This window comes from Arachis duranensis, chromosome 8, assembly GCF_000817695.3.
Source record: "Arachis duranensis cultivar V14167 chromosome 8, aradu.V14167.gnm2.J7QH, whole genome shotgun sequence".
NCBI classification, from domain to species: Eukaryota; Viridiplantae; Streptophyta; class Magnoliopsida; order Fabales; family Fabaceae; genus Arachis; species Arachis duranensis.
In genome coordinates, this window is record NC_029779.3 from 1,224,651 (window position 1) to 1,368,829 (window position 144,179).

Consider the following 144,179-nt stretch of genomic DNA (forward strand, 5'->3'; position numbering starts at 1 on the left):
AAGAATTAAAGAGAGATCTAACTACAAAGGCAAGAGATCAACAATAGAAAATCAAAACAATTATGAAACAACAAAGAAATCACAAATTGCATTGAAAAGAAATGTAGATCTACAAGATAATTCATAAACTACAACTAACAATATCAAGAAACTACAAGAGATGTAGAATGCTATAACTACAAGAGAACAATTATGGAAGAAAAAGGAGAACTAAAGCAAGAGAGAAGAAGTAGATCTAGATCTAAACCTAATCCTAATTCTAGAGAGAAGAGAGAGCTTCTCTTTCTAGAAACTAACTAAAGCATTAACTAAACTAAACTAAATCCTAATGTGTCTAATTTTTGTTGATTTTCCTTCAATTCTTGGGTTAAATAGCATCAGAAGTGAGTTGGATTTGGGTCTGGGAAGCCCAGAAATCGCCCCCATCGGATTCACTTTAAGTGGGTCACGTGAGAGCATCGACACGTATGCATGGGTCACGCGTACGCGTCGTTTGGCATTTTCCATTCACGCGTACGCATATGTCACGCGTACGCGTCGCCTTGCAACGTCACCTTCCACGCGTGCGCGTCGATCTCGGCATCCCAAATCCTTGATTCTCCATGATTATCTCCACTTGCATGCTTTTCCTCTTCATCCGTTTGATCAATTCCTAACATTTTCAATCTGAATTCACTAGCAAACATATCAAGGCATCTAGTGGAATCAAATGTGAATTAAATTTAGCTAATTAAAGGTCTAAAAAACATATTTTCACACTAAGCACAAATAGAGGAGAATTTATAAAATCATGCTATTTCATTGGGTAAATATGAGAAAAGATGATAAAATTCCCTAAATTAAGTACAAGATAAACTCTAAAAATGGGGTTTATCATGGGGCTACACCAATAATAAAACAAAAATAAATCTAGATAATATTCTATTATTAATAATAATAATGACAACAATAAATAGTAATAACAATATAAAAATAAAGAAAATACTAATATAAAAACAAAACAAATAATAATATTACTAATATTAAAAAAGTGAACAACAACAACAACAACAAAATTACCTGTATTGACGTATTTAGAAAATTCTGGTACATGCATGGCATCAAGATTCAAAGCATGCATAAAAGATGGCTCTCCAGATGGATGTTGTCTGATTAGTGCATTTGCAACATTAGTCATATCTCCTTCAACCATTATCTGATCTTCATTTACATCTTCAGTTGAACCAACAACTTCATAATTTCCTTCAAACTTTATCACTTTCAGTATTATAACCCACCCAGTCTATGTTGGGTTCTGAAAAATCAACATCATCGATTTCTTCGAACTCAACATACAGCTCAATAAGTGAGGCCTGTGCTCTAGTTTGATGATAGGTAAAAAAATATTCTTTGCATACTAGCTTCATCAGTCACATGCATTATTTGAAATTGACCGAAACCACCAAATACTAGCACAGACTGCTTGTATAGAATATTTATGACTCTCTTTTATATTTGATGATCTACACTTTAAGAAAGTATACTCTTAAGTCCTTCATATATTATTGAAAGAGGAACAACAATATCATATGGATTCTCACATAAAAAGCTCACACCTTCATATGTATAAGATAAAATATGACCATTGTAGTATATTTTTAAACTAATATAACCTTCTATTTTAACACTCATCACACTCACTCAAACTTTTTTCATTCTCTCAAACTGAGAATATTTTGTTGAACAAAGCTCTCATTACTCCATTTCTATGTAGAAGTTTACTCTAATACTCTATTTTTAAGTTTTAGCACAATTCAAAATTTCTTTTATAATTAATTTTATATTTTTTTATTCTTTCTAACATAAAACATCATTGACATTTTTACAAAATATTATTTACATTTTTATTTTTTCTGCAATATATCAATGACATTTTAATAAAAAAATAATTTAAAAATATGTCTTCAAGCAAAATATTACTAACATTTTTCTTTGCGTTAATTAAAAAATATATCATCCTTCCTTTTAAAAAATTGAAGCAGGCTCGTAGTAAAATAAAATATAATACCATTCAAATATTATTTAATATCACACATATGTTTATAAGATAAAAAAAATTGAGCCTCATAAAAATAGAGAAATTCGTATATTCAACTTTTAAAAAAATTAAACATTTATTATTTATAAATATTTTTAAATAATCAAGAACAAAAATATCACCAAATGACCTCTCCAATCATTATTACCGTAAATTTTGCTTGAATCAGTTTTGACTTTTGACCTCCAAACTCTAGTCCAACGTCGTAAACGGATATGAGCACACCCCGTTCACCTACCACAGCTGCCATTCTCCGTCTTCTGCTCTACATTCTGAATATTTTCTCCATCTTCAGAACCCAAATTTGAAGAGAGAAAGAGAGTTTCAGAAATGGGTTTCTACTCAACAGTAATGGATGAGATAACCTGGTACACTGGTCTATCGCCAACGGCGTTCTTCACCATCGCAGCCATGATGCTCGTCGTTTACAAGACCATTAGCGGCATGTTCGTGTCCCCTGAAGACTACAACAAACCTCCGGTCATTTCCGCCCGAACCAGTAGCCGGTTCGACCATACCGAACCGCAAAGGGAACCGGTTCAGTTGGGCGAAATCACCGAGCAGGAGTTGCGCCAATACAATGGCTCTGACCCCGCTAAGCCCCTCTTGATCGCAATCAAAGGCCAGATCTATGACGTCTCCTCTGGGAGGTAATCCTCTCCATTTTTTTTTTTCAAATTTTTTTAGTTTTAATTTGTTTGCTTTGCCCTAATTTTGGTTTTCATTGTTATTTACTTATCTTTTATGCAAGCTTTGAATGAGAGTGAGTTTTATATGTTCATTGACTGTGACTTACTATAGTTCTTGTTTATTGTGAACTTTGTCTTACTGATGGTATGTTTAGATTGGTGATTTGAGAACGAATGAGATGAAAGCAAAGGAATCTTATGGCCTTCTCAATTGAATGGAATTGATTTCATCCCATTCTATTAGGAAAAAAATTATTTGTACACTTATAGACACTAAACATGGCTCATCCTTAACCATTCCTTGTTAATTAAACAAATCTTCGCTCCTTATTTATTATATTTTATATTAATGGGGTTTAGAGTTAAGAATTTAGGATTTAAGATTTTAAGATCCATGATTTAGGATTTAGGGTTTAGAGCGTAGTATTCAGGAGCGTTGTGCTTTTTACTTAGCCACTAAACACCTACATTTGTTAAAGTGAAAAAAAAAAGTTTGCAACTTTAACTAAAATATATAGCATTGCTAATTCTACTAAAACTCCCAGCTTTTGTTACTTCGAATTTGGTTGTTTGAGATGGAAACTTATTGAATTTGGATATCCAAACAATGGAAATGAATATTAGTTCAACTCTTTTTGGACTCTATTATACAACTTTAAATTCCATATTCCATTCCACTTTTTTATAATTCTTTAATAAGGGTTGGTCATTGCTTAAAGTTTCTTAATTGAAGGCTAGGAAGGAAAAAGATTATGCAAATTAACTCATATGAAGCTTTTATTTGTTGTTTCTTTTTTCAAGCAACAAGTAAATTTCTCTCAAAATTCTTTTTTCATAAAAGACTCGAAGTTACCAATTGGCACACTCATCAATGAAGCTTAATGACTTAATCAGTTAATCATATCAGATCACTTTTCTTTTTCTCAAAAAAAATTACCAATTATGTTCTCAAAATTAATCCTTCAATTTTCTAAGCTCCTTCAACACATCCCTCTTTTCTCTCTTCCCTGCTCAAATCACGAGCAGTTCCTCAATTCTTGCTGTTCTGACAAAAATGTTACTTTTTGCATTCGTTATTTGTCAGTGGGTTGTATTTCTCCTCAGAATAATAGGTTTGAGTTGGTTGTCTGAATTTGTGACACATTTAATGATTTGATTAATTAGTAAACAGATAATTATTATATTACCCTGTGTTGTATTTCGCTCACCTCTTGAAGCCCAAATATATTTAGGATAAGTAGATGTTTTCTTTTTTGCATCCTCCCTCTTGATTCATTCCATCTTAATTCTCTTGGTTACTTCTTGTATCCGAAATAGGAAGTTTATTTGAACATAAAAATAGGTTGGACATACTACTATCAACCTTTGGACTTTGCATGACTCTAAACGGGCTGTTCCGAAAGATAGTTAGGATAAATTTGAATAGTGAGAGGGAAAGTCTTGGAGAATTAGTTGAGTTGTTTCTATGTGATTTTAAGGTTACTGGTTCAAATCATGAAATCAGCAACTAAATTTGCCTCAGCTTATCGTAATGTGTTTGAATTGTCTTATTTGCAAATTTTGTTTAGAAAATGCTTTTGGCTCCCTCCTGCGAGGGCGTGCACCCTGCCTTGCCGAAAAACATAAGGATTATTCTTTATGCAGGAATTTTTATGGCCCTGGTGGGGCTTATGCGATGTTTACCGGAAAGGAATGCAGTAGAGCCCTAGCACTTTTGTCTTTTAAACCGGACGATATTAATGGGAACCTTGAAGGTTTGGACGAGTCAGAGCTCGCAATTTTAGAGGATTGGGAATATAAATTCATAGAAAAGTACCCAAACGTTGGGCAGCTTGTTCCAGGACAAAGACCTCTGCAAAATGAGCACAATGAACAAGTTCAAAACAATTTGAACCTTGATGAGGCCAAGGAGGAACCAAAATAAAAATCATAGTGCCTAGTTAACTTTGCAGTTTTTTTCAAACTTGTGTATAGGTTGTGATGTGTGTTACTGAGGGCATACTTTGTTGTATAAGGTGATTGATACTTCAGAATTTCTATGACAATACATGGAATGTATATTTGTTCCGTTAAATTTTAACATGTCACTGTATAAGTCAATCTAGTAAGTGTAAACTTGTGAAAGCTCAGAGACAAATAGATAGTTTAACAATTGAATTTTGATGGAACTACAAGGACTTACCGAGTAATTTTACCTAATTTTAGTGCTCCATACATTTTAGTTAAGGATAATTTTCAAGTAGAGGTAAATACCAAATCAGTACTCAAGAGATTTTGGCGCTGATAAAATGGTGCTTAATTTTTGTTATTGACAAAATAGCCCCTGAAAAATTTTAAAATTTGACAAAGTCATCCAAATGTGAGTCTGTGAAAGAATGACATCACAGTGAGCGGAAAATGCTGATGTGGCCGTCGGAAGAGAGCTTTGATAATGGTAAAGAGCTCCATGATGTTTCCAGCGACCTTCTTCTTCTTCTTCTTTAACACGCTGCTGCGTTCCCTTTCACCATGGCAGCTGAAGAAGAAGACCGCCATGGCACGCCGCTGCACCTCACGGAGTTCTTCGTGTTTGCCGCTTCTTCTTCTTCAACACGTTGCTACGTCCCATTTCGCGTCCCCTTCCGCTATGACAGTACCTCGTCGCGTTCTTGTCTTCGCCGCTTCTTCTCTTCAACACGCCATTGCGTCCCTTCTGTGTCCCCTTCCGCGATGGCAAAGAAGAAGAAGAAGAAGAAGAAGCGTCCCCTCTATCATATCACTGCTGCATCCCCTTAAGCCATGGCAAAGAAGAACATTGGAAACATTGCTGGAGTTCTCTGTTGACGGCCACATCAGCGTTTTCCCGTTTACTATGACGTCATCTTTTCACGATTGAGTTATTTTGTCAAATTTTAAAATCTTTCAAAGGCTATTTTGTAATAACAAAAGTCAGATACCATTTTGTCAGCGCCAAAATCTTTCAGATACCGATTTGGTATTTACCTCTTTCCAAGTATGTTCATTATTTTCATCTTTTTATGTTGAAAATCATTGATAAAATTTTAGAACTTTTCCTGTATGACAGAATTTCAAGTTTAGATGCTTTGTTCTGCGCCTTAGTTGAAAGAACTCTATGCTTGCCCATATGTTTTGTCTACTGCATTTGATGATAGATTCAAACACATTTCACTAGTGGAAGTCATATTTGTGCTGAAAAGAATAAAATACACATTTTATTCTCTGCAATAAGTTCATTTAAGAAAAATGAAGTTATTTTGTGTAGAGCATTTTATATTCTTTTTGTCTCCCTGCTAGTTATCCTTGCAAAAGAAGTGACATCTGTTTCATGGTACAGTTGATTCGTTTTCTACGAAGAACCGAAGGTGTTGAAGCAGCCCGGAAGTACTTTCTGGATGCACGCGAATCTCCAAGTTACACATATCATGTTTATGTTGCTTATGCTACAATGACCTTGCCTTGACAAAGATCCAAAGGTCCTACCTGTTTCCTTTTATTTATGTCTTTTGCTTTGTGTATTTATAAAGTTAGTTGATTATTATATGTATTGCATAATTCATGTGCTTTACAATAACTATTCTTCTGGATGAATGTCTTCTAGTGAAGAAGATGAGACTCATTAGTTAAAGGCTAAATGATAATATGATTACTTTTCCGGCTTTTCCATGCAGATGGCACATAATGTTTTTGAAGCTTGACTAAAACGCTTTATGCATGAGCTTGTTTACATTCTTGAGTGAGTTATATTCCCTCCTATCATTGAATCAACCTAATCATAAACAAACAATCTAATCATAACGATTAAATCAACCTAAGATCAAACTAAATCAACATACAGTTGAAGTGTTTGAATATAAATGTACTATCAAATGTAAAAGGAATCATCCTTTTTATAGAGGAATTATAAAAATAGACATAATTAGAAAATGGAAAAGAAGGAAAAGATACTAGCCTAAAATAAAAGAAAGATTTATAATTATAAAATCCCTAAAATTAAGCTAAACCAAAAAAGGAAAAGATTTATAACTAATTCTATTTACATAAAAGATTCACGAAAGGAATTAGGAATTTGATTTTGATTTGATCCAGTCAACACTCTCCCTCAAGTTGGCTTGAAGATATTTTTCATTGACATCTTGCTTATTATGCTATCAAAGGTCTTCTTAGTTAATCCTTTAGTTAGAACATCTGCTAATTATTCCATGGTTGGAATATATCAGATGCAAATCTGTCATCTCTCAATCTTTTCCCTGATAAAATATTTGTCAATTTCAACATGTTTAGTTCTATCATGCAGCACTGGATTATGATAAAAAGAAATTGTAGACTTGTTGTCACAATACAACCTCATTGGTGAAAAAATGGAAACTTTTAGTTCTCGTAGAATTTTCTCTACTCATGGTGCTTCACATATTCCATGAGTCACTGCTCTAAACTCAGCTTCTGCACTATTTCGTACCACAACACTCTGTTTTTTACTCCTCCAACTAACCAGGTTTTCGTCAACAAAAGTACAATACCCAGATGTTGACCTTCTATCCATGACATTCTCAGCCCAATCCGCATCTGTATAGGCTTCTATTTGAAGATGTCCATGTTTTCTGTAGAGTAACCCTTTTCCAGGCGACCCCTTCAAATATCTTAGGATTCTAAAGACAGCATCCATGTGTTCTCGACCAGGTGAATGCATAAACTAGCTTACCATGCTCACAGCAAAGGTTATATCCAGGCGTATATGGGATAAATAGATTAGCCTCCCTACCAACCGCTGATATCTCCCGTTATCCATTACATTTTCTGGTTCAGCTGGCTTCAATTTTAAGTTAGGCTCTATAGGTGTTTCAGCAGCTTTACAACCAAGTAATCCCATCTCTTTTAAAAGATCTAGGATGTACTTTCGTTGGTTCATAAAAATGCCTTCCTTAGACCTTGCAAATTCAATTCCAATGAAGTATTTTAATGAGTCAAGTTCTTTGATTTCAAATGCTTTGACAAGTTTCTCCTTCAAGTCTTTTAGCTCCAAAAAATCATCACCTGTCAGAATAATGTCATCCACATATACAACATTAAGATGACAATTTTATTAGCTGTTGAATGTTTATAGAAAAGTGTATGATCAGTTTGGTTTTGAGTATAACCAAGTCCCTTCACCACCATTTTAAGTCGTTCAAACCAAGCTATTGGGGATTGTTTCAAGCCATAGAGAAATTTCTTTAGTTTGCACACTTTATTCCTCCCTAGTTCAGCCTCAAATCCAGGTGAAAGTTTCATGAACACCTCTTCCTCTAGCTCCCCATTTAGAAAAGCATTCTTTACATCCAATTAATGTAAAGGCCAATTGTAATTCGCAACAAGAGATAAGAGAATCCTCACAGAGCTGAGTTTAGTAACTGGAGTAAAAGTCTCTCGATAGTCTACTCCATAGGTTTGTGTAAATTCCCTAGCTACTAACCTAGCCTTATACCTCTCTATGCTTTCATAAGCGTTGCACTTGATGGTAAAAACCCATCTGCAGCCAACTAATTTTGTATTCTGTGGTAGATCTACACTCTCCCAAGTTTTATTCTTCGTGAGTGCATGCCACTCTTCCATCACTGCTAATTTCTGATTGGGATCATCTAGTACTTCCTCTATGTTCCTAGGCTCAAACAGATTTATAATTTTAGAAGTAAAAACTTGATGTTTTAGGGAGAGATTTTGGTAAGAGACATAATTGGAAATAGAATGGTTGGAGCAGATTTTGAGTATCTTTTTGGTGCAGGTTCTGGTTTCTTTTCTAAGGGCTATTGGCAAGTTATTATTGGAAGTGACAATTTCATATTTACTTGGAAGTTCTTGAAGTACTACAGTTGGGCCATCTTCCGGGTTTTCAGATTGGGTTGGTACAGAGATGATGAGCTGGTCTCTAGTCTTCTTCGGATATTTTCGAACATAACATAGAAACTCTTTTTCTGATTGTGGTATTTCTTTTTCTGTTTGGGTTCTAACTAATTATGGCACAATTTTAAAATTGGTTTCCACAACTTGTTTTATAATTGTTTCAGAATTTACATGATCAGTGAAAGTTGTATCCTCAATATGTAGGATAGGAGTGGATAAAGGTTCGTGAAAAAAGTTTTCTTCACCTAGATTCTCCCTCTGAAGAGAATTTTTCTAAAAAAAGGTTTCTTGTTCTAAAAAAGTAACATCCATGCTTACATGATATTTCTTAGTGTGTGGATTGAAACATTTATAACCTTTTTGATTTGGGGAATAGCCAACAAAAATACATTTTGTTGTCCTTGGATCAAGTTTACTTCGATATGAAGGTGTATGTAAAAGCACAATGCAACCAAATATTTTTAAAAGTAAGTCAGAATATAACTTGCATGCTGAAAAATTCTTTTTGAAAATATTCAATGGTATGCAGTAATTTAACACACGTGTGAGCATTCGATTTATGAGATAGGCTGCTGTTAGGACAGCATCTCCCTATAAATACTTTGGAACATTGCCCTCAAACATAATGACATGTGCTACTTCAAGAAGATGTTTATTCTTCCTTCCAGCAATGTCATTTTGTTGGGGTGTAGGGCATATAAATTGATGTTGAATACTTTTCTTTTAAAAAAATTCATCAAGATTTTTATTAAAGTATTCAGTGCCATTATCACTTCTTAATATTGAAATTTTTTTGTCAAATTGTGTTTCTACCATTGTTGAAAAATACTGAAAAATTTTAGAAATTTCAGATTTTTCATGCATGAGATAGATCCAACATAGTTGTGTGTGGTCATCGATAAAAGTTACAAACTATTTTTTTCAAATTGAGTTGTTATTTTCGATGGACTCCAAACATTACTATGAATCAAGTGAAAAGGTTTAGATGTATGATAATGTTGAGAGTAATAAAGAACTCTATGACTCTTTGAACGAATATAACTTTCACATTTAAGTAAGGAAGAATCAATATTCTTAAACAAACTTGAAAACAAATGTTTGAGATATGGAAAACTAAGGTGTCCTAGTCTATTATGTCAGAGTATTATTTGATCCTTTATAGGCATAGAACTTATACCACTAAATCCTTGAGTTATTTTATCTTCCGAAATATCCTTAAAATGATAAAGCCCATCCATCATCTTAGCATTAAGTCCGGTCATAAAAAATACCATGAATGTCAAAGAATGTTACAACAAATTTGAATCCTTGCAGATTTTACTAATAGAGAGAAGATTACAAGAAAGCTTTGGTACATGTAGGACGTTTTTTAGGTCAATATTTTTGGATAATTTAATTGTATCTTTTTTGGTAATAGATGAAAAATTACCACCAGTAACTCTAACTTTCTCATTTTCAAAGCAAGGAGGATAAGTTTTAAATAAAGGAAAGAGACTGGTCATATGGTCAGATGCACCTGAATCGAAAATCCATAGTGCATTCAAGTTTGAGGTGCAATTAAGGGACAAGGAATACTAAAATTATCTATTTGAACCAAAGGATCACTAGGAGTACTAGGCACAGAACTGGAATTTAACAGCCTTATGAGCTGCTCAACCTGTTCCTTACTCAATAATTTTTCAGCTTCGTGAGCAACTGGGTAAGAATGTATTTTGGGACTAGGTTTGCTGCCTTTAAGATGTGCTGGTTTTTCATGAATCTTCCAGCAAGTTTCTTTGGTGTGACGAGGTTTATTGCAGTGGTCACACCAAAAATTGGAAGAGTACTTTTGATTTGATGAACTTTTAAGTGCAACAGGTGCTACTAAGAGTGCATTAGACTCCAAAGAAATTTGTTCAGTCTTGCCTTTTCCCATCATCACAGCTCTACGAGTTTTCTCTCTTCTAACTTCATCAAATACTTCTCCAATTGGAGGTAGGATTGCTCTTCTAATAATTTTTCTACAAACTTTATTTAGCTCCAATTGAGGCTTGCAAGAAATTGGAATATCCTCCCTTCTTCCACTGTTTGTTGGTGGTGTTTGGCATTAGCGGCTGAATTCCACTTGTAGTTATTGAAGTGGTCAAGATCCTGCCACACCTGCTTCAATGTGTGAAAATATTTGGTGACATTGTCACTTCCTTATTGAATTTCTCTAACATTTAGAGTAAGTTCATAAATCTGTGATTTATTCCCAAGATCAGAATACATCTCCTTTACACTATTCCACAATTTTTTGGCAGTGGTATAGTACATGTAGTTACTACTGAAACCATCCTCCATTGAGTTCCCCAGCCATGTCATCACCATAGAATTTTCGGTATCCCACACATTATATTGTGGGTCAGTGACGATAGGTTGGCTTCGCTTATAGGTGAGATATCCAATTTTCTCTCTTCCACAGATATACATCTGAACGGATTGAGACCACCTAAGGTAGTTTGACCCATTGAGTCGAAATGTGTGGAGTCACCACTACTAGTACCCGCTGCTCAAATTTTAAATCCGATGGAGTAGGATTGATGTTCTCCTTTTGTTCAGGATTAATAACTGAGGAACTGTCAGCTATAGTTATAAATTAAAGGCACAGTGCAGAGATTTTGTTCTGATACCAAGTTGAAGTGTTTGAATATAAATGTACTATCAAATGTACAGGGAATCATCCTCTTTACAGAGAAATTATAGAAATAGAAATAACTTGAAAATGAGAAAAAAAGGCAAAATACTAGTCTAAAATAAAAGAAAGATTTCTAATCATAAAATCCCTAAAATTAAGCTAAACCAAAAAGAAAAAATATTTATAACTAATTTTATTCACATAAAAGATTCATAAAAGGAATTAGGAATCTAATTTTAATTTGATCTAGTCAACACATACTTAGATATTATATCACTTCAACATATCCTTAGTATAACTAGCTTGCTCTCTTAATATTTGGATCTTTGTAAACATACATCCACTAATGTTGGTTTATGTGCCTCTTATTGTTATGTCTTTGCTGTCTCTGAACAAAAATTGTACTAGTTCTTTTGATCTTGTACTACCTCTTTTTCCGAGTTAGATGATATCGTATTGCCTCACTGGTTGTACATGTTGTCATTTCTATTAAAAATATTTCCTTTCATATTCAAAGTATTATGGACTGAGTATTAAGAATGTTTTCATGATGCTTTAGATATGCTGATTTCTTGAAACGTTTGAACGATGACCAAAATATACGAGCTTTGTTTGAGAGGGCATTAAGTACACTTAAACCTGAGGAATCGGTTGAAGTAGGCCATTTTTTTTCCTTCTCTGCTTCCTTGTTCTTTTGGAGGGAAAAATGAAAACACATCTTTTAAGTACTTAGTTATATGATCTGGCTTATGCTCCATTTTGAGAACAGTTGCATGACGATTGACCACAGATTTTATATCTTTCTTGAACCATATATTAACCATGCATGTGTACACTAGTATTTGCTTGGACTCTATAGAATAAATATTCTCATTTGCACTTAATATTTGTTTGAATGCTACTTCTTTTTTATGGGGAAAAACCATCTTAAAAGTGATTTAGGTTTTTTCCTTTTCCCCCTGAACACAACTCCTTCTAATGGAAGTCTAGTGGTTTTGCATTCCACCACATGGCTGTTTAGAGAAATTGCATTAAAATAAGTATTTGTAATGCAGAACATCATTGTATGCCTGTGAATTGATTTAAGTGGAGTGTGTAACTTAATCCTATTCATTTTGTAACACATTTCAACTTTTCCTTAAACAGATCAAATTAAAAGGTTTTTATTTGTGTTACCATGAAAGAGTTAGCACCTTGAAAAAATCCTTAAAGAGAAGTCCTTTCCAGATTGACAAAAGAAAAACAAATAATTCAAGTTTTTCAAACCTTTTTCTATCGTCGCACTTTGGTTATTGATTCCTTCATTTGCTATTTCGTTTTCAATATTATTGTTTATAGTAATGTAGGATATACTTTAGTAGGAAAATCTTGTAGATTAATTAGATGTGATTATTTAAGTGGTTTAAGGCTTATAGCATTTTGTTTTGGTGTAATTTAGTTTGTTAGAAATTTAGAATATATTTGTGATTTATTATGGATTATTTGGTTGGAATTAAATTTTAGATTAGGATAAATTAATAGATCATGATTGATCTTGCTGTTTTAATATGTGGATTTTATATGACATTTTGTTTGGATTAATCCGCATGTTGTCCTATAATACATATGATGATTTTAAACCGACGGGCATGAACATTGTGTTCTTTTACCCTTGATACTTTGAAGAAATTGATCTAAAAAATAAGTTATTTCTAAAATGACATATCGCACACCACATGTGGAAGTTAGGAGTTGACTGCTTTTGAATGTTGACCATGATATAATATGTATAAATTTGATATGCATGCGAGCTAAACAATGTTTGTTTTTTTTTTTCGTTTTTATTTTTTAAGAGTATTTTTTCTCACATTTAAATCATTCGATGATATTTTATTGACTAAAGTGAGAATTAGATTATCAAAAATTTTGACTTTATACTAATTATTTTTTGAAAAAAAAAATGATAAATACGTATGTCTTTATTTTAATGGATAGTGCAAAACGAAAATAAAATTGCCATTTCGTTATTTACAATAATCTTGTTGTTGTCACATGAGTACGAAAATGGCGTAGTTTTAGACCGTAAAACATTTATTTTTTATTGAGTTTTCATATAACTTTTATTAGTTATTCTCTATTTATTACGAGTTCTATTAAAATAGGTGAAGTTTCATTTCAAAAATTGTTATTTACACGATAATATTTCATAAATAGACATCATAAAAGTTAACTGTACATATGGGTATCATCGTTAAGTTTTACGTGATAAATTAATAAGACATAACATTATTTACTATAGTAAAAAATTAAATTAGTATTTTTTTTAGAAATTAATTAATTTAAAATCAAAATATTTAGAGCATTAATTGTCATTCTACTCTATTTTATTCGGTAAAAGAAGAAAGCAATAAATATAAGGATAAAAATGACATTACAATTCTATTTTGTAATGAAATTCTAAAGGATAAAACTATAATTTTGATAAATTTTTAAAAATAAATACTCAATTTAATTTTTGATAATTATCTTAAAAAAACTACGAGGTTTCAAAAAAAAAAAAAGACACAAAAACTAATAAATCTCATAAAAATAAAATTCAAAAACTAAATTAAATAATTTTTTTTTGTTAAAGACGTCATTTTCTTTTAAAATAACTGTGAGACTACTTAGAATTTGTTTAGCTTTTAAACTTTCTAGTCAACAAAGACCTTCAAGATCCAATATTACTCCATCAAATCCCATTGGAATCGGAACCTAATTTACATGAAACACGAAGTAGTATCATATACTTATATATACTTAGAACACTACGCTGAGTGCTCTCATTCTTTCTTTCTTTCTTTCATTCTCATACTCTTATAACAGAGATTTACACACACTCATTCACTCTCTTTTTATCTCTCTCTTTTCTGGCTTGAAAAGAACCCTCGTTGTTACAACAGAAAGCAGCTTCTTCAACAGTTTGCTCCGTTTTGTTTGCAGGTACACATGTTCTATATATCTTCTTTTGCATGCACCGACCTAACTCGTTTCTTTCGACTAATCCGCTTATTTTTACAAATGTTGATTCAGTTTTTCTTTAATCCATAAATTTTATGATGGTTCTTTCTTTCACCGTTTCTTAATTGGCTTAGACCTTAGCTAGAACGATTCAAAGTTTTCTTTTTAGGTTCACACTGCAACACAATAACAACCAACGTCAATTAGAAATGTGCCAATATATCAATATGAATAACGAATTCTATTAGTTCTTTTTCAATGTTATTATTATATGGATATATTATTTTATTTTATATCTTTAACTTTTTATGCCGTGTTTCTGAATCTCTTATCGTATAGTACAGTGTAAAATGATACTTGAACCAAAAGTTTTGTGTTCCAGTATTATGCGTCTGCATTGTCAATGATTTATTTATTTAACTTTCTTTTTTAATTTGTTGGTGGTAATTCACATTGCAGCTTTGTTTTGATGCAATGGGGATGTTGGGAAGCTCCACCACCTCATTGTGTCTTGGAAATCATCATTGTGTTGAATTGGCCAAAAAGCTTATGATGAGTAATGTGAGAGAAAAAACTTCAAAGGTATTAGGCGCAATCGGTTTCATTGTATGGGTCATTGCTGAGATACCTCAAATAATCACAAACTACAGAGAAAAATCAACTGAGGGTCTCTCTGTTACTTTCTTGATTACATGGATCATAGGGTAATTGATGAGGGTTGTTGCATTGTTCTTATTTATTCTTAATATATGATAATATGATATGATATGATATGATATGATGTGATTTGTTTGCTCCTACTTGTTACCTTTAGTTCACAATATCTGTCACTTTGGCCATTTATATATTGATACCAAAGTTGTTTATTAAAATACTCCTATTTTAACTCCTATTTTATAGTATAAATATTTTATTGACTTTTGTTTGGAGGGTTTAGGTGAAAGATGCTTAATAAATATTGCACTGAAATGTGAGAATCATAAATATATTGTACTAGAATGACAAATATTAAAAACCAGAGGTATTAATTATTTGTTCATTGTTAGTTTTGTTTATCTGTTCTGTGGTTTTAGTTGAAGATTTTAATTAACACTACTTTATACTTGATGGGAATAATCCCTTCAACTTTGAGATCACTATATATGTATGTGATTTATGGAGTGTGTTTGAATAATCTACGAACACCAAAGAAAAACTTGAAAAAAAAAATACATTGTAAAAGACCTCATTTTAAATAGTACTTATGTTGAAAATTTGGTTTGAAAAGAGACCAATGGCATTGATTGTTGTGTCCTCAAATTTGTAACATTTTCAAGTCTTCTCATTTCAGTTTTTCTGTTTCTTTGATTATATCTGCATGAAGTTCCCACCACCTGTATAATAGTTCCATACAATTTTTTATTTCTTTTTTTAATTTTGCAGAGATATATTCAATGTCTTTGGATGCTTGCTGGAACCAGCTACCGTGAGTGTTTCTTGTGTCTAAGAGATATTTAGAAGCATGCCTTTTAGGATCAATCTTAAAATTTGCCATTGCTTTCTCCTATTGTTAACATTCATATCAACATGAATGATGATTGTTGAATCAAATCCAAAGAAATACCCAAATAGCTCAATCCAAATGCATGACATTGACATAACATTGGGACTCAAAAGATTTTTATGTTGGTTTTCCAGAGCCTAACATGACTCTCCACTTTTAACAGGTTTGGTATCAGGCTAAGTAAAAAGTTTGCAACAAACACTAAATATTTTAATAGTTATAAATTTTATATATTGGAGAAAGCGAAATTTATTCAAAGTCTCCTAAGTGATGCTTTTCTTTGTTGACCTTTGATTTTGAAGAAAGGAAATTGCTAAAAAGCCAAGAACATTATTCTGGCTACTCCTCTATGACCCTATCTACTTATTCCGAATTGTCTCTTTGCCACAAATTAAATCTCTGGCAAAAGGATATATGAATAACAAAACTTATAACACATACTGCGTTACTATATTCCTAGCAGTGGAAACATGTTTATGCTCTATAATCTCTTGGATCCTACTCATTCAGAAAATCAATTTTCTTATGAATATTTCATTATCAAGATTTAAGGTTTCTATACTTTTTATGGAGATAATGCTCATTCCTGGTGTGCACACACATGTTCAGTCCAGTATTTATTCATAACACAAGAAGTCAAAAACATAATATAATTCATGCACATTATATAACAATTAGCTCGGTATACATTTAAAATCACAGATTTTGTGATGAATCTTAATTTAATAAGGGTATGCTAATGATTTTATTTCTTGTTTATGCAGCTTTCAACACAATTATATACAGCAGTGGTAAGGATTCTAGTTAGTAACTGATTTGTTCTTATACCTACTAAGTTATTTTTTTCTTAATCTGATTTTTTCACCTGTTGTGTTGATTTGCAGCTGTATTTCATCATAACTGTTTCACTTTGTTTACAAGCAATATACTATGGACACATATATTCTCCTATGAAGTATCATAAACAGCTCAAGGTGCAATTTCATACTTTATAAATTCTGAAACGGTCACATAGACATGCTATTGTTTTGTTGATGTTCTTTGCCTCCTTTGACAATTGAGATTGAGATTTCATGAGGACTCTGAATGTAAATAGAGAATCAATTGCGGAGGAGGTATAATTTATTCTATGTGAAATGATTTGCATAACATCTTGGTGATGATAATTCACACAAACTCAACATTTTTGCTCTTATCAATTGTATACTTTTTATTTTCTACAAATAAAAATGTTTTTAATATCCTCATTTAATTCACAGAAATAGCTCATGGTTGAACTGGAAACAATATTTATATCAGAATATCTTGTAGAGTGCTTGATCAAATTGCATGATCAAGCAAGAGTTAGTGTTATTCATAATATACTTTCATCCATTGTTTTCTCGCTAAAGTTATAACGAATTAAAAATATGATGTAACAAAATCACATTATATATATCACCATACTCTAGAGGCAATTTTGTTTTACCTATTTGGACTATATTATCATATTAGACTTTTTCTGGAGAGAAAAAGATTCACTATATACTATTTCTCTACTAAAATTATATTCTAAAGTGTGTAAACCGTAAAATATAAGCTACTCTATCAAAGTTGAGATACTTAGGTTGTGTTGGATACTGTCTTTAAGATAGAAATATAGAGACAGTGGAGAAAGAAATTTGTTTGGTTATGGAGACAGATGGAGGCACAAAATATTTCTATCTTGGAGACAAATATTTTCTGGACTTCCAAATATTAGGAACAGAAAATATCCATCTCCATCCTTAAATAAATATTGAAAACACCTTAATTTCCAAAATACGCACATGGTAATCTAGGAATACGTTTTTGCCATTTCATTCAGGGCACCCCTGAAATGGCCAATTAACTTCTAGTTTGCATGAATTGGGCTGGTCCATTTCACGAGTGCTGCAAGTGAAATGGGCCTGAAGCCCATTTTGCGAGTGTCCCATGTGAAATTGCTGAAGCTTACTCCTGGAAACCTTTTACTAGATGCGCATTTTGGAAATTAATGTATTTTTAATATTTATTTAAATAAAAAAGCCTCGTCTAGGTCTCTCGATCTTTGTATTTCTATCTCAAAGATAAAATTCAAACACAACCTTTATAGTAATCTCTAATTGCCTAATATACTGTATCTATTTGTGTTCTAGATCGCCAATGATGGGAAAATTGAGGCACCAACAAATTTGGAACAAAACCACAGTGAAATGAATAATGGAAGTGATGCTGATCAAAGAAAGGAGTTTGATGACTATATTACACACAATGCTTTGAGTTCTACAATTCCTGTTCTGATCATTACTAAAAGTTCTGATGGAAGGGAAATATGCCACCAGTAATTATCTATCTCTTATGTGTTGTTCTGCCTTTGTCTTGGTCATTTTTTTTGAAAATTCTATTGAGGGTGACATAGAAATCTTAAAATGCAAACACAGTTGAACTTAATGAATGATAAAGAAATTGAGGTGGCCAGGGACTTTACAGGCAATTAAAGTAATGAAAGTCGATTTTGTTTTATCAAGAAGTGGCAGCCCTTTGCAACATCACTGGATAAGATTAGAAAAAACAACTTGAGTACAAAAATCGGTGGTTATTTTAATCAATGGTTCAGTATCCATTTATGATAATAAAATCAGGCAGTGCTACTTTCATATACTGTTGTACTCAAGCTTCTAAAGACCTTTTCTGTTTAAAGGAAAAAAGTAATTCTTGAATATGATGACTTGGTTATAAGAGTGAAATAAAGACGTGACAAAACTATAATGGTTGTGGGGTTATGAAAGTAATAGACTAATCACATTTAAGGCATAGTTTATATTTTTCATATCATGTTCCTTATGATTAACTACAATGAGCTCCGAATTGTATTGTTTCTTTGGATTAATCTCTTCAGAATATATCCAACATGTTCATTTTGTTGCTTTTCATTTAAGTGTTTTCTTGATTTCAATGTTGAAATTTAACTGAATTTCGATGTTGAAGGTTCTTATAAGTCCTTGTTTTCAATTCATTAGGTCACCAACGTATCCATCTCTGACAGCGGAATCCGTCTTAGCCCAGGATCCAGTAGAAGAGCCCTTGCTTCACTCCTCTGCTGCTACACAATCTGATCCAGTTTCAAAGATCAAAACTACTCTGTGTTTGGTAAACTTTTCGACTTCAAATTTACATATTTAACTATCACTGCATTGCAGCCTATTCACATCTATGATTTCACTCAGGTTTCATCATTAACTTTGCTTGGTGCCTTCAATCTGCTTCAATCATCAGATAGAGGAATGGTCCAAAAACCAAGTCAAGAATTCGTGATCTACGTCGGACGTAAGCTTTTTCAGGTAATGTAAGATACAACTTGGTTACTATCTGCCTTGGTTGAATTTCCATCTTAATTATTTATACTAGGCACTGTATACTATAAGAGAATGAATAACCCACTTTACTAGCTGAATTTTTTTCTTCATTTCACTCCTATGGAGTGAATGTTGCACTTTAAAAGAGTGAAGGATAGGATTCCCCTCTAACTAACACATTGTTTTAAAGCTAATATTTCAGATTGATAAATAATAGAGAAATAATAGAAAAAGAGGACCCCAAGAGCTAAGAAAGCCTATAAGAATTCGACAACTCATCAATCCTAGTTCTAGATAGCATTTTTTTACTGAAATTTATCTTTGCATCGCTAAAACTCCCTATAAATAGCGATGACACATTTATTTGCATATTTTCTTGTTTGATCTTATATAGCTCATTCTGTAGTCTTGCGAGTGTTAATTGAACAGTTGAACTTATTCTCAAACACTCATCTACTAGAAATAACATCATAACTAACTAACTAACTAACTTCTGCTCTAACCAACTAATTCCAGCTGGAACCTAGATAATTTCCTTACTTCTATTCACACTGATTATAATACCATTAGAACTAGTCAGTAACTTATGAATCTGATATTTTAAATGTGGAACTGTTTGGTTATATCTTTTGATTGCTAGGTAAATCCTGACACTGGAAAAGATTCTATTTTAACAAAATTGAAGCTTATATTGATTTTCAAATGTTTTATAGAATGAAACAAAATCCCAGTTCTTTTCATGTTACAACAATTTCAGGTTAGTGGTGATCAGCAAGCAGAGCATCCTGTAGAACACAGTAATATTGGGACCTTACTTGGTTGGGCAATGGCATTTATATACATGGGTGGAAGATTTCCTCAAATTTGTTTAAACGTGAGTTGTATTTTTTGGTCCAAAGTTTTCTCGTTGTGTTAGAGAAAAGTTACATAGGGGCAAGAAATTTTATAATTGCAATGGTAATAAAGTTACATGAGTGCTTGGAAAGTTATGCTGTCTATTATGTTAATTTCAATTTTTAGAAAGCTTCATTGAATTATTAGTAGATCATATAATTTGAGGTTTCCCTTATGTTTATATTGACCTTTTGATGCTTATTAATTTTGCAGATGAAAAGGGGTCACACTCAGGTTAGATACTCCAACCCTTAAAACTAGTTATTTATTTGTTTTTAGAATTTAATTTTGATGTACTATCAGTGTAAAATCATTTTATGCATCCAATTATATAACGTCATATCAGCAAAAATAACTACCTTTTATATTGACTACGTGAATGGTCATCCAAGAGAACGGTTGTGATTGCACGACTGAGTAAAATATTTTTACACTGTCAGTGCATCAAAATTAAACTCTTGTTTTTATTCTTCTTTATTATTTTTTAACGGGAAACTTTTTTGAGTTAGTGGTATGGTAGAGACATGTCTAATGTCTCCCCCTTGTCAAGTTATCATTGCAATTTGCAATAAAGATACTTGTTTATGGGAATAAACGTCTCTTTTATGATATGTAGGGCGTCAATCCTTTGATGTTTCTCTTTGCTTTGGTTGGGAATTCTGCCTATGTAGCAAGGTATGCTGACACTATAGATATACAGTGAGAAAAGATGGGCTTATATGAGAGTGGGAGGGAAAAAATCTAATCATATACAGATAGTCATGATTTATTATTATTATTATTATTATTATTATTATAGATCACATGGTCACTTTAAAATGCCACGCACATGACTTTTTGTTTTAATAGTAATTATTTATACAAAATCTAACACCTCAAATTTATTCTACTCACTCTCCATTAATATATATATATAGTAAACTAAAAAAAGAACTTGAAAGATTCAAGGGTCGATAAAAATAATCTTAGAAGATCCAACATAAAGAAAGTCTTTTGATAGATTTAAAAAGTTGACAAAAGTGATCAATAGGGTTAACAGAAACAAAATTAATTGACAATGGATTACTTTTACTTTATAAATCTTTGGAAGGTCTTTTGTTTTTTTTTTTTGGGTTATTTTTGTTGGTATCTGAATTTTTTGGATATATATAAGTTCTAAACCTGAGTAGTTGTATATATCTGAAAGAACTTGTACATATTTTTTGTGCAGCATCCTTGTGAGAAGCTTGGATTGGTCACAAATCAGGCCAAATCTGCCATGGGTAGTAGAATCAGGAGGATGTGTCCTTCTTGATTTTTTTGTATCCTTTTTCTTTAATTATTTATTATTTAATAAATTATTTGTGCAAGAGAAAAGGGGATGGTGGGTAACACGAGTTTTATGTATTAAGGATCAGAAAAGAAAAGCTTAATTTAGGATGGTACAACTAACTGACTTATGTGAAAAACAATTGAGAATTAACTTTTTTTCAACTAATATCCAGCTAACATTCTTTTTCCTTTAAAACTTTTTTTCTTATCTATAATAACAATTCAAATCCTTAACTTTTGTCCATTTACTGTTTTATTAGTCAATTATTTTTTAAAAACAAAAGTTGGTTTTCTAACAAAATTGATTTCTATATCAACTTGGGATACAAATAGTAGCATTAATTTTAAAATGCTAAACCGTAAGCAAAAATGTCATTTAACAATGATGAGATTGCTTGTCCACTCAATTGTATATTGGTCAATAGAGTATTGTTAAACTGGATATGAAAACAATTCATTATATGATTAATTTTTTTCTTTTGGGAAAATTTGTTATAGCCACTGAGATAGAAGTCTAAGCATACATATTATGGAATGTAATGTTATGACGTCAGAAATTCCAGAAAAAATAAGATGGAAGAAGATACAAGTAAAACAATGTCTATTAGAGTCCTCTTTAGTCATTCTAAAAAATGAGCATTGCATAAATTTGTTAACCTTAATATCAGTTTTAGATTTTAATTCAATTCATGTATTTTAACCATTGGAACTCCAAAGCCTTGGGTAGTAAGTTCAAAGATCAAACTGCTGCTTAAATGACAGTAACAAGAATTCTCAGGTCTCTCTCTCTCTCTCTCTCTCTCTCTCTCTCTCTCTCTCTATTAGAATTTTTTTTTTCTTTTCTGTTTTATACTTTTATACCACTGCCTTTTAGTTCCACCATGATGCAATTGATGCATTCTACAAAAAAAATATATGAACCAATTTCTTATGGACACATTACTTTTTTGGAAGTTTGAAATCATAGTATGTTTATTAAGGCTGATTTCTTGGTAAATTGTAATTAGATGTTGGTAGCTTCCATGCTGTCTCCAAATTATGAGTGAAGGTGAAATGGACTTTGGTGACTGCTAGTAAAGTGTTTCCTATGAATGAAGTACAGAGAGCATAAGAGGCAAATTAATGGTCCAATTTTACTCGTTCAAACCTGCAATTTTGTTGTTTTAATTTGTTACTTATATTTTGTATTTATCTATAGTTTCTATGTTCGCTGAGAATTTCATTTGTTCGGGAGTTAGAATCTTAGAATAGTAACCAAGAGTATAATTTACAGATTTTGTCAAATTTACATATAAGACAAGTAGTTTAATTTTAACGAGGGTTAACAATATTATTCTGGATAATCTTTCTCTTGTATTAAAGCCTTTGAATATAGACAAACCGTAATTTTTTTTTTTACTCTTTAAGTGGTGCAATCCTTTTTCTAAAATTTTTATGCTTTCATCAATACCTCGTCACTTTCATCGTCCTCATAAATTATATTACTTTTAATATTTATTCTTTTATGTGAAAATTTAAAAGTGCGAAAATTGAGAATTGTTAATTTAAATTAATGTTAAATTAATTAATTTGAATAATAAATTATTAAGTTGAAAAACAAAACTATTACCCATTTTTTTAAAAAAGAAAATTTATATATATTATATAATAAGATAAATATAGGTTATTTCTAAATAGTTAAATAAAATTTTAGTTGACCTAATATTAGGCAATAATTCAATAAACTAACATAAAAATATTACCAATAGACTATAGTTAATGTGCGTGTGAGTAATCGAGCCGTGTAAATTTTATTTTGTAATTTATTATTTGTACAATTAAATTTCAGGATACAAAATGAAATAGATAAAATTAAATGAGAATCATAATTTAATTAATAATGGTAAATAAATAAATAAAAGCACTAACTCTTGAATATCAAGACATCATTTACGAATTGTAAAAGTTACCGAATTCCTTTTGTAGTAAGTGAATAGTAATAACATGCGGGTAAATAGTCTAAATTTAATTTATGTATTATTTATTAATTTTAGTAATAATTAATAAATATTAAACAAAATAATTTTAGACTATTTTTTATTAATTTTTTTTTTTTGCTATCAAATATTTTCACATTAAATATTTCATCGACCAAGCTGAAATTTTCGGAAGTAGACACTAACACTAACAAAATAATTTAGTCTTCAAATGTAATATAAAGTATTAGATAATAAAACTCAATATTTTTGTTCCAAGGTTATCTAAAACATTGATTTGTACTTGAACATGAGGTCTAGATCCCTTAGTATGGCAGCGTCCGACCTCTTTAATCCTGAGGTACCACCTATTCGAGTTCCTCGTGAGGAGGTAGGGGGTCGTACCTGCAAGAGAGTCCAATGCTTAAGTTAGCAAATGCTTAAGTTAGCAAATGCTTTAAGCAAGTTTTTAGTAGATTAGAACATATATATACTTGAGGAGTGTCAGTGTATTTATAATACAGTCGATAACCACCTTGAGTAGTTCCATCTTTTCTGAAGGATAACTGTTCCCTTTATTTTGAAAGTTTGTTAGGACTTATCAGAGAAGATAAAGATTCCAGTCGAGATTCCCGTGGGCAGGTAAAGCTTTACCCCCTTTTTACCGATGTCCGACCTTTTAAAGAGGTCGGGTACATCGAGAAGGCCACCTTTCCTGATGGGTCTTTTATCTCTATTGGGTCTGGCTTTTATTTATTGTGGTAGGGGATGAACAATGCCCTTACTTGAGTCCAGATTCCTTTTATGTGTCGAGTTCAAACATCTCATGGCTTCTGTTGTTGACGTCAGTCCTACCATCGTCGATAAGTCAGATTACCGACATGTTTAAAATTTTTGAACGTTTGTTTCTTTAGTGAATGGGCGAACGTTGCGCGGCAATTTTTTCTTGGAATCTGCGTACGTTTAAAAAGGAATAAAGGAGCCGTTTGCCCTTTGTCTCTCATAAAAAGACTTTTCGGCTCTTCTTCTCTCGTTTCCTTGTTTCCGAAAATTGCTCCATTTCCCTTTCCTTTTGAAGAACTTCCTTGTGCTCTCTAACTGCTTTCCTTATTTCCAAGATTTCTTTATCTTGGACTTTGAAGAATTTTGCTTCGCCGGTGTGAAAAGGAACGTTCGTATTTTTTGCTGTTTAGACGTGCCCCTCTTTTTTTACGGTCTTCATCGAGGTTGGTTTCGTTTCATCTTCTTCTTGAACTCTCATTTCTGTTTGTCTGGGATTGCTTTGTCATTTTTATCGAGTTTGTCTCTACCGTCATTACTCTCTTTGTTGAAAAAGTCTATTTTGTCTTTCTTGCGAGTTTGATGCTTGAAACATTTAAAAACATTTAACAATGAAAAGATTATGAAAGACTCTCTTTTTTGCATACTGCAGCTGTTACCTTTTTGTTTATGCATTGCATTCCTCCTAATGGTGTCGCCTTTGATGTGACAATGTTGCATGGGAGGGACGCTATTTCCATCTTCTGTAAAAAAAAAATTTTGAAAAAAGTGCCTTCGTTTGGCTTTGTTTGATTTTACCTTACCTCTTTTGAACTAGGTCCGACTTCTTTTTGTAACAATTTTTAATATTTTGCTTCTATAGGTATAGCCTTTATGTCACCCAATGTACTTACGAGTATGTCAATTAAAGTCCCTCCTAGCCTGCGAGCTTGGGTAGATACTACTGTTTTTTGTTGTGTCCTTGTGATTGATAGGGAGTATTGTGAGGAGTTCTGTAGGCATCACAGCATATGTGAGAGTAGAAAGGATGAGAGGAACTATGAGTTAGAGACCCCTGATCTGGAAGAGAGTGTGTTTTCCTCCCCTAGAGAATTCTGAGCGACCTTTTTTTTTATCCATCAGCACGGACATTTCGATTGTTTTATCCTAGATAGTGCATCGTGTAAGAACCCGCGTTTTCACGTAAAACCGTTTTAATAAAATAATTTTAGTGCCCGAAATAGATTCAAAATTTATTAGTTTTAATTTGAAAATAAAAATGTGAAATTTAAATTTAATGAATTTTTCTGAGTTGGAAAATGTATCTCTTATTTAAGTTTCTTGTAAAAATGCGTACTGGCGCTTAAGCTGGCAGTACCGGCTCTAGTATGTCTAGTATCGTATATTTTGAAAAATAAGATTTTGAAAAATTGATTTATTGTTTTGGAAGGGTGAAAATAATTTAGAATTGAAAACCGGACACTAATCTTAAAGGTTTTGACCCAAAGTGGGCCAAACGGACCAAAAACACTTAGCAGGTTGGACCGGACCCAAGTGGACCCAAGTCTAACATATATAACCCTCATTAAATGAGGTTTTCAGCTCATTCCACCCTCATTTGAAGGAGGGGACGCTGCTAAGTTGAGAGGAGAGGGAGAAGAAAGAGTACTATTCACTCTCACCTTCTTTTGCTTGTAACTTGAGCTACGGACCTCTGATTGACGAGTCGTTTGCGGCCACGCGAAGCTCTTATCGAGCTCTACGTTTCTATCCAAAGAAAGCTGGTAAGAACTCGCTTATCACTTCCCAATTTTCTGCCCTAAGTTTATGCACGTTTCTGTGTTTGATTTTTGAGTAGATTTTGTGGTTTTGGTTGTTTAGGTGATCTCTAGTAGCAGGTAAATGTTGGATTTTACCCTTACTCCCATTGGATAAGGTAAAATTCTGCTAAACCCTTGTGTTTAGTTATTTTGTATATCTTAGGTTTTAATGTTGGTATATATATGTGTTGTTAGTTTGAGCTTTGGTGTTTGTTGGAGTTGGTTGAGGCCTTGGATCAAGCTTGGTGGCCTCGTTTTGGTGTTTGATGCATTTAGAAATCGGCCAAGGTATGGTTTCGGTTTCCTTTATGTAATATGTAATGTTTCTGGACACTTAGGCTAGTGACCCATAGGATAGGATTGAATTAAATTGGTTGTTGGGATTGATGTATGATGATGATGTATAATGATTTGAGGATTTGAGTTGTTGAATGATGATTTATGATAAATTATGATGGGTTGATGATTTTTGAGTATATTGGTGAATTATGATGTTGTAATGATAATATGGTGTGAAATATGTAGATTGAGGTAAAATGAGATTGAGAGTGATGCTTGGTATTGATAGATGATGAATATTGATGAATTGTGTTGGTGGGTGTTGAGAATTGAAGATGGATGTTGATGATGATCTTATGGTTGGTTAGTGTAGTTGATGATGATGGTTGAGTATTATTGGTGTTGATGAGTTTATAATGGACTTGGTTAATGTTGGACTTTGTCTGAAAATGATTATTGGAATTGATGAGGATTTGTAGTGGTTGTTGATGTTGTTGTTGGGTGATGATGATTATGAGTGTTTATGATGGTTTTGGATGTTGACGATTAAGGATTTTGATGGTGTTAAATGGCGTAAATAGGGATATTACGGATGATTGAGTTGAGAGAGGAATGGTAAGGACCTTGATGATGTTTTGGTATTGTTTGCGTTATGATTGGTTTGGTTTTAAATTGTGAGGCTTGGTGAATTTGAGGTTAAGAGGTTTTTGGGTGAAAATGGATTTTTGGTAAACTTTGTCTGATCATAACTTTTGTCCCAATTTTCAAAGTTTGTTGAAATTTGATTTAACTTAAAGCTTATTGAAAACTCTTCAAATTGATATAAAGTTTATAAAATTTGGAATTCTGTAGAGGGAGTTATGATCATTCAAAGTTGGTGCTGAAAATCTGAAATTCTGTAGAGTTGCAGAATTTCAAGATTTCTAATACGTGCGCACACACGGCCTTGTGTGCACGCGCAAACCTGCACAAATCTCATTCTGTGCAGACGCACAGACCTGTGCGTCGCACAGGCAGGAAAAGGCTTACTGCTTGCATCGTTAGCACAACTTGTGTGCGCGCACATCAATGAAGGATTGCAACCTGTGCGGACGCACAACCCTATACGTACGCACAAGTTGGGAAGGGTCGTCTGTTGGGGGCGCTCGCACAGCTTGTGCGAGTGAACATGCTTGTAAATTTTAGTACCTGTGCGTACACACACCGCTATGCATACGCACACTTTCAAAATCTTCATGGGCGTGCGCACGCACACCCCTGTGCGTCCACACACGCCCTATTTCGCAAATTTAAAATTATTTTCAACTATTTCACCTTCCCAACAAGGTCGTAAGCTTCTATAACACCTTTGTAAGGCTTTTGGGCTTATTTTTTAGTATGGGAATAAGGGAAATAGGCTAAAGGTTTTGGATGATGATTATTTTGAAAAGTTAGCAAACAGAGGCTTAGGTTTCTAGTGTATTGAGGATGGGTCTGGTAGAGTGTTAGGGAAGAGAGATGTATGACTTGAGAAATTGATGAGCTAAGGAGTTCAGAATGGAACTTAGAAAAATGATGATTATTGTGGTGAGTATGAGTGGAAGTGTGTTATGAGGAGCGGCCTCTGAGTTTGATTACGTGATTATTATATGCTTTGCTCTCCGTCGTGGAGGCTGTGGCAGTATCCCGCCTATGTTCGGATGAGAGGCTTGAAGCTGAGCTTCTCACTCATATTGATTGCTCCAGAGGAAGGTGGTAGGGCACGCTCTCTCCGAATATTTCCCTCTGAAAGGAGAAGGTGGTAGGGCACGCTCCCTCGGAATTCTCCTCCTTATGCGTAATAGAGAGACTAATCCGGGAGTTGTCAACCGGATTTGCTGTCGGATTTGGCACAATAAACGACATGTGATATCACAGCCAATAGGGCAGACATTCATCATGTGCATCTTCTATATGCTTGCTTGCTTTGTTTACTTGAGTTTTTCTAATTTTATAACATGCTTACTTGCTTCTTGAATTACTTGCTGTAAATGAATTCTATCTGTGTTTTACTTGCCTGCATTATTTGTGATTGTCTGATGATAGGAGGTTAGGTAGGCGGTGGTGATGGGATTGCACAGAGGTTAGGCTGGTGAGGGCTGTGGGATACAGCGGTATGATTAGCATTAGTTAGAAACCCCCTAAGCTTAGATGACCCGATTTATGGTTTAAGTCCTTTATTTATTTTTTGATGTTAAGCTTGAATATTCGTATGTCATGTGGAGCTCTAGGATTGCCTTCAGCGTCCCGGGGCCTTACATCTTACATCATTGGGAACTGTTACCATACTGAGAACCTCTGGTTCTCATACCATATTTCTGTTGTGTTTTTCAGATGCAGGTTGCAACCCACCTCGGTGAGTTGTTTGGTTGGTGAAAGAAGCAGAGGATCCAGATACCTTTTGAGTCTCTTTAATTTATTTTGCTTATTTATATATATCTCTCACTTTTGTATTTTTATTTTGGCCTAGAGGCTTGTATTAGAGAGAGAACAAAACTTGTATAAGCCATTTTAAACTTCAGTTCCTCTTTATCTGTATATTTGGCTAGCCGGCTTAAACTCCGCGAGTCGTGGCTAGTTTCCTATGATATTACACTATTATACTATTATTTTGTTTATATCACATATGTTCCTTGTGCTTATGTTAGACGCTTCGTTACTTCGTTTTGCGCTTTTAAATCCTGTTTTTGAACTATATCCTTCATCAGGCTTCTAGATAATATTATTCCTTCTATATATCATATGCATGAGCTTAGAACTGTCGTAATCCTTGATTAATCTTTGCTTTACGACGCGAGGTAAAGTTTAGGCTAATTGGGGTGTTACATTTAGTGGTATCAGAGCGGTTCGTCCTCGTGAGCCTGAGGGATGGACCGATTGTGCTTTATTGCATACTCTTGGTCATTTTTTTCTTTCATGCTATTTAGGTTATCTACTTGATATTTCATAGCATGCTTGTTTGTGAGTGCCTTTTTGGAATAATTGAAGCATTAGACCTTTGATATTGAGACTGATCACCTTGATATCGAATGTTTGGTGTAGAAAGGAACCCTAATGGCTACTCGCGGACGAGGTTGTACACGTTCACGAAGAGAGGGTAGGAATGAGCGACCGGCCGATAACCATGCCAAGTTCATGGCGGCAATGGCGAACCTTGCAAACACCATGAAAGCTAACGCTGTTGCGACTCTGCAAGCTGTGCAGAGGTTAGGCCAACTGGCCAGAAATGGAAATGGAAATGGCAAAGGAAATGCGGATGACAATGCTAAAGTGAGCGGAGACAACATGGGAGGTGCTCCGATGACCTTGGCGACTTTTCTCAAGGTTCATCCGCCAAGTTTTAGAGGTTCAACAAATCCCACAGAAGCGGACAACTGGTTCCAAGCTATGGAGTGCGCGCTGCAGGCACAGCATGTCCCGCACAATCAATACGTAGAGTTTGCTGCTTATCAGCTTCGGGAAGAGGCCCAGCATTGGTGGCAAGCAGAGTGTCGCTTGTTACAACTTCAAAACGCCGACGTTCTTTGGGATGTGTTCCAAACGGCCTTCTACAAGAAGTATTTTCCTGAGTCTGCAAGGGAAGCAAAGGAGATGAAACTTATGCAGCTGAAGCAAGGTTTCTTGTCTGTGGCAGATTGTACGAGCAAGTTTGAGGAATTCTGCAGGTTCTCTAGGGTGTGTCAGGGTGCCCAGAGGCCTATAAAAGTTGGAAGTGTGTCAAGTATCAAAGTGGTTTGAAGGACGACATTAGGACTGCTGTGTATCCTATGGAGATCCGTATTTTCTCCGATCTGGTGAACAAGGCAAGAGTGGTTGAAGAGAACACGAAGACAGTAGCCTCGTCAAGGGACACTCATGGAGTAAACACTAGTAGGGAATGCGACAACAATAACCTTGGACCAAGGGGACAAAACCTTAAGAAATATAGTGAAGGGAAGCGGTCAAGGGCTTATTCCCCTAATATGAAATGTCAGGAGTGTGGGAAATACCATCCGAATAGGCCGTGCCAATCGGGTAAGAAACTATGTTACAAGTGTGGCGCACCCGGACATTTGATTAGAGATTGTCCACTCCGAAGAACACATGAGGCGGATCGATCACAACCACAAGGATGAGGTAATTACGAAGCCAACAGCCAAACCTCAACTTATCTTCATAGTATAGACTATCATCATTCGTGTCGAAAAAGGCTTTAAAGCTTAAATTGATTTTTTCAAACTTGGTTTGGAATTCTGGTTTGAATGATTTGGTTTTGAAACTAGGACTGGAACTTTTGATCAAATGATACGATTTAAAAGGAAAGTGAGTCCTAAGATTTTGTTGGCTTGTGATTTTGGTTGTAAATCTAAATTATCAAAATGGATTCAAATTTAAAGGTTTTGATTTAAGGGTTTCAACGAATTTGGGAAAATCATGCTTTAAAATGATTAATTTACCAATAAAAGGTTTTTGACTCTTTTGATAAGGTTTTAACAATGGACTCATTTAGATTGGACTTGTTTTAAAGGTTTTGAAAAGTATTACAAAATCGGTAGTTTGGTTTAAAAGAAAAGATTTTCGGATTCCTAGTGACGATAATCAGAGTGACGCAGCGGAAGTTGTACGCCAAGTTGTCGAAATGTGAGTTCTGTAAGGAAGAAGTGAAACTCTTAGGTCATGTGGTGAGCAAGGGAGGAATAGTCGTAGATCCTTATAAGGTAAAAACGGTGATGGAATGGGAAAGATCGACAACAGTGACGGAAGTCAGAAGCTTCTTGGGTTTAGCCGGATATTACCAGAGGTTCATTGAAAGAGATGGCTAGGTTGACAAGAAAGGAAGTGCCTTTTTTTGGATATCGGAGTGCGCAGAGAGTTTCAGACTTTGGAGCAGAAGTTAACTTTAGCACCTGTTTTAATCTTGTTAGAACCGCATGAACCGTTCGAAGTATGCTATGACGCTTCTCTGAAGTGTTTAAGTTGCGTGTTGCAACACCGGAGTGTGGTGGCTTATGCATCGCATCAGCTGGGACCGCATGAGGTGAACTATTCAACTCATGACATGGAATTAGCGGCGATTGTGTTTACACCAGAGATTTGGAGGCACCACCTGTGCGGAGTGAGGTTTAGCGTCTTTTCTAATCATAAGAGTCTCAAGTATGTCTTTGATCAGAAAGAGCTTAAAATGCGTTGGAAAAGACGGATGGAATTGCTAAAGGATTATGATTTTGAACTAAGTTATCACCCTGGAAAATCGAAGGTGGTCACAGATGCATTGGGTCAAAAATCTTTAACAATTGCTCGGGTGAAAATCAAGGAAAAGGATTTAGTGGATAAGTTTGTGGATCTTAAGCTAGACATTAGTGAGGTGGTCGGAAGAGATTGTTTGAGCCAGTTGCAGATTTCACGCACATTTAAGACAGAGATTCAGAGGGCTCAGCAAGATGACTGAAAGCTTCAGAAATTGTTGCAACCACTCGGTGATAAGAGGCGTGAAGAATTCACTAAGGATGGTGAAAGATTGTGGAGAGATAAGGGGAGAGTTTGCAAACAGGATGTCGGAAGTTTGAGACAAAACTTGTTGTTGGGGACTCACTACAGTGGATTTTCTGTTTATTCCGGAAACACGAAGATGTATTGTAACTTAAAGAAGATGTTATGGTGGCCTGAGATGAAAGGTGATATAGCTACAGTGGCATCTAAGTGTTTGACGTGTCAGAAGGCAAAGATAGAGCATCAGAAGCCGTCAGGAATGATACAGCCTCTTGAGATTCCTCAGTGGAAGTGGGCTATGATGCGGTTTGGGTGATCGTGGTTCGCTCAACCAAATCCGCTCACTTTTTGCCTATCCAAGTGAACTATTCTATGGAGGAGTTGGCGAGAGAGAACGTATATATATCCCATCGCGTGATTCGGATTTTCGAGGGCGAAAATCTTTTTAAGGAGGGGAGGATGTAAGAACCCGCGTTTTCATGTAAAAGTGTTTTACTAAAATAATTTTAGTGCCCAAAATAGATTCAAAATTTATTAGTTTTAATTTGAAAATAAAATGTGAAATTTGAATTTAATGAATTTTTCTGAGTTAGAAAATATATTTCTTATTAAAGGTTATTGTAAAAATGCGTACTAGCGCTTAAGCTGGCAGTACCGGCTCTAGTCTATCTTGTATCGCATATTTTGGAAAATAAGATTTTGAAAAATTGATTTATTGTTATGGAATGGTGAAAATAAATTAGAATTGAAAATCGTGCACTAATCTTAAAGGTTTTGACCCAAAGTGGCCAAACGGACCAAAAACACTTAACGGATTGGACCGGGCCCAAGTGGGCCCAATTCAATATATATAATCCTCATTAAATGAGGTTTTCAGCTCATTCCACCCTCATTTGAAGGAGGGGGCGCTACTGAGTTGAGAGGAGAGGGAGAAGAAAGAATACTATTCACTCTCATCTTCTTTTGCTTGTAACTTGAGTTACGGACCTCCGATTGACGAGCCGTTTGCAGCCACATGAAGCTCTTGCCGAGCTCTACATTTCTATCCAAATAAATCTGGTAAGAACTTGCATCTCACTTTCCAGTTTTCTGCCTTAAATTTCTGCGCGTTTCTATGTTTGGTTTTTGAGTAGATTTTGTGATTTTGGTTGTTTAGGTGATCTCTAGTAACGGGTAAATATTGGATTTTACCCCTACTCTCATTGGATAAGGTAAGGTTCCGCTAAATTCTTGTGTTTAGTTGTTTTGTGTATCTTAGGTTTTGTTGTTGGTATATATATGTGTTGTTAGTTTGAGCTTTGGTGTTTATTGGAGCTGGTTGAGGCCTTGGATCAAGTTTGGTGGCTTCATTTTGGTGTTTGGTGCATTTGGGAATCGACTAAGTTATGATTTCGGTTTCCTTTATGTAATATATAATGTTTCTGGACACTTAGGCTAGTGACCCATAGGATAGGATTGAATTAAATTGGTTGTTGGGATTGATGTATGATGATGATGTATAATGATTTGAGGATTTGAGTTGTTGAATGATAATTTATGATAAATTATGATAGGTTGATGATTTTTGAGTATATTGGTGAATTATGATGTTGTAATGATAATATGGTGTGAAATATGTAGATTGAGGTAAAATGAGATTGAGAGTGATGCTTGGTATTGATAGATGATGAATATTGATGAATTGTGTTGGTAGGTGTTGAGAATTGAAGATGGATGTTGATGATGATCTTATGGTTGGTTAGTGTAGTTGATGATGATGGTTGAGTATTATTGGTGTTGATGAGTTTATAATGGACTTGGTTAATGTTGGACTTTGTCTGAAAATGATTATTGGAATTGATGAGGATTTGTAGTGGTTGTTGATGTTGTTATTGGGTGATGATGATTATGAGTGTTTATGATGGTTTTGGATGTTGACGATTAAAGGTTTTGATGGTGTTAACTGGCGTAAATGGGGATATTATAGATGATTGAGTTGAGAGAGGAATGGCAAGGACCTTGATGATGTTTTGGTATTGTTTGGGTTATGATTAGTTTGGTTTTAAATTGTGAGACTTGGTGAAATTGAGGTTAATAGGTTTTTGGGTGAAAATGGATTTTTGGTAAAATTTGTCTGATCATAACTTTTGCCCAATTTTTAAAGTTTGTTGAAATTTGATTTGAATTAAAGCTTATTGAAAACTCTTCAAATTGATATAAAGTTTATAAAATTTGGAATTTTGTAGAGGGAGTTATGATCATTCAAAGTTGGTGTTGAAAATCTGAAATTCTACAAAGTTGAAAAATTTAAGGATTTCTTATATGTGCGCACGCACGGCCTTGTGCGCACGTGCAAACCTGCACAAATCTCATTCTGTGCAGACGCACAAACCTGTGCGTACGCTCAGGTAGGAAAAGGCTTACTGCTTGCAGCGTTAGCACAACTTATGCGCTCGCACATCAATGAAGGATTGTGACCTGTGCGGACGCACAGCCCTGTGCGTACGCACAAGTCGGGAAGGGTCGTCTGTTGGGGGCGCTCGCACAGCTTGTGCGAGTGAACAAGCTTGTAAATTTTAGTACCTGTGCGTACGCATACCGCTATGCGTACGCACACTTTCAAAATCTTTATCTACGCACACCCCTGTGCATCTGCACACACCCTGTTTCGCAAATTTAAAATTATTTTCAACTATTTCACCTTCCCAACAAGGTCGTAAGCTTCTATAACACCTTTGTAAGGCTTTTGGGCTTATTTTTTAGTATGTGAATAAGGGAAATAGGCTAAGGGTTTTGGTTGATGATTATTTTGAAAAGTTAGCAAATAGAGGCTTAGGTTTCTAGTGTATTGAGGATGGGTCTGGTAGAGTGTCAGGGAAGAGAGATGTATGACTTGAGAAATTGATGAGCTAAGGAGTTCAGAATGGAACTTAGAAAAATGATGACGGTTGTGGCGAGTATGAGTGGAAGTGTGCTATGAGGAGCGGCCTCTGAGTTTGATTATGTGATTATTATATGCTTTGCTTCTCACTCATATTGATTGCTCTAGAGAAAGGTGGTAGGGCAAGCTCTCTCGGAATGTTTCTCTCATAAAGGAGAAGGTGGTAGGGCACGCTCCTTCGAAATTTTCCTCTTGAGCATGGGTTTCTCTCTGATTGCAAGGTGGTAGGGCACTAACCCATGGAATCATGCGACAACCAGAGGATGGTGGTATGGCACACTGCCTCGGATTATTTCCCTCTAAAAGGAGAAGGTGGTAGGACACTATTCCTCAGAATTTCCCACCTTATGCGCAATAGAGAGACTAATCCGAGAGTTGTCGACCGGATTTGCTGTCGGGTTTGGCACAATAATCGACATGTGATATCACAGCCAATAGGGCAGACATTCATCATGTGCATCTTCTATATGCTTGCTTGCTTTGTTTACTTGAGTTTTTCTAATTTTATAACATGCTTACTTGCTTCTTGAATTACTTGCTGTAAATGAATTCTATCTGTGTTTTACTTGCCTGCATTATTTGTTATTGTCTGATGATAGAAGGTTAGGTAGGCGGTGGCGATAGGATCGCACGGAGGTTAGGCTGGTGAGGGCTGTGGGATACAGCGTTGTGATTAGCATTAGTTAGAAACCCCCTAAGCTTAGATGACCCGATTTATGGTTTAAGTCCTTTATTTATTTTTTGATGTTAAGCTTGAATATCCGTATGTCATGTGGAGCTCTAGGATTGCCTTTAGCGTCCCGGAGCCTTACATCTTACATCATTGGGCACTGTTACCATACTGAGAACCTCCGGTTCTCATACCATATTTTTGTTGTGTTTTTCAGATGCAGATTGCAACCCACCTTGGTGAGTTGTTTGGTTGGTGACAAAAGCGGAGGATCCGGATACCTTTTGAGTCTCTTTGATTTATTTTCCTTATTTATTATATCTCTCACTTTTGTATTTTTATTTTGGCCTAGAGGCTTGTATTAGAGAGAGAACAAAACTTGTATAAGCCATTTTAAACTTCAGTTCCTCTTTATCTATATATTTGGCTAGCCGGCTTAAACTCTGCGAGCCATGGCTAGTTTCCTATGATATTACACTATTACACTATTATTTTGTTTATATCACATCTGTTCCTTGTGCTTAAGTTAGACGCTTTGTTAGTTCGTTTTGCGCTTTTAAATCCTGTTTTTGAACTATATCATTCATCAGGCTTCTAGATAATATTATTCCTTCTATATATCATATGTATGAGCTTAGAACTGTCGTAATCCTTGATTAATCTTTGCTTTACAACGTAAGGTAAAGTTTAGGCTAATTAGGGTGTTACACATCACGAGTAATTACGATCAAATTATAAAAGTCTAATAATTGATAAGTTTTTCGATTGGTTTGCACCTATTACACGTTAGGTGTGCTAAAACATTATAATGGTGTGCATGCAACATGTAACATTAGTGTGTTTTGTCTTAAAATACTGTAATTCATCATACTATAAACTACATCAAAACACATTGTTAGTATTACTTGTGAACTTAAATACTACATTTTATTCCTAAACCCAACACAGAATAACACATGGAATAGGTAAATTTCGAATTTTCAATATACTGGGGTAAGTTGTGATGTGTGCAAAATATTTTCTTTGTATTTTCTATTACTCCAAACTCAACAATTGAGGATAATGGATAACACTTTAGCCGCAAAATTGAATTCCACCATTTGGGGGGATTCAAATCCAAAATAAACTTAACTCGAAAATCTATCGACTGAATTAAGATTATGTGTAGGAATTAATGACGTTGTTTGTAGGGAATATGGACTTAAGTTATTAAACTAATAAAATGTAAAGAGGGTAAAGGCATTATTTATAAGGACTTCATTTTGCGATTTTTTTTCCAGGTTAACGTAATAAGAAGGTTGTGTCTGGTCCTGTACGTCATTATGAACCAGTTCAATTTGGGAAGTGTAAAAAGAAAGAAAGATTAGTGAATACTGAAAGAGACATGCTCTAATTGTTATCTATTTCCTTCATGTAAAATGTATTTTGCTTAATGTTGTATCTTTTAATTCTTTGAACAAGTTTGGACCAAATTAAGCTCTACTAACGGAGTGAAAACTTTATTAATAAAATCTTACGAGGAGTATAAAGAAGTTGTCTATGTAAAAAAAATAAAGCTTATAATCAAAAGCCAATTTATCTACGTTGTTGGAACTTCCATAAAATTTTTGTGTTGGCATAAGAAATGGAAAAATGTTGGAAGAAGAAAAAACTTTTTTCAACAAGAACAAGTTTTTTTCAACTCACAAAAATAACACTGGTAATACAATATTCTTCTAACCCAATTTTGATTAGATACAACATCTCACAAAATTAATTGCTTTGACAAATTTAACTTTATTTCATTTCATACCTTATAAAACTGGAAACCATGAATTTCGAGCATAAAAACTACATAGAAACAAATTTTCAAATGGCAACATTAGAGAAGAAATGAGTCACTTCCAACTAAATTATCTTCCGTCACTGGTTATTCCAAATTAACTGTTGCATAACATTTTCTTACGAAGCCTTGCAAAAGTAGTAGGAAGATGTATGTACTTGAATAAATCTGGCTCTAACGCCTACATCAACCAAACAGATGCATGCAGCCCATGCGAAGACAAATTGTGTTAGATCAACATGTTTTGTTCCATGCTGGATATTCAATACTATTAATGGATTTAGATTCACTAGTTATAGTGGATGCCTTTTCTAGAGAACCAGTTCATGTTTAGCAACCTTTTGGAGTTTACTCTTTTGGATGGTTTCGAATAGTAAGAGTGACAAACGGGAACATATGTTTCAAGTTCTCCCGAGACCAAAATGAAACAAGACTTCTAGTATGGAACCCAACAAGAAGACACTCTAGAGAAATTTCTGACCCCCATGTGGAGCATGGTAGATCATATTTCCCAACTTATATTTTTTATTATATCTTAAATACAGATGCATACAACATCATACATATGTGCAAAAGGAATATTTTTTATCCCTACGTTTTTTTCTAGATATTGTTCAAGGTGTTCTACATGATTTCACTTTGTTAATTGTCTGCCTGGAGTTGAAAAAATTGACCTTAATTCTATTTTTTGAAATGGTTTTGCATATTGGATAACTGGTACAGGAGATAGTTATGCTACTCCCAAATCTGTTTTATGTTACAGTGTCGAACATGAATCTTTTAGCGAGGTATCTATTACAATAGGAGCAATATATACCGTTCATAGTTTATTGGCCCACAACAACAAACTTGCACTCCTCACTCATACACACAACGAATTTGGTTATGTCGCATCAATTTGGCACTTGATTGAGGACGTTGGTGGAAACGAAAGATTCGAACAATACTACAGGTTTGGAAGCCAAAGCATAAGAGAAAATCTAATACTATTTATGGATCATAACTTAATTCTATTGGTTAACAATTCAAAGGAAAGAGAATTACTCCTCAATTCCAGGTACAGAGAGCTTGTTTTAGCAGAATATTACATTGAACATGGCACTAGGAATCTATTGGTGAGGAGAGAATGGACTACCCAAGAAACGCCACATCCTATAACAGTTAGATCTACACACAAGTATTTTCAAGGGATATTTTTGGTGTAAAAATTAGACACAATTAAATCTATCATGTTAATATATTATGGAACTTTGTTAAACATCTAAATTAAGTGTTCTGATTGTCCATGTATGTCGTTGTTTTTTGGAGATTTTATTGCTTTTTTTAATAATTTATGCTTTTCTTTATTTCTATTCTTTTAACTTTTTTTTTTATTTCAATTTGTTCATTTGATTTTAACTTATTTTTATTTGACTTATTGTTTGTTTATTTCATTGGTGTTTTATCTTAAAACTTAAATATTTGTTTACAGTACTATATTAAACTATTCATTTTTTATATCTTTTTTAAACTTAATATCAACTATATTTTGCCAATCTTTATATGTTATTCTTCATTTATTAATTAAATATTATGCTTATTGTAATATTAATATACAACATCAATTCAAATATCTAAATTAACATCATACCATAACATAAAAACTTAATTTAATCTAATTTTTTTGTCTCTTGTAGTGTTTTTGATCTAAAAGTAATTTCGATTAGTGTTATCCAAACCACCTTAATTTTATTATAATATATTTTGATCTATAGATTATCAAAAATATATTACCTTAAAACTAATTTATTTGTTATCAAAATCAACTTTGCAAAATAAAGTTTACACAAACTTTAGATTATAAACTGTAATTCTAACAGATACTTAATAGGGACAATTGTTGCATTTATCGGAGATATCCATGAATTGATAAAATAATTACCTGAAACAAGGGTGACATTGACTCCAAGGGTAAGAAGAATTTTCGTACATGCTTGGACTAAATTGCCAAATGAAGTACAGCGTAATAGGAGTCAGACCATTAGCTAAAAAAATTGGTCATGATGATTATTTTTTGGATCTAGCCCATTTTACTGGTACGGTGATCTCACCAACAAAGATGAGATTTTTTTTAGGTTAGTTCACAGGGCCTAATCGCAAGTACAACATACAGGCTAATTATTTGCTTGATTAAACTAACAAACACTGGGGGATAAATTAGTGAATACTGCTTTCAACTATTCGAGGCTTTTGATTTCTAACCCGAAAACTATAGGAGTCGAAGAATGTTTTGACAGCGATGCCTTCAAAAATCTTGCAAAAAGAATCAACTCTGATACATAATAGCCTGAAGTCCCACAACAATCGCCATACTGAAATGTGTAAGTACATTGGTTGCTTTGAATAGAACAGCTCGTATCCAATGACTCCTCTTCTCTTACACCTTTGTTCCAAACAAGATATTAATGATAATGTCGATGAACTTACAGGGTCGAAATAATTCACCTTAATATGCAACAAAATTAGACAAAAAAAGATAACATATATAGTGACATTTAACTAAATACATAAAATGAGTTAAAACCGAACTTACATGAAGGTCACTTGTCTCACGGCAACCATTGTAGAAACCATAACACCCTTGGAGGAGAACCCAACCTAATCTTTGTATAGTAAAGCTTGCAACAATCCAGAAATTCATTGAATAAACTATAAAAAGACAACTCACTCCGCTACAGTTACAAAAATAACAATTGAGAAACGACAATAACAGCAAGGACAAAAAAAACTTACATTTTGCATTCTAATTTGAAATAATCTTCTTCCACAAATAGCGATTACAGTAAGTGAGTAACAAAACTAATAAAGCAAAATTGAAAGTGAAATTGAAGAAATTACCCGACTAAGGATGGATCCAAGGAACACAACCTAACCTTGGTATAGTAAAGCCTGCAACAATCCAAAAATTCATTGACCAAGCTATGAAAAAATAATTCACTCAGCTACCGTTATAAAAAGAACAATTCATAACAAGAACAAAAAAACTTACATTTTGCATTCTAAATTGAAATAATTGTCTTTCACAAAGACCGATTACAGTGAATAATAGAACAAATAAAGCAAAATGGAAAGTGAAATTGGAGAAATTACCCAACTAGGGATGGATTGAAAAAACCCAGCATAACCTTTGTATAGTAAAGCCTGCAACAACCTAAAAATTCATTGAATAAGCTATTAAAAAACAATTCACTCCGCTACCATTACAAAAAGAACAATTGAGAACTGAGAATAACAAAAAGGACAAAAAAACATACATTTTGCATTCTAAATTGAAATAATCTTTTTCCACAAATAGCGATTATAGTATGTGAGTAACACAACAAATTAAGAAAAATTGGAAGTGAAATTGGAGAAATTACCCGACTAGGGATGGATCCAACAAACCCCTAACAGGGAAATCGACAACAGGTAGTGGTTATTTGCTGGAAAAGCCAATGATGTCTGACAGAGTACAATCTTTTGAGCTGCCTCAACTACAGTCAATGGTTTGTCGAAAAAACTTTTTTAACCATGTTAGCCACCGAAAAAGACCACCGCAGGAGCTAAAAAAGAAGCAGTAGGCCTGAGAAGAGTAACGGGATAGGGTTTTGCAATTAGTCGCCGGATACTGCCCAGAGAGGGACTACGATAAGGTTTTCGAGGAATTATCCTTTTGTTTTTTACTTGTGCAACATTTGGTAAAAATCAAGTCACCCATTCATATTGGAGTACATATTCGTTAGATAGTATAATGAAAATAACATAGAATACAATATAGTATCACATCATTTAATGAATCAATTAATGAATTTTTGACAATTTTACTTGATTAATGGCTGTAATGGTGACACATAGTCAAGGGTAAATAACCCTTACAATTCTGACGGGTTTGGGAGAAACTACCTTATTTATGAGTTTTTTTTTAGTAGACAATGAAAATTACAACCTAACACAAAACAGTATAATCACTAGTCAATAAAGAAGACATATCATTAAGAGGAGGATTATTGATGAGTGAAAAAGTATACCTAAATAAAGCTTACCATTCCATAGGGGAGATTTCTGAGCAAGCATAAAATCATGACATGATTGTAATATCATATGTCTCATATAAGAAAATTCAACTTATCATTATTGAAAGAGTTAAGTACGATTTTGGTCTTTAAGGTAAGGGCTAAAAATTTATTTCGTCTCTGGCCTTTTTTTCGCTACAAAATGGTCTTAAAGATTTAACTTAGTTTTAAAATCGTCTTTCGGACTAAAATACGCTTCCCCTTTCCCTTCCCCTTCTTCCCCAAAATCAACCAGAATCCCCTTCCCCTTCCCCTTCTTCCCCGAATTCGACCAGAAACAAAGCAGAAGCAGCAGCAACAATGAAGCAACAACAACCAGAAGCAGAAGAACAACAACAATACCAGCAATAACAATAACAAAATAAAAAGCAAAATCAATGTAATTAGAAGCATAAATAGAATCAGAATCATAGTGAAACAAAAGCATAAACAGAAGCAAAAACACAAAGAAAGGCCCAATGTAATCAGAAGCATAAACAGAATCAAAATCAGATGACTATCTAGTGGTACACGGCAGCAAGAGCAGCTCCACTGAAAGACCCAACCCGAAAAATCCACTGCAATGAAGAAAAGAAGATATAAAATTCAGAAAGAATTGAGTGAGAAAAAAAAGCCAGAAACGAAGAAGACATACCTAATCATTCCATGCATGGTCTCTGTTGAAGATGATGGCAGCACCAAGGTTCCTAGCTAGGTTAATCCCAATTCCAGTAATAGGAATGGTTGCCAAGTAGACCAAGAAGATAGCAAACCCGATTGGAAGCAGCGGCGACCGACGAGGAGCAGTAACGACCGGCGACCGAGCGAGGAGAAGCAGAAACGACGAACGGCGAGCGGCACACAATGTCCACCCTTCGGGATCTGCTAGCATCGACGTTGAGGAGCAGCAGCAAGATCCAGCGACCGAACGATGAAAAGCAACGGCGGTGGCGAGGAGCAATTGCGGCAGATTCCCTTCCCCTTCGCTTCTCCACTTTTCCTTCCCCCTCTTCTTCCATTAAAAACCCACCTCCCCTAACGTGATTAACCCTTCCCCTGTTCCCAGCCTTTAACCCATTTTTCTTTTTTTCTTTTTTTATATTTTTTTAATTAGGGGTAATTTGGTAATAAAAATTAAAATTTTGGTAAAAAGGACGATTTTAAAACTATGAGAAAAGGACAAATCCATCTCTGACCTTTTTTTCCTGCGGACATTTTCGTCCCCGAAGATTGGGAAATACTTTAATGTCCCTAACCTCCCGAAAAAGTGGACATATTTACCCCTCCGTTAGAGTCGCTCCGTTTGGCCTGACGGAAAACGGTGATGTGGCTCCCGTGGCGCTGACCTGGCCGTTACGGGCTACCACGTGAGATGGGCTTTTGAAAAGAGGATGTATTAGTCCCTAGGAACCAAAACGTCGTCGTTTCTCCCCCACCCCCAATCTATGAAATCTTGAGCCCTAATCCTTCAACAAAGTATACGTCATTTACAATGTCATCTGTTTATGAACCAAATTTATAATGTTCTCATGAATGGCTCTCTTCCTTTTCATCACATCAACCCATTGACCAGAAGGACCCTGCAATTATGTGTCATTTACGATGTCAAGGTAATATGGTATGATAACTAGCTAATGATGAAAGCCAGAAATTCTCAAAGATATTATTCCTAGTGGCTTGCTAGGGGCATGCATTGTAAACTCATACATGATATATCATGGAACATGAATGATCATTAACATGGATATCAATATGTGTGAGATGACACTAACAACCATGAAACAACACACCAAAAATTATACAATCTAGTTAACTTATGATAAAATGATCAAGCCATTAGACAATTTGTATATAATCTTATACTCACCTAAACTTTTTCAAATGCTATAAAAATGTAAGGGCCATTAACTCCCCAGTTTCCAATACATTCTTGAACATCGGATGCAGACCCTCACATGGAAAATCCTTTACTCTTCGAATAGACTCCTTGGATGGCAAGGGTTTTGTCTTCATATATAAACGGAATGCATTGTTACATGTTCTCTACAATGACTGCAATTCTGCATTAGTGTCAATAAATTCCCTAACTCTATCTGAAACAAGGTCAAGGACTGTTTGAGGGAATCGGCCATAAACAGTTTCTCCATTTGCTATTGTCTGTTCAATTTTTTACATTACTCCAGTCATATTCTGCAAGACCTCTTCTTCGGTGGGAGCAGCTTGTATTGGTTTGACAGAAACAAATAAAGATCCAATAGGTAAGCCATATCCTCCGATGTCATGAAGGAATAAGCAATGCCAGTACGGCCAACCCTTGCAACCCTTCCAACACATTGAACAAATATCTTAGGCTTTGGAGGGAAGTCCCAATTGATAACATTATCAAGCAATGGAATATCAATGCCACGAGCTGCAACATCCGTCACAATCAATAGCATCGTTTTCCTCGACCTAAGCCTTGCGTAGGATGGGGTTTGATGGATTAAGGCTCAAGGATTTCATAGATTGGGGGTGGAGGAGAAACGGCGACGTTTTGGTTCCTGGGAACTAATACGTCCTCTTTTCAAAAGTCCATCCCACGTGGTAGCCCGTAACGGCCAGGTCAGCGCCATGAGAGCCACGTCACCATTTTCTGTCAGGCCAAACGGAGTGACTTTAACGAAAGGGTAAATATGTCCACTTTTCCGGAGGGTCAGGGACATTAAAGTATTTTCTAATCCTCGGGGACGAAAATGTTCGCGGGAAAAAGGTTAGGGACGGATTTGTCCTTTACTCTAAAACTATTTTAAATCGTTGGGACCATTTCGTAGCAAAAAAAAGGCTAGGAACGAAATAAATTTTCAACCCCTACCTTAGGGACCAAAATCGTACTTAACCCTTACTGAAAATTATATTCAAATGCCATCTCCATGTCCACCAAAGACAAGCAAGGAAACACGTATGATTTTGATTAGATAATGAGACACAAATCCAATCAAAAGGGATATTACTATTTGAGTTTAGAGAATAATCGTAGGAGTTATATCTGCACAATTTCGAATAACATGAAGACCAGACTTAATTTCACCACACTTCGGACAAGATGAATCACATATAATCCCACAATTCATTAGAAAGAGTCGTAGGTACGGCTAGAAGTAAGCTCAAGTTCGACTCACGAAAATTGAGTTTGGCTCATAGTTCAGCTCATAAAAATGGAGTCTGTTTCTTAAGCTCAAATTTTGCTCATCGAAAGCTCATGAGTCGACTCAAGCTCACGGGTTGGCTTTTAAATAATAACATAATCTATAATTCTATATCAATAAATTATAACTTATATATATTAAAAAATATTAATTTTAGTGTTTGTGTGTGTGTGTTTGTGTGTATGTGTGTGTGTGTGTGTGTAATCGAGCCGACTCACGAGCTAATGAACCGAGTTTGAACTTATCCATTTAATTTATGAGCTTAATTCCAAGCTCAAGCTCGGCTCATCAGCTCACAAACTCAGCTTATCGAGCTATTAACGAGTCGAGTTCAAACTAACTCATGAGTCTGACCTAACCGTAGAAAGTGAATTATGGAATATGAGTCAAAGAAGTAGTTTTACCTTTTGAGGACAAGATTATTACACGATAAACGAACTTTTTGACAATTGGGTCTAGGGCTGGCAATTCATACCCTACCCACGGGTACCCAACCCGGTCCAACCCGTTCGGATAGGGTAGGGTACGGTCCGGGTATGCCTGCGGGTAGGGTAGGGTAGGGTACGGGTACGGGTTTAGGGTGTACCCTACCCTACCCTACCCGCACCTCATATATAACATATTTTATAAAAATCTCTCTATATAGTGAAGGAAGTGAGAGTTGAACCCACAACCTCTCTTATGTAATGACTTATAATAAGTGAACAACCACAAAACTAGTTAGTTAATTAAGTAAGTTAGAGCATTAGTTTTTTATTTTTTATGTTATTAATACATATAAAATTCGAAATAATTGAATTTTATATTTACTTTGAAAAAATTTGATATTTCTGCGGGTAGGGTAGGGTAGAGTAGGGTTTAGAATTTTAGGATGCGATAGGGTTAGGGTTGAGAGATTCTCAACCCGCGAGTAGGGTAAGGTAGAATTTTAATAAAATTTTCAACTCGCGGGTAGAGTTAGGATAGGGTCCAAACCCTACCCTACCCTACCCATTGCCAGCCCTAATTGGGTCGGTGAATGTGGTACAAGTTAGGCCTATTATATCTATTTAAGCTACAACAACTGAATGGGCCCAACTTTCATATTCCAGCTCACATCTAAATATTCCATTAACACTTTCTCATATAACAGATTAAGTTTGCCTGAATGATTGAATAAATTTTAGTTAACTCAATGCCGATTAAATTTTTGCTCTAAACGTACTTTGGTGAAAGTAAAAATGTTTTGCTTTTCTATCCTTGAAAATTGTGTTGAAATAGTGATAAAATGTTAAATATTAATTTTAACCATTTATATTAAAAAGTGATATATTAATTTTGAGCTTTTACTTCTTTTCTAATAATTTTGTATTCAGGTATGCTACACGTACAAGCCTTTTTGACTTACAAATCTTATAAGTTGGCACAAGTCCAACAAAACACACGCGCATTACACTCTCACATTCAAAAGTAAATACACGCACGTTACTCAACAGCTTCCTGTTTCTAAAGTGTGCTACTCACCATTATGAACGACTTTTCTTCTTCTTCCTCGATGAAAACCACAACTGTCATTTTTCTTCGCGTTTCTCCTCCTCCTCCTTCTTTGTGTTTCTCCTTTTTCTTCGCGTGTTTCATCTTTATCGTCGTGTTTCTCCTCCTTCTTTTGATTTTGCAACATTAGATATTTTTTTCTTCTTTGTTTGATTTTTTCCTCCCAAAAAGAATTATGAAAATATGAAATAAGAAGATGAAGAAGAAGACGCAGCAGAAGATGAGGAGGAGGAGGAGGAAGAGTTCTGAATTATGCAGAACTCACCAAAATAAAAATACACCCAAATATCTTCGTATTACACCCAAATATCTTCGTTTTACACCCAAATTTGCTGCAGATACAGAAATGAGTTATGTTACGTGTACACTAAAATCAGCCACCAAAGTCAGCCACCAGTATAAAATACATACTGGAATACAAATATACATTGAAAATAAGTTAAAACACATGTATTTATATACAAATACATTCGTGGCTGATTTTAGTGACTGATTTTAGTGTACAAATAGCATTTTTATACAGAAAAATATTTCCTCTAATGCTGCATTTTCTTCTTCTTCTTCTTCTTCTTCTTTTCCTTATTTCTTTCTTTTTTTCAGTTAAATGAATGTAAATTCATTCTCTTCCAAGTAATTTTGCAGCGTTATGTGTTTCTTCTTCTTCTTTATTTGATTTTTTTGGTTTTATTCTTGTTAAGAGAGTAAAACAAGAAAAAACTTGAGAAGGTAAAACAAAAAGGAAAAGATGAATAAGAAAAAAAGAAGATGGTGATGATGATGAAAAAAAAAAGAAGTAGCAAAAGATGAGGAGGAGGAAGAGGAAGAGTTCTGAATTATGCATAAGTTATCAGAATAAAAATACACCCAAATATCTTCATTTTACACCTAAATTTGCTACAGATACAGAAATGAATTATGTTATGTGTACACTAAAATCAGCCACCAGTATAAAATACATACTGGAATACAAATATATATTATTCTTAATTTCGTTTTCCTTCTTATTTGTGCTCCGAACTCTTGTAGAAAAACCTGCAACCTTCGAATAATCCTTGTAGACTGTTGTAGCATCTTCAAGGGTATTAAAAGTCATCCCAACCTTGAGGACAAACTGGTCATCAACACCACAAAAGGGCTGCAAAATACACCATATTAAAATAAGTATAAACAATAGAATACAAATACAACTATAAAACCATCATAAAAAATAACAAAGACCAAATTCATGAATCATAAATAAACAGAAACTAAAACAATTCAACTAAAAGAATAAGACAATTCACCATCCATCAAATGAAAAGTCATAAACTGTAAATACACCCAAACTTTTCTAAAATACACCCAAATATTCGTGATCTACACTCGAACGTCTGATATAAAAAGGACAAAATTATATTAATTCTAATCAAAACTAGTACGTTAGATTCAATTCAAACAAAGAAGAATTAACAGCAAATTTCACAGGCAAGGTTCACGCATTATTCAGCTATACAATAAAAACTACTAACTGGATTCAAATTCAGATTCAATTACTAACTAAAACTAAATCACACCTCAAGAACTTCATTAGATTCAGTTTCAAAATTCACTTCGCTCTGGTTCATTTAACAATCTGAAGTTGAATTATTCATTATCTTCAAAAACGATTTCAGAGCTTGATATCAAAAAATAATGGAAATCGAAAATAACGAAGAAAGAGAACAAAGGGAGAAAAGCACGTAAATGAAGGAGAAAGCAGAGAAAGAAACGCACGTATACGACGAAGGAGAAGGCAGAAAGAAACTCACAAAAGAGATCGAAGAGAGAAGGCAAGAAATTCTAAAAAGGAAATAAAATCCATTCAAAAATTAAAAACCTGATCAAGGCGTGTGAAAAATATGTGCATAACAAGCGCGTTTGAACGTAACATCGATTAGAGGACTTGTAAGACTTGTATAGCAAAATCACTTGTATGTAGAGATTAATCCTTTTGCATTTCAGTGTAATTTTGGATAACATCATCCAAAAAGTATTCATGTTTTCAAAATCATGTTTGACAAAAAATATCCAAACAAAAACCACAATGACATTAATCTGATGTCAATTAAAATTAGTTTTACAACATTCATGCTAACATATATTTGTAAACGTTAATCCAAACACACACTAAACTTTGCATCCATAATTTCTTGAGATCATTCCAAAGTCTTAAGGATATATGACAAACAAAGAGTAAAATATGTTTTTTCTTCCTAATGTTTGTGATTTTCTTTAAGAATACCTCTGACATTTAATTTGATTCAATTTTGTTCCTAATATTTCCGATTCGTGTCAAAATTATCCGTAAACATTAACTCAACCTAAAACATTAGAGACAAAATAAAAAATGTACAGAATTAGTTTTGAAACAAATAAAAAATATAAAAAACAATTGAATAAAATCAAATATTAAGAATATTTTTAAAAAATTACCGCAAACATTAGAAAAAAAAAAGAATATACTTTACCTGGGTACCTGACAAATAAATATACAAGAATAAAGAAAACTAAGCAGGTGGAGCCTGAGCAGGGGCGTCCGCTCGGGGGTCAACATCCCCATGAATGACGAGCTTCCCAGGGTCGAAGTCGGGCACCGGCAGTTGAATTTGGGCTTTCAAGTTGGCAACCGCTTGGTCAATTCCTTGAAGGGCGCCCAAACCAACTTTCTCAAGCTTAAGTTTCTCCTCCCTGAGCTTGACCTCCAACTGCAGCCTGCTCCTATCAGTCGCCTCCTTCTCCTGGTTAGCCACCTTGACCATATCCCTCAGTTTCTGGTTATCTGCCTTCGCCGATTCCAGTTTGGCCTCCGTGGTGAGCTCGGAAGAGTTGACTTTGGCATCCTTCACTTCCACTTCCTCCACAATCTTTAAACACGGTCTACTAGCTATAAGAATATTGTCATCAGAGAATGTGGCAAGCAGTTCAGCGCTCCAGCTCTCAGCAACACCTTTATTGCAAAAGACCTCAAAAGACTCCTTCAGAGCCTATATTTTAAAACTTTCAGATTTATATGCACATATCAATCCACCATAACAATCTCTGATCAATATCTTGTGGAAAATAGTATGACTCTGGAAACAGTCATTTACATATGCCAGGTACTTGTCATGCAGCTCAATCATTTTCCAGACAAAATCCTGAACAACCAGATCAGCTTCAGTTTCCACAATTGCAATTATATTCATAAATTCAAAATTTTCAGTCAAACCTGCTCCTGCAGACCAAGTGTAGAGATTTGCATTTAACAGGATAAGGAAAACAAGCAATAGACAAAATAAACTCAACCGGTAACAAGCAAAACCAAAATATAACAAGTTCAGTAACAGACCCTTTTGGTACTAGCTGCATCTTCAGCCTGCTTAACCAATACCATACCTTCAGTGATAACATGCTGGAAAATGTTACAAGAAAAAGTTTTATAAGCAAGTTAGCAAGAAAAGCCCAATTTTGATTGGCATAGTGTAGGTTCACTACCACCAACCTGCTTAAATATACTGGAAACAGGATCTAAGCCTTCAGGTATTTTAGAAAATAGCCTGAACATCCGTGACAGATCTTCAACCTACACATTTAAGGAAAAATATGACAACATTATACTCACATTAAATTATTAAAAGAAAAATCGTAACCATAACAAGTTAGAAGAATTTCAAGAGTACCTTGTCATCTCTAAGCAAAGCATGACATCCAGAGTGCTCTTTCTGGAGGAGTTGGTTTGCATACACAGATAACAGCTCATGTTGAACTTTCTAGAACGATATTCTGAGAAGGAAAAAATAAAACCAAGAGAAATGTTCAGAAACTACAATAAGTGAAGACTACATTACACTGTTATTGCATCAAAATTAAAATCTATTTTTGTCACCACCCCACTCTTTTTTTTAGTTGCCTGGCAATACTACACTCAACATGGGTGAAGACCACATTGCTGAAATAGCATGAAAAAGGTCAAGAATAAACCTCTAACAACTTTGGCTCGCTACTGGAGTGCAAATAATGAGCAACCCTATCTTTCTCCTGTTTTAAGCACTCCTCAACCTGTTATAAAAGACTTAACAAATACAGGTCAGGCAGTAATGTAAATGAGAAACCAAGTTACTGCAACGACAACTGAGAAACCACACCTTGAGCGTGTAATCAGGACAAGAATCTTCTAGGATCCAATTAGAAGCCTTTTGAGAGTAATAAGCAGAGGTGTCTTTAAGCATTGCAGATTCAAAATCATTCTCATAGTGATCCATTTGCCCCATCCCAATTTCAACAAATATATCTAATACATTCTTCAATAAAGCCCGATCAATCTGCTCTCCTTCACGTTCTTGATCAATCTTTAAACAGATAAGGGTTAGTTATCTAAATTTGTAAAAACTGAAATCTAGCATAACAAGGAAGAAAAACCTACAATAAAAATAATGTTGGGCCGACCGTGGAGAGCTCTCGACAACCGGGGAGACTTCGGGGAGGAATCAAGCAAGAGAACATAAGATGAGAAGACATCACATCCAACTCAAAACCTTAAGGTGTCAAAATAATGGGTCTCTCATCTTATAAACTCCTCACTCTTCCATGCTTTCTTAGATGTGGGACTAACTTCAACACTCCTCACACTTGCAACACTAACAATCTCCCCATCAAGTGTGAGCCTCCACATCAAGCATCAACTCCCCTCTAGCTCCTCCACCACCATGAGTATTCGTCCATCACACCGCCGCAAAACACCGCAGGACACGCCACCCGGACCACCTTTGCCGGGAAGACTTTCGATGCTTCACCTTGAATACCCCTTAAAACCACCAGACCGATTAACCATCGGCTCTGATACCACTTTGTTGGGCCAACCGTGGGGAGCTCTCGACAATTGGGGAGATTCGGGGAGGAATTAAGTGAGAGAACATAAGATGAGAAGACACCACATCCAACTCAAAGTTTTGAGTAAAGTTTTGAGTTGGATGTGGTGTCTTCTCATCTTATGTTCTCTCGCTTGATTCCTCCCCGAAGTCTCCCTGGTTGTCGAGAGCTCTCCACGGTCGACCCAACAAATAACTGCATCTCTAACTTTCCCATTTAGCTCCTTGTAAACCTGTAAATAATAAATGCAAAAATTTATTACGTTATGAAAAAATGGAATGACAATAATAGGAAAAACATCTAATCTGTAGTAGCATAACAAAACTTGTCTATATTTGTAACATGGAGAAGAGTAGCTAATTGAAAGAATTAACATAACACTATGTAAGGTTCGCCGTAACATTACCCGATCATGGAAGCAAGTTAACCCAACTTCATTAAGGGGTGGGTGACCTCCGGGCAACAAAGTAGCGATCCAAATAGTGAAAGAAACAACAAAGCCACTTAACCATAATTTTATGGTTTGCCCACCTCTTTACAAGTTCTCTCAACATAAATTCATCATGCTTCTCTCTCAAAGAAGGTAATACCTGAACCAAAGGGGAAAGAAGTTACTAATCTGAAAAGAAGCACGAAAAAAAATATAAAAAAAATATTAATACAAGATACAACCATCATAAGTACTGAAATCATGTGGACATATTTACAGTTAAAATCTACAAGATAACTCAGGTTTTACACCCCATTCATCAAAAAAAGGAAACTCAATCACACAATAAAATATATCACCTATCTTGATGAAAGAATAGTAGGTTATACAACAAAAGGAAACAAAATCACTATAAAATATTTCACCTTCTGAACTGCATCGATACTAGTGCATTTTGAGCTGGAAGCTCAGGCAACTACACTAATCCAAATTCAAATCCTTACCTCATACACCCCCTACCAAATATACACACCCATCTTGATGACGAGAGGATGAACTAATGGTATTTTTGTTTACACCGGCTTCAAGAAGAATAAGTAAATCGATCTCTTGTTCAGTTTATTCGATTTTAAGACCTTAGCATTTACCTTACAATGAGTTACATTGATAGGTTAAACTAGTTACCAATTACAGACCTTACATTCCCCTTTCCTCTCTCATTGATCAACCAAACAAGAGGTAGGCAAAAATTATTTTTCCAATCCATCTCTTTGGTTCCTATCATATCTATTCAATATTATGAAATTTAAGCATTAACTTCATTCCATGTATTTCCTTCTTTGCAATGCTTTCACTCGTCTCTCTAGCCTAGTATATATATCATCCTCTGTATTTTCCCACTGCAGCATCACTTCCGCTACCTAAAACTTGTTCTTGGGCAACATACGTGAGCAGATGCCAGCCAATGGCATCCAGGTTTGTATTGTCGCTGCTGTGGCCAAAGCATTTGTCACCCAGGTTTACTTCCTAGAATCAATAACAATGACCAAACCACTTACTCTTAGAACTACCATGAGACCTATGTCTACATGATACAAATTCTCCATCAGTCCCTGGAGCTTTAGAGTTTAGACAGAGACTAAACCATTCAAATTACACTGGTGATCACAATCAATGCCAATATACAGAACCTAGTCACCTACCTAACCCTTATAAGCAATTAATGATGACCAACCGGAAACAATCTCAAATGACAATGTTATACAGTTATACTCACCGTTGATTGGATGTACTCTTCAAATACCTCCTTGTACTTGTCATAGAGTTGTTGGGAATAGTCATGAGGAGGCTTTTCGGTGCACAAGTGGTAGATGTTTCTGCATATCATTATACAAGAATGGTAAAAATAAGTGTTTTGTTGGATTAGCTTTTCTTGTTAAAAAAAATAATTCTTTCTTTTTGAACAAAGTACTTTTATTAAGTTTTAAACATGTTAAGATACCTCTTAAAAAAAAGTTTTTAATTATTTTCTTTACCAAAAATATCCTTGACCATAATTAATAATTACAGTTTATATTAAATCCTAATTTTCCCTCCAAATCCTAATTTCTCCTTCGAATCCTAATTTCCCTCCACATCTATATTTATATTTTCCCTCAGTTTTCTACACTCATCATCATTTAATTTAGGACAAAAGAACTTTCTAAAGTACCTTCAATCTCATACAGAAAAAAGTTGTTTTCATCATAATTTTCCACACACAAATTTAATCTTGGTTCACTTGCTCTTCAACATCACGTATCTTCTTTGTTACGAATTTTTTTAAAAGTTTCAGTTTAAAAATAGGGTCTTTTTTATTGTTTTAAATGTCCAAGGGCTATGCACTTTATTTTTTTTATTAGCCATTTGAAATAAATACACACAGTCAAATCAACCGTGGATGAAATTGAAAAAAGTGAAAGATATGCATAAAGAAGAGGGAATAGATGGTTTACATGTAAAGCATCATGTGGTCCTTGGAGCTGAAGAGAGGTTCAGGCAAGCCTTCTAGAATGTTCTTGAGCTTGGTGATGCCCTTCTACATTAAATCCCATCCCTGCTCCAGGTTGATGATCTTCCGCTCACTCACCGACATGATGATGAAGATGTCAAGCTGCAAATTTGAAACAAAACCTGCAAAGAACAAATGGTGAGGGCAATTGCTCAAGGAGATTCCATTTGGTATAAAATAGAAATCGGGGAAGGTTGATGCAATTGTGGATCGGGAGCATGAGAGAAAGAGCAAACCTTGATATGAAGGAAGAAGATGAAGAAAGAAGAGAAGAGTAACTCCGAGAAGGCACACACTCATAACACTCACCTTGAAATTACTCAGAGTTGACTTAAGTCTTTGATTTATATCCACACACCATATTGCAACACCTACGCTCAATAATTTCTTAGCTGTCAGGTTTGAAATTTCTATAAATATGTTCCTATATGTTTTTATTTTTTTGAGGGGGGTGAGGGCCATGTCAATTTACTATGGCTGAAACAAACTGCTTGCTCTGGTTTTGTACAGGCAAATTTTGTTAGGAATTCAAACAACATTCAATTCCATAATTCCTTCAATATATGAACCAGTCCACTTCTTTGAACAAGAATACACAACAAAACCAACAAACAAGCATGGTGTACAAAGTTATCTCTGAGCACAATACCATTTATACTTATGAACAATCAAGTATAACTGATTCAGGTAAGATCTATGAGTAAAATCTAAAAAGCTTTCAGCCAAGCAAATGAGACTGTTCAATCAAATTAGTAGAAATCTAATCATAGACTAAAGTGACAAGAAAAAACAAAAGATTGCTTGACACAAAATTTGGCATCAAGAGTTGACTAACTCAAAAATGCTAACATCCTCCTTGATATAGTGTTAATAGGCGAGACCGATCTTTCTCCTCAAAACATGTGACACACTTCTTGAGGAACAGCTCCTCAGTCAAAGAAAATGGTGTGATTATGCTAGCATTCTTCTTCATCAAACCATTGGAGAGAAGATATTTGACAACCTTAGCTCTAGGAATAAGCCTCTTCTCCAAACTGCATCCAAAAAGCATCGGTCTAATGCGAAGCGCCGAAGAATCCCAGCCGAGATTACTGATCCAAAAGCTCATCACTGCATTGAGTTTGTCCTCGGAACGTAGCATAAAATTGGGGTGCCTCCTAAAGGCCTCCGAAAAATCTTGTTCGGACCAGCCCCATTTCTTAAGGACATCAACTTTAGCCTCCCATTTGGACTTAGTTATGGCCCTTTTGGTCAGCAACACCACACTGAAATAAGAGTGTGAAGGATCAAACCCCAATTGCTTCACTTCCTCAACTGTTTTCTTCAAATCAGCAGAGGACAGCACAGAAGGCCTAGTTCTAAGCAAATGGTGAATGTTGGCATTGGTCAACCCTTCATCAAGCAGCAATTTCACATTTTGAGCCAGACGAACATCAGCAATGGATGATGGCCATGCAGTTATATAAGCAATGGCCTTAAGATCAGAGGGACAGAACCTCCTTACCAATTCGTACAAGGATACTATATGGTCAAGGCTTCGAAGCAGGAAGCGAGGACTCCTTGTGGTCATGAGTACAATGTCAGAGGGAGAAGCACCTTTGGATGATAAAAATTGAAACTTTGACAAGATTGCATTGGTGGGGTCGCATGTGAGGAACACGGGAATCCTGCGCATGATGGTGGTGATTTGGGAGAGTGAGAAACCGTGGGCTTTGAAGAAGGAGATGACGGAATCTGGCTTGACCGGGGTGTCAAAGCGAACGCGCCTGTTTGCTCTGAGAGCGTCTTCATGGGAGAAGCCGCACTTGGTGGTGAGGTAGGAGACAGTGAAAGAGTGGTGGTCACCGGAAGTGGAGGTGGTTGAGAAGAGGGATGAGTGGCGGCGTGTTTGTGGCAGAAGAAGAAGGTAAGATTTTATGGATGGAAATGGAAGAGGGGGAGTTTGGATGAGGACCCGACGGGTTTTCATTAAACCCGGTGACCCAATCGGGTTTCATTAAACTCGTCTCTCTGCTCTCTCGACCCACTCCCAAACCCAAATCCCCTAATCTGATCCGCAGTGACCCACCCCTACCTCAAGCCTCAACGTCTCTCCTCTGGGGTCTCTTTCTCGCCACTCTCGTCTCCGGTGTGTCACTTCTCTCTCGGTCTGGCACTCACCGTTTTGGAATCAAGCTCGTCGCGCTCTGTGTCCTCACCGTCTCAAGCTCAGTCACCGCCTTCCTGGGCTCGCTTCGCGGGCGTCAGAACCACACGGAACCCAGTCGCGCGCCTTCGCGTACGCTCGTCGTCGCCGGAAGCAGAGGCAGCAGGTCCCGGTGGGCTGGTCTTGTTCGTCTTCTTGCTTGGAGCCTCGCCGTCAGCTTCCTTGGCGCAACCCGATTTGGTGAGTTCCAACAAATTCCCCCTTTCTTTCTGTTTCGATTTTGTTGCTGTAATTCATCACTGCAGTTTGATTTTGTTACTGAAAGTTAAATTTGTTGCTGAAAGTTGAATGTGTTGCTGCAATTTGTTCTTGACTGAACGTTGAATTTGTTGTCTTGCTGAAATAATCAATTAACTTCAATTTATTCATTGCTGAATGAATTTGTTTCTGAATGAACGTTGAGTTTGTTGCCGTAATAATCACTCACTTGAATTTGTTTGTTACTGAAAATCATGACTGAGCTAAATTTGTTACTGATTATCATCACGATTGAAGCTATTGTGGTCTTGGTGAAATAATCACTTGGCTAAATTTTATGTTGATGTCTTCTTTTGAGCTAAATCTTTTGTTGTTGAAAATTATTATAGTTGAATTTGTTGTTGAAAAAATGGGGCTCATGTTCTCTGCAACTTAGAATAAAATTATTCAGTTAAATTGTTGTTTTCACACTTTCTGTTTGTATTATTATGAATTATTCTTGGTATTGGTTTGTGAAAAATACACAAATGTAGATATAGATGCAAATTAAAATGAAGGAAATGTCGGTCAAGCTTCAAATTTGTCCTATGAAGATATAGGTGTTGATTTTCAGATTATTTTTTGGATTTGATTTACTGATTGTGTTATCTTTTGCCCTCTTTTGTTCATTTAAATTTAGAAAGTATTTTGTATTAATGATTAGTTTATTATCTCTTTTTGCATCATTAGTTATATATAAGAATTGATACTTGATTGTTATTAATATGTTTGTGAAGACATCATTCTAAGTTTTAACTTTTGATGTTAATTTTATTTTTATAATTTTATATTTTTATTTAATTATGACTGGGTGAATTAATGACCCACCGGTTGAACCAGTGACTCAGTGACCCAATCGTATGACCGGGTCAATTACTGGTTCGGTTTTGATAACTATGGCAACAAGCTTCACTTTTTGACTTAAAATTTAACTGTTTGACACTATGCAATTTGATTATTGGTTAAGAAATCACCTATAGAACCTTTGGGATATCATACTTTAAAACTGAACTTGATTAGCCAAATAAAGAAGCAACAAACACGCAAATCATGAGTATATGTGTCCTTGATAGTACATTTTGCTACAAGTTGGTGCTTAATATTCTTATTGTATCACAAAGCTCTTAACCTATAACTGGAGAAGTTAACACTTATTTTTTGTCCGATCCAGAAAAGTTAAAACTTTGGTTGATGATATTTCATGTACTGCTTTAAATTTGGATGACATTTTAATGTTTGTATTTGGATGACATTTTTATTAGAGGAACAATCCACACACACACAGTAAAATCATGACGGAGCCATCAGAATCGTTCAAGCCATATACTCTGTCACAAACCCTAACCGGTCACAAGCGCGCCATCTCTGCCGTCAAGTTCTCCTCCAATGGCCGTCTCCTGGCATCGTCGTCGGCGGACAAGACCCTCCGCACTTACGCCTTCACCAACTCAGACTCTGATTCTGGCAGCCGCACTTTGTCGCCGATGCAGGAGTACGAGGGCCATGAGCAGGGCGTCTCCGATCTGGCCTTCTCCTCAGACTCTCGATTCTTGGTCTCCGCCTCCGACGACAAGACCCTCCGCCTCTGGGACGTACCCACCGGCTCCCTCATCAAAACCCTCCATGGCCACACCAACTACGTCTTCTGTGTTAACTTCAACCCCCAATCAAACATCATTGTTTCTGGTTCCTTCGATGAGACCGTTAGGGTTTGGGATGTTAAGTCTGGTAAGTGTCTTAAGGTCCTTCCAGCACATTCTGACCCTGTCACTGCCGTCGATTTCAACCGCGACGGTTCTCTTATTGTTTCTAGTAGCTACGATGGGCTCTGTAGGATTTGGGATGCTTCCACTGGCCACTGTATGAAGACTCTCATTGATGATGAGAACCCTCCTGTTTCCTTTGTCAAGTTCTCGCCTAATGGCAAGTTCATCCTCGTTGGCACTTTGGACAACACTCTGGTAATTTTCAATTCTGTTCAATCTTTTATTATTTTCGTCATTTGATTGTAGAAGAATAGTGTTAGTTTTAATCTTGAATGCCATTGGTTTTTTCAATGTCAGATTTTCAGCCTGAGCTTTTCTTTTCTAGAATGCTGTGTCTCTTATTTTTTCCTTTTATTTTTCTTCTTCTTAATTGAGGACTAGGTACTAGCCAATGTGCCTTGGATGTTAGCTCAGTTGGCTAAAACTGACTTGTTCAGTTTATTAATCATTTTTGTGTTTCTTCATTCAATTCTTCTCTCCCTGCAGAGGCTTTGGAACTATTCTACTGGCAAGTTTCTGAAGTCATACACTGGTCATGTTAACTCAAAATATTGCCTTTCATCCACATTTTCTATAACAAATGGGAAGTATGTTGTTGGTGGTTCAGAAGATAATTGTATATACTTGTGGGAACTGCAGACAAGGAAAATAGTGCAGAAATTGGAAGGCCATTCTGATACTGTTGTATCCGTCTCGTGTCACCCGATGGAGAACATGATCGCTTCCGGTGCTCTTGGCAATGACAAAACTGTGAAGATCTGGACCCAACAGAAAGACTAATCTTGTGATGAGGACTGCGGGCTAATCGTTCACTGGATTAGTGAAAGTTGAGTTTAGGAGAAAGTGACTTGTGATGAAACCCTTAGATCATGTTGTAGTTGAGGAACTTGGTCATTTTTGCAGTTGAGTTCACTACTGTATTAAAGAATGATTTCATTTCAAGTTTCAATCATCTTATTGTCGGGGAAGTCACTCTTTAATTTAAGGATTATTTGGATGGTAGGTGCATGTAGTTTGGGTGTATCTAATTTTCTTGTTTGGTAAATATGGAAGTTGGGTCTTAAGATAAGGTTCAGATGTAGATAGGCAAAACCCCTATATCTACCCTAATGGATTAATCCCACGGCATTAGCCACTATTAAGTATTAAAGTTCTTGCAACTTGCTGTTCTGGTGGCGGCAACATGCAATATATATATATTTTTTTTTTAGAAAATTTCAACAAAAAAAAAAGTGTTTGGGTAAATAAATAAAAAATCATGTATTCTAAGTTTTACTTCACAATACATTTTACTAAATAGATGTATTTAAGTCGACAAAAAATATATATATATATGTATCTAACTTGAATACAAAAGTATAAAACGTTGATATAAAACTATAAAAGATTTTTAAGTGTTTGGTAATTGGTACATTCAATTAAAAGTTCTTCACGTTTGGGATATCGAAACCATAGTTTTTGGTTTGAAAATGATACAAACATGATACATATACTGTGGTTAAATGTGCCATTTATAATAGCTTCCATACATTGGTTCATGATGGTCCTGAATTGGTTTTATTTGATTTTTTTTCTTTTCTATAATAAAAATATACATACCAAAGCTAAAATCAGTCACAACCTCAGTCTCTTTAGCTCATAAAATATTTTATTGTATATTTGTTTTTGTCATGTGCATGTTTGATATTGATATTGTTATTTTTGTTTCTTCTATTACAAATTTCATATTGATATCATTATATCAAAGAAATATGTTTATATCTTTTAAGTTTTTTGGCATAGTTATAAAAGCGGTTCGAATTGATCAGTTCGATCGAAAAACTAGTGAATTCGACTCCTAATCAGTCCGGTCCAGTCGTAGAACCGTTTAAAGATGAAAATCGGTGAAAATTGATCAAATCCGATAAAAAATTGGTCTAACAAAATCTTTCAAATAAAAATTCTAAAATTAATGAAGATGTGAATTAAACTCAAGTCTTCTTTATTATTGTATGCTTTCCTTACCACTAAGCCATATTATTTCTTATTATTTTTTATGCTAATTATTAATTATATAACAAAAATGTATAATAATTTTGTTAGATATTATTTTAATTTTATACTCACTAATATTTAAATTAATTATATTTTTTATTATTCATAATTATTAATATAAATATTATTAAATATCCATAAATAAAAATATCAAATATTTTTATTAATTATAACATAATTATTCTTTTTATGATTATATGATATTTATTAATATTATTTTTAATAAATACATATAGTATATAACAATATGATAAATATAAATTAACTAGTTAGTTATTAAAATAAAAAATAGTTACTTTAATATAAAAATAAAATTAAAAAATATTTATTATGAAAAAATACAAAAAGATTTTATACTTATTTAATAATAATTGGACCATGGTTAATTATCATTTGTTAAAATTTAATTATTTTTAAAATATTAATAAAGATATATTTTAAATTTAATTTTAAATTTATACTTATTTAATAATAATTGGACCATGGTTAAATGGACTCTCACTAGCTTCCTTGCTAACGTTTTTCCTTCAATGTGATGGCCGCAACATCTCTCATGGACTTCGCTTAGGACGTAATCCGTTTGGTCGGGACACAAGTATTTTAACAGAGGCTAGTTGATTCCCCATTTGTACAACTGCCCCTAGACTACCACGTACTTAACAACTTCTCTTCTTATCGCTTTAGCTTCTTTCTCGTCTCCAGGGAGTTCACCACCTTCCAAGAAATGGTTGATTGGGTCCATCCATAAGGGAGGACTCAGCACTTGGGTCACGCAAAGAGTCACCGACGGCTCTTTTACGAAACCCTAAATTAGGGATCGGTTTCCCGTGTCGGGTTTTGTGCTTGCTAACTTTGACAGGAGATCGGCTCTGGCGTTCCTTTCCCTGGGTACATATTGGACCGTTACTTCTTCAAAATCCTCACACACCTTTTTCACTTTCTCCAGGTACTTTTGCAATAAAAGGTCCCTGACCTGGTAGGTTCCGTTGACCTGGGAAGTCACGATTTGAGAATTGATGTTGACTTCGACCCTTGATGCTCCGACTTCTTTAACTAAGGTTAAGCCCCCTACCAAGAAGTCATATTCTGTCTGATTATTCGAGACCTAAAATTCGAACTTGATTGACTGCTCATATATCATACCCTCTGAGCTCTCAAGGATCATTCTTGCTCTCCCAAACGCCTGGTTGGAGACTCGGTCCACATGGAGCTTCCATCGTATTTTCGAGTTTTTGGGAGAGTCCCCTGTCACTTTTACCAGGAAGTCTGCCATTTCCTGGGCCTTGATTGCATGTCTGAGCTCGTATTGTGTGTCGTACTGAAATAACTCTATCGCCCAGGTCATTATGCGACCCGCCAAGTCGGGTTTTTGTATAATTTGGCGGATGGCTTTGTCAGTTCTTAAGGTGATCGGGTGCCCCTGGAAGTACTGCATTAATCTCCGAGATGAGACTAACAAAGCGTAGGCCAGTTTCTCCAACTTGGTGTCTAATATTTACCTTTTCATGGTAGGAGTTAATATTTGCTTTTCTCATAGTACTACTTTCTAGAAACAGATTATAAGAATTACCCACAAAAATAGTAATAGTAGTTAAAATAAATAATAAGAATAAATTACCATATGTACACAATTAAAAAAATACAAACGCTGACAAATGTACCCATTAAATTAAAAAACGACCATTATACCCATAAAAAATGGGTTTTGTGTGACAGAAATATCCAAATCCTAAAAAACTATTCAAAAATTCCAAATTGTCCTTTTCTCCACTACTACTACCATCATCCTCTCTCACTCATACTCTCTCTCTCTATCTCTCTCTCTCTCTAAATCTTTTTCCAACTCTCCGGTGAGTGTCCCAATTTCAAAGTCAAACCATGAAACAGCATCCCCAAATTCACTTCACCCATTGCAGCCACCACAAGAACCATTGTGACCATAGTAGCAATATCAGGAACTAAACCTTAATCACCACCACCATTTAATAAAAACCCTTAAACAGTCCACAAATCTCACCAAAAGCCAATTCTCCGAGCACACAAGCATAATCAAGTTCTACGAAATTAAGTTTCTTCGAGGCGTTTTCTCAAACACCTTGAACGCACTCTCCACAAACCCACACTTACCATACATAGCAATCAGTGCATTTCCCACAAAAGAATCAGAGCACAGTCCCAGCTTCAAAGCAAGCGCGTGAAGCGCTTCCCCGAGCTCCACCTCCGTGAGCCCAGCGTAGGCCTTGACAGTACACAGCAACGTGAAATTCTCCGGCAGAAGTTCTGCCATGGAGACCAATTTAACGAAGAGCAAAATGGTGTTGCAATAGAGTGTGTAGCCGCTGAGAAGCACGTTGTAGAGGAATATGTTCTTATTTTGGAGAAATTGTGGAATACTGAGCGTGATTTAGAGGGTGAGGCGCGCGGCGTACATGGTGATTAAGTAGGTGGTAAGAAGTTTGACAAGATCTGAAGGAAGAAGGAAGCGAATGAAAGGATACGGAAAAAGAAGGAAAGAGAAAGGGAGGGGATCGTCGGCGGGGCACTCACTTGAGAGTTGGAAGAAGATTTAGAGAGAGAGCGTGTGTGAGAGAGGATAATGGTGGCGGTGGAAATGCGGGCAATTTGGGATTTTTGAATAGTTCTTTATAGGACTGTCAAACGAGCTAGCCCAACCCATTTAGGTCCGGCCCGTTAAGCCCGTGTGTTAAATGGGCTAGACCGTTTAAACCTACTTTATTCGCAGGCCATAATTTTTCAACCCAGACCATTTATGGTTAGTCCAATGGATTAAATGAGTCAGCCCGTTTATCTTTTTATTTTATTTTTTGAATAATATTTTAACAAAAAATATCACTTTTAGATCAAAAACCTTTTAAAAAGAAATATTTTTTTAATTGATGGGTCGGATTTCCGGATGAGAAAAGACTAAAAGTGCTATTTTTTTTTGAAAAAATGCAAAAAAAAAGAGCCACCCGTAAATCCCGCAAGCTAGCCCGTTTATGGTATTATTTTTAGAGTTTAGGTATATCTATCATTTAAAACCCATTTTTTATGGATATAATAGTTATTTTCTTATTTGATGGATACATTTGTCAACGTCTGTATCTTTCATGAGTACATCCGGTAATTTGTTCTAAATAATAATAACTGCTAATCCTCTTTTTCATCGCCCAATTGCAAAGTTGTAACAATTTAATAGTTAATTCGAAAGTTTAACAACTATACCAACCATTAGGTTCTACAAGAGATGACTTTGGAATCAGCAGCATCATTCAATACAAATGTAGCTACACAAAATTATTCTCAAACCATTATCGTAACATGGCACAACTAAAGTGATATTGATGGAGGAGAAATCAAGTCCATCTCACTCCCTATTCTTTGTCCCAATTTAGCCAGGAGGCCAGTTCATCTGTCGTCCGCCGAGGAGGTGAACATGAATGTGGTAAACTGATTGACCTGTTAAAAATTAATTCAAACAATCACTCAATGTTGAAATCCATTGTAGAGAGAAAAGGGCCAAAGAAAATGAAAAGAGTGAAATGAAAAGCTAGTTTAATTTTGGTAGCCTGCCTGGTACGGAGGCTTCGCCCCATCATCCACGTGGATATGGTGGGGGAGTCTCCCAACAGAGATAACAAGGTCTCGAACCGAGACTTTACTTGTGCGATATCGAACCGCTAACCACTCAGGCCAACCTCACATTGGTTGATAGAAAAAGTGATTACAATTTGACTTATATAGTAGGAGGAAGATCCTAATTACTGTATTCTCCTAACTAACTATTATAACCCTCTAACTATTCCTAATCACCATAATCTTTCAATAATCAAGAATAATAGAGATGAAATATTGAAGTTAAAGTGTCAGCATGCATGGAGATAGAACACTTACATCCCTTTGGACCATCATTAATTACAACCCTGAAGCCATCATCAAGACCTTCTTGCTTTGCAATCAACTTCGCAGTGTAAAGAAGGCGGCCAAGAATTTCAAAGTGCCTCTTCTCAGCCTAGAAAAATAATGTTTCAACATAAGAATGAAGCAAATTACAGGAAAGATGTAGGTGGTGGTCGTTGTTTCTCATTTCTCCTTGACCAACTAGCATCTTAATTGGAGATCCAGGCATAGGAATAACACTGTAAATCCAGAATGCTAAATATGAGAAAAGAAGGGAAAAAGGGAAAGGGGGGGAGGGGTCAGCAAGTTCTGTTCATGTAACTGGTGATACAAATTGAATGGGTTTCACGACCATAAGTTTGATAGACATAAGTTATTATATAGGGGGGAAATGGCTAACAAATAGTCAATCCATAACTCAGCATGGAGTCACATGCTCTGCTCGAATCTTCCAACAAGGACTGATAATAACATTTAGTAATAGCCAAAAACCACAGTTGACCATAATAGCTATAAGTGCATTTGTAAGAGTCCCTGGCAATGAGGAATTTCCTGCTTGACTGCTAGTACACCTGATGACAATAGGAGACTAAAGAGAGGAAGGTAGGGGCATCCTTTATTAAAGAAGGGGGTAAAAGGGTAATACTCAGCCTTTTCTTCATTCACTCATACAGAAAATACACAAAAGTTACACACAAGGACAAGAGTAACGCTACACTAGGGGGATTTGAATCCTATATCAGTTCATACATTATCTTACTCTTCATAGATATTGATCCCAGTTTATTATGGACTTCCATCATCTAATTAAAAAGTTGAAATTCAGTGGAAGGTAGACAGGCAGAGTGCATTATCTCACTTCAAGCTCAAAGGTCTCATGTGTGAAGATCAGCCTCCACCTAATATCTTAAGCTTTTTGGAGCTTGGTAAGTAATAGAAAGAAATGGTAGAGAGTCAGAAAGGTTGGCATAAATTGAGTAAGGTTTTGAGCCCTCCGGTCAGGTAGTAGACCCAATTCCAAAAAATTGTCAAGAAAAAGTATAGAGCAAATAAGAATTCAAAATAATTCATTGAAAAATTATCAAGACACTGTAACATTTTCATGTTAATTATCTTATATGTAGTATCAACCACAGACCAAAACCGAAGGCAGCCTTCCCACAATCAGTCTGAAAATTTAATTTCAAAGTAGCCAACACATTTCAAAGAAGCACCATACAAATATTGCTCAACAGACAAGCTGACCAACATATCTTTACCCAGCAACATTAAATCCTTGTGGATTTTATCTTTCTCTTCTTATACTAGAAAGGACTAGTCTAAGTTAGATGAATACTTATACCAATGAGGTAGAGGAAAAAAAGTAATTCAACTGAGTTCATTTGTGCGATCTGTTCCTGAATGAAAGTTTGGTATAGTGCGACTGTGATGCGTTTATGGGCAAAGAGAGAATAAATACCTTGGATAGACCAGTTAACCCATCTTTTACTTTAGGAATGATTAGAATGTGAGTAGGAGCTTGGGGATTTATGTCCCTAAAAGCAAAGACCTGTCAAAAGGGGGAAAAGCATCCCAATGATTAATTGCTATTGGTTGTTAGATCAAATAAGAAACCACGACCAATCAAGCCAAGTAGATTTCCTTTACAATAAATAACTAATTCTCAAGAATAAATTTGTAAAGCATACTATTTCCAAACTTTAAGTATAAATTAACACTGAAATGCTCCTTATATAAAAGAAAATGGCCACGGGGTAACCCATTCGAGAATAAAAGTGGAGCACATAACTGTGAGGAAGATCATGATAAAGAATTTGAAATATCTATTTAGGGATACTCATACACATGAAACAAAATCAGTAACCATTATTTCCACATTTGAGCACGACTACAGTATTTCCAGAGAGTTTAACCTAACATCCAAATTATTGTTACATTGAAATCCATTGAACCGTGTTACTATTCACATTATTAATGTGTTACAAGCTAGATGGTAAAGAACCTTCAATTAGAATACTTCTGAGACTTCTTCCAATGAAACTGAATAATGAAAAATAAACACCACAACAGGACTACATATATATGTGTGCACAAAACAAATCAGGGAGTACCTTATCATCCTCATAAACCACATTTGAAGGGATCTCCTTGTTGATTATCTTGTCAAATCTGATAATCATAGAATACAACCATAAGAACATGAAAGATAGGTACTTAGACAAATGCCAGAATTCTGAAGGAAAAACCTCTAATTAATTGTTCAAATAAATTTGGGAATGAAGCTGGACAAAATCCGGCTTAGACATTAAAATGAACACTGATAAAAATGCAAAAGCTAGAACATATACAAGCAAACACCAACTTCAAACAAAGAAATGGATCCCATCGAACATACAAGTTCATAGCATAAGAAGAAAATTAGAAACCGAAAACCTTACATCAAATATTACAGGAGCTGAACATTGCATTTATTTTTCCCTAACAGACAATCAGAACATGAAATTCAAGTGAAGGAGAAACAACAGAAAAGAGAAAGAGAGAAAGTTTTACATGGTGGGAGCATCAGCGTCGGAGGGTGCGGTAGCAAGAGCAGCTTGTTTCTCCGAAGCCATGGAAGTGGAATCTGAAGAGGAAGACGAAGACGAAGGGAGGTGTGAAGCAAACACAACAAGTCTCTGAGTAATGTTTCTTCTGCTCACACTGCTCATGCCATTTTTCAAGCCCTTCATGTATTGGGTCAATACCCTATTGGACCTTGCAAGTCGTGCAGTAATTTAATATTTTTCTTTGTTTTTTAAAGCTCAAAATATGACTATAAAAAGAATTTTGTTCCGAAATTAGAAAAACCACATATTTTCATTCACTCGTATGGATCATATTCATATCGATAAAGTTGTCGTTGTTGAGGCCTTGAGGGCGAAGGTCCGAGACATTATAGGATTTTTTGTATTTTCGAGTTCTTCAACTAACAAAAATTTAATATTCAATTTGATTTTTGAATTTTGAGGTCAAATTTAAAAAATTTCTAAATTTAAATTAGACTCTGTTCGTTATCTGAAGACTTCGATTCTTGGAGAGGTGGGGTGCTTAGACACGGGAGAACGGGTGAGACTTTAGAGTGATATGGAGCGAGGATTTGGATGTCGATAACGTTAGAGGGAGCGTGCAGAACAGGGGGCAGCCACCTGCAAAGATACTCCGATGAGCAAGTCAGTGTCTGTACATGTTGGTAGCCAAATTAAGTAAAATGATGTATACATTGGGGGAGTGCTAACATCTCCCCTTATATACCGTGTTGGGTGGGTCTAAAGGTGACCTGGCCCACTGTCCAGGATGCTTTGTGCTGCTCCTGCTCACGTGGGGAAGCGTTGGCAGTCCTAACCGTCGGGTCGGGGATTCGGGTCTGATCCCGATGACTCCAACCCGACCGTTTCAGCTAGGTGGTTTGGTCCGCACAAGAAGCGTGGCCGTATGTTGCCCGGATCGGGTATCCGAGGGCCGACCCGTAGGGTTTCTTTATTGTTGGTTCGGGTCTAGGTCAGAGGTGGCAATCCGACCCGACAGTAGGCGGACTGGGCCTAGGGCGGTCCATAATAGACTCCAAATTTATAATAGTAAGCTCATTTCAGTTAATGAAATATTGATTTGGTATGTTAATTTACTATGTTGTCTAAAATAAAAACACTTCGTTTGAGATTGATATTCAATTTTCAATAAAATGGCGTGTTTCATGTAAAAGCATATCTTTTTTTTTTTTCAACAGTAATGGTCATAAACGAGATATATTTTTACCCTATTCAATTAAAACAACATTAATTGATTAAAGATTAGGTTTAATTATTCTATTGGTTCCTATAATTTTACTAAATTTATAACTAGATTATATTATGTGTACACTAAAATTAACCGCCAAAGTTAGTCGCTAGTATAAAATACATATTAGAATATAAATACACATAAATAAATTAAACCATACATGTATTTATACACAAATATATTAGTATACATAAATAAATTAAACCATACATAAGTTAGTGGCTGATTTTAGTATACGAATAGTATTTTTGTTGTAATTAGGTCTCTATATTTTTTCTTTAATTGAGTCTTTACATTACTTTCACTTTTGTAATTAAGTTTTTTTGTATTAAAAATATTAAAATTAACAAAATATTTTTTTCAAAAAATATGTAGTCAAAGATCTAATTGAGTTTCTAATAATAGAAATTTTTAATTTATGAAAACAAATTTTTTTTGTTAATTTTAGTGTTTTTTTATATTAATAAAGAATTAATTAAAAAATTAAAAATAATATAAAACTTAAATAAAAAATTATAAAAATTTAATTACGATTTTGATAATCCTATAAAAAGTTAAAAACTAATATAATAATTAAACTTTATTTTTACCAACAAATTACCGTACCAAATCGATACATGATTAATGAAAACGATTTTTGGCTATACCTAAAAATTACTTATAATTTTTAGGGCAAATCACATAAACAATTTATTAGGGTATCTAATTTACGTGAATATCCTAAATACAAAGAGTGGACGTGAGTGCCTTAAATCTATGTAAATCAAATCAATATAATTCGGTTTACCTTCATTTCATGCAAATCGAAGCAAGTAAATTCGATTTACCTCCATTACATGTAAATCGATTCCAGTAAATTTGAATTACTAGCAACTCTCATAAATCATGATTTATCTTTTATTCCTATAATTCAAATATGACTCATTCGACTTACGTGGGAGAAATGTAATGCAAGTAATTCGAATCAATATGATTCGATTTACATGTAAGAAATGTAAGAGTCAAGCATGGTAAATTAAAACTAATAGATTCGATTTACTTGGAAAGAAATGAGTTTGATTAAATCGAATTGATTTAATTCGATTTACTTAACGAAACGTATGCTATATAAATAGGATCATAACGTGAAACGTTGAATAGAGGTAAATTCACAATGGCTAGTGAAGAGAGTTTTCTAGTTCTTATGCACTACAAAGGCACGATTAAGAAAAAAATACGAGAGGGTATAAAATTCACTGATAAGGATCCTTTGAGTGTCTTTATCAGACCTTTTACGAGCCTTGTTGATTTTAATAACACCGTACTACAGAAATTAGGACTACATGGAATGAAAAGGATAGAGAAATTATATTATAGAATTTCAATTTTTGTCGTTCGCGATGAGGTGAAGTATGACTCGTTTGTGATAGACAATGACAAGGATCTGCAAGTTTTATTTCACTGTCGTCGCCAGTTTTTTGAGGTGAGAATCCCTGAACTATTGGCCAAGTTGGTGGATGTGGTCTCTAACTCAAGAAGGGCGAACCAAAATAATCAATCAGTACCAATGACAGCAGCCTCCAGTTCAAACCCTATTGTTGCATCTTCATCTCTGCTTGTAATGGCATCTGAGGGATATTTGGTGGCATCTCCGTCTTTCGCAGTTGATTTACACTGCGATGAGATTGCAGAAATTGGTGCTAACATCAATACTCTTGTTATGATCCCGATTTCTGGGGAGGTTGGAGAACCAGATGTGGTGGAAGACATGTTAGGCGATGACGATGATGTTGAGCCCGCCATGATTGAGGATGACAACGATGATGACATAGGGAGGAGTATTCCTGTTGCGGCTAATGGAGCATCGAGCTCAAGAACTCAACAGTACCTGCCGCACTTTTCGACTCTAAACTTAGATGCCATGAGACATCAGGGGTTCCTAGACATGGAATCCGATTTTGAGGCCAGAGATTCACAGGACACGTCAGGTCTTGCTGAGTTTCAAGTCGGTCAGTAGTTTCAGAATAAAAAGGAAGTCGTATTATGTGCGAAGACTTATAGCATCCGCCAGGGGGTTGAGTAGAAAGTGGTAGAGTTGGATCATGCCAAGTACTACAGAAAGTGTAAGGAGTTTGAAAATAGCTACAGATGGTTGATTCGGATCACTCTACGACAGCAGAAGAGTATTTGGGAGGTCAGATGGTATAACGGAGCTCATATATGTTTGTCCTCCTCGATTTCCAGTGATCACAGATTATCATGTGATATCTGCTTTCATCCTTCCTATGATCAGAGTTGATACGGATGTGTCTATCAAGGTACTGCAGAATGCGATGGAGGCACATTTTAGGTTTAGACCTATGTATAGAAGAGTTTGGCTGGCTAAGCAGAAGGCCGTCATGCAGATATATAGGGATTGGGAGGAATCCTATAATGAGTTTCCAAGGTGGATACTTGGTGTACAGACAACGATGCTAAGTAGTATTGTAGTTCTGAAGACGAGTCCTGTGCAAGTTGGAGGCTAGGTTGACGAGTCATTAGCATTTTTCCACAAACTTTTTTGGTCGTTCTCACCATGCATCAAGGCATTCAAGAATTGTAAGCCGTTGGTCATTATTGACGGAATTCACTTATACAGCAAATATAGGGGAACTTTGTTGGTTGCAATTGCTCAGGATGAGAATTCTAATATCCTTCCCATTGCTTTTGTCCTATTGGAGGGTGAAAATGCAGAACTGGTGCACGAAATTGACTCCGCAATATTCGCACAGATAGACTGGCAAGTGCACCGGGTCGTCCAAGTAATACCTCACGTGAGTGAGAGTCGATCCTACGGAGATTGTCGGATTGAGCAAGCAATGGCTATCTTGTATATCTTAGTCAGGCGATTAGAAAAGATAGTTGTTGTGAAAAATGCATAAAAACAGAATAAAGATAAAATTACTTAATTGGTGTGAAATCAGTGATGAGAGAATGGTTGAGGCTTTGGAGAGCTTCCTCCTTCTGGATCAACTTTTCTCACTATCTACTTCAACTTCTGATGATTCATTCCATGGCAGGCTGTAAGTGACTAACGTCAAGTCAGTGGTCATTAATTTCCTCTACTTCAGATCAAACGCCAGGTCAATGGTCATCCAATCTGAATGGGGGTGAAGCTCTAGCAGCCCATTTCCTTGGTGATCCTACTCAAATCGCCATAGATAAGGTCGGATCTTCTGAATCAGAGAATGCTGCTTCATGATTCTAGCCTATACCACAAAGCCCCTAATCGCTCCGTACTTCGGCTGAACTGATGTCTCCAAGTCCCCAATGAAGTCGTGAATTAGTCATCTAAGAGATGTATAATCAAGCTTGTGGTTCAATACTATCCCGTCAAGGACTCACAAGAACCCTTGTAGAATAGGGATGACGGTCAAGTTACACTCCCAATTCATTAGGATGAAAAATGAAGATACATCTTAGAATGGAATCAAGCATAGATTGAAATAGAACAATGATACTATTAATCCATAAGAATCAGCTTTATTTTCCAGTATTACCACCGGATACATAAATGCCACAGACACTGAACTGGGTGAACCCTTTCGGATTGTGATTCAACTTTGCTAGAATCTCCAGCTAGTGGTGTCCAGAGTTCTTAAGCACACTCTTTTGCTTTGGATCACGACTTTAACTGCTCAGTCTCAAACTTTTCACTTGACACCTTCACACCACAAGCATATAGTTAGGGGGAGAAGTTCATTTGAACTTTTTAGGCCAAGATTTTGTTTCTTTTAGGCCCTCCTAACCATTGATACTCAAAGCCTTGGACCCTTGCTCTTACCTTTTGATTTAAAGAGCTATTGGCTTTTTCTTTTTCTTTTGCTCTTTTTTTTCTTTCTTTCTTTCTACTGCTTTTTCTTGCTTCAAGAATCAAATTTTGAATTTTTCAGATTACCAATAATACTTTTCCTTTTTCATTATTCTTTCAAGAGCCAACATTCTTAACTCCAACATCAAATATGCACTATTTATTCATGCATTCAGAAAGTAAAAGCAATGCCACCACATCAAAATAATTGAACTATTCTTATTATATAACTCGAAATTCATGTATATCCCTATTCTTTTTCAAATAAAATTTTCTTTCAAGAAAGGTGAGAGATGCATGGAATATTTCTTAGCTTTAAGACATGTAAAGATGATCATACACTAGAAATAGACAATAACATAGGCAACAAGGGATTAAGGGAACAGGTCCACCTTAGTGACGGCGGCTACTACTCCCTTTTTGGAATCCAATCGAGCGTTTAAGCTCCTCTATGTCTCACCCTAGTCTTTGTTGCTCTCCTCTCATGTTTCTTTGATCTTCTCTTATTTAATGGAGGATAGTGGCATTAGAGGTGTTATCGGTTCAGTTTGGTTCAGTTTTGGACCAAAAATGAATCGAACCGATATGTTCGGTTCCTACAGACACACAACTGTTTGATTTGCTGCTTTTACAACAACCGAACCGAACCAAACCAAACCAATAGCGGTTTGGTTTGATCGATTTTTTTATTTTTAATTCCTAATGAGGAGAATATGAATTACAATAATTAGAGGTTTAAAATAATCAATAAACTAAAATAATAAGAGTAAAACATTGAAATGGTTAGGTGTTAGAGATTTTTGTTGTTAGGTTAAAGGTTAAAATCGTTAAAACATTGAAATGTATGCATATCTTCGGTTTGGTTTCTATCAAGCCAATCAAAAACCGAATTGAACCGATCGGTTTTGTCAAAAAAACAAAAAAATCGATTTTTTCAATTTTTAAATCGATTGTTGTAATTTTCGGTTCAGTTTTGCGGTAATTTTCGGTCCGGTTCGGTAACTTACACCCCTAGTGGCCTGATCTTGATGTTCCACCCTCAATTACTCCACGTTTGAGCTTAGCTCCCTTATTGAGGTGTTAAGTTGATCCCAATAGTTTTGGTGAGGAAAGTGCATCCCTTGAGACATCTCGGGAATTTTTTGTTGAGGTGGCTCCACATGCTCTTGTTGAGGCGCATGTGTAGGCTCTTTAGTTTGCTCCATCCTTCTTTTAGTGATGGGCTTGTCCTCTTCAATGGGAATGTCTTCTTCTATGACAATTGTATAAGTGACAGATAAGGTGGGGAAAAGCCAACCTTGCCTTGGCGGAGGGCTTTTCTGCCACCTTGTATAGCTCTTGAGGTATCACCTTATGCACCTCCACCTCACTCCTAAGCATGATGCAATGAATCATGATTGCTTGGTCAATGGTCACTTCTAACCGATTGCTAGTAGGGATGATAGAGCTTTGGATGAATTCCAACCATCCTCTAGGTACGGGCTTGAGGTCAAGCCTTCCTAGTTGGACATGCTTGCCTTGAGCATCCCTCTTCCACTGTGCTCCTTCCACACAAATGTCTGAAAGGACTTGGTCCAGCCCTTGATCGAAATTGACTCTCCTAGTGTAAGGATGTGGGTCTCCTTGCATTAATGGTAAATGGAGTGCTAATCTTACACTTTCCGCGCTAAAATCTAAGGGTCGCCCTCGGACCATGGTGCTCCAATTTTTGGGGCTTGGGTCACGCTTGTATCATGATGTTTAGTGACCCATGCATTGGCATAGAACTCTTGCACCATCAAGATTCCAAATTCTAAGATAGGATTGGTTAGAACTTTCCAACCTCTCCTCCGGATTTCTTGCCAGATCTCCGGGTACTCATTATTTTTTAGCCTAAAGGGGACTTCAGGAGTCACCCTCTTCTTTGCCACTACTTTATAGAAGTGGTCTTGATGAGCTTTGGTGATAAATCTCTCCATCTTCCGAAGTTTGGAGGTGGAAGCAATAGCTTTTCCTTTCCTCTTTCTAGAGGATTCTCCGACTTTGGGTGCCATAAATGTGAATGGAAAGCAAAGAGCAAGGCTTTTCCAACACCAAACTTAAAAAATTTACTCATTCTCGAGTAAAATATGAACAAAAGGGAAGAAAAGAGTAGAAGAATAAGAGAATACAGAGAGATGGAGAGACATAGGATTTCGGCCGAGTGGGGGCTTTTGTGTGTGTTGGAGAAGTGGTATGAGGGGATATTTATAAGGATGGGATGGGTTAGGGTTCGAATGTGAAGGGAGGGTAATTGGGTGGGAAAGTTTTAAATTTGAAGTGGGTGGGGTTGGTGGAATTTATGATGGTTTTTAGAAAGAGGTATGGATGTGATTGGTTGAGGGTTTATGGGGAAGAGTGAAAGTAAAAGAGAGGAAAAGGTGGGGTAGGTGGAGATTCTATGGGACCCACTAATCCTAAGAGGCTAAGGAATCGAATTTTCTACCCCCTGGTGGGCATTGAATGCCCAGCCTCTACTCCTAGCTGGCGTTGGACACCCATAGGGGACCTCCATCTTGGCGTTCAACGCCAGGTCTCTGCTTCCTGGCTGGTGTTCAACGCCAACTGCATGCTCCCTGGCTGGCGTTCAACACCGACAATGCTGCTCTTCTTGGGCATTGAACGAACATTAGGGATACCCTGTGTTTGGCTACTCTTTTTAGGCGTTGAACACCCACTCTTGCCCCCTTGTCTGGTGTTCAATGCCAGTAAGGTACTTGCTCCAGGGTGTTCTATTTTCAGTTCTGACTGTCTCTATTTCTGTTCTAACTACTGCACATGATTACAAACTTAAAGAAATAATTATGTAAAACAAACTTAAAGAAAAATAGAAATAACTAATTATAGTTGGGTTGCCTCCCAACAAGCACTTCTTTAACGTCACTAGCTTGACAGTTAGCTCCTTACGGAGATGGATAGGGGTTCAGAATTTTGCCCCTTCCAGCGAACTTCTTGCCTGTGTTCTCATGGATGAGCTCCACAGATTCTAGAGACAGGACCTTGTTCACAGTATGTGGAATGACAGGGTTGTCAGTGAAGACAACTCTCATGCCATGTGAGAGGCTTTCAGTGGGAATTTTCTTGTCCCTCCAGCCTTTAGGTACCTTCTTCTTAGTACCTTTATTATTAGTGCTTGATGATGGCTGCCCAACACCAGACTTAGAATTGGTGTCTGGGGGCTTTGTATAGCTTTGCACTGAGAGAGAGGGTTGGAACACTAAGTGTTGCATAATTGTCTCTCTTTTGTCAAGGGAGAGTTAGGGTTAGGTATCTTGAATAAGATACAGTCCTCATGCAATTGCAAGACTAGCTCTCCTTTTGCTACATCAATGATGGCATTAGCAGTGGTAAGGAAAGGTCTTCCAAGGATGATGGATTCATTCTCGTCCTCTCCAGTATCCAAGATTATAAAATCTACAGGAATGTAAAGGTTCTCAACCTTTACTAAGACATCCTCTACCAGACCATATGTCTTTCTCATTGACTTGTCTGTCATCTCTAATGAGATTCTTGTAGCTTGTACCTCAAAGATTCCTAGCCTCTCCATTATAGAGAGTGTCATGAGGTTTATGCTTGACCCTAGGTCACACAAAGCCTTCTCAAAGATAGTGGTGCCTATGGTGCAGGGAATTAGGAAGTGTCCGGGACTCGGCAGCTTTTGAGGTAGTTTCTTCTGAACCAAGACATTAAGTTCCTTCGTGAGCACTAGAGGTTCTTCCTCCAATGTCTCTGTTCTAAATAATTTGGCATTTAGCTTTATCAAAATTCCTAGGTACCGAGCAACTTGATCTTTCCTAGTTTCCTCTTCCTCATCAAAGGAGGAGTGATCTTCATAATCCATAATTTGCAACAAGGCATTCAATGGAACTTTTATAGTCTCCTCATGAGCGTTAGTTGCCTTCAGTTCTTCAATAGGAAAGTTTTTAGTGGGCGTTGAACGCCCAGCTGCCCCATTATTGGCGTTCAACACCAGCTTTTGCGCAACTTTGGGCGTTGAACGCCCAGCTACACCTTTGCTGGCGTTCAACGCCACTGATGGTTCCTCTTTGGGCGTTGAATGCCCAGTATGGACTCCCTTACTGGCGTTCAACGCCAGTGATGGCTCTTCTTTGGGCGTTGAACGCCCAGTAGGGACTTCCCTACTGGCATTCAACGCCAGAACATCCCCTTCAAATTTGGCCTCAACTTCTACAGTGATGGACTTGCACTCTTCTCTTGGGTTTACTTCAGGTTACTTAGGAGAGTGTTAGGAGGGGTCTCAGGGATTTTCTTGCTCAGCTGACCAACTTGTATCTCCAGATTTCTGATAGAGGACCTAGTTTCTATTATGAAACTGTGAGTGATCTTAGAGAATTCAGAGACTATGGTTGCTAAGTCAGAGAGGCTCTGCTTAGAAGTCACCATATGTTGCTGAGAAGATTGGAATAGTTTATCACTGTTAAACCCATTCTGGTTTCTTCCACCTTGATTATTGTTGAAGTCTTGCTGAGAATTCTATTGATCCTTCCATGAGAAGTTAGGATGATTTCTCCATGAAGAGTTGTAGGTGTTTTCATAGGGTTCTTCCATGTAATTCACCTCTTCCATCGTGGGTTTATCTGGATCATAAGCATCTCCATCATAGGAGGTGTCTTGAGTGTTGCCAGCTGCAGCTTGTATTCCAATCAAATGCTAAGAGATCATATTGACCTATTGGGTCAAGATCTTGTTCTGAGCCAATATGGCATTCAGAGTGTCAACCTCTAGGACTCATTTCTTCTGAGCTACCCCATTGTTCATAGGGTTCTTCTCAGAAGTGTACATTAATTGGTTGTTTACAACCATTTCAATGAGTTCTTATGCCTCTTCAGGCATTTTCTTCAAGTGGAGTGATCCATCAGCAGAATGGTCCAATGACATCTTGGACATCTCAGATAGACCATCATAGAAAATACCTAGGATAGTCCATTCTGAGAGCATGTCAGGAGGACATCTCCTGATTAGTTGCTTGTATCTTTTCCAAGTTTCGTAGAGAGATTCACCCTCTTTTAGTCTGAAGGTTTGAACTTTCACCCTGAGCTTGCTCATCTTCTGAGGTGGAAAGAATGTGGCCAAGAAAGCATTGACCAACTTTTCCCAAGAGTCTAGGTTTTTCTTGGGTTGAGAATCCAACCATATCCTAGCTCTATGTCTAACAGCAAAAGGGAAAAGTATAAGCATGTAGACCTCAGGATCCACTCTATTGGTCTTAACAGTATCACAGATTTGCAAAAATTCAGATAGGAATTGATGTGGATCTTCCAGTGAAAGTCCATGGAATTTGAAATTTTGTTGCATTAGAGAGACTAATTGAGGCTTCAACTCAAAGTTATTTGCTCTAATGGTAGGTATAGAGATGCTTATTCCATAGAAGTCAGAAGTGGGTGCAGTGAAGTCACCAAGAACCTTCCTTGCATCTCCTCTATCATTTGGATTGGCAGCCATATTTGTATTTTCAGCTTCTTGTTCGAAAAGTTATATGAGGTTTACTTCAGAGTGTTGTGCCTTAACTTGTTGTAAACGCCTCCTTAGATTCCTCTCAGGTTCAGGATCAGAATCAAAGAGAGGTTCTTTATCTCTGTTCCTGCTCATAAACAAGAAAAAGAAAACCAAGAAAGAAAGAGAATGAGAGTTTCTATGTCAGAGTATAGAGAACCCTGTAAGATATGAAGAAGAAAAGAAAGATGACGATAGAAATGAGAAAGAGAATTCAAATTAGAGGGGGGGTAGAAGAATTTGAATGGTTAGGAGTAAAAAGGAAAATTAGAATTAAAATATTTATGTTTTTATTTTATTTATTTATTAAATTTCAAAAACAAGAAAGGAATTAAAAACTAATTGACTAAAAAGATTTGAAAATTAAGAGGTGATTTTCGAAAAAGAAGAAAGAAAGATTTGAAATTGAAAAAGTTTTAAATTTTAAAAAGAATGTAAGTTAGGTAAGTTTTAAAATTAAAAGAGAAAGATAGGATAAAGATTTTAAAAGAAGTTAAGAGAGATGAGTTTTAAATTAAAAAGATTTGAAAATCAAATTTGAAAAGATAGTAAAGATTTTTAAAAGATTTGAAATTAAAATTTAAAAGAAGATAAGATAGAAAAGTTTTAAATTAAAAGGATATGATAAGATTTGAAAAGGATTTGAAAAAGATAAGATTTGAAATTTAAAATTTAACTTTACTAATAAGAAAACACTAAATTTAAAATTTTTTTAAATCAAGATAAGAAAAGAAGCAAGATTTTCGAAAATTAAAGAAAGATAAAAGAGATATTTTTTATTTTTTTGAATTAATGAAGAAAGAGAAAAACAATCAAAAGACATCAAACTTAAAAATTTTTAGATCAAAAACACTAGTTTTTCGAAAATTAGAAAGACAAACACCGAAAGACACCAAAATTAAAAATTTTAAGATCAAACAAAGAAGAGAAACAAGAACAACTTGAATACCAAGAAGAACACTCAAGAGAAAATTTGAAAAATCAAAGAAAAGATTAACACAGAAGGGACACCAAACTTAAAAACTAACACTAGACTCAACCAAAAGACAAAGAAAAGATGGATTTTGAAAAAGTTTTTGAAAAGGAAAACAAAAGACACAATTAAAAGAGCTACTAAACCTTAAAGTACCTAATCTAAGCAACAAGATAGTCCGGTAGTTTGTCAAACTCAAACAATCCCCGACAACGGCATCAAAAACTTGGTGCACAAAATTGACTCCGCAATATTCGCACAGATAGATTGGCAAGTGCACCGAGTCGTCTAAGTAATACCTCACGTGAGTGAGTGTTGATCCCATAGAGATTGTCGGATTGAGCAAGCAATGGCTATCTTGTAAATCTTAGTGAGGCGATTAGAAAAGATAGTTGTTGTGAAAAATGCATAAAAACAGAATAAAGATATAACTACTTGATTGGTGTGAAATCAGTAATGGAGGACGGTTGAGACTTCGGAGATACTTCCTCCTTGTGGATCAATTTTTCTCACTATCTACTTCAACTTCTAATGATTCATTCCATGGCAGGCTGTAAATGACTAACGCCAGGTCACTGGTCATTAATCTCCTATACTTCAGATCAAACGCCAGGTCAATGGTCATCCAATCTAAACGGGGGTGAAGCTCTAGCAGTCCATTCCCTTGGTGATCCTACTCAAAATGTCACAGACAAGTTCAGATCTTCCGGATCAGAGAATGCTGCTTCATGATTCTAGCCTATACCACAAAAGCCCTAAGCGCCCCGTACCTCAGCTGAACTGATGTCTCCAAGTCCCCAACGAAGTCGTGGATTAGCCGTCTAAGAGATGTATAATCAAGCTTATGGTTCAATATTATCCCGTCAAGGACTCGCAGGAACCCATGTAGAATAGAGATGACGGTCAAGTTACACTCCCAATTCATTAGGTTGAAGAACGAAGATACATCTTAGAATGGAATCAAGCATAGATTGAAACAGAACAACGATATTATTAATTCATAAGAATCAACAGAGCTCGTAACCTTAACCTAGGAAGTTCAGTTGCTTATACTATACAATAATGTTCGAAAGTAAAAGTGGGGGAAGAAGTTTTTAAACATGGTTGATCTTCTCTTATATATACTAATCTAACAACTAAGAAGTACAAAAATATGATAGAATAGACTAGAGTGCGAAATCCATCCTTGGGCCCATTTTGGTTGAGTACTTGGGCTGAGCTTGGCATCCACTTGGAGGAATGGGGAATAAACCATGCTGCCTTCTGCTTGTGTTGGGCGTTGAACGCCAGCTAGGGGGTGGTTGGCGTTCAACGCCAGCTTTGGGGCTCTTTTGGGGCATTGAAGGCCTGCTAGGGGGTAGCTCCTTGGTGTTCAATGCCCAGAATGGGTAGGCTCCTTCGAAGAAAAGTATAAATCATTGTATACTTCTGGAAATCTCTAGAGGTTAGCTTTTCAACGCCGTTGAGAACGCGTCATTTGGACCTCTGTAGCTCCAGAAATGCTCGTTTGAATGCGTGGAGGTCAGAATCTGACATCATTTGCTATGCTTTCCTTGCCTCTGAATCGGACTTTGCCAAGACTCCTCAATTTTAGGCAGAAAATACCTGAAATCATCATAAAACACACAAACTCAAAGTAAAATCCAAATGTGGATTTTTCACTAAAACCTATGAAAATATAATAAAACTTAAACAAAACATAACAAAAGCTATATGAAAATGATGCCAAAAAATGTATAAAATATCCGCTAATCAATAACCGTGGTCATTTTTTCTGTCTCACTTATAGAAACATATGACTCTTCATTCCAGCATTCTCGTGATATCAGATAGGCACAACAGAATCAAGGCTGCCTCGGAGGCACCTGATGGAGGATGGGTTCTACCAACAACTTACCGTGCATTCTATATTAGGCACGCTGTTGCAAATTTTGCGTTGAGTTTCAAGGAAAAGGATGTAAGGAGGTTTCTAGTCAACACTACTTAGGCAAAGACCAAGGTCAAGTTTGACATCCTCGGGACCGAAAACCTAGCAATGTGTGACTGGGCTAACAGGATCGAGTATGACAAGTGTACTCAGCACCGGTACGAGGGTCGTAGATTCGACCATATGACTATAAATATTTTCGAGTGTGTTAAATCGATGCTCAAAGGTGTTAGGAACCTTCCAGTTTTTTCCTTGGTGAAGTCCACTTATGGGAGATTGGCGGAGCTCTTTGTTTGTAAGGGAAGAGAGGCTGACGCACAGTTGGGGACAAGTCAGCAATTTAGTCAGTCGCTTGTGAAGGCAATGGAGGCAATTATAAAGCCATCGTGATATTTCACGGTGACACTGTATGATAATGATAATTTGGAGTTTAATGTGGTTGAGAGTACTCCGATAGGTAACTTCTCACTTGGTAGTTACAAAGTCTCGTTGAGAGATCGGACTTGCAATTACTAGTACTTTCAGACACTTCACTACCCATGTCGCCATGTAGTCGCCTATTGTTCATATTCTCACCTGAGTTGGGCAACTTATGTCCATGAGGTATATCGCCTCAGCACGATATTTACTGTCTACAGGATGGGATTCTATTCTTTGATTCCATAAGGCTTCTAGCCACCATATGATGGTCCAACAGTCATCCTTGATCCTAGTAAGAGACATGCATATGAAGATCGTCCGAGGAGCATTATAATTCGCACTAGTATGGATTAGGTCGATTCGAATATACCAAAGCAGTGTAGACTATGCAGACAGCTTGATCTTACTAGGCAGAGTTGTCCTTAGGGAGGAGGCACCAGGGGATTTGGAGTAGCTAGCAAAGTTTAGTGCTTTCTTTATTGTGTTGCCTTTTCTTATGTCTATTGTATTATGCTTTATTGTTGTTTAGCAATGTTTGTGGCATTTTGTGTTTTCTTTTTCATGTTTACAGTGATGAAAAAGGCAACACAATAATATTAATAACAACAGTCCGTCAGACAAGACAACAATAAAGAAAATCTTTTAATATATATTTTCCAAACTCATTCAAGTATTATATAATGACATAGCATGATAACATAACAACATGATAATATAGCATTATAATATCTATACTGAATACAACAATACAATGATAATAACATATCATGACAACATAATAACATATAACATAGCAGTCATGTGAATAGTTAGAATAGATGTAACGCTATGAAGCAGCGGCGTGGGCACCTGATCCTCTGTGCTCTCTAAGCGAGAGGTACCTCATCCTCGTCTCGAATCGGTCTAGGTGGGCTAGATGGACCTGCACAATCGAGGGTGCTACTGCAATTGTCGAGGGAGGAGTGTCACTCAATGCAAATATCTCGTCCAAAGGCCCTAATAGAGGCTCGTTCAGGTCCACATCAAGGGGCGTCTAGTGTCCAATGACCTGCGGTCCAAGTCGGGTTGCCTCATCCTCTTGGATAATAATGCTAATCTCCTCCAGAAAGCGGGATCCTCCGAAGTCACTATCAAGATCATTGTTGCCTAGCAAATCCGAAGGGAGCTCACCTGAGCTCATGAATGTCTGACTCTCGTGCAGGGGCAATATCACTGCTAGGGACACCAAAAAAGTATAATCACCAAACCACCCCCCGCATCACCTCCAAACCTTCCACCATCCCCTAACCTTGAAGCACCACACTGAAAGCCACCCTCACTTGCGCCACCTCCACCTTCATCTGTACATCCACCATCTCCACCTCCATCAGCACCTCCATCGACACCAGATCCACCTCCAACTCCACCTTCACAACCACCACTATCATCTCCACCATCATCTCCACCACCTCCACCGTCATCCCTACCTCTCCTAATATGTCGACCTCTACCTCAACATCCTCCGCTCCCTCCCTCTCGATCCGCCCTCTACCTCGTTGACGACTTCAACCCCTCCCCTCCATTGCATCAATCGTATCATCAAGACATCTCCATTCGCAATCTCTGGCTCGTGTCCCAACACGAGGTCTATGCTTCACTCGACGTCTGTTAGGAACATCTGGCACCTGCTCCATTTAGGGACCCATCCTGGACCTTTTGTGTCACTTTGGATGGGATAGCATCTACTCTGGGGTCTTCGAGAAAGCTTAGGCGATAAGAATCTCCTCTGATGCTCATACCACCACTCTAAGTAAGACTGTGACGGTCCTGAGTTTGCTACCACATCAAATCGTAACACATGGTCGGCCCGCCCGGTCTAATGTATATGCCAGTTCTGTAACGTGTTCGGAAACTATCGGTCTCTGCCTCTGCCATCTTTCGACATCAGAAAATCAATATCGAGTGCGGGTCATGGGTAATGCTATACTCCTCCAAGTTATGGTAGCACCCTGTCCACCTGATGCCACTTTATCACAGCAAAATAGACCGATGATGTCACAGCCCTCCATAGTTCCGTATGTCGAGGCTCCAAGATTTTGGGATGAATGACCTGCACCACATCCGGTGCGCTATATGGCATCCACGTGAACTAGTAAAGAGAAACGAGTATTCCATGTCATTTTATATCCAGTAAGTAGTTTAAAAAAACTAACATTCAATGCTTAAAAGTTAAAACACTCACATCCCTTGGCCGGGGTAAATCTATCCTGAGCTTTCACTGCGCGACTCTAGGCCCTTTCTCGCTCAATGTTAACTGCTAACTTGACCACCTAACACCTAATACATGTTATAAACAAAGGCAATAATCTTTAGTATAAATTACTAAATATAACGACTATAACCATTAAGTACCTCATCGCCAACAGTCAATAAAAGGCGTCAAACCCATTGGACCTGAAATCCGAGAACCACCAGAAGATCCATGACTGGAGGAGCTGCAATGAATTGACCAACTTAATCACATTTCTGTTGGCCATACAGCACAAGCATCGGTATACCCAGGATAGAGCGGCAGATCCCCAGCTATATTTGCCCAAGTCATCTAATCTCGCTTCATACGATAGCCACCTAATATGCATGCGTGTACCAAATTTTTCACCGAAGAGCTGCATCGATAGTAGCATCATGATATATGCTCTCGGGTACCTCTTAACTGTCTCCTTGTCTGCGTCCTGGGAAAGGTAACTAAATGTCCCCTGCATCCAAGTGCACTTCACAGTGAACTTATCGATGCAATCCACTGGAGGAAACACACTCAATAACTCCACAAACCAATTCTATGTAGGTCAACCGTAGACATCCACTGTCGTACTATCTATCTATAGGGAGGCCTAAGTGGTACGCAACATGTAAAAACCCGCGTTTTCACGTAAAATCATTTTAATAAAATAATTTTAGTGCTCGGAATAGATTCAAAATTTAGAAGTTTTAATTTAAAAATAAAAATGACAAATTTGATTTCAGTGAATTTTTCTGAGTTGGAAAATGTATTTCTTTCGAAAAGTTTTTGTAAAAATGCGTACTGGCGCTTAAGCTGGAAGTACCAGCTTTAGTCTATCCAGTACTGCGTATTTTTTAAAATAATATTTTGAAAAGTGATTTATTATTTTGAAAGGACAAAAATAATTTTAGAATTGAAAATCGGGCACAAATCTTAAAGGTTTTGGCCCAAAGTGGGCCAAACGGACCAAAAACGCTAACGGGTTGGACTGGGTCAAAACCGGGCCAAAGATCCAACATATATAAGCTCATTTAATGAGCTTTGAGCTCATTTTTCAGCACTAAGAGAGAGGAGAGGCGCGGTTTTGAGAGGAGAGGAAGAAGAGAAAGTGCTCTTTTCACCTCCACCTTCCGAAAGCCATAACTTTTGATCCAGAGCTTTGATTGACGAGTCGTTTGCAGCCACGCGAAGCTCTCATCGAGCTCTACGTTTCTATCTAAGGAAATCTGGTAAGATATGTCTCTACATGTCCCAGTTTCCAGCCTTAAATTCTGCGCATTTTCATGTAGATTTTATGGTTTTGGTTGTTTAGGTGATCTCTAGTAGTGGGTAATTGTTGGATTTTACTCCTAATCTCATTGGATAAGGTAAGGTTCCACTAAATCCTTGTATTTAGTTGTTTTGTGTATCTTACATTTTGATTTTTGGTGATATATGTGTTGTTAGTTTGAGCCTTGGTGTTTGTTGGAGTTAGTTGAGGCTTTGGATCAAGTTTGGTGGCTTCATTTTGGTGTTTGGTGCATTTGGAAATCGGCTAAGGTATGGTTTCAGTTTCCTTTAAGTAATATGTAATGTTCATGGACACTTAGGCTAGTTGACCCTAAGATATGATTGAATGTTGTTGGTGTATGAATAATTATATGTGAATTGATGATAATTGTGGGTTGTATTGGATTATTGTGGTTGAAGATGATTATTGGGAATTATGGTGTTGATGAGTATTGATGATTAGTTTGTTGATAAGGTTGTTGGTATTTAAGGATTATGAATGATTAATAATGTTGTTGGTACTTAATGATTATAAAGGTTGATGAAGAATATTGATGTTGTTGGTGCTAATTATAAATTGTTATGATGGTTGATGTTGGTGAGTGTGTATGTTAAGTGCGGTAATATGAATGTGGATAATGATTGATAATGTTGAGGGGTAAGTGATGAGGATTTGAAGTAGTTGTTGATGTTTGATGTTGGTTAAAGATTATTTATGAAGGTTTTGGATGTTGATGAGCAGGGAATTTGATGGTATTGAGTAGTGTAATTGGAATTATGGATGGTTGAGTTGGAAAAGGAAGGGTATGGGCTTTTATGCTATTTTGGTAATGTTTGGGTTGTGGTTGGTTTGGTTTTGAATTGTGAGTTCTAGAAAAATTGGAGTTTTGAGGCCTTTGGTAAAAATAGATTTTTTGTGAACTTTATCTGATCATAACTTTTGCCTCGGTTTCCAAAATTGATTGGAATTTGTTTTAAAATTAAAGATGATTTTAAGAGCTTTAAAATGATATAAAGTTTGAGAAAAATGGATTTTTGTAGAAGGAGTTATGATCATTCAAAGTTGGTGTTAAAAATCTGAAATTCTGCAAAGTTGCAGAATTTCAGGATTTTCTGATATGTACGAACACACAGCCTTGTGCGCACGCACAACCCTGCAAAAATTCTATTCTGTGCAGACGCACAAACCTGTGCGTACGCACAGGCAGGGAAAAGGGCTCTGGTAGCAGCGTTAGCATAGATTGTGTGCGCGCACCTCAATGAAGGATTACGACCTGTGCGGACGCATAGCCCTGTGCGCACGCACAACTCGGGAAGGTCGTCTGTTGGGGGTGCTCGCACAGCTTGTGCGAGTGAACAGACTTTATAAATTTCAGTACTTGTGTGCACGCACACCCCTGTGCGTACGCACACTTTCAAAATCTTCCTGGCCGTGCAGACGCACACCCCTGTGCGGACGCACACGCCTTGTTTCACAAATTTAAACTTTGTTTTCAACTATTTCACCTTCCCAACAAGTTTGTAAGCTTTTATAACTCTATTTTAAGGCTTTTGGGCCATATTTTGAGTATGAGAATTGGGAAATAAGATAAGGGCTTTAGTTGATGTTTATTATGAAAAGTTAGCAAATGGAGGTCTAGGTTTCTGGTGTATTGGGGATGAGTTTGGTTGAGAGAGAAGGAAAAGTAGTGAACTTGGCGAGTACTGATAGTGAATTGAGAAACTGATAAGCTAAGGAGTTCGAAAAGGAACTTGTGACTGGATTATGGTTGTGATAAGTATGAGTGGAAGAGTGTTTAGAGGAGTGGCCTCTAAGATTGAATATGTAATTATAATATGCATTGCTATCCGCTGTAGGGGCTGTGGTAGTATTCCGCCTATATTTGGATGTGAGGCTTGAAGCTGAGCTTCTCACTCATACTGATTCCTCCAGAGGAAGGTGGTAGGGCACTCTCCCTCGAAATTTTCCTCCTGAGCATGGGTTTCTCTCTGATTGCAAGGTGGTAGGGCACTAACCCACAGAATCATGCAACAACCAGAGGATGGTGGTAGGGCACGCTCCCTCGGAATATTTTCCTCTGAAAGGAGAAGGTGGTAGGGCACTCTCCCTCGGAATTTTCCTCCTTATGCGCAATAGATAGACTAATCCGGGAGTTGTCGACCGGATTTGCTGCCTATAACCGACATGTGATATCACAGCCAATAGTGCAGACATTCATCATGTGCATCTTCTATATGCTTGCTTGCTTTGTTTACTTGAGTTTGCCTAATTGTATAACATGTTTACTTGCTTCTTGAATTACTTGTTGTATATGAATATTATCTGTGATTTAATTGCTTGCACTAATTGGGATTGACTGGTGCTTAGGAGGTTAGGTAGGCGGTGGCGATGAAATCGCACGAAGGTTAGGTTGGCGATGGCTATGGGAACAGCGGTGTTATTAGCATTCGTTAGAATTCTCCTAAGTTAGATAACCCGATTTATGGTTTAAGTTCTTTATTTATTTATATATCCGTATGTGATGTGAAGTTTTAGGATTGCCTTCGGTGTCCCGGGGCCTTACATCTTACATCATTGAGCACTGTTACCATACTGAGAACCTCCGGTTCTCATTCCATACTTTGTTGTTGTTTTTCAAATGCAGGTCACAACCCACCTCGATGAGTTGTTTGGTTGGTGATAGAAGTGGAGGATCCGGATACCTTTTGGAGTCTTTTTTGGTATGTTTTGTATTTGTCTCTCGCTTTTGTATTTTTGTTTTGGCCTAGAGGCCTATTTTTGAGAGAGAACAAATCTTGTATAAGCCATTTTAAACTTCAGATCCTCTTGTCTGTATGTTTGGCTAGCCAGCTTAAACTCCGTGAGCCAAGGCTAGTTTCTTATGATATTACACTATTATACTATTATCTTTGTTTATATCATATCTATTTCTTGTGTTTTAAGTTGGACGCTTTGTTGGTTTGCTTTGCGCTTTTAAATCCTGTGTTTGAGCTATATCCTTCATCAGGTTTCTAGAATATATTATTTATTCTATATATATGTATATGTCTTAGGGCTGTCGTAACCTCTGATTAACCTATACTTTACGACTAGAGGTAAAGTTTAGGGTAATTGGGGTGTTACACAACATCCTGTAGCGTAATCGTGCACTCCTCGAATGGCATGTGGAAGATATGGATCTCAAGACGCCATCGCTCGACAAATGCACTGACCATCAGCTCATCCAACCTAAACCAATGGTCGTTGAGCCTCGCTAGATGGGCTAAGCTGGCCATCTATAGGTACGACATGATACATCGGTGGGGTTGCATGACAATGAAAAAATTTTCTAAGAATTATAACATTTTAGAAAACAAAAATTACCTAAAACAGATAATTCTATTAAAAATATACTTTAATGTAACAGATATTACAAACCTTAACATAGATAACCTAACATTTAAGAATTAAATTAAATTAAATTAAATTCTAACAAAACATAGTTAATCTAATATCTAAGAATTAAATTCTTTAAGTAAATTAGATCATATTAAATCTTTGGTAATCTTCTACTACCTAGTCAATCTAACACCTGAAACCTAAATTAAATTAAATTAAATTAAATTCTAACAAAATTTTTAACCTTGCTAAATTTCTAACATTTAAAACATACAAATTCTAACCAAATCCTAAATAATGCGTCTAATAAAATTCTAAGCAATTTAATATCACTAACAAGACTTTATTTATTAAAAAAATAAATTAAGTTTCATTCACTGACCTCTTCATGAACGCTATCAGTAATATGGGTAACTTCGTCCAATCGATAGATTCGATTTGGGTCATCTTTCAGTTGAATCTTGTAGTATAAATCTCCTTAGTTTCTTTGGGTTTTAGGTTTTTTTTTGGGGGGGAGGGTGAGGGTTGAGTTTGGTGAAATGTAATTTGAAACAAATGAATTTGAATTCTATATATAGGAATATATATGCTAAATTGAACCCATTTGAGTCAATTTACTACTATAGCACGTTCCACCTATAAATCAAATTTAATCCATTCGATTTATTATAAACTTGTAATTCAAATTAACTCCATTTGATTTATAGGAGTGAAAAAATTATGGACCGAATCGAAATTATTTGTACCAATTTATTAGGGGTATAAAACCATGAGTAACATTTTGAATTTCCCTCCTTGGTAAATCGAAACTATTAACATGTTTACCTACTAAATTGAATTAAATCTATTTAATTCGATTTAATGCCAAAAATCTAATTCAAATTCAATAAATTTGATTTATATAAAATTTTGAATAAAGACTTTCATATAACGTTATTTTAGGATTTTTATTTAAGGTCATTTATAACATACAGATTTATGCATACAGATGAAAGGATGCATTGACAAGTGGCAAGATGATGGTTACAGGGAACAGATTTGATAGAGCTCTGTAACCTTGTCTGCCTTGGTAGTTGAAGGGGGAGCCAACTAATGGAATAAGGAGTCAATGTTATAGATCCTCAACTGGATTTAGGGAGGTGGGCTGTGGTGCACGAAATTGTGATCTTTAACAATGGCGCTCAACTTGGTATGCGCGTTTATAATCTCAGCACTTTCTTCACAACTTCGCACAACTAACCAGCAAGTGCACTGGGTCATCCAAGTAATAAACCTTACGTGAGTAAGGGTCGATCCCACGGAGACTGTTGGTATGGAGCAAGCTATGGTCATCTTGTAAATCTCAGTCAGGCGGATTCTAATGGTTATAATGGTTTTCGAATATAAAGATAAAGATACTTATGTAAATCATTGGTGGGAATTTCAGACAAGCGTATGGAGATGCTTCATCCCTCTTGAATCTCTGCTTTCCTACTGCCTTCATCCAATCCTTCATACTCCTTTCCATGGCAAGCTGTATGTTCGGGTTTCACCGGCGTCAATGGCTACCTCCCATCCTCTCAGTGAAAATGGTCCAAATGCGCTATCACCACACGGCTAATCATCTGTCGGTTCTCGATCATGTTGGAATAGAATTCAGTGATCCTTTTGCGTCTGTCACTACGCCCAACACTTGCGAGTTTGAAGCTCGTCACAGTCATTCAATCCCTGAATCCTACTCGGAATACCACAGACAAGGTTTAGACTTTTTGGATTTTCAAGAATGCTGCCAATGGATTCTAGCTTATACCACAAAGATTCTGATTAAGGAATCCAAGAGATATTCCTTCAAGCTTAATTGCATGTAGAACGAGAGTGGTTGTCAGGCACACGTTCATAAGTGAGAATGGTCATGAGCGTCACATAATCATCACATTCATCAGGTTATTGAGTGCGAATGGATATCTTGGAATAAGAATAAGCGTGAATTGAATAGAAGAATAATAGTAATTGCATTAATACTCGAGGTACAGTAGAGCTCCACACCTAAATCTATGGTGTGTAGAAACTCCACCGTTGAAAATACATAAGTGATGAAGGTCTAGGCATGGTCGTAAGGCCATCCCCTAAAACGTGATCAAGGGATCAAAAGATAATTCAAAGATCCAAAGATCCAAAGATGTAAATACAATAGTAAAAAGTTCTATTTATACTAAACTAGTTACTAGGGTTTACAGAAATAAGTCTAAGTGCAGAAATCCACTTTCGGGGCCCACTTTGATGTGTTCTTGGGCTGAGCTTGAGTTTTACACGTGCAGAGACTTCTCTAGGAGTTAAACGCCAAGTTGTAACATGTTTTTGGCGTTTAACTTTGGTTTGTGACGTGTTTCAGGCGTTTTACTCCAGATTACAGCATGGAACTGGCGTTGAACGCCAGTTTGCATTGTCTAAACTTGAATTAAGTATGAACTATTATATATTGCTGGAAATACCTGGATGTCTACTTTCCAACGCAATTGAGAGCGCACTATTTGGAGTTTTGTAGCTCCAGAAAATTCATTTCGAGTGCAGGGAGGTCAGAATCCAACAACATCTGTAGTCCTTTTCAGCTTCCTATCAGATTTTTGCTCAGGTCCCTCAATTTCAGCCAGAAAATACCTGAAATCACAGAAAAATACACAAAATCATAGTAAAATCCAGAAATGTGAATTTTGTATAAAAACTAATAAAAACATCCCTAAAAGTAACTAGATCCTACTAAAAACTACCTAAAAACAATGCCAAAAAGCGTATAAATTATCTGCTCATCACAACACCAAACTTAAATTGTTGCTTGTCCCCAAGCAACTGAAAATCAAATAGGATAAAAAGAAGAGATATTATAAATTCTAAAATATCAATGAATATTAGTTCTAATTAGATGAGCGGGACTTGTAGCTTTTTGCTTCTGAACAGTTTTGGCACCTCACTTTATCCTTAGAAGTTTAGAATGATTGGCATCCATAGGAACTCAGAGTTCAGATAGTGCCATTGATTCTCCTAGTTAAGTATGTTGATTCTTGAACACAGCTACTTTTATGAGTCTTGACCGTGGCCCTAAGCACTTTGTTTTCCAGTATTACCACCGGATACATAAATGCCACAGACACATGACTAGGTGAACCTTTTCAGATTGTGACTCAGCTTTGCTAAACTCCCGAGTTAGAGGTGTCCAGAGCTCTTAAGCACACTCTTTTTGCTTTGGATCATGACTTTAACCACTCAGTCTCAAGCTTTTCACTTGGACCTTTATGACACAAGCACATGGTTAGGGTCAGTTTGATTTAGCCGCTTAGGCCTGGATTCTATTTCCTTGGGCCCTCCTATCCGTTGATGCTCAAAGCCTTGGATCCTTTTTACCCTTGCCTTTTGGTTTTAAGGGCTATTGGCTTTTTCTGCTTGCTTTTTTCTTTTTCTTTCTTTTTTTTATTTTCGCCATTTTTTTCACAAGCTTCGTTATTCACTACTTTTTCTTGCTTCAGGAATCAATTTTATGATTTTTCAGATTATCAATAACATTTCTCTTTTTCATCATTCTTTCAAGAGCCAACAATTTTAACATTCATAAACAATAAGATCAAAATTATGCACTGTTTAAGCATTCATTCAGAAAACAAAAAGTATTGTCACCACATCAATATAATTAAACTAATTTCAAGGATGAATTTGAAACTCATGTACTTCTTGTTCTTTTGTATTAAAAATATTTTTCATTTAAGAAATGTGAAGGATTCATGGAATTATTCATAGCCTTAAGACATAGTTACTAAATACTAATGATCATGTAGTAAAGACTCAAAACATAGACAAACATAAAGCATAAAATCGAAAAACAGAGAGATAAGAACAAGGAAGTTAAGGAATGAGTCCACCTTAGTGAGGGTGGCGCCTTCTTCTTGAAGGACCAATGGTGTTCTTGAGCTCCTCTATGTCTCTTCCTTGCCTTTGTTGCTCCTCCCTCAAAGCTCTTTGATCTTCTCTAATCTCATTGAGAATGATGGAGTGCTCTTGGTGTTCCACCCTTAATTGGTTTATGTTATGACTCAATCCTTCTAGAGAAGTGTTGAGTTGTTCCCAATAGTTGTTTGGAGGAAAATGCATCCCTTGAGACATCTCAGGGATTTCTTGATGATGAGCTTCCTCATGCATCTCTTGAGATTCATGAATGGGCTCTCTTGTTTGCTCCATCCTCTTCTTAGTGATGGGTGATGAGCGGATAATTTATATGCTTTTTGGCATTGTTTTTAGGTAGTTTTTAGTAAGTTCAAGCTACTTTTAGGGATGTTTTCATTAGTTTTTATGTTAAATTTATATTTCTGGACTTTACTATAAGTTTGTGTGTTTTTCTGTGATTTCAGGTAATTTCTAGCTGAAATTGAGGGACTTGAGCAAAACTCTGAAAAAGGCTGACAAAAGGACTGCTGATACTGTTGGAATCTGACCTCCCTGCACTCGAAATAGATTTTCTGGAGCCACAGAACTCTAAATGGCGCGCTCTCAACGGCGTTGGAAAGTAGACATCTAGAGCTTTCCAGCAATATATAATAGTCCATACTTTATTCGGAAATTGAAGACGTAAAGTGGCGCTCAACGCCAAGTACATGCTGCTGTCTGGAGTTAAACGCCAGAAACACGTCATGATCCGGAGTTGAACGCCCAAAACACGTCATAACTTTGAGTTCAACTCCAAGAAAAGCCTTAGCTCATGGATAGATCAAGCTCAGCCCAAGCAAACACCAAGTGGGCCCCGGAAGTGGATTTAAGCATCAATAACTTACTCATGTAAACCCTAGTAGCTAGTCTAGTATAAATAGGATAAGTTACTATTGTATTAGACATCTTTTGACAGTTTAATCTTTTGACTTTGTAGTCTTTGATCATTCGGTCTCTTGATCATTCAGGGGGCTGGCCATTCGGCCATGCCTGAACCTTTCACTTATGTATTTTCAACAGTGGAGTTTCTGCACACCATAGATTAAGGGTGTGGAGCTCTGCTGTACCTCAAGTTTCAATACAATTACTATTACTTTCTATTCAATTCTCTTTTATTCTTATTCCAAGATATACGTTGCACTTCAACTTGATGAATGTGATGATCCGTGACACTCATCATCATTCTCACCTATGAACGCGTGTGATTGACAACCACTCCCGTTCTACCTTAGACCGGGCGCATATCTCTTGGATTCCTTAATCAAAATCTTCATGGTATAAGCTAGAATTGATGGCGGCATTCAGATTCTGGGATTGAATGACTGTGACGAGCTTCAAACTCCTGAAGGCTGGGCGTTAGTGACAGACACAAAAGAATCAAGGGATTCTATTCCAACCTGATTGAGAACCGACAGATGATTAGCCGTGCTGTGACAGAGCATAGGACCATTTTCACTGAGAGGATGGGATGTAGCCATTGACAACGGTGATCCCTACATACAGCTTGCCATGGAAAGGAGTAAGAAGGATTGGATGAATGTAATAAGAAAATAGAGATTCAAGAGGAGCACAGCATCTCCATACGCCTGTCTGAATTTTCCACTATTGATTTACATAAGTATTTCTATCCCTTTTATTTTCTTTTTATTATTAATTTTCAAACTCATCATAAACCAATTTAATCTGCCTAACTGAGATTTACAAGGTGACCATAGCTTGCTTCATACCAACAATCTCTGTGGGATCGACCCTTACTCACGTAAGGTATTACTTGGATGACCCAGTACACTTGCTGGTTAAGTTGAACGGAGTTGTGGAAAGAAAAAGCTTCTCTAACAGTGCCTGGAACCCTTGTATCACAATTTCGTCCACCAATGGGCTTGTCCTCTTTAATGAGGATGTCTCCTTCTATGACAACTCCAGCTAAGTTGTATAGATGGCAAATGAGATGAGAAAAAGCTAACCTTGCCAACGTGGAGGGCTTTTCGGCTACTTTGTAGAGTTCTAGAGAGATGACTTCATGAACTTCTACTTCCTCTCCAATCATGATTCTATGGATCATGATGGCCCGATCCACAGTTACTTCGGATCGGTTGCTAGTGGGGATGATGGAGCGTTGGATGAACTCCAACCATCCTCTAGCCACAGGCTTAAGGTCCAGTCTTCTCAATTGAACCGGCTTGCCTTTTGAGTCTCTTCTCCATTGAGCTCATTCCACACATATGTCCATGAGGACTTGGTCCAACCTTTGATCAAAGTTGGCCCTTCTAATGTAGGGGCGTGCATCTTCTTGCATCATAGGCAAGTTGAACGCCAACCTTAAGTTCTCCGGACTAAAATCTAAGCATTTCCCTGGAACCATTGTAAGCTAATTCTTTGGGTTTGGGTTCATGCTTTGATCATGGTTCCTAGTTATCCATGCGTTTGCATAGAACTCTTGAACCGTTAAGATTCCGACTTGTTGAATGGGATTGGAGAGAACTTCCCATCCTTTTCTTCTAATCTCCTGTCGGATCTCCGGATATTTGCCCTTTTTGAGCTTAAAAGGGACCTCAGGGATCACCTTTTTCTTGGCCACAACTTCATAGAAGTGGTCTTGATGGGCTTTTGAGATGAATCTCTCCATCTCCCATGACTCAGAGGTGGAAGCAATTGCCGTCCCTTTCCTCTTTCTTGAGGTTTCTCTGGCCTTAAGTGCCATCAATGGTTATGGAACAACAAAAAAGCTATGCTTTTACCACACCAAACTTAGAATGTTGCTCGCCCTTGAGCAAAAGAAGAAAGAATAGAAGAAGAAGAAGTTATGGAAGAGAGGGAGAGTGGGTGTGTATTTTGGACAAGGAGGAGAAGAGAGGGTTGTGTTGTGTGAAAATGAAGAAGGATGAAGGAGTTTATATAGTGGAGGGAGAGGGGTTTGGGTTCGGTCATTTAGGGTGGGTTTGGGTGGGAAAGATATTTTGAATTTGAAGGTAGGTGGGGTTTATAGGGAAGAGATAATGGATGTGAGTGGTGAAGAGGTGATGGGAAATAGTGTTATGAAAAGGTGTGAGAGAGGGGGATAAGGTAGGTGGGGATCCTGTGGGGTCCACAGATCCTGAGGTGATCCTGTGGGGTCCACAGATCCTGAGGTTTCAAGGATGAGATCCCTGCACCCTTTAGGCGTGTAAAATGCCTTCTATATGCAATCCTGGCATTTAACGCCAAACTGCAGCTTGTTTCTGGCGTTAAACGCCCAAATGTAGCCTTTTTCTAGCGTTTAACGCTAGACAGATGCTTGTTTCTGGCGTTTAATGCCAGCTTGGTGCTTGTTTCTAGCGTTAAACGCCAGACAGCTCTTCCTCCAGGGTGTGCTTTTTCTTCTGCTGTTTTTGATTCTGTTTTTAATTTTTGCAATTGTTTTATGATTCCACATGATCATAAACCTAATAAAACATAAAAGAACAATAGAAATATAGATAAATAAAAATTGGGTTGCCTCCCAATAAGTGCTTCTTTAATGTCAATAGCTTGACAGTGAGCTCTCATGGAGCCTTACAGGTATTCAGAGAATTGTTGGGACCTCCCAACACCAAACTTAGAGTTTGAATGTGGGGGTTCAACACCAAACTTAGAGTTTGGTTGTGGCCTCCCAACACCAAACTTAGGATTTGACTGTGGGGGCTCTGTTTGACTCTGCATTGAGAGAAGCTGTTCATGCTTCCTCTCCATGGTTACAGAAGAAGATCCTTGAGCTTTAAACACAAGGTAGTCCCCATTCAATTAAAGGACTAGCTCTCCTCTGTCAACATCAATCACAGCTCCTGCTGTGGCTAGGAAGGGTCTTCCAAGGATGATGCATTCATCCTCATCCTTTCCAGTGTCTAGGATTATGAAATTAGCAGGGATGTAAAGGCCTTTAACCTTCACTAACACGTCCTCTACTAATCCATAAGCTTGTTTTATTGATTTGTCTGCTATCTCTAATGAGATTCTTGCAGCTTGTACCTCAAAGATTTCTAGTTTCTCCATTACAGAGAGTGACATAAGATTTATACCTGACCCCATGTCACACAGAGCCTTCTCAAAGGTCATGGTGCCTATGGTACAGGGTATTAAGAATTTACCAGGATCTTGTTTCTTTTGAGGCAAAGTTTGCTGAACCCATGTATTTAGTTCACTAATGAGCAAGGGAGGTTCATCTTTCCAAGTCTCATTACCAAACAGCTTGGCATTCAACTTCTTGATGGCTCCTAGATATTGAGCAACTTGCTCTTCAGTTACATCTTCATCCTCTTCAGAGGAAGAATAGTTCTCGGAGCTCATGAATGGCAGAAGGAAGTTTAATGGAATCTCTATGGTCTCTGTATGAGTCTCAGATTCCTTTAGGTCCTCAATAGGGAACTCCTTTCTGTCTGGAGGACGTCCTATGAGGTCTTCCTCATTGGGATTCACGTCCTCCCCTTCCTCTTTGGATTCGGCCATGTTGATTATATCAATGGCCTTGCACTCTCTTTTCGGATTCTCTTCTGTATTGCTTGGGAGAGTACTAGGAGGAGTTTCAGTGATATTCTTACTCAGCTGACCCACTTGTGCCTCTAAATTTCTAATGGAGGACCTTGTTTCATTCATGAAACTTAAAGTGGCCTTAGATAGATCAGAGACTATGTTTCCTAAGCTAGAGGGGCTCTGCTCAGAATTTTCTGTCTGTTACTGAGAAGATGATGGAAAAGGCTTGTTATTGCTAAACCTGTTTCTTCCACCATTGTTATTATTAAAGCCTTGCTTCTGTGGATCCTTCCATGAAAAATTCGGATGATTTCTCCATGAAGGGTTATAGGTGTTGCCAAAGGCTTCACCCATGTAATTTACCTCTGCCATTGTAGGGTTCTCAGAATCATAAGCTTCTTCTTCAGAAGATGCTTCTTTAGTACTGTTGGATGCATTTTGCAATCCATTCAGACTCTGAGATATCATATTGACTTGTTGGGTCAATATTTTGTTCTGAGCCAATATGGCATTTAAAGCATCAATTTCAAGAACTCCCTTCCATTGAGGCGTCCCATTACTCACAGGATTCCTTTCGGAAGTGTACATGAACTGGTTATTTGCAACCATGTCAATGAGTTTCTGAGCTTCTGCAGGCGTTTTTTTTAGGTGAATAGATCCACCTGCAGAATGGTCCATTCTGAAAGCATGTCAGAAGGACACTTTTTGGTCAGTTGCTTATATCTCTCCCAAGCTTCATAGAGGAATTCACCTTCTTTCTGTCTGAAGGTTTGAACATCCACTCTAAGCTTACTCAGCTTTTGAGGAGGAAAAAACTTGGCTAAAAAAGTCGTGACCAGCTTATCCCAAGAGTTCAGGCTGTCTTTAGGTTGAGAGTCCAACCATACTCTAGCTCTGTCTCTTACAGCAAAAGGGAAAAGCATAAGCCTGTAGACTTCGGGATCAACCCCATTGGTCTTGACAGTATCACAGATCTGTAAGAATTCAGTTAAGATCTGAAAAGGATCTTCTGATGGAAGTCCATGAAACTTGCAATTCTATTGTATCAGAGAAACTAATTGAGGTTTTAGCTCAAAGTTGTTTGCTCCAATGGCAGGAATTGAGATTCTTCTTCCATGTAAGTTGGAATTTGGTGCAGTAAAGTCACCAAGCATCTTCCTTGCATTGTTGTTGGGTTTGGCTGCCATATCTTTTTCCTGTTCGAAAATTTCAGTTGGGTCCTCTTCAAAGTGTTGTGCTTTAGCTGCTCTCAGCTTCCTCTTCAAGGTCCTTTCAGGTTCAGGATCATCTTCAACAAGAATGCCTTTTTCCTTGTTCCTGCTCATATGAGAGAGAAGAAAACAAAGAAAGTATGGAATCCTCTATGTTACACTATAGAGATTCCTTTATGTGAGTAGAAGAAGAAAAGAATAGAAGAAGGAGGAGAAAAATTCGAACACAAAGGAGAAAAGAGGGTTTGAATTTTTAGATGAAGAGAAGTGTTAGTAAATGAATAAATAAATAGAAGGAGATGAGAGAGAGGAGTTTTCGAAAATTATTTTTGAAAAATGGTTAGTGATTTTCAAAAATTAGAGATAGAAAAGTAGTTAGGTGGTTTTGCAAAAGATAAGAAACAAACAAAAAATCAATTAGTTAGTTGAAAAAGATTTGAAAATCAATTTTGAAAAGATAAGAAGTTAGAAAAGATTTTTGAAATTGATTTTGAAAAAGATATGATTTGAAAAAGATATGTTTGAAAAGATGTGATTGAGATTTGTTTTGAAAAAGATTTGAAAAGGAAACTAAAAAGATTTGGTTTTTAAAAATTAAAATTGATTACTTGACTAACAAGAAACTAAAAGATATGATTCTAGAATTTAAAGATTGAACCTTTCTTAACAAGAAAGTAACAAACTTGAAATTTTTGGATCAATCACATTAATTGTTAGTATAATTTTCGAAAATAAAAGATAAAATTAAGAAAAAGATTTTTGAAAATCAATTTTTAAAATTTTCAAAAATAATAAAAAAAGAAAAAGATTTGATTTTTGAAAAAGATTTTGAAAAGATAGGATTTTTGAAATTTAAATCTTGACTTGACTTACAAGAAACAACTTCTTTTAAAAATTTTTGACTAAGTCAACCCAAAGATTTTGAAAATTATGAGTAAAATAAGGAAAAGATATTTTTTGATTTTTTTAATTTTTAATGAGAAGAGAGAAAAACACAATTATGACCCAAAATATAAAAATTATGAATCAAAACACATGATGCATGCAAGAACACTATAAATGTCAAGATGAATACCAAGAACACTTTGAAGATCATGATGAACATCAAGAACCTATTTTTGAAAAATTTTCAAGAAAAGAGAGCATGCAAGACACCAAACTTAGAGACTTTTCATGCTTAGTCACTAACAAACGAAAAATGCATATGAAAAACAACAAAAGACACAAAACAAGAAAATATGAAGATCAAACAAGAAGACTTGTAAAGAACAACTTGAAGATCATGAAGAACACCCTGCATGAATTTTTGAAAAATTTTTAGAAAATTAAAAAGATGCAATTGACACCAAACTTAAAAATTGACACTAAATTCACACAAGAAACATAAAATATATATATATTTTATTTTTATAAAATTTTTTTTCGAAAAATTTTTTTCTTGGAAAAACGAAAAAGAAAAGAAAATTTTGAAAGATTTTTGAAAAAAATTTTTGAAAATAAAATAAAGGTTGAAACAAGAAGAAAATTACCTAATCTGAGCAACAAGATGAATCGTCAGTTGTCCAAACTCGAACAATCCCCGGCAACGGCGCCAAAAACTTGGTGCACGAAATTGTGATATCTAACAATGGCGCTCAACTTGGTATGCGCGTTTATAATCTCAGCACTTTCTTCACAACTTTGCACAACTAACCAGCAAGTGCACTGGGTCGTTCAAGTAATAAACCTTACGTGAGTAAGGGTCGATCCCACGGAGACTGTTGGTATGGAGCAAGCTATGTTCATCTTGTAAATCTCAATCAGGCGGATTCTAATGGTTATAATGGTTTTCGAATATAAAGATAAATTAAGCATAAAATAAAGATAAAGATACTTATGTAAATCATTGGTGGGAATTTCAGACAAGCGTATGGAGATGCTTCATCCCTCTTGAATCTCTGCTTTCCTACTGCCTTCATCCAATCCTTCATACTCCTTTCCATGGCAAGCTGTATGTTCGGGTTTCACCGGCGTCAATGGCTACCTCCTGTCCTCTCAGTGAAAATGGTCCAAATGCGCTGTCACTGCACGACTAATCATCTGTCGATTCTCAATCATGTTGGAATAGAATCCAGTGATCCTTTTGTGTCTGTCACTACGCCCAACACTCGCGAGTTTGAAGCTCGTCACAGTCATTTAATCCCTAAATCCTACTCGGAATACCACAGACAAGGTTTAGACTTTTCGGATTCTCAAGAATGCTGCCAATGAATTCTAGTTTATACCACGAAGATTCTGATTAAGGAATCCAAGAGATATTCCTTCAAGCTTAATTGCATGTAGAACGAGAGTGGTTGCCAGGCACACGTTCATAAGTGAGAATGGTGATGAGCGTCACATAATCATCACATTCATCAGGTTCTTGAGTGTGAATGGATATCTTGGAATAAGAATAAGCGTGAATTGAATAGAAGAACAATAGTAATTGCATTAATACTCGAGGTACAACAGAGCTCCACACCTTAATCTATGGTGTGTAGAAACTCCACCGTTGAAAATACGTAAGTGATGAAGGTCTAGGCATGTCCGTGAGGCCAGCCCCCAAAACGTGATCAAGGGATCAAAAGATAATCCAAAGATCCAAAGATCCAAAGATGTAAATACAATAGTAAAAAGTTCTATTTATACTAAACTAGTTACTAGGGTTTACAGAAATAAGTCTAAGTGCAAAAATCCACTTCCGGGGCCCACTTTGATGTGTGCTTGGGCTGAGCTTGAGCTTTACACGTGCAGAGGCTTCTCTTGGAGTTAAACGCCAAGTTGTAACGTGTTTTTGGCGTTTAACTCTGGTTTGCGACGTGTTTCTGGCGTTTTACTCCAGATTGTAGCATGGAACTGGCGTTGAACGCTTGTTTGCATCATCTAAACTTGAATGAAGTATGAATTATTATATATTTCTGGAAAGCCCTGGATGTCTACTTTTCAACGCATTTAAGAGTGCGCCATTTGGAGTTTTGTAGCTCCAGAAAATCCATTTCGAGTGCAGAGAGGTCATAATCCAACAGCATCTGTAGTCCTTTTCAGCTTCCTATCAGATTTTTGCTCAGGTCCCTCAATTTCAGCCAGAAAATATCTGAAATCACAGAAAAATACACAAACTCATAGTAAAATTCAGAAATGTGAATTTTGCATAAAAACTAATAAAAACATCCCTAAAAGTAACTAGATCCTACTAAAAACTACCTAAAAACAATGCCAAAAAGCGTATAAATTATCCGCTCATGAGGCTGATCCGTTGTTTTAGTTTTTTTGTTTGGGTCATCAGTGGTGGACTCGTTTAATCTAATTGGGCTTATACATCTTCTACGTTGCTTCAGTGTTTAACGGAATAGAGCACTGATGTAATCCCTTTTCTGTTGTTGCCATCGTGGTGTTCCTCACACATGGAGCTCGCGCCTTGTTCTGATGTGCTCCGTTGTTGTTCTTCTACTCGCGCCGTGCTGAAACGTCTAGTGTGCTCAGGTCGTCGTTTTGAAACCTTTGATGTGTATCGTTACAAGGGAGAACCCGCAGCGGAATTGCAACCATATGTAATTGAAGGGTTCAACGAACACTGTGACGATGAATTTTGTGAATTTGGGTCACCTACAAACACAATGACATGAAAACAAGGAAGCTTCAAAGAATTAGCTGAGGAACAATTACAGCAATACATGAAAAATTGGGCTAGTCACAACAAGCAGTAGCACGGATGGGAGTGGGGTAGCATAGCAACCGAAGGTAGGAATTGACACCATGGTTGAAGCAGGAGCAGTGCATGAGTGAAAGTTTTGGATGGATGACAATCGAAGAAGATCGTCGGCCAAAGCAGGAAAGCGTTAAGCGGTAGGCGGACTCCGTCATCCTCTCCGGAGGATCTTCTTGTGGAGGTGTCGCCAATGGAGAGAGCTGTTCGAGCCAGCTCAACGGCATCAAGTCTTGACTCCAAACCTGATCGCATCGGCAGCGGAAGCGTGGACGGCCGAACGCAGTCAACGCAGGATACGAGATGGATTTGCGACTTCGATCGGAGTCGGTTTCCAAATGTAAACTTCTGCCACGACACCACGACGGCAACTGTATTCCTCTCCTTATAACCTAAGGCTTCATTTTTTAGGACAAGATCTTATTCAATACTTCACCCTCCATGGATGCAGTCGGACTGCATTTTTCTTTTTTTTTTTCCCTCCCATTCACAAAATAAAAAAATAAACATCTGTCTTCTTTAGATATCCAATTTTTGTTGATGTCAAAGTCCATTTCAACAAATTTATCACTAGATACTCCAATCAAACAACTTTGGCTTAAAGTTCAGCCACTTCTAATAAAAAGCAAGAGATAAGTCCAACAACAAAATAGCCAAGTGTCAATCTCATACTCATTTAAAGAGAAAATCTATAAATTTCTGTATCAATTTGAATGTGTACCATAGATTGACCCTTTATTTAATATTGATTGCAGTTTAATTTCCTTTAAGTGCTTCATCCTCATTTTTTACCTTTCTTTTTCACACAAAAATTTTCCAAAGGTATCTCATCCTTTGTGGAACTCCTGTGTAGTGTGTTCACTATCCCTAATTTGAGAGAGCATCAGCAAAGCCACCCTTCACAGCTTCACTAATCATTTCTGTTCATCTCTCCACCCTCCTTCCTTTTTCTCGCTGGACTCCATCTCTCAGCCTTCATTTCGTGACTCGGCGTCAGTTCTTCCGTTAGAGACAGACAAATGGCATCAACGGCGACAACACAGGGACCGGGGCCAGGTGCGAAGAGGCGGGACGGCGGTTCATCAATGAGCGAGAGGAAGAGAGAGGAGGAGCAGCTGATAGTGACGCCGCTGGGAGCGGGGAACGAAGTAGGGCGGTCGTGCGTTTACATGAGCTACAAAGGAAAGACCATCCTCTTCGATTGCGGCATCCACCCTGCCTACTACGGCATGGCGGCTCTCCCTTACTTCGACGAGATCGATCCCTCAACCGTCGACGTCCTCCTCATCACTCACTTCCATCTCGACCACGCCGCTTCCTTGCCTTACTTCCTTCAGAAGACCACCTTCCGCGGCCGCGTCTTCATGACCTACGCCACCAAAGCTATCTACAAGCTCCTCCTCTCCGATTATGTCAAGGTCAGCAAGGTCTCCGTTGAGGACATGCTCTACGACGAGCACGATATCAACCGCTCCATGGATAAAATCGAGGTCATTATTATTACTAAATTTCTCAATTAGGGTTTTCGCTTTGTTTGTTTTGATTTGATTGGTTTGCACTTTCTAGCGTTACTTTGTTTCTGGACAACCTTGAATAGAGAAGTATACGAACCAACTTTTAGCTACCCAACATTTGCCAATTTTTTTTTTATTCTAAAAATTTTCAACTTTTTGGAGGATTTAGAGTTCAGGTTCATAATTTAAGGTTTAAGATTAAGATTTTATGATTTAGGGTCTAGAATGTAAAACGAAATAGCTTTAAAAAAGTTAACTGGCCGAAAAATGTTGGTTCCCTGGCATTACTCAATTGAATATGTTAGCTCTAACAATAATTAGCAACTGCAGGTTATTGATTTCCATCAAACTATAGAAGTGAACGGTATTCGATTCTGGTGTTATACTGCAGGCCATGTACTTGGTGCTGCTATGTTCATGGTGGACATTGCTGGAGTCCGAGTGCTTTACACCGGAGACTATTCACGGGAGGAAGACCGGCATCTTCGAGCTGCCGAGACCCCCCAGTTCTCCCCTGATATATGCATTATAGAGTCCACATATGGTGTGCAGCACCATCAGCCTCGGCACACACGAGAGAAACGCTTCACCGATGTTATCCATTCCACCATATCTCAAGGAGGTCGTGTGTTGATTCCGGCATTTGCCCTTGGTCGTGCACAGGAGCTCCTCCTTATCCTTGATGAATATTGGGCGAATCACCCGGAGCTCCAGAATATACCCATCTATTATGCTTCTCCTCTTGCAAAAAAATGCCTGACTGTGTATGAGACATACACCCTTTCCATGAATGATAGAATCAAGAATGCAAAGTCGAATCCATTTGCTTTCAAATACATATCGGCTTTGAGCAGCATTGAAGTCTTCAAAGATATAGGACCATCTGTGGTTATGGCAAGCCCTAGTGGTCTTCAGAGTGGGTTGTCACGGCAATTGTTCGATATGTGGTGCTCTGATAAGAAAAATTCTTGCATTATACCGGGGTATGTGGTTGAAGGGACATTGGCAAAAACCATCATCAGTGAACCCAAAGAGGTCACTCTCATGAACGGGCTCACTGCACCTCTCAACATGCAGGTGCACTACATTTCCTTTTCGGCTCATGCTGATTCTGCTCAAACAAGTGCATTCTTAGAAGAGCTCAATCCTCCTAACATAATTCTTGTTCATGGGGAAGCTAATGAGATGGGAAGGCTCAAACAGAAGCTCATGAGTCAATTTGCTGATCGGAACACTAAGATTCTTACTCCAAAAAACTGTCAATCTGTTGAGATGTATTTCAATTCGCAGAAAATGGCAAAAACCATTGGCAAGCTTGCTGAAAAAACGCCTGAAGCCGGTGAAACTGTTAGTGGTCTGCTAGTGAAAAAAGGCTTTGCATATCAGATAATGGCACCTGATGATCTCCATGTCTTCTCACAGCTATCGACAGCAAGCATTGCTCAGAGGATCACCATCCCATATTCAGGTGCCTTTAGTATTGTACAGCATAGACTAAAACAGATATATGAGAGTGTGGAGTCCTCTGTGGATGAAGAATCTGGAGTTCCAACATTGCAAGTCCATGAGTGCGTGACGGTGAAGCATGAGTCCGAGAAGCATGTTTCTCTGCACTGGTCATCCGATCCCATCAGTGACATGGTATCAGACTCCATTGTTGCTCTAATTTTAAACATCAGTCGCGATGCCCCAAAAATAATAGACGATTCAGATGCCATAAAAATTGTAGAAGAGAATGAGAAGAAAGCAGAGAAGGTTATGCATGCACTTCTCGTCTCGCTCTTTGGAGATGTAAAGATTGGAGAAAATGGGAAGTTGGTGATTAACATTGATGGCAATGTGGCAGAGCTCAATAAAGAAAGTGGAGAAGTTGAGAGTGAAAATGAAGGCCTTAAGGAAAGAGTTAAAACCGCATTTCGGCGGATTCAAAGTTCTGTGAAGCCGATTCCTCCTTCTGCAGCGTAGTTCATTCCTCTTATTGTAGCATGACTAACAGGAACTTAGACTCACCGTTATTTGCTGTTATTTTGCAGAACTGAAGAATGTCAAATGTTTAATCATTACCTCTAAATTTATTTTGTTATTTTGTCTTTGTCTCTTTGCTGCTTCGCTAATCGCCATGATACTTGGATTTTAGTTGAAGTTTTTGTTTGCATATTTTAAATTTGATTGAGCCTCGCGCGGTTCCCTTCGTTGAGTGATATTGAATTGGTTACCAACTTGCATAGAAACATAATTTACAGTATAGAAATAGATTTTAGAAATGAGATTTGGCTGGAAAAATTATTTTAATTTTTGTGAATAATTAAGGTGGAGAACAGTCACTTTTATGTTGACTTTCTGGAAATTCTGATTAAATTTAAAGCTACTAGTCTACTACACTAGTATATATACCGTACAGTCCAAACTGTATACAACTCGCTGCTATAAATAGCATCATTTTTTTTCCATAAAATAATCACCTTATATACCATCTTAGCTGATACTTTGTTTTAAGAAATGTCAAGTATTTTGGAGTTCCACACAGCATCATCATCCCAAAAATCTAGTAACTACAAGAAGATTAACAAGACCAGGTATTCCGTGAATATTCTCCCCCTGCATAAAAGAGAGAAATCAATTAAGCCAGAATGCTAAAAATTTTGTTCAAATGTGGAAAATCCCCTCACAACCTCGTGTACTGGTGTATATTACATCACAACAGTGAGTAACTAATTAGAGTAACAATGCATGCATGCACTAACGCACAAGCAGCTCAATCATTGTGTTTAGTTTGTAGAAAAATGAAGAGAAGGAAAAATGGAAGCTGAATTGCTTAAGTTCAATAGCTTGAGAATAATCATATACACCCATCGCCATCAGCACTATATATTGATCAATGGGAATTACACTCTATTATTGTCAATGTCATATTCTTATCAATTCTGATACCATCCATAATCACATCCTACAATTACATTAGACACGTGTGTCAATTTGACACTTTCAAATCCTAAACTCTATAAAGATACATTGGGAAACATACAAATGCTGAATATGACAATAACGACAACACAATTTACTGTCAATGATGTAAGGAATTTTATCAGCTTGCCTTCTAGAGATGGTGAGTTTAAAACAATATACATTATACTATAAATATAAAATACGAGCAAGAAATTTCTTGATGGTACTGGTATTTAGCAAAATGTTAAAAGGATACTAGCAATACATGAATTAAAGAGGACAGAAATCTTTTATGAAATGGTTTATGCAAATGATAGTTTTTGGACACTGAACTTCAGCCAAAAGAATTTAACCTTAAAGTGGCATAAGTCAATGGGCTAATTTGGGGTTTACAAAATAGCCATAAGTACCATGAGGTAAACTGCATGTATCTAATGGGAGAAATGTAACATTCAACTATAAAATCACACAGAATATGATATCTCTGTTTGCAAATTGAGTCAGATTGGTCAACAGAAAGGAAGCGGTGAAGAAGAGTCTTAGACATAACCTGTACTAATATTTCTCTCTGCTGTTAAACTCCCCCTTTTCTTTTCTTTGGCCATTTTTTTCATTTTTTTAATGATTGTCTTTCGTTTAGTATTTATATCTTTTTTTTTTCAATGAAGAATTTGTCCAATTAATAGAGTTTATTCTAGTATTTGATTTGTAAATCGTTGGATTTTTCTTACTCATTGTTGAATCGCTACAAAATCAACAGGTGGCTGGCCAGGTCCTGAAAGTTTTGGTCGGATCCCTGAATATCCTGGCTCAAGAGACCCATCCTTTAGATTTGAGTAGTACTTTCTTATCTCCGGATAAAACTGCTCAGCGCGATTTGCATGTACTGAATAATCAAACCTAGCATCAATGTTTGCTTAAGTAAGCACTGAATCAATTTATTTATTTTTATGCACGCATAAAAAGACATACCACGAAAGAAATGACAAAAATGAACTGAGTTTTATGACAAGAAGTTTCCTATTTACTAATAAGACCCATTGTCCGGAAAGAAATTAGAGCACAACAATCAATACGAAAACATAATTAATGGAGTGAAGAGAAGCACTAGAGTAAAGTAGAGCAACATCGTCTTGAAACACAATGGTTGCATCTGGAAATTGTTTCTAGGGTATAAATACAGAGACAGTCAGTACACAGGCCTATTTGGTAACTAAGACATGTACAAAAAATAGCAAAGTCTTTCCTTCCTGGCGTCCTGGAGCAGAGAAAACTTCTGTATTTTTGTCCCCCAAAAAGTGGGGATATTGGAACCATGGAATGGAACCATCTCATACAAAAGAGTAGACATGGCCAAGGATAATAAGAAGTGGGAAATGTATGACATAGACTAGATACCAGAAGTAGTCAAAAGCAAGCAAATGAAAGGGCATTAGGAAGTACTTATTCAGAAAACTTGAGATATCATCAATGCTGTCAATCCATTCAACATCCGGACCAAACTTGACCTGACCATTCAAGTCAAGAGTAACATGCATGCCAAGGCCACCATCCTCCAGTATAGGATATATTAAATGTTCGAACGGAGTGGTTTTAGTGTTAGATAATGTGAAGTAGCAACCACGTGCATAGTAGGCTGAAGGAATAACTTCACTTGGCAAGCCCGTAAATCTTTTCGCAAGTGCGGGGCACTAAGGCCTGCAGAGTTCACTACGAGGTTTGGAACTAGCACTAGATCCGGGTTCAGAGCTGTTGATGTCCCATTCCATTCTTTAAGGTTATTGGTTTCTGATACATGAACACAAATCTGATTTCCTTCAAGATGGCCACCAATGACTGCTGACTTATATGTGAAGGTTGTTCTGTGACTTTCGGCTTCCCCCTGGACCAGTATGTGTTTTTATTCCTGAGAATGTACAATTTAAACTCAAAATACAGAAACTGATTAATTACGAACGATTGAATTCAAAATTTAAGAAGCTACAAATGTGTACCACTAGAGCAAGCATTAAAGAATGGGAGTCAACAATCCCAGAGACAGGTGATAATACTGCTTTCACACATTGCAACTCCGGTTCCATTTTCATGGCCTCAATCCCGTCTATTATCCTCAAACTATCAAAACCCCATTTTGAATTCCATGGTTTAGAATGTCGTTTAGCTTCGGAATATCTGAAGACCGAGTAGCCACTATAAGTTTACCAATTTGTTTATGTGGAATAACGTGTTTTGTGCAGTAATCATATAACATATCTCTTCCCCTTGAACAAAAAATCGCCTGCAAAAATGGCCAACACAAACAGGTATACAACATTATATTTTACGCAATGGCCAATGAGAGCATTAACCAAACATCACACAGAGTGAACCTTCACTTTGGGTTAATAGTTTAAGACAAAAAAGGGTGCACTTCAACTTGGTCTTTCAAATTTCAATTGGAACACATTAGTAGTTAATTTCAATTCACGTGTAAACTTTGAGAAACCAAATCGATTAATGATTTACCTAATAAGGAAGAGTGACTTGCCTTCAAGGAATTGCGAGGGTAATAGATTCCAGCGTGGATAACTTCACTGTTTCGAGAACTGGTGGCTGTGCCAAAAGTTGAATCCGATTTAACAACGAAAAACCTCTCTGCCCTTGAGTGCCAGTGCTCTTGCGATCGATATGCCCACAACGCCAGCACCTATGACCAAGCAATCCACTTTCTCCCTTGGGACGAGTACGAAGTTGTTGTGGCGGGTTTGGGTGCTGCTCATCATGCTTCTCATCACGGTGAAATTGCTCGGTGAATGTAAATATTTCCATTTGAAACGAGCGTCCCTTCTTCTTGATGACGACGACGCAAATCCTTTCCAGCTTCTTCTGAAGCTTTGAAATGTTCGCTTCAGCATCGTTCCCCCTACAATTGGGATCGATGCAGGGTCAAAGCCCAAACTAGAATAAAAAATAAAAAAGATTATACTCAACTGCAATTATCTTGGCCTAAGTTGATGCTCAGTTACCAATTTGAGTAAGGTCAAATGGTACTTGAGTGTATAAGTTCAAATCTTGCTGTGTGGGTACAGTAATTTATTAGCTAACAGTAAATTTTTTAATCAAAATTTTAATTTATAATGAGAAAGTATAGGGAGCCAATGATCTAAGCGTACAATGTGTATAATGAAGGTTTAGAAAGTATTAGAGATATGATTATTAGTGTTACATTGTTCTATCAGATTATGTTTTTGGGATGAATGGTTTCAGGACATGGTATTAGAGTTCTAGATCCGAAAAATCAAGAGTTCAAACCTTGGTAAACTCAAAATTAGTTTTTTATAACATGAGATGTTTATTATCCCTGGTATAACAATTTTTTAACTAACAATTTCGTTTAAACACAGCCATGTAAATTTCTACCTTAGAAGAATGGTTTCATTTTTTAACAGTTTGGCACTTAATTAAAAAAAGTGCACAAGTCTCTCTTAGACATTCTTTATTTTTATATTAAAAATAGAGTGCTAGAAGACTAATAAATTTTATAATTTATAGTTATCAATTAGTCATTATTAATGGTGTGAGATTTTTTTTTTTTTTTTGCTTAATAAATACTAGTTATATTTTAATAAAAAATTATTGGTCCCTCAAATTTTTTCTAAAAATAATTGATTAAAAAATTTGTTTCTATATCATAACAACATATAAAAAATTGTACAAATATTATTTTTTATTTTTTAACCCAAATTTAAAAATTCATTATTTTAAAAAATAAAAATCACTACATACTAAATTTTTATTTAATATAACTTTTTATTTAATTATAGCTTGACTCCTATAGTTATTATACTTATAAGCCCCAAATTTTACGTAATATTAATAAAATAAAAGTAAAAAAAAATAAAGAAAGAAGAGAATTGAACCCTGCTCATCATAGAATAAATGAATATAAAATAGGTATGCCAATTATTGCTTTACCTATAAAAGAATTTAAAATAAAATATTCTTTATTTAGTAAATTAAAAAGTTAGAGAGACACTCAGGAATTCTCTAATCATAAGATAAGAGGATATCAACTGTAGCAACGAAATACATCAAGAGGAAGCAGCTCCTCTTAAAACCTCCCATACTTGGTGCAAACAATAATAGCAAACAGAGTAAGGAGATTTAGACTTCAGTATCAAGCTAAAACCCTTCCTAGTTTTCCCACAACACTCTTCAATGGAAATTGTTTAATTTTCTTTTTCCCTCTCTGTTGATCTCCCAAATCTGAACAAACATAGCAAAGAACAATTAGCCAACTCAGGATTCAGGAGAATGGTTATCTTCAAGTTTCAAATCCTTCAAACATGTCATGGCATATCTAAGGAAGGGACTGAGAATTATGTCCTACATTTTAGATGGCCATCTTCATCTCAATCTTCTGATGAGGATTATAGTCACTGAGCTCGAAATCAGAAGCCACAAAAGAATCTATATCTTTTTTCTCTGGATTTATCTTCAAAGTCTGCATTGAATCAACAAAGCAAAACACAATTTGAAGAGTACTAAATGGTCAAATTTTGCATCAAATTACATTGTGGCAAGGATTTTCTTCAAAATTACATACTGGAAAAGGCCTTGGTAAGTTCTGGAGCTGCTCCTGCAAAGGCTTCACATGATTTTGGTAAACATGTGCATCTCCAATGACATGGATAAAATCACCTGGAACTAATTCTGACAAGAGGAGTGAAAATAAAACATTACATAGTTTTACAAACAAAATAAAATCAGGTTTTCAAAGTTCAGCACATTAACAAGCCCGAATAATTCATAGAGGATCACCACATATTGGCAAATAGGATTAGGACCCAACAACAACGAGACTTTGAGATTTACAAGGATATGTAGATCTGAATATATAAAATCCACAGAGATGCTTCAAAAATTTACATACCACAAACATGAGCAATTATGCAGGTCAGAAGGGCATAAGATGCAATATTAAATGGCACGCCTAGGCCCATGTCAGCAGATCGCTGACACATTTGACATGATAATTCCCCATTTGCTACATAGAACTGGAGGGGGAAAAAAGAATAAGAAGCAGTAGAAAGAAAAGAAAAGAGGAGAGAGAGAGAGAGAGAGAGAGAGAGAGAGAGAGAGAGAGAGAGATTTGAAAAAAGAAAAACTAAAAAAGAGCAGACCTGTGCAAACATGTGGCACGGTGGAAGCGCCTCTAATTTAAGATCAGCTGGATTCCATGCAGAGAGAATGATCCGCCGATCATTGGGATTGTGCCTTATCTTGGTAATAACATCTAACAGTTGATCAAATCCTTGGCCGGAGTAGTCAGCATGCATATTAGTATACCTAAAGAGTGTAAGATGAGAGATAGAGAGCTAAGCAATCCAAAACACAAGAGTCTATGGACCTGCTCAGGAAAAGGTATGATCAACCTACCTGGCACCAAAGTGCCTCCACTGAAACCCATAAACAGGTCCCAAGTCACCCTCCTCCCTGTCTGTCAAACCAAGTCTATAATTTAAAATAGAAGCCACTTAGTAACTGTAAGAAGAAAAATGTACAATTGTAGTTAAGACAACTGACAACTGACTGTCATGCTTGCCTATCTAGGTATTCTCTCGATGCATTGCCATCCCATATATGGATCCCTTTTTCCTGCAGCAACTGCCAATGTAACATAACTTTCAGAATATAAGTTAATAATGATCATATCTACTATAGTAATAGAGGAATCTTGGAGAGTAACAACCGAAAAGATGAATATCTCATGAAAATGAAGTACTGTGGTTGAAAGTTAAGTTGAGAACCATTTTTTTAATAATGTTGAGCATCATTCAAGATACATTTATTCACTTCTGAGTTCTGAGTAGGGCTGCCCCCTATTAAAACCCAAGCTCAGATAGTGTTGATTGGAATATTTGGTTAATATCAACTTGTTTGTTACATAACTAGGAAATGATATGATTCATTTGTGTGAAGAAAACGATTGGATGACTATATCATTACCTTGGCATTTGTAGACCCACTAATAAACCAAAGAAGCTCTTCAACAACCCCTCGCCAAAATACTTTCTAGGAATCAATGAAGAAGTTGTGTCAACTTATCTATCTAAACAAAATGAACAAATAAATACTCCTCTTCCCCAATAAATCCTACCTAATAAGAACATAAAATAAATAAAAAAGAACAACACGAAAAGGAAAATAACCACAAGAATGGCAAGTTATTTTGCGCAGTACATTAAGTAGATGTTTTAAACTATAATAATAAGTATAATGTCTATGTACCTTTGTAGTAAGAAGAGGGAAATTTCTGCGCAAATTGAACCTCATCTGTAAAAATATGGATATAGATGTCAGAGTACAAATTACAGCAACCCAAAAATATAGCCATCAACATGTTACCTGGCAACCAAATTTTGACAAGGTACCAGTCCTTGTTCTATCATCTTTGGCTGTACCCTCAGAGATGATTTCTTCAACCAGCCTAAGATACTTGTATTCTTCATGTCTTTCAAGAATCATTTTAGGAAGAAAAGAAAAATTCTTGAAATCAAACTTTACAGTATCAGAATTGTTATCAAGAACTGGATCAGTATTCTGAGTTGCACGCTCCACCAAACGCCTTACACGCACATAAGTTGTGAAAGAATAGAGGATGTTGTTTTCCACCTTAGGAAAAGATGAGTACCACAACTGAAATACAGAGGAATCAACTGGAGGCATAAATGTGTCACACTCGATCCTAGTCTGAATTTCAGTGATGTGGATAGCTTCACATCCAGGTGCATTTAAAGTCTCCCTGTAAAATGAAAATTATCATCAGTAATAGAGAAAGAGCCTAATACAAACAGGAAGAATAATGCACAGAGAAAGAAAATGATATACCTAAATATTTGTCCACCTCCTATAACAAATACTTTCTCAATTGACAAACTATAGGGAGGTTCAGCTAACAATTCCAAAGCATAAGCCATACTTCTACATATAACAACATTCTCTGCTATTGCAATATCAAAGCTATCTGAGCGAGTAAGAACAACATTAAGACGGCCGGGAAGAGGCCTGTATTTATGAGGGATACTATCCCATGTTTTTCTACCCATTACAACAGCATTCTTCTTCCCTGGATCAGATGTTGTTACAGTAACCTCTTTAAAAAATTTGAGATCAGTAGGTAACTTCCAGGGTAATTTCCCATCTTTACCTATCCCCATATCTGGTGTAGCAGCCACTAACACTTGGTAATTCCTCTGCAGATTTGGCGGTGGGTTGAGTTTTCCATTGCCATTGCCATTGCCATTGCCGGTTCCATTGGGGATTACAAAAGAATTACTGGCCATAATGGAACTCAAGAGCCGATAGAAACTTAAAGATGGTGTATCAAAACAAGGACTGCACAACCAATTCTTTTGGAAGTGCAGTTGAATCTGAAACCAACAAAGCATTACATTAAAACTTATATAATTAATGTCATTGCTCATACATATCACATTTTAGTTGGAACACTTCAAAAAGAATAACCATAGAGAGGGCAAAGCTTATTATTAACTATCACTATAGTTGTACAAGATTTTTTCAACTCCATGAACAGCATATACAACAGATTGTATTTACACTGAAATGCAAGAATTCAAGACAAAATTTGAAGAAGTAACTGACCAGTTTCAGTCCGAAGCGCGGAATTTTGGAATTTTATGACCTTAAAAAGCTTGCGAGAAATTTCATGAACTGCTTTCAAACCTTTCACAGTATTGAAATCCAAAAAGAAAGTATTATTGTTATTTTATATGATAATTTTAACGAAGTAAAGACACAATGATATATATCTGGGTGTAAGGAAGAATGTTTGAATATCCCAGTAAGTGAGAACGCAAGAAAAATTTCCCAATTGTTTCAGAAGTAGAAATAACAAAACGATCAATCTTGCAGATAGGACACACTACCCACTCATATTTCTAAGAAGGAAACCTGTTAAAAAAATGAACTATGGAATCAATATAACTCTGGCCTTTTTCTGACCCTTATTTTCCTAGTCAACTTTTTTATACCTGACCCTTACTTTTTTTTTTTTGTTGCACAATGCATATTCCTGAGAAGAACATATATACAATATCATCATTTGGTTCAAGTTCAAATTTGCCTTCTTTTCTACTATTAGAATTGCACTGAAGTTTTCATGAACTGAGCGCGCATTCAGTAATGACCGCCGATTCATATAGCAGTAGTAGCAAGATTTTCCCTAATGCTTCTTCAAAGTAATATAATATTGAATGCTTCATCAATTCATCACATAAAATTAATGAATAAGAGTTATTAATAAATTCAATCAGTAAGGAACCTTTTGATTTTTGAAAACATTGAAGACTCACCAGAGAATTTGGTACTGGCGGCTCAACGGAGGTTTGCGGAATTCACGACCATCACCCACTCTCCTCGTTCTGCGCTTCGATCACCACCATCGAGGAGTCAGAGCCCCCACGTTTAGACAGCGCCACCACCAGGAACCTTCAAAAACATTTCGCTGCTCCTTCTTCCCGTCTCCCCTTCATAGCATCGACCCCTCCATTCCTTGTTCGGCGGCGGCGGCGGCGGCGACGGTTCCTCTATCTGCCACTGCTGTCTCCTCCTCCATCCTTCCCTTCTTCTCTTCTCTTTTCCCTCTATTTCGCCTAAGTTCTTCTCTTTTCTCTTGTTCTGATGAGAGAGATGGGAAGGAGGGACAAGTTGAGGATGATTATGGCAGTGATGGACTGATGGTAGAGGTGTGATGGTGGGGGTGAGACTTGAGAGGTAGGGTGGACTGGTTGAGTTGGGGATGAGAGGTGGACGCCGTGAATGAGGGATAAGGTTGGAATATGAAGTTTTGAAGGAGGGTATTTTAGAAAAGAAATATTAATAATCTTTTAGTATCCGGCCCTAAATACGTCAGTCCCTACTTTTTAGAGGTAACGAAGAATTAAAATTTTGTATTTTATAACTGAAATTTTAGTTTCACTTTTTAATTATTGAATATGATATTCAATTTTCAATTTCAAATCAGACGGAGGTTTATAGTTGTTATATTAATTACGATTTATGTTGTGATAAAATAGTCTTGGTGGATAACTATTTTTTCACAAGACTCAGGTTTTTAAAGAGAATATTATTTAATGAAATTTAAAAACCTATTACTATATATACTTATAAATAGAGGCTATTTGTCTCTGAGAAAGTACAAGTAATAAAAAGAAAATACTTTCTTTCTCTCTTTTCTAAAGTATTTTTTTATTTTTTTTCTTCATACACTACTAATATAATATTAATATATTATCTTTATAGTAGTATAATAGTATTGGTAAATACTAATAATAGTATTTTTTATTTATACTTTTATTTTATTACTTCTTCCTTATTTATTTTACAACATGTTATCAGCACGAAATTCTAACGAAATTTTAGAAAGACTTCAGGTAACAAATTTTTATTATTTTGAAACTCTTTCATCTTAAATATAATGCTCCTGATATATTTAAAAAATAATTATTTATCATGGATACTAGATGTTAAAATTCATCTTGATTCAATGGATCTTGAAGATATCATTAAGGCTGAAAATAATACATCCCAAAAGGATATAGCCAAAGCCATAATTTTCCTTCGTCGTCATCTTGACGTATGATTGAAAAATGAATATCCCACATTAAAAGATCTTGCAGATCTGTGGAAAGACCTTAAAGAAAGGTACAATCATGTGATACTTCCTCAAACCCGATATGTTAGAGAAAATTTTCTCGACCTTCCATGTCTCGAATGTGCTCCTGCAGCAGCAGTATCGAGAAAAAGAATTTAAAAATATTATGAGTTAATTTCTTACTTTCTTGTTACTGAACGTAACAATGAGTTACTTTTGAGAAATTATGAAGCGCGCCCAGCTGGTGCGCCCCGTTTCCTGAAGTAAATGCGGCAAATCATAACCCTAGAAGAGGTAAATGGCAAGGCTTTGATAGCAAGAAAATTTATGGAAGGAAAATAAATTATGTTCACAATAAAGGATCTCACCAGAAGTGGGATAAAGAAAGAAACAATTTTTGTTACAAGTGATAAAAATTCCACCACTCATTATGATGTATATAATTTTTTTAAGGATTCTGAAAGAAATATTGACTATTTGATCAATGATGGAATAGTTTGATATGTGTATGTGTTTGTTAAGTATTCATGTGAATAATTTTACTGTGCATGTACTTCTACTCATTTTATTATTATTATCATTTGTCTTTGAAGAAAAATGGCAAGGACATATCCTGGAGATATTTGCCTTACGGATAGTGCAAGTTCGCACACTATTTTTAAAAGTACTACGTATTTTACCCATCTTGTGCCAAAAGAAGAGTATATTAATACTATTATTGGCTCAGGCAATGTAATAGAAGGCTCCGGAAGAGTTATAATTTTGTTTCCCGGAGGAACAAAATTTATAATAAATAATGCACTATTATCTACCAAGTCTCTAAGAAACTTGTTGAGTTTCAAAGATATTCGCCGAAATGGATATCATATTGAGACAATGAATGAGGAAAGTTATGAGTACTTATGTATCACAACTCATGATTTAAATAAAAGAATTATATTAGAAAAGTTACCCTCACTTTCATCTGAGTTGTATTATACAAAGATTAGTGCAATTGAATCACATGCCATTGTAAACCAGAAGTTTACTAGCCCAAATGAATTCATAACTTGGCATGATAGATTGGGTCATTTGGGAACAACCATGATGAGGAGAATTATTGAAAACTCTCATGGACATTCACTAAAGAACCAGAAGATTCTTAAAACTAGTGAATTTTGTTGTGCTGCATGTTCTCAGGAAAAGTTAATTTTAAGGTCGTCATCAGTAAAGGTTGGATTTGAGTCCCCTGAATTCCTAGAAAGGATTCAAGGTGATATATGTGGACCTATTCATCCACCATGTGGATCTTTTAGATATTTTATGGTCCTAATAGACGCATCTTCGAGATGATCACATGTGTGCTTATTATCTTCTCGCAACCTGGCGTTTGCGAGATTACTGGCTCAAATTATTCGATTAAAAGCACAGTTTCCAGAAAATCCAATCAAAGCAATTCGTCTTGATGATGCTGGTGAATTTACTTCCCAAGCTTTTGATGCTTATTGTATGGCTAATGGAATAAGTGTTGAACATCCAGTAGCTTATGTTCACACACAAATTGGATTAGCAGAGTCACTTATTAAACGCCTCCAATTAATTGCTAGACCCTTGCTTATGAGAACAAATCTCCCAACCTCGGTTTGGGGGCATGCTATTTTACATGCCGCAGCACTTATTCGTTTGAGGCCAACGAGTTACCATCAGTTCTTTCCTATGCAATTAGCATTTGGCCAGCATCCAAATATTTCGCATTTAAAAATATTTGGGTGTGCGATATATGTTCCTATTGAACCACCTAATCGCACCAAAATGGGACCCTAAAAAAAATTGGGGATATATGTTGGATATGATTCTCACTCTATAGTGAGGTATCTTGAGATACAAACTGGAGGTGTATTTAAAGTCCGGTTTGCAGATTGTTATTTTGATGAATCAAAATTTCCAACATTAGGGGAGAGAATAAGCTTCCTGAAAAGAAACTTAATTGGAATGCATCATCGTTGATGCATTTAGATCATCGATCAGGGCAATGTGAACTAGAAGTTCAAAAGATTATACATTTGCAAAGAATAGCAAATGAATTGCCTGATGCATTTTCTGATACAAAGAGGATAACCAAATCTTATATACCAGCAGAAAATGCCCCAATTCGAATTGATGTCCCAGTAGGACAAATAGCCATTGAAGCAAATTCACGCTAGAAGCGTGGCAAGCCTGTCGGTTCCAAAGATAAAAATCCTCAAAAGAGAAAAGATGTAAATATTATTCCTGTTGAAAAAGACATAGTAGAGACACCTGCAGTTGTCCAAAATTTTGATATAACGCCAGAAGACGTTTAGGTACCTGAAAATTGTGAAAATGATGAGATCTCGATAAATTATGTCTTTACATGAGAGAAATGGGACCGAAATAAGACAATGGTCAACGAAATATTTGCATATAATGTGGCATTGAGTATCATGCATGAAAGTAAGGATCTTGAGCCAAGATCAGTCGAAGAATGTCGACAAAGGAATGATTGGTCAAAATAGAAAGAAGCCATGAAGGCTGAGTTAGACTCACTTGCAAAATGTGAAGTCTTCGGACCTGTAGTCCGTACACCTGAAGATGTAAAACCTGTTGGATATAAGTGGGTATTTGTGAGAAAACGAAATGAGAAAAATAAAGTTGTGCGCTACAAAACCCGACTTGTGGCACAAGGTTTTTCACAAAGGCCTGGTATAGATTATGAAGAAACGTATTCTCCTGTAGTGGATGCAATAACATTGCGTTATTTGGTCAGTCTATCTGCATATCATAAACTGCATATGCATTTAATAGATGTGGTAACAGCCTATTTATACGGCTCATTAGATCGGGATATCTATATGAAAGTCCCTGAAGGACTAAAGATATCTAAACCATCCAATGAATATTCGCAAGGGTTATACTCAGTCAAATTGCAAAGATCCTTATATGGTCTGAAGCAATCTGGACGAATGTGGTATAATCGTCTTACTGAGTATCTGGCCAAAAATGGATTCAAGAATGATGATATCTGTCCATGTGTTTTCATAAAGAAATCTGCATCTGGATTCATTATAATTGCTGTGTACATTGATGATTTAAATATCATTGGGACTCCTGAAGAGATTCCAACAATTATAAACTCTAAAAGAAGAGTTTGTGATGAAAGATCTTGGAAGGACTAAATTTTGTCTCGGCCTGCAGATCGAGCATATAAAAAATGGGATCTTTATTCATCAAACAACATACAGAGAGAAGATCTTGAAGAGATTTTATATGGATAAGTCACATCCATTAAGTACTCCAATGATCGTAATATCTTTGGATGTGAAAAAGGATCAATTTTGTCCTAAAGAAGAGAATGAAGATATCCTTGGTCCTGAAGTACCATATCTTAGTACCATTGGAGTGCTAATGTATCTTGCTAATAATACACGACCCGATATATCATTTGCTGTGAACTTACTAGCAAGGTATAGTTCCTCTCCAACCAGAAGATATTGGAGCGGAATCAAGCAAATCTTTCGATATCTTCATGGAACGGTTGATATGGGATTGTTTTATCCCTATGAATCTAAGTCACAACTAGTTGGCTATGCAGATGCTGACTACTTGTCTGATCCACATAAAGGGAGATCTCAAACAAGATACCTGTTCACATATGGTGGAACAGCTATATCATGGAGGTCCACAAAACAGACGATAGGAGCAACCTCTTCTGATCATGCTGAAATACTGGCGATTCATGAAGCTAGTCGCGAGTGTTTTTGGCTGAGGAGTATGATTCAATATATTCTATCATCATGTGGACTGATTAATCATAAGATAACTCCAACTGTCTTGTTTGAAGATAATACAACATGCATTGCTCAACTTAAGGGTGGATACATCAAATGTGATAGAACAAAGCATATTTCTCCCAAATTCTTCTTCACTCATGATCTTCAAAATCAAGAGACAATTGATGTCCAACAGATCCGTTCAAGTGACAATTTGACAGATTTATTCACAAAGTCACTCCCAAAATCCTATTTTGAAAGATTGGTACATGAGATTGGGATACACCGATTTCGAGACATTAAATGATGTCGGCAAGAGGGGGAGATTGTACTCTTTTTTCCTTGGACAGGTTTTTTTTTCCCATTGAGTTTTTCTTGACAAGATTTTTAATGAGGCAGTCCCCATCACAAAGGATTTTGTACTCTTTTTCCTTCACTAAGGTTTTTTCCCACTGGGTTTTTCTTTAGTAAGGTTTTAACGAGGCATAAATCCTAAATGGTCATCCAAGGAGGAGTGTTGTGATAAGATAGCCTTGGTGGATGACCATTTTCCCTCAAGGCTCAGGTTTTCAAGGAGAATATTATTTAATGAAGTTTGAAAACTTACTACCATATATGCTTATAAATAGAGGCTATTTGTCTCTAAGAAAGTATGAGCAATAAAAGGAAAATACTTCCTCTCTCTCTTTCTTAAAGCACTTCTTTATTTTCTTTTTTCATACACTACTAATATAAGATTAATATATTATCTTTATAGTAGTATAATAGTGTTAGTAAATACTAATAATAGTATTTTCTATTTATACTTTTATTTTATTACTTCTTCCTTATTTATTTTACAACAATTTACACAATTTTATCGCACTCTATGTGAGACTTAGAGCTTAATTCTTCTTAATTTTTTTCAATTATTTAGTAAAATATAATCCCTCAAAAAATATATAAAAAAATTAAATAATAAAAAATTATATAAAAAATTATATTTTAAATCTTTAACAAACAATTCAGAAAAAAATTACATCCACTTTCGGATAAAAATTTATTAAGATGAAAATCTTTTGTTTGGGCTTGGGCCAGTTTCAGTTCCCCAAGGCCCAAAAAGAACATTGTAGTAGCAGTCTAGCAGAAAAGAGGAAAGGGGCCTCGTTGCAAGCGGAAGGAAAATGATGTTGAGTCGGCGGGTGGCCGCAGCACTGCCGTTCCGGTTCGCCGCTCCTGCCGCCAACCAAGTCCCCATTCCAAAGCACCACCTTCCTCTTATATCCTTCCATCCCCAAAACGTTGCCGTTTTATGCTCCAGATCCAACTCCAGCTTAAGTCAACAATCGGAAACGGAGCATGTTGACTACTCGGAGTTTCGGACGCAGCAGAGTAACCTCAAACCTGGCCTTTATCTCGTTGGAACACCAATTGGAAATCTCGAAGATATCACCTTTAGGTACGTACCCTTCTCAAATTCAATCTTTCTTTTCTCCAATCTTCTCTTTTCTAATTTTTAGTTTCTTTCTTTTTTTTTTTCAGGGCTCTTCGCGTGCTCAACTCTGCAAATGTGATTCTCTCGGAAGATACGAGGCACTCTGGCAAGTTGCTTCATCACTACAACATCAAAACTCCCCTTGTATGCTAAACCTCCGTTCTCTCTTCTTCTTTGCTTTCTCCGATCCCTCGTTGCAATTGTATTCATTCTGATTGTGTTCTTTAGAGGTTCAGATGAGTTATCACAAGTTCAACGAGTCGCAAAGGGAGCAACTTGTGTTGAAGAGGCTCAAAGAAGGCGAGATTGTGGCCCTCATATCTGATGCTGGAACTCCAGGCATCAGTGATCCTGGCATGGAATTGGTAACTAACTACTTTACTCTCTTTCTTTCTTTATTTCTTTATACAACGATTTTCAATCTCTCAGAATGGATTAGTGCAGGCCAAATTATGTGTTAGTGAAAATATCCTTGTTGTTCCAATACCTGGTCCCTGTGCTTTGGTATCAGCTCTTTCTGCTTCGGGTTTGCCTACTCACGAGTTCACATTTGGTAATTTACTAACTGCATAAACCCTTGCTCCATGCACTCTTTGAATAGCTTTGCCAGTATGGGACCTAACATGTGAACATTATGACATCTTTTTGTTTGTAGTTGGTTTTCTTCCAAAGCATTCAGGATCAAGAAGGAAGAGGCTTATGTCTTTGGCAGATCAAACAGCTACACAGATATTTTATGTTCCTCCTCACAAGCTTTCCCAATTTCTTGAAGAGGCTTCTTCTATATTTGGTGATGCTAGGTACCCTTGACTTCTATGAACTTGAAAACTTGTTTCTCTAGTTTTGTAATATATTAATCTTTGAGCTTGTGGACCACGTCTTTTTACACAGCTTATTTTTCTTCTAAATACTTGTTTGGGTAATAAAGGAGGAACAGAGGCACGTGATGTTGTGAAGTAATATTGAGGCATGAATTGGCTAACTTTTCATTTTGATGATATTTCAGGCAATGTGTCATTGCTCGGGAAATGACCAAGTTACATGAAGAGGTAAGTTTCGCATTTATGCCTCTGAAGCCAGCATTTGATTTAAAACTTTATAGTAAGGCAATTGTTCCGGTAGCTTCCAGAAACTGGAGGATATACATTATTACATGATAAATCTGATTGTGTATGTATTTAACCATAAAGTGAATTCCTATGCATATTTTATTTAATTCTAGAATATTGTGTTTGAATTAAAATTTAAATAATTAACTTACCGCATCATTTTTATTCTTATAGGAATATAAAGCTTGAGAAATACATGCGTAATCCTAGAGCACATTTAATGCATGTTCCAAAAGCTTATTTTTTTTCCAAACTTTAACTGTAAGTTGAATTGGTTAAGGGTGAGTTATGGTGCCTTCTGTGTTGGCTAGCTGCGATCTGTGGCTAGCGTGGCTATGGGAGCCTGACCTGTGATGATACGACACATGGTGGGTTGACTGGCGAGTTGGACCACAGGACTCCAGGTTTGAAGGACGGTAACTCTCCTAAGGAGGACGGTAATTATGAATGTCCGTGCTTAACCTTGGCATTTAGTTAAACTTGTACAAAAATAAAGGAAACTACTTGTGGAAATTAAATTAAGCAAAGAAGTAGTGATGAAAGAAAAAAAAAAAACTTGATGAAAGAAGTAAATTTTGAAGAAAATGAAAAGAAAGCGGCAGAGAGAGCCCTGAACGTTGGCTTCCATGGAAGAAAACGTAAGGTTCCGACTGTCACTGGCGTAGGCGACTGGCTTGTTCAGATTGGAATTTTCTGGCTGTGGCGAAGGGAGGACCTTCTGGCAACAGTAGGAGCTGGTTTTGTCAAGGTAGCTGATCTTCACTTTCCACATGAGCGGTTTCAATTTCTGTAAGAAGCCATAGTCATGGGGTTAGTAATATGTAGGACTCTCGATTTGCAGGGGTCAGGAATTTGTTTTGTAAATGGAAAGTGATCTGGAAGGGGACTTCGATTTTTTAGGCCATTGGACGAATGAGTGGAGCTCGGACTCCGGGGATGAGGAGCAGGAGATGGATGGGCTCGATGTATGGCATCAGAGGAAAGGGACACTGATATGTGTGATGAAAGAAGCAATCCTACCCCACGGTAAAAGATGCAAAATTATCCGTGCTTAATTTGCTAAACATGCCTTAAGGAAACTAACTACGAAGCCACGTGTCAGCATCCCATTGGACGCTCATCTTATAGCCACCGCTAGCCACGACTACCGTGGCCACCAGAGACACAGCCTTATTCGTATGTTAAAAATGTATATTGAGATCATGTAATGTGATAATGCATGATAGAAGAGAAATTACCCTCTAGTTTCCAAGAGGATACTGGAACAATTTTGTTAAAGTAATCATCTTATTTCAATTATGGTTCTTCTGAAGCAATTGATTTTACAACTACTTTATCACCAAACCGCTGGTTAACTAGGTCAACCAGGGCTATACTTTCTTTTTCCCTCGTTTTTACATGGAGGACATTTCTTCTGCAGTTTTGGCGTGGTACGGTAAGAGAGGCCAAGGAAGTCTTTTTGATGCGGCAGCCGAAGGGAGAACTAACCATATTGATTGAAGGGCAAACAAGTTCTAAAGTGGAACCTCCATCAGACAGTGAGCTTGAAGATGAACTAAGAGAATTGATTGCAAGTGGTGAGACTCTATCCACGGTAATAACTTCCTTCCATTAGGATGCTGGATTATTTAAATATACTCATTAAGCTGCTGAAGTCAGATACATTCATATGGTTCATGGGAGCTTGATATAGATTAAACATCAAATTATCCATATGATCGTCCAGATCATGCTAACAAAGGTTGTAAATCCTAGCTTTCATGGTTCGGTGTGGCCTTGTAAAAGTAATTATCAATTTCTCAAAGGGTTACTTGCAGAATAAAAGTAAAAGCAACAGAGACAAAAGTAACAATCCATATTTTGTATTCCATATAATAGGCTGTTAATCATTTTTAGCAGAAGTTGGTCTTCATCTTTTTTTGGTTAATCTGCAGTAGTTCATTTTCACCATTAAAACACTTAATTACTGTATCATTTTGTGCGATTGATTGTTAAATGAAAACTGCTGATGTGAATGTAGGCTGTGAAATTGATTGCTGGCAGAACATCGGCGAGTAAAAAGACTATATATTCACTTGCATTAAAAAAATTTGGAAAGCAGCTTCAAGTGGAAGACGATTCAAACTAATGGCAACTTTTTATATGGTAAGGTTGATGTTACTGTGCTACTGTTTTATTCATGCCTTTTCTGTTGGCTCAATCCATCAATTGGGATCATGGTGTTCTACCAAAAGGAACGATTTTCCACCCTTGTTGAAGCATTAGTAGTGATCATATTTACAATGATTTGATTGGTCTCCTAGAGTGCAAGTTGTTGGCTTGGCTCTCCAGGGTCCAGTACCAGAAAATTGGTTGTAACTTTGGCGAGGAAAATCAGAAAATGTCAAGGCGTAATTTCTTATTTATTTTTGTAACCAATTTGCTTTATCTGATTGTGGTGATTGGCGAAACGGTGTTGTATTTATCTGCCCTGAATTGAACCTCTGTATATGCAGAATGCTAAATTCGAATGTACATATTGGACGACTGATGAGCTGCGTCTTGAACGAAGAACTAGAAAATATGCCAATACATCAAATGGCTTAACCTAATAATGTTGATATAATTCTAAATAGTGAAATTTACATAGTGGTAAAACCCCCTTGTTGTAGATGAGAGAAGTAAAAGATAGATAACCCTAAAATTATGTGGGAAAAATGATATATGTACAAGGAAGGGGATGGGGTAAAAAGACAAGGAGGTCGGGATCATGTGTGTAAAAGAACCCTTTCAAAAAAGAAAGAAAAACCCCACCCTCCCTCAACTCCTTATTGCATTGCATTTGCATTTGCATGAGGATGAAACTCAAAGATCCTCTGCCCCGTTGCTAAGATGCGCCGGGGGTCGAATTGCATCTTCCTGGAGTAGAATTGGTCCCACCTATCTCCAAAGTGGTCCATCCATTCCTGTTGGGTTGTGTAATGGGGCAGGTACTGTTTGGCGTTGATCTCCGCATCATTGCAGAATGCCAGGATCCGACGGTTCTGATCACTCAGGTACTCCAGCGCCTCATCGTCCAGCGCTGATCTCAGAAATGCCACCAGGTAAAACACATCCTCCTCTGGCGTCACCACCGAGTTCCTCTGGTCCCACCTGCACATACAAATAACCCTCACCAAATTAAACACACGTTTTCCAGATGATGCATGCAAATGCAATACACACACACACACACACTCACTGGTGGTTAGTTGTTGCTACTTACTACGTTAATTGTTACGAATGCCTCTGCTCTTTGACTTGTCATAGCCCTTTATTATTTATGAATTGGTTACCCCTTATCAATAAGCAATCATTAGAATGAATGAATGTATGAATTAATTAATTAGTTAGGGGTTGTATACTAGTCCTACTAACTGTTGAAGGAGAGTGTCCCAATGGAAGATCGTCTGACACTAGAATCTTCCCGGGCCAGTTGGATGAATAATCACAGCCATCCATTTTGTTTGAATATGATCCATCTAGCTGGCTTTGATGCACATGCTTGCCTACAACCCTCGTGTCTTCATCCTCTCCTTATCACACCACCGCTCTATCTTTTTGCTCCTTCAACCATTCTTCTATTATTTCTTTACTCTAATTAAGCTATGCCTATTTATTTTATTAATTCATGTTTCAACTAATAATTCTTGACCCATCTAAGGTCTCGTCTTTTATCTTCAATTATTCCAAGAAACAGCCATGTCACCTAATTCAGGAATCATTGCAGTGCAGGAATCAAATGTATTATACTATATCTAATGTTTCAATACTGAAATCTTTAAAGATTATGATGCGTTCCACGATTATTGCCAATAATGTTGGAGTATAAAGTATGCATATAATAATTTCTCATTTCTTATTTCTTATTTTATCAATTATATGCATTATATATGAAGTGGGAAAAGGATATGACCTGAACACTACGACACTCGGAGAAATGCTGTCGGCAAATGATATGTCGTATGTGAAGGGATGCGTTAATATATGTGTTATATTGTGTGATAGAAATAGAACAGGCCATAGCTCTATGCCTCTATGCATGCATGAAAGCATGCATTGTGGTTTTATTCTAGTTGGTTAGTTCGTTCTAGATATAAAAATGGCATGCATGAATATGATCATTCATATATTGAAATATAAGTTTAGCAACTAATATTATATATGCGTGGGCGGAATTAATTAATTCTTACTTGTCTTTGTTCATAGGGTAGATGAGAATTGGCCCACTAGTCTTATTTCCAAGAATGCCCTTGAACACCCCCTTGTCAAAGTCCACTATTCTAGATTTTGGAACAAAAAGGTTGAGCCATGGATGGGGAACCTCCCATAAACCCTTGGACCTAAGCTTGAGCTCTGCCTTATGTACTCTGTCCAAAAAATCTACATAAGGCAGGTCCGTTGTGAACACCGATGCTGGTATAAAATCTAACTTTATCAATAGAGCTTCTATTTCCTGCAATATTAACACATCCAAATTAAAAAAATAATCATGTATATCACATCTAATTTAAATATAATAATATAATATATGAGTACAGAGTCACATAGAAATTAAATAATATTAAACGAAAAAGAAAGCTGTTAGCTAACTAAGGTAGCTGCTGCTTTTGTCGGGATGATGAGAAAGGGGGTATTATTTTAATGAGTTAATTAAGGTTGGAAAGCATGAAAAGAAAGGTTTAAAAGAAGCCAGAGAATAATCTGGTGGGCGGGCGGCGTACTTTAAAGTTAAACTAAAACGTGGAATAAAGTATTGGAAAGGTTGCCTTCAGTGTTGTGATTGAATCGAGATGATAGATTGCCCAAGATCTTGTGTGTTTTCTTGTGTATGTATTATTGCTTTCTGTTGTGCAAATTGGTCTTTGTTTGGGTACAGAGAATAAACATATATACGAGGACAACGATGCAAGAAGCAGCTATTCCTTCAACTTCAATAAATAGTGACCACGTAAACAGACAAAGAAAAAAGATTTGTCTGGTCATAGGATTTAAGGTAGAAAAGATAACATATTTTAATTAAAAATTAAACAGCAAATACCTGATCAATAGAATCAGCTTGATGTTGGTGGTAATTCTTGGTAAACTCCAGGCAGTATAAAACACCACCATCGGCATTTTTATTGAGGGAACTGATCTTGACAGGGTTACTTGGTGAGAAAAAAGAGGACCTCCAATTATTGATCAACCCTTCATCAACTATCACAAACCCCTCTATATAATCCAACCTCTCTTTGTTACCTTCCACAGATATCAGGTACTCCTGATCCTTAGTAAACTTGGCAAAATTCGAATACAGCACTCGTATCCAACGAACCTGATGATAATCATCATTAACCATTCAGTTTACCTTCTGGATAATTTAGTTTAATAAGGTAGCAGATAGAATTGAGTGTGGCCCAGATAGAGAAGGGACACGTAAACAAGATGGGTGATTTTATGTTATGGTTAGGCAAAAGCATCCCATCGAAAACGACCCTTTTCAGGTTTTGTCTCTGATTGATGATGTGAAGAAAGATTTGCAAGAAAAGACGTATCATGTGCCCCACGTTGCAACCAATGCTGCTTTTTAATTCATGGCAAAATATGATGACACAGTTACGCACTACTACTGTACTATTTCAACCAATTTGCTTTTCTAACTAGTTATTTTTAATAAATTAACAAGTTTGAAGTATATAGACATACTCTTTGTGGAGCTGGCTCGAGAGCAATTCTAGCTCTTGTGATGATTCCAAACTGACCAAGACCACCAAGAACAGCATGGAACAACTCTGAGTTACTCTCTTCCGAACACGTCAACACCTCACCTTTACCTGTTACAGTTGTACACATACATTCAAAGTTAAATTATTAAAGTAGCTCTAATAATGAACCATATATGCTGCTTCAAGTACCTGTAACAACATCGAGCTGATGGACATTGGAGATTTGGGGGCCGTGATGGAAGGCTTGACCACTGATGCCAGCGTTGGAGAGGGTACCACCCACAGATAAGTACAAATAATCAGTCCAAGACATGGGTGCCAACCCATACTGGAGAGTGGCCTTCAACACATTTATCCACAACTCTCCACCCCACACGTCCACATACATTCCCTTCTCACACACACTTCCAACACCCTTCTTACTCCCCATATCTATCACCACTCCCTTCGTCCCTCTCTTTATCAATCCCTGCCCATTTATGGAGTGCCCGTGCCCTCTTGCAGACACCGAAAATCCTCCCTCGTACGCCGCTCTAACCAACTGAGCTATATCATCTGCCGAACCAGGGTGCATAACTGCCAGAGGCTCCCCTTTATCAAGCATCCCAAAATCCACCGAAGCCGCTTCTACTTCTGAGTTGTCCACGCTGAGTTGGCTCTGGAGCTCGGTTGGGAGCACGGTGAACCCAACCGTGACTATCAACCGGCATATGGCGAATGTTAAGAGGACAAGCCTCACGGCCATTTTCATTAATTAATTCGCTTCCCGTGTATGTGTATGTTGTTTCTCTAAGAACTAATAACAAGTAATCATCATAACATTATGTATATAATATCTATGCATGCCTGGATTGATGAGTACTGAGGAGTCATCGTAAGCAGTGCAGGATTTATTTGGCTTTAAAGATTTTGTACACAACCATGCACACAAACACACATCAAGATTCTCCGATCCCTTTTTTCTATTTTTTTGGATTCCTAATCTATCTCTAACGTCAGCAATAATGGAATTGAAGGAGAGAGAGAGAAATGATGAGCAGTGTCTAAGAAAGAAAGATGGGGTGTTAGTTGAAACAGAAATTGTGAAAGACTGAAAGTAAGAAGTGATTACTGTGTGTCTAGGATTTAAGATACAGGCTCTCAATTTATAGGACAGGCAACCACGAGAAGCTCACCATGCTTCACACTAAAACCACGTGGATCATCACGTGACCTGTGCCACCACACACGTGCCCCATTCTCCAATTTTATTGTGTATATTCTTACGACATGATGTAACACTGTTTTGACTACTTGTTCTACCATTCGGAATGGTTAAAACTTAAAAGCAAAACAATTGGAGAAAATTTAGGGTCAACCATTTATATTGATTAGTATATTTAGTTAATACTTCAAATATTTTTAGTCTAATAATATAGTATTATATTTTTTGTTAATATTTTTAAATGTTATTGGCTAATTCTTGGTAAAAAATAATAAAATATTAGCCTTTTAACATTGTTTAAAAAACTAAATTGAATCAAACAGAATAAATAAATTAATAAGTTACAAGAATGTTATTGCTCTTTAAAAATATTGATTTTAATATTTTTTTTAATTTAATAAGTAATTACTCTTGATGGATCAAATTAAGAGGTTTTATAGAATATTTTCTAGATTTTAGGATATAAATTTTATTGTTATTTAATAATAATAATAATAATGTGATGTGAGTGGGTCCAAGTATGGATACGGAGGATCTGTGTGGGGCATGAATTCTACATTATTCACGTGGGTGCAGCCACTGCCACTGCCACGATCCTTGTCAAGTTCATATGCAGATGCAAAGTAGAAACTAGAAACCAAACCCGAGTCACATTAATATTAATATTTTTTTCTCTCCTCTCTCTGAATTTCAATCCCCTCTATTTATATACCATAGTTTAAATTATTATTATTATTATTATTATTATTATTATTATAGCAGTCATCAGCAATATTGAACACTCAAACAGACGCAGATGTACATGTCTGCCGCGCTAGCTGTATATATATAAATCATAACGTCAAAATCATCACTGAAATTATTATGTATATGTTCCCATTTCAAGTGAACCGCTTGTATATTAGCTATCCCCGACTCTCTCAAGGGTAGGGTCCCAAAATAACATACAAAAATCACAGTCTAAGGCTTAGATTGCATGGCGCTACGTAGTTATTAACTTATTATACTTAGGTACCCTTCATTATTTAATATCTATTTTTTAATCGAATTAATTATAAAGCCAATCACAAAGTGCAATGCGATGCCACTGGATAGATCGATGTTGAGAGATTACTTTAATTAACCGGCCTAGTGCATGCTGCATTATGCATGCTATATATACGCCTAATTTAATTGTTCAACGACCGAGATAGCCACTCCTATGGACCCACACTCATCCAAATCAATTTTGAGAAAGATAGAGAAACATATATGTGTTATTCTGCACTCATTAATTTGTTACTTTCTGTTGCAATGCTGCTACCTCTCTGAAATCACTACAGAATTCCAGCAGATAGTAACGAATATTTTGCGATAGCTAAAAAAATCACTGCAAAAAGAAAGAAAGTGGTGGTTAATGCGCCGGATTATGACAGCACTGCTTGCTATGCTGTCAGGGTTTAGTAACAGTTTGGCACAAATTACTGCAAAAAGTGATATTTAGCACCGATTTTCTTTTTAACCGTTGCAAAATATACATTACTCTTAGAAAGGTTTTCATGAACATCGGTATTTCAATTGTTTTATCCATTGATCTAAATTATAAAAAATATATATAATATATATTAATTAAAATCAACGGTTAAAATAATTAGAACATCAGTAAAAATTAACGGTTATATTTTGTGGCGTTCAATTATTATCATATTTTTCTACCGGTAAATTTTATAATAGTTTTTTTTGTCCAATTAGTCCACAATTAGTAGTTAAATTAAAATTTTTGTTTATAAATTAGAGGATAAATTCAAAATTACCAAAAATTAACTAATAATTTTATTAAATATCAATAATCTGAATATAATAAAAAGTCAAATAAGTTGAATATAGTGAAATAGGCATAAAATAAATTAAATTCCTTAATTTTACGGATCTTGGTAATCGTTGTTGTCGTCTTCCCCCTGCTAAGGCAGTGGAGTAGGTGATGATGTTGGTGCCCCACTAGTAACATTGCCGTTGGTACCAACAGTGCGCATCTACTCGTTGTACATCTCCATCTACTATAGTAAACGCTCTAGCCACTCTGTAAAACCCTGAAATTAATAAATACTTGACTAATAAATTAATTATTATTTAAAAAATTATAAAATTTAATTTTATAGTTTGAAGAGGTAAAAATAATTAAAATATAAATTTTAACATTAATTTTAAAGGTTTTAGTCCAAAAACAGGCCAACAAACTGAACCGATTGAACCGGACCCACATTGGCCCAAATCCCAACCTATTTCTCCCTTTTATTAATGAGCTTCAGCCACTTCCTTTGTTTCATAGATGAAACATGCTAGGAAGTAACGAGGGAAGCAAAGAAACACAAAATCCTAACTTTCATTTCACTTCCAACTTTAATTTCACACAACTTTCAATCTGGAGTTTTGATTGATGAGCCATCAGCGGCTACGCGTTTGTCTCAAAATTCTCTACAAAATCTACCGAACAGTTTGATAAGAAATTTCTGATTTTGTGTCCAGTTCTTTCTCTTTTAGTTTCGTGACTTGGGTGTTAATTTTGAGAGATTATGTGATTTTGGTGTTCTAGGATTGAATTAGCCTTGTGATCTTGCAGGGTCTTGTCCCAAACTTCCGCTGAAAAGGTGAAAATCCTCTAACTCTTGTGAAATTATTGGTGTAGCAAACCATATGTTGATTTAGTGATATTTATATGGTATTAGATTGATCTATGAGTTTTGGATAGTCAACTCCTAAGAAAAGACTAGCTTTAGAGGCATTCAAATCAACTAGCAACTTCTAATATTAATCAACAAAGGAATTAGATAACTCAAGAGTCACTAATTACTCTACCTAGGCCAAGAGGAGAAAAATCTATACTAAAATCCAACTAAACATTTCATCAAATACTTGGAAGGCATCTACACTACTCAATTGCAAGGAATCAACAACAATAAAGCAAATCAATCAATAAAGGAAATCAAAACATGAATTGCATTAAAATGAAAATGGAAGAACAAAAGTGCATCAACATAAAAGTAAAGAATTACAAGAATTAAATGCTAAACTAGAGAGAGGAGAAGTAGAAGAAGAAGAATTACAAAAGGAAAAGTAAATCAAAGCATGAAATTAACCTATATCTAAGAATTTTACTCTAGATCTATCATAATCCTAATTCTAGAGAGAAGAGAGAGCTTCTCACTCTAAAACTAACTTTCCCTCCAAAACTAATCTAAACTAAACTAATGTGATCCCCAGTTGTGATTCCCCTTCAGTCCATGGGTTAAATAGCATCAGAGATGAGTTAGATTTGGACCTAGGAAGCTCAGAAATCGCCCCCAACGTATTCACTTTAAGTGGGTCACGTGCGAACACCGACGCGTACGCGCACAGCACGCGTACGCATCGCTTGACAATTTGCGTTCCACGCGTACGCGTCATGTACGCGTACGCGTCGCCCTGCGACCTCATCGTTTCACGCGTGCGCGTGGAGTGAATTTCTCCCGATCCTTGATTTTTCATAATTTCTCAACTTTGCATGCTTTTCTTTCCATTCCTTTGATCCATTCCTAGCTTTTTCAACCTGAAATCACTAACACATACATCAAGGCATCTAGTGAAATCAAAGGTGAATTAAAATTAACCAATTAATGGCCTAAAAAGCATGTTTTCACACTTAAGCACAAATTAGGAGACAATTATGAAACCATGCTATTTTATTGAATAAATGTGGATAAAAGGTCATAAAATATCTCCTAAAATCACTACAAGATAAACCCTAAAAACGGGGTTTATCAACTGTAAGTGACACGTGTCACTCCATGATTTGGCCACATATAATGATATGATGATGTGGTGACCAGTGACACGTGGCATGCTGATGTAGATGGTTGTGCCACATGTCACAATGTTATTTGGTCACGTGTTCGTCTGTGCCATGTGTTGCAACAATATTCGTCCACGTGTCGTCCATTATGTCATCATTGTAGATGCACCAAATTAGTCCCTCACTTTGCATTAAGTGACTTATTTTAGTCCCTGAAATTGAATGTCGTGCACCAAACTAGTCCTTTCACCTAGTCACAAAAAAAAACTAGTCCTTTCACCCGTTTTTTCTCATTTTTTTATAAATTCAAAATTTTCAATATTTTTTAATGCATTAATTTCAATTCTATTTTTTCACATGTTAATCAAATAAGAGTACCTTTATAAAATATTTTTTCTCTTGCGAATACTCTAACTGCCGACTTGGAGTTGACGTGAAGCCGTGAAGGCATTTCAAGTACCTTCACTACCATCTCCGACCTCTTTTAGTGCTTTTATAAAATATTTTTTCTCTTGCGGATACCTCTAACCGCCGTTTTGGAGTTGACGTGAAGACATTTTAAGCTTCCCTCGTTATCATCTTCGACCTCTTTTGTCTAGACTGCAAAGGTCGGCGATGGTAGTGAGGATGCTTGAAGTGCCTTCAATCTAGCTCAGTTACACATAACGAAAACGTGCTTTTTCATAAGACCAAAAAAGATGTTTATTTTAATTATTAATTTTTTTGTTAAAAACACATGTTTTTTGATGAAAAAAATGTGTCTAATCATTTATATAATTTTTTTTATAACAACATACTTATATATTACAAAATTTACCAATGTTAAATTATTAAAAAAATTATATAATTAAAACTAAAATCTTAAAGTTTTTTTATGAAAGCACTTGTATTTAAACGATATATGAAAAAATAGAAATGAAATTAGTGTATCCAAAATATTAAAAATTTTAAATTTAAAAAAATAAAAAAATTAGTGAAGGGACTAATTTAGTGCACGACATTCAATTTTAGAGACTAAAACAAGTGTAATAACCCGTACCATGCACGTGATAAAACTGAAATTATAATTTTAAATTATTCTATTAAAATTAATTTGAATTATAATAATTTAATTAACAAATAAATAATATGATGTGCATTGTTCGTGTTTTTTTTAAATATAGTATTACATATATTAACTTGAATGTAGTTATTAAGTGTTAAAAATTATGTTTGAATTATGAATTCTCTAAATAAAATTATCCCGTTTAAAATATTTAAATTATGATTTCAATCATAAATTATAATTATGATTTAAAAATTTTTTTGATATAATATTACATTTTTTTATTTTACTATTAATATGTTGATATTGTAAGTCTAAATTACAGTATTTTACTTAATCTTGACTGAAAAAAGAAAATAGTTACGTGTTTCTATCATTTAATTTGTTTAATATACAATGTGCTAACATTAACGATATTTTTAAAAAAAATATATTGATAAAAATAGATATAATATAATTACAAATATAACATAAATAAATAAAATATATAAATAAATGCGAAACCAATATGTTTACCAATGTCTTTGTTAAATTTTATAAATTAGAGAATAAATTATGTATTTGGTTGCTTGGTGATCACATAGATGATCAAGTAATTGGATTGTAAATTGATCTCATAGTGTACATCTTATTTTTTTTCTCATTTTTGAATGAAAGCGAGAATTAAGGGAGTAAGTAGTAATATATAAAAAAAAAAATTGCATCACAACACATAATTATAACCTAAAGAAATATTCATATTAAAATTTTATATACTACAAATCATGAAAATCAATGTACTGGTCACCTTTCTCTATTTTTAACCATGATATGAGTTTTTATTTTCTAGTCAAGAATCTAATAACATCTAATTGAACAAAAAAATGAATTAAAATTACCAAATTAAGAACAAATGAGTGAATAATATAAGAAATTATAACTTCGAACGTGTATAAAATAAAAAGAATTTACTGATTTATTTTATATTAAACGATAAAACTAACAATAGTATATTAATAAAAGGATATACCTTTAAAAAAAAAGTTACAATACAATTTTAAATATTTTCATAAATAAACTGTTAAAATTTTTGTTATCGATAAAATGATGCTATTATACAATTTTTTGGCAAAACTTAAAATCAAAAGGAAAATAATTTTGTGTGGGTTAATATAAATTAATTACATACCAAATAAGTAGAATCGTTTATTTGTTTGTTTCAATATATCAGTATGAGCAAGCAAATTAAAATGATTATCTAGAATTTTACGATCATCGACCAAATGTACTATACCTGACTCTATCTTAAAAGATATTTTGCACGTGTGTACAGTCAGAAGATATATTCCGCTTGATTTCTCGATCTCAAAATTTGAGGAGACATAGACTTTCCTTTCTACCAATTCATTCTTAAATATTTTTGTCAAATAATTCTTGATTGAACAATGAATTTTATCGTATTGCAAAATAAATTAAATATAAAAGCTATTAGCATTTACAAAGCTATTAAAAAGAATTGTCTTTGACTTGATTGAACAATGAATTTTATCGTATTGCAAAATAAATTAAATATAAAAGCTATTAGAATTTACAAAGCTATTAAAAAGAATTGTCTTTGACTTGTGAAATTGTGTACTTATAAAATTAACTTAAAATATGAACTACAAATATTTATAAGAATTTAATTTTAATGCGCTGACAGTGTAAAGTAGTTTTACATGTGTATCCAATTACGTAATGACACATCAATAAAAATAAATACATTTCACGTTGACCGCGTGAATGGTCATCCAAAAGAACGGATGTGATAAAATATAATAAATTATAATTAATTAATTGGTATAAATTATAATAAATTATATGATATTTAAAAAAAAAATAAAATGAATAAGAAGAAAATAAAAAGAAATAGAAGAAATAAAAGACTACAATAAAATAAATTGAGTGTGAGAGTTTTATTTTATTTTTTTTTACAAATTTTATATCACATCCGTTTTAATGATAATAAATAAAAATACATCAACTTGATATCTAAGAGAAAATGATGAGATAAAATCATAACACAGTTCTAAAACAAAAGCTTAAATTAAACCATAATATCATTGCACAACACAAATTGAAAGTAATTTCACACTATAATATACCACACAAACAGGTAAATGACTTAAGCTTAATTACGGATTTTTTTTTATTTATGCATACATGATAACACCATGGTCTATAAATGCTTCATATGGATAATATATCATATATTGCTCTGAATGATGAGTATGGGAGTTGAAGAGTGTGTGGTAGTTTGTGTCCACGATAGTTGACTTCTTGCGACGACGCCTTATAGGAAGAAAAAGAATTGTTGTAAAAGCTACATAATGAAAGAGTAATTGGTAAATGAATGATATTTTCTTATAGCATATATGGTCTTTTATAGTGGTCAAATAAAAATAGAAGGAATAAAATTTATATTTTTATATTCGAAATAGAATTTGATATTTATCGTAATAAAATTAAATAACTAATCAGTTATAATTCATGTATTTAAATAAATAAAATAAATTAAATAAAAATATTTTTAAGAATTAATCAAATCAGTTAGTTGATACAAATGATTAGTATAATTGATTTTATTTGATTTATTGAATTCAAAAAAATAAATTAGAAAATAATTGATTGAATTAATTAGTTAATATAATTAATTTATTATAATTGATTGGATTTAATAAATTAAAAAAATAATAGGAAAACATATGAGACAATAATTTTTTTTAACTAAATTAATATATATTTATTGTATTTAATCATTATAAATAACAAATCATTTATGCTATTATATATGTACTACCTGTTCTTATTCTTAAAGTTTATGGCCTCTGTAATTCCAACTATTGAGTATGATTACACAATGGACTTTGATCTTGGTAGCTCCAACAACAACTGACTAAGGTAACTGATTTTTATTTATTTTCCTTAGTATCATAACATGGCTTTTTTCTTTCATTCTTATATTCTTTTGTTTTTTTTCAGATGGTAGTAGCACATTCAAGTATAATTGGGGAATATACTCCATTGTTGATTTCCTATTGGATCCAATGCAGAAACACTCAGTCCTTTTATCTTGTTTTGTTGGTTTGTTGCGCATGTATTCAGATTGCGAATAAACCTTGCTGTTGTTGCCAAGTGTACATGTCATGTAAATTAAAGCCACGTTAGTGTGGTTTGGTTATTATTATTATTATTACTAGTGTATGTTCCCGTACCCTGTACGAAATAATACATAAAATTATATAAAAAATTTATTAAAAAATTAAATAATATATATAGTAATTATTATAAATATTTTATAAAGTTATAATTAAAATCAAACTCTGAGAATTTTTAATATTAAAATATTAAAAATAATTAATATTTGTCTTAATCAATTTGAGTTTGTTAAGTGATCATTTTACTCGTCAAATTAAATAATTATTAGGAGTTAGAATCTCGTCTTGTGTATATAGCAATTGATTGGCTAGCAATAAACCCTTAATAAATGGAGTATCAATACGTGGTTAGACTTAGCAGGAGTTTCCAAATACGCGGGTACCCGACCCATCCATATCCGGATGAAGAGGGTAATAACTTAACTCCAGTTGGGGCAGATTTTGCTCATGACAGGAGGGTATATCCGCCCCGAATATGTACATATAAATACTTTTTAGAAATTAGGATTTGCCGCACATCACAGATTTAGTGATTCATAGCTTCAGTCTATACTCTATAGCCATGCAAGATAAACTTAGTGATCCTCACCCAAAATCTTCTTCTTCTCGGCTTCTTCACAAAAAACCACATAGTTCCCGTCATCGTTGTTGCTGAGTCCATCGCCGCCTACCCCTTCACAACTCCCATCTTCCTTCACAAATCACAGCTCATGTCATCATCGCTACTCATCTCGTTACCGTCGCTGTTGAGCCCGTCGCCACCTTTCTCCTACCGAGTCCCTTTTCTCTAGGTAAATTTCACTCTCTCTCTCTCTCTCTCATTGTGAGTCTGTTAAGTTCTTCTCTTCTTCTTCCACAGACTCATCACTTAGTCCCTGTCACTATGAGCTTGGACGTTGCCGTTGTAGTTTCATCTGAGTCTGTCACCGAATAGAATAGAAATTTTATTCAAGTTAAAAATAGACATGCATGAGATCATTTTTGCATGTAATTTCTAAATTTTCTCATCCAAATTTGATCTATGTGGTTGATATTTTAGTTTGGGATTATCGTGATTTTGTTGCGACATTAATGTGATAAAAGTTTTGATAATTTCATAACTAATATATGAGATAGACCTGATTATTAAAGTAATAGAGAAATAACATTCAGATTTGCGCGTAAAATTTATCCGAGGTGATTATCTCAGGAAAATATATATTTATAACCGAAGTAGAAAATTGTTAGGAAATTATTATTTCTTAATATATATATGATAATACATATATTAATTATAATCGCAAATTAAGTAATTTCACATTAAATTACTTATATAACAGTGATCTCATTTATTGTCATAAATGTTGAATTAAATAAGTCATTATTACTTTTGATTTGGATAAATGAGATTAAAATCATAGGTACTATTTTATTTGAGTTTTAGGATTTAATGAGTGTCACACTCAAATATAAATAATGACTTCAGGATTTTGGTCTCCAAGACATCAAACTCGCCTTGGTAGCTCTTTTTCCACAGTAAAATTGTGATTCAGACCTATCAGAAATACAGAAAATTTTGGTTGACGAAGATCAAAGAACCACAAGAGACAAGCTCTCTGATCTCAATCATACTCTCGAATGAAGAGACGCTTCCACGCTCTTAGTTATATTTTTTAATGCTTTAACATGGATGATCTTGAGGTTGAGAAATCCTAAAATTTTCCGCTAAAATAGAAATTTTATTCAATCAAATGATAATAAATAATTTTATTGAATTAACTTATATTAATGTGATCATTGGATGATAAAGAATGCTAGAAAAATAAATAAATAATATTTTAAGAGTAGAAATATTAAATTGTCATTTCAATTTACTTTTTTAATCAACGATAATAAATATCTTAAATTAATTAAATTTTTACAAAAATTATACACCTAAAACTATTTCATTTTTTCAAAAATCTTTTGAAAATACAATGGTTCAATGAGAGGTTGACTATTGAGAATTGAATATAATATTTTTAAATTCGTATTTTCAATAAAAATATGTACTTAGTGCTATCCATCTTAAATAATTCTATATTTACTATTACTTATCCATCTAAATAATTTTAACATTGATAAAATATTATTTTTAAATGCAAAACATTTAAAATATATTTATTCTATTTCAAAAATTAATATTCATATTTAACTTAGAATTCCAACAAATATGACAAAAAAATATATTTTTTAGTTAAAAAATTAAAGTAAAATATTTATAAATATATTTTTGTGCTTTAGCTTTACATTTTTTAAAAAAATTTGGCAAGTCAATGGAATCAAATCATATTTCTATAACATATATAAGAATGTATATTACGCATAAATAAAAAAAATTAGGTATAGTAAGAACAAATACATAAATTAAAATAAAATTTGGAAAAATAAGAACCAATAAAATATTGAAGGAAAAAAATATAAATAAAAGAGAAACAAAATTATTAGACAGAAGAGAAATAATTTAATAAATTTTATATGTATATAAAAGAAGAATAAAAAGAAGATATACAGTAACTTATTTAATTTAGCAATATTTATAAAAATAAATACAGAGAATAAGAGAATAAAAAATAATAACAAAAAGAAGCTAAACATCTGAATTAATATAAAAAAATAAAAATAATAAAATAATGATAATCTATCATAATCTTAATCTTTTAATATAATTAATTAATAACAATATAATTAGTCTACCACAATCTTAATCTTGGGAATAAAACATCACTTTAAAATCAGATTATTATTATTAATGACATATAAATATTAAATTATATTAATATATTAATAGAAATACATTATTATAATAAAAAGTTGCAAGAATTAAAATAACTAAAACTTATTAACTTTAATTAGTTAAATTAGCATAAAATAAGAAAGAGATGATTAATCAGATTAAATAAATTAAAAAAATATTAATAAATAAAATAAATGTTACAATAATTATATTACTAATTGAAAAAAATTAATTTAATCAATTCAAATTTTTATTGAAAATAGATAATTAAAGATCATCAATGAATAAAAATAAATAGAATATAATACATTAAAGAATAATTTTGGTAGTATAAATAATAAAATTAAATTATTATATACAATTTTTATTTTTTACCTTATTATGATTGAAGTTAATATTAATGGTAAAAAAATAATTTTAGATAGTCCCAATTTATATTTTACAACATAATTAAAATACAATTCATAATTTTTTATTTTGTGATTAATTAACATTTTTTAAAATTTTTGGTTAAATCTTCTGTAATTTATGATTGATAATTTTTTTTTACAAAATACAAATTTATGATGAATTATTACAATTATAATTAATTAAAACAATAAAAAATTATAAAAAATCAAATAAAAGATAAAAAATAGAGTAAACATTTATTTTGAAACTAAAAATTTGTTAATTGTGCTAGAAATTCTAAAAATTTGTATCTTATTATATAATCAATTTTGTAACTCACTTTAACTTTATTATTCATTTATTGTATCTAAAAAAGTATATCATGTCATACTTATTTTAAAAAAAGATGAAACTCTTCAAATACATGGTATAATATATAATTTAAGAACAATAGAATAAAAATTTCTAGAATTTTATAATAGTATTTAAAATTTTCAACGACGATAATACAAAGTATTTAAATCGACCAAATGAATTCAATAATTATCATTTGCACATCTTATTTAAATTTGAATTTTAAAATTTAATTTGTATCTTTCTTTTTCTAATATAAATTATTTTTGACAAAAAATAGAGAAAAAAATTTATTAGACCAAAAAAATATCCTATCAAAAAATTATTATAAAAAAATTTATGATTAGAGAAGAAAAGAATAAAAGTATTAATAATAATTAAGAAAAAGAAACGAAGCTTGTATTAAAGAATGTTAAAAAAAAAATAATAAAATTCATATTAATAATAATAATACTGAGAAATGATGTTGTTGCTTTAGATTTCTAACATTTATTTTTGGCTATCCTTTTTTTTTATTTTTTTTAAATTATCAAGTGATAAAAAAATAAAGAACAATTAAAAAAAATAAAAACAGAAAGATCGAAAACAATAAGATTATTCGCTACAAAAAAAAAATTAAAATGGCATGGAGATTAAGGCGGTTTTAAAGAACCTCATATTTTGAAGTCATTATGGCAATTTTTTCTGCTGCCGTAGATGGCTTTATATATTTTGGCGGATCTGGTGATTATGGCGGTTTTGAACCGCCGTTTTCAAACACATATAAAAAGAGAAAAATTGCAATCCCATTCAACGCCGTTCTTCCTTCTATCCTCTCTGAACATACAACACTCTCATTTCCTCAGTGTAAAGAAGCTCTCCGACAACGCCTTCTTCCTTCTAGGGCTTCTCCTCTCTTCGCCGGTTACGATCTCTCCAGGTACCTCTCCTTCTCAAGTTAAACTGAAACCGAAACCGAAATGCTGTTTTCGTACATAGAGAAGCCGAAATCGAAACTGATGCTGTTTTATTTTGTTTTTTCTTTTGTGCTGTGGAGACGAAGATTCCGGCGAGAGGCAAGGCTCTGGTGGCTACTGACCTCAGCATTTCGATTCCAGAAGGCACCGATTTCTTTGTTTTTGTTTGGGTTAGGATTTCAAAATTGCTTTTGGTGCTGATTTTTGGGGTTTTGTTTCTCTGCAGCTCTGTTAGGGATTTTTGGCTCTTCCGTTGAAGCATTGGATTGACGTTGGTACGGGGGTGATTGACGACGATCTCAGGTCTTCTTTCGCTTACTTCTATTAAGGTGTTTCTCTCTCTCTCTCTCTGAACTCAGATCTTCTATTGCTTACTTCTATTAAGGTGTTTCTTTGATCTCTGATCTCAGATCTCAGATCTCAGAAAAACCTTGGAATAGAAGAAAAACCTTGCCATCGATGTGTTGTTGACTGGGATTAGACTCTTGCTTACCGGTTGCGGCCTTGCCTTCAGTTACAGGGCAAGCAAGCAACTTGTGTGGATCACGCTCATGCAACACATGAAATTTAGCTTCATTTCGATACTGTGTTTGAAAGTTCAGTGTATGCCCGTATTTCCTTTTCACAAATATCAAAATTATTGGCTAACCTATCTTTCATATTCCCTTAAAAAAAGGAAAAAAGTTCTCCTAAGTTATAATACAGACCTATAATGGATAAGGAAAGAGGGTGTTTTTAGTGTGGAAGTGATTTGAATTATTTGTGTGCTAATACAGACAGAGAGCCTACTGAACTTTTATTCATTATTATTGATTGATGTTTGTGTGCCTTGTAAGGCTGGCATCTCATTATTCAAACTATTAGTTTATCCGCCTCTTTTGCCTAGTTAAATAGTTACTTTATTTAGCATATAATAATTATCTATAGTAGTAGAACTACAATTACAACCAAGTTGCCTGCATGTTCAATGGCTCAAATTGATTAATCATTTCAAAAAATGTTAGGAGATAATAGTTTTAGTGTAAAATAGAAGATAATTGGCTAATATTAATTCAAATGTAAAGTAAAAACAAAGAAAAAGTATTAGTCTAGTCATCCAAAATTTTTTTATGTGACCTACTCTTTTTTCCTTTTGCTATTGCTTCTATTAATACGTGGACTGTGGTTCTGGAAAATGAAAACTTGGTAAGAGTAAGAACAAAATTGATTATGGATGATCGTGGTTTATATGTAAAAGAAGATTTTTTCTTTGAGAAAAAATCACCACTTTTTTGTTATTTTGATGTGTGTATTGGACACTGGTTGAGCTGTTTCTTTGATTTTGGACTTGCTTCTTAGGCACTTAGAACCATTTTGTTTTGCAGTTTGGGAACTAGTTTATGAGGCAATAACTGAACTATGTTTGCTTTGTTTTGCTTACTTCTATTTAGTTCTCTTTATTTCTCAAGCAAAAGGAAGCAACTCAAGTAGTGTAAAGGTGTTATTCAAATTGTGTGTTTTTTCTTCTGAAGTTGATCTGTTTTGCTACTCAATTTTGTCATGAGTTGTTGAAATATGAGTGATTATGTTGCAGTTTGTGTAGTATGTTGCAGTTTGTGATATCCAACTATATTTAACTCAATTTTGTAGAATTCTGCACTCAAGGTTCATATCTTCTTCATTATTAGGTAACTTTCTTTTTCCTCTGCTGAATTATTGAGTATGCTTCTCTGTCTTGACTCTTGACCTTAAAGGGTAATCAAATATCTTTTCTTTTTGTGCTGTGTTTTACTTCCTGGTGTTTAATTTTGAACTTGTTTGAGGAAAGACACTCATATACATACATACACACACAGATGGTTATCATTTCTAGTAGTTGTTTGTTGTGTTTGTTGCTGTATCAATGAAAACCTAACCTTCTGTTTCCCTTCAAACTTAACCACCTGAACATATCATACCATAGTGCTTGACAATTTGCAATAGTGAACGACTTATTGCAACTTTTCTGTTTGTTCTATTTTTCATTTTTCTGCAGGAGGACTTTGATGAATTCAGCGATGTTGATGAACTATACAGCTCATTGCCTTTAGATAAGGTGGAGACTCTTGAAGATCTTGTTACAATCCCCCCTGGCCTATCTAAGGTATTTGTTTGCTCACGATTGTTTTGTTGCAAGTATACAAGGGATCATTTAGTAATACATATTGAAGCATATGTAGATTCAATTTACCACATTGGGTCATTGATTAATTTTTCACGTTGGCAAATTTTGCTGGATTCCTTGCTGGGCTATGCAGTTTATGATGGTAATGTATTATAGAAGTCTAACATTTAATTGATGGGTGATGCGGATTTTAATTTCGGAAGTGGTTAACTCTTTACAAGATACCCTCCATGAACCTCTTAATTGTGGGAGTCTAATGCACTGAGTTATCCTGTTTTTATTGGTTATTTTGACCCTAGGTTCCTATAGCATTCTCTTTAACTTGTAAGAACAATTCCTTTTGGAACTCCTGATTTGTTTTGTTTTCTGGTAGGCTACTCCTAGTCTCAGCTTGAAGAATACTTTGGCTGTTTCAGCATCACAATCAGCATCAGCATCTGCCTCACAAACATCTGTATGTATTTCATGTTTATATTTATATGGAAGGATGCAGGAGTCAATGTTGTTGATATGAAAACATAAGAATGGTTTTCAGAAAACTTTTGAGGGATTAAATGTTAGGATGTTATTTTTTTCATCCCATAAAAAAAGGGCTATCCCGTTCTTTTTATGTGGCCTATAAGCAATTTTGATGATGTGATCTTAAAGCATCTGTCTAATTAAGAGTAATAGTAGTTAAGATTTTCAGATAATTATTGGTCTCTCACCTAGTGGGTGTAGAAACAAGCGTGCATCTGCCATTTTAGTATGTAGTACCTAACATTAAAAACTTTTTTTTTTGTTATTGGTGTGAAGATTTCTTTTGCCAGTTTCCTTTTTAACCCAAAAAATGAATCACATAACATGTTGGGCCCAATCCAAACAATCTGAAAATTCAATCGTGGACTCTCTTCAAAGCATTACTAAATTTCATTCAAATTGGGCTAAGAGAAATAGAGATATTTAGCCAAATACAATACCAAAAAATAAAAGATTGTGGATTTAGTTTATGTCTTGTTTAAATTGTAATTTATGAGAAGTCCTTATAGGTATGCCGTTTCGCTAGAAGTCCTTTGTTCACTTATTTATGTCTACCTACCCCATTTTAGCATTGGTAAAAGTGTAAATCCTTATTTCAAACCACAAATATATGTGCATCAATATACTAATTATCTAAATTAAGTTAAATATATTTAGATATAATATATCTATCTATATTTCATCTGTCAAACACAATTTTATGTTTCCGAATCCCTATCTCTATCTCCTGAAATAAACGCAGCCTAATTGTCATTTACTTACTTAATACCCACAAAAAAAAAAAAATGATTTGGATCCTGTATTTTGCTGACACTCTTGTTCTTCTTCACTACTCACTGAGTCATCATTGATCAGGTTGAAACTATCACATTCTCCCGTTCGCAGATCGAAATCTAAAAGATCCCATCTTTCACGAACCTGAATTATATCCATTCTCGTTTCCAATGCCAAATGCCTGGAAAAGAGACAAACCCACGAGGCTACTCTCCCCAAAGTTCCTCTTTTTACTCTTCTCCTCCACACTCATCCTCATCGTCATCTTCCTCTCCTCTTCTCGCCCCTCCAGCCCTAACCCTAACCCTAACTACTTCGCCCTCAACAATCGCCTCTCGTTCCATGCAATCTCCCCCTTTGACTGCTTCAATTCCCCACAGGCCCACCCTGTTATCGCTAGCACCGTCGAAGGGGTTCGCTACCCATTCCTCTTCTCACTCTCCGATTTTGGAACCCTTCCCGATAAGCCCCACAAGAACATCGTCAGGATCCTCAAAGGTAAGCCCTTTCGGAAGCCCGACATATCCGTGACGGTTCAGGACATTCTGGAGAAGGCCAAGACCGAAGGGAGAGACGGCTTTTTCGTCGACGTGGGTGCCAATGTCGGCATGGCCACCTTCGCCGCTTCGGCTATGGGCTTCCCGGTCTTGGCCTTCGAGCCCATCTTTGAGAACTTGCAGAAGATCTGTGAAGGGATTTTCTTCAACAGGGTGACCA

General features: G+C 35.7%; 12 protein-coding genes, 1 non-coding gene and 2 pseudogenes across 15 annotated transcripts in view; 8 read left to right on the forward strand and 7 right to left on the reverse strand.

The window, feature by feature from the left end:
* Positions 1–2,225: 2,225 nt before the first annotated feature.
* On the forward strand, positions 2,226–4,866 carry LOC107460099 (membrane steroid-binding protein 2). The gene is made up of 2 exons (XM_016078426.3): positions 2,226–2,727; positions 4,411–4,866. Exons 1-2 carry the CDS (start codon positions 2,408–2,410, stop codon positions 4,688–4,690), a joined length of 600 nt encoding a protein of 199 aa, XP_015933912.1. The 5' UTR covers positions 2,226–2,407; the 3' UTR covers positions 4,691–4,866.
* Positions 4,867–6,487: 1,621 nt separating this feature from the next.
* On the reverse strand, positions 6,488–7,920 carry LOC110274521 (uncharacterized mitochondrial protein AtMg00810-like). The gene is made up of 3 exons (XM_021128944.1): positions 7,902–7,920; positions 7,466–7,797; positions 6,488–6,532 (listed from the first exon to the last, which is right to left on the reverse strand). Exons 1-3 carry the CDS (start codon positions 7,918–7,920, stop codon positions 6,488–6,490), a joined length of 396 nt encoding a protein of 131 aa, XP_020984603.1.
* Positions 7,921–14,121: 6,201 nt separating this feature from the next.
* Positions 14,122–22,690, forward strand: LOC107460013 (probable vacuolar amino acid transporter YPQ1). The gene is made up of 14 exons (XM_016078327.3): positions 14,122–14,260; positions 14,738–14,982; positions 15,701–15,743; positions 16,586–16,612; positions 16,706–16,795; positions 17,978–18,162; positions 18,842–18,971; positions 19,049–19,162; positions 19,935–20,051; positions 20,285–20,305; positions 20,688–20,746; positions 21,282–21,372; positions 22,057–22,160; positions 22,390–22,690. Exons 2-13 carry the CDS (start codon positions 14,753–14,755, stop codon positions 22,135–22,137), a joined length of 1,188 nt encoding a protein of 395 aa, XP_015933813.1. The 5' UTR covers positions 14,122–14,260; positions 14,738–14,752; the 3' UTR covers positions 22,138–22,160; positions 22,390–22,690.
* Positions 22,691–29,357: 6,667 nt separating this feature from the next.
* Positions 29,358–29,951, forward strand: LOC107459988 (uncharacterized). The gene has a single exon (XM_016078306.1). The coding sequence runs from the start codon at positions 29,358–29,360 to the stop codon at positions 29,949–29,951; it is 594 nt and encodes a 197-aa protein (XP_015933792.1).
* Positions 29,952–48,224: 18,273 nt separating this feature from the next.
* Positions 48,225–53,736, reverse strand: LOC107460056 (cullin-1-like; annotated as a pseudogene).
* A 122-nt stretch (positions 53,737–53,858) lies between these two features.
* On the reverse strand, positions 53,859–55,197 carry LOC107459989 (uncharacterized). Its single transcript, XM_016078307.3, has one exon. The coding sequence runs from the start codon at positions 55,195–55,197 to the stop codon at positions 54,073–54,075; it is 1,125 nt and encodes a 374-aa protein (XP_015933793.1). The 3' UTR covers positions 53,859–54,072.
* A 9-nt stretch (positions 55,198–55,206) lies between these two features.
* On the forward strand, positions 55,207–58,597 carry LOC107460054 (COMPASS-like H3K4 histone methylase component WDR5A). The gene is made up of 3 exons (XM_016078378.3): positions 55,207–55,614; positions 56,934–57,632; positions 57,924–58,597. The coding sequence occupies exons 2-3, from the start codon at positions 56,964–56,966 to the stop codon at positions 58,215–58,217; spliced, it is 963 nt and encodes a 320-aa protein (XP_015933864.1). The 5' UTR covers positions 55,207–55,614; positions 56,934–56,963; the 3' UTR covers positions 58,218–58,597.
* Positions 58,598–62,645: 4,048 nt separating this feature from the next.
* LOC107460086 (14 kDa zinc-binding protein) lies at positions 62,646–66,155 on the reverse strand. The gene is made up of 5 exons (XM_016078409.3): positions 65,922–66,155; positions 65,483–65,540; positions 64,831–64,920; positions 63,366–63,483; positions 62,646–62,930 (listed from the first exon to the last, which is right to left on the reverse strand). Exons 1-5 carry the CDS (start codon positions 66,098–66,100, stop codon positions 62,863–62,865), a joined length of 513 nt encoding a protein of 170 aa, XP_015933895.1. The 5' UTR covers positions 66,101–66,155; the 3' UTR covers positions 62,646–62,862.
* Positions 66,156–95,895: 29,740 nt separating this feature from the next.
* On the forward strand, positions 95,896–96,003 carry LOC127741352 (small nucleolar RNA R71). Its single transcript, XR_008002304.1, has one exon. It is a non-coding gene; the product is annotated as a small nucleolar RNA R71 (small nucleolar RNA).
* Positions 96,004–100,926: 4,923 nt separating this feature from the next.
* LOC107460068 (cleavage and polyadenylation specificity factor subunit 3-I) lies at positions 100,927–103,753 on the forward strand. Its single transcript, XM_016078389.3, has 2 exons — positions 100,927–101,637; positions 101,992–103,753. The coding sequence occupies exons 1-2, from the start codon at positions 101,167–101,169 to the stop codon at positions 103,624–103,626; spliced, it is 2,106 nt and encodes a 701-aa protein (XP_015933875.1). The 5' UTR covers positions 100,927–101,166; the 3' UTR covers positions 103,627–103,753.
* Positions 103,754–104,281: 528 nt separating this feature from the next.
* LOC107460030 (L-2-hydroxyglutarate dehydrogenase, mitochondrial-like) lies at positions 104,282–107,578 on the reverse strand (annotated as a pseudogene).
* A 994-nt stretch (positions 107,579–108,572) lies between these two features.
* On the reverse strand, positions 108,573–113,473 carry LOC107460028 (bifunctional dihydrofolate reductase-thymidylate synthase). 3 transcript variants are annotated; one of them, XM_016078346.3, is made up of 13 exons: positions 112,962–113,470; positions 112,252–112,332; positions 111,478–112,019; positions 110,995–111,391; positions 110,878–110,922; positions 110,596–110,661; positions 110,192–110,253; positions 110,026–110,100; positions 109,770–109,935; positions 109,520–109,643; positions 109,193–109,299; positions 108,977–109,090; positions 108,573–108,852 (listed from the first exon to the last, which is right to left on the reverse strand). In XM_016078346.3, exons 3-12 carry the CDS (start codon positions 111,930–111,932, stop codon positions 108,980–108,982), a joined length of 1,608 nt encoding a protein of 535 aa, XP_015933832.1. In that variant the 5' UTR covers positions 111,933–112,019; positions 112,252–112,332; positions 112,962–113,470; the 3' UTR covers positions 108,573–108,852; positions 108,977–108,979. The 3 variants fall into 3 exon arrangements, with proteins under 3 accessions (XP_015933832.1, XP_052109127.1, XP_020984132.1); XM_052253167.1 differs by lacking the exon at positions 112,252–112,332; XM_021128473.2 differs by lacking the exons at positions 108,573–108,852; positions 108,977–109,090; positions 109,520–109,643 and having other exon boundaries at positions 112,962–113,473.
* Positions 113,474–119,150: 5,677 nt separating this feature from the next.
* On the forward strand, positions 119,151–123,142 carry LOC107460032 (uncharacterized). Its single transcript, XM_016078350.3, has 8 exons — positions 119,151–119,467; positions 119,551–119,647; positions 119,740–119,868; positions 119,948–120,056; positions 120,159–120,303; positions 120,510–120,552; positions 122,033–122,206; positions 122,633–123,142. Exons 1-8 carry the CDS (start codon positions 119,193–119,195, stop codon positions 122,738–122,740), a joined length of 1,080 nt encoding a protein of 359 aa, XP_015933836.1. The 5' UTR covers positions 119,151–119,192; the 3' UTR covers positions 122,741–123,142.
* Positions 123,143–123,190: 48 nt separating this feature from the next.
* Positions 123,191–127,434, reverse strand: LOC107460029 (cytokinin dehydrogenase 5). Its single transcript, XM_016078349.3, has 5 exons — positions 126,528–127,434; positions 126,319–126,446; positions 125,672–125,947; positions 124,824–125,086; positions 123,191–123,744 (listed from the first exon to the last, which is right to left on the reverse strand). The coding sequence occupies exons 1-5, from the start codon at positions 127,087–127,089 to the stop codon at positions 123,420–123,422; spliced, it is 1,554 nt and encodes a 517-aa protein (XP_015933835.1). The 5' UTR covers positions 127,090–127,434; the 3' UTR covers positions 123,191–123,419.
* A 12,822-nt stretch (positions 127,435–140,256) lies between these two features.
* Positions 140,257–144,179, forward strand: part of LOC107460023 (uncharacterized) — a 5,238-nt gene continuing 1,315 nt past the window's right edge. The window contains exons 1-5 of the mRNA XM_016078337.3: positions 140,257–140,355; positions 141,656–141,693; positions 142,041–142,148; positions 142,543–142,623; positions 143,544–144,179. The exon at positions 143,544–144,179 is cut by the window's right edge and continues 62 nt beyond it. Coding sequence (XP_015933823.1) covers positions 143,633–144,179 — 547 coding nt within the window. The 5' untranslated portion in view covers positions 140,257–140,355; positions 141,656–141,693; positions 142,041–142,148; positions 142,543–142,623; positions 143,544–143,632. The remainder of the gene's footprint in view (positions 140,356–141,655; positions 141,694–142,040; positions 142,149–142,542; positions 142,624–143,543) is intronic.

Bases quoted from the DNA above. Each gene is read 5' to 3' on its own strand.
- LOC107460029 (XM_016078349.3), bottom strand. From the start codon at position 127,089: ATGAAAATGGCCGTGAGGCTTGTCCTCTTAACATTCGCCATATGCCGG. The intron at 125,948-126,318 runs GTATGTCTATAT...GATTATCATCAG, and splicing joins TCGAGCCAGCTCCACAAAGA to GTTCGTTGGATACGAGTGCT. The intron at 125,087-125,671 runs GTATTTGCTGTT...TTAATATTGCAG, and splicing joins AAGCTGATTCTATTGATCAG to GAAATAGAAGCTCTATTGAT.
- LOC107460013 (XM_016078327.3), top strand. From the start codon at position 14,753: ATGGGGATGTTGGGAAGCTCCACCACCTCATTGTGTCTTGGAAATCAT. The intron at 16,796-17,977 runs GTGCAATTTCAT...TTTGTGTTCTAG, and splicing joins AGTATCATAAACAGCTCAAG to ATCGCCAATGATGGGAAAAT. The intron at 20,052-20,284 runs GTGAGTTGTATT...TTAATTTTGCAG, and splicing joins TTCCTCAAATTTGTTTAAAC to ATGAAAAGGGGTCACACTCA.
- LOC110274521 (XM_021128944.1), bottom strand. The intron at 6,533-7,465 runs GTAAGCTAGTTT...GTTTATGATTAG, and splicing joins TAACCTTTGCTGTGAGCATG to GTTGATTCAATGATAGGAGG.
- LOC107459988 (XM_016078306.1), top strand. From the start codon at position 29,358: ATGGCGAACCTTGCAAACACCATGAAAGCTAACGCTGTTGCGACTCTG.
- LOC107460028 (XM_052253167.1), bottom strand. From the start codon at position 111,932: ATGGCCAGTAATTCTTTTGTAATCCCCAATGGAACCGGCAATGGCAAT. The intron at 110,101-110,191 runs GCAAGCATGACA...TTTAAATTATAG, and splicing joins TCGAGAGAATACCTAGATAG to ACTTGGTTTGACAGACAGGG. The intron at 109,300-109,519 runs GTATGTAAATTT...TCCTCTTGTCAG, and splicing joins CATAATTGCTCATGTTTGTG to AATTAGTTCCAGGTGATTTT.
- LOC107460068 (XM_016078389.3), top strand. From the start codon at position 101,167: ATGGCATCAACGGCGACAACACAGGGACCGGGGCCAGGTGCGAAGAGG. The intron at 101,638-101,991 runs GTCATTATTATT...TAGCAACTGCAG, and splicing joins GCTCCATGGATAAAATCGAG to GTTATTGATTTCCATCAAAC.
- LOC107460099 (XM_016078426.3), top strand. From the start codon at position 2,408: ATGGGTTTCTACTCAACAGTAATGGATGAGATAACCTGGTACACTGGT. The intron at 2,728-4,410 runs GTAATCCTCTCC...TTCTTTATGCAG, and splicing joins TATGACGTCTCCTCTGGGAG to GAATTTTTATGGCCCTGGTG.
- LOC107459989 (XM_016078307.3), bottom strand. From the start codon at position 55,197: ATGAAAACCCGTCGGGTCCTCATCCAAACTCCCCCTCTTCCATTTCCA.
- LOC107460054 (XM_016078378.3), top strand. From the start codon at position 56,964: ATGACGGAGCCATCAGAATCGTTCAAGCCATATACTCTGTCACAAACC. The intron at 57,633-57,923 runs GTAATTTTCAAT...CTCTCCCTGCAG, and splicing joins GCACTTTGGACAACACTCTG to AGGCTTTGGAACTATTCTAC.
- LOC107460086 (XM_016078409.3), bottom strand. From the start codon at position 66,100: ATGAAGGGCTTGAAAAATGGCATGAGCAGTGTGAGCAGAAGAAACATT. The intron at 64,921-65,482 runs GTACTCCCTGAT...CCCTTTTGACAG, and splicing joins TGGTTTATGAGGATGATAAG to GTCTTTGCTTTTAGGGACAT. The intron at 62,931-63,365 runs GTAAGTGTTCTA...AATTTTTAACAG, and splicing joins TAATGATGGTCCAAAGGGAT to GTCAATCAGTTTACCACATT.
- LOC107460032 (XM_016078350.3), top strand. From the start codon at position 119,193: ATGATGTTGAGTCGGCGGGTGGCCGCAGCACTGCCGTTCCGGTTCGCC. The intron at 119,468-119,550 runs GTACGTACCCTT...TTTTTTTTTCAG, and splicing joins CTCGAAGATATCACCTTTAG to GGCTCTTCGCGTGCTCAACT. The intron at 120,553-122,032 runs GTAAGTTTCGCA...TTTCTTCTGCAG, and splicing joins TGACCAAGTTACATGAAGAG to TTTTGGCGTGGTACGGTAAG.